We start from the raw sequence: 144,179 nt of genomic DNA on the forward strand, positions 1-144,179 counted from the left end.
CTATCTCTGTATCAGGAGACTGATAAAATGGGTGGGGTGCGTTATTTTTTGCTCTAGCTTTAGGACCAGGGAGGGGTCCTTCTTTCTTCCTTCTAGAGTTTAGATTCTTGCTCTAATATCCTTCTCTGGCCTCCTCCCCACCCTTCTCAGAGACAGCTCTCTGGCCCACTTACCATGGGTATCTCCCTATATTGGGCAGCCCAGACTCATTTGTGTAGATATCGTTTCTCATTCTCTCTTAAATAAACCATACATTCACTTGTACATGGTATTTATGACTCTGAATTCTAACCTCTGTGGAGGCAAAAACCTCTAATAAAATCAAGATACAGAGACCCAGCAAGGTAGCCTAGTAGCTAAAGTAGTTGCCTTCGACGTGTTAGGATCCCATACGGTACCAGTTCTAATCCCTGCAGCCCTGCTTCCCATCCAGCTGCCTGCTTGTGGCCTAGGAAAGCAGTGGAGGACAACCCAAAACCTTGGGATCCTGCACCCACATGGGAGACCTGGAAGAAGCTGGCACCTGGCTTCGGATTGGCGCAGCACTAGCCATTGTGGTCACTTGGGGAGTAAATCAGCAGACTGAAGATCTTCCTCTCTCTTTCCTTCTCTCTCTCTATATATATATATATATGCCTTTCCAATAAAAACAAATAAATCTTTTTTAAAAAAAAAAATGCTCAAGTGTCCCAGTGTCCTAAGTGTTGGCAGTGAATACCTAGGTAAAAGGATACTCTAAGATGAACTATGTCAACCAGCGGATTCTGGATAGATAGAGTTCATCATGATTGGAGTGGTGAAATGGGCAATAATTCAGAACTATTGAACTATCAAAACCTCTTGAACATGACCCTCAAAGCATGTCCCACATCGGGAACCCAGCAATGGTGTTGGATAGCCGTCCCCCATCCCAGGGTGCACAGAGGAGGTTGGGAGGCTGGGTGCAGCTTCTCCCTTCAAATCGTCCCTTCTCCCAGATGCAGGTGAAGAACCTCAGTATCAAAATCCCAACCATTTGTTCATGGCTCATTGCTAATAAGAAACTGTATGAACTTGCAAGCTAAAAGGCCCATGTAACCTTTTGCAGTCTATGTGACCTTTACCACTGATGGTTCCAAATCTTATGAATCAAGGCCCACCTAAGTCTGGTTATCTCACAGGTGGCTCCAAGTAATTAAGTGGGTGCTCCCCTTAGTTGCTGGAGGCATGGGCTGTCCAGCCGAGATAGGTAGAGAATGTGTGGCATTTCCCCTCACCTTGCAGGTTATTGTGAATTGCCCCTTTTCAAACTATTGTGGACTGCCCCTATAAAAATCCTATGAATGTGCTATTGGGGCCACATTCCAGTATGGGGTGTTGGTCCCGGCTGGCCAACTGGCCAGTCAGCTGCCTGCTCTCAACCAAGAACCCAGGCTCCGATGTGCTGAGCTTCAATAAGCCATCCTTGGGCACTTGGATCGACTTCAGACTCCTGGTGATTCTGGGAATCTCAAAATCTGAGCACACACAGGAAGGAAGAGAAAAAAGGATTATGGAAATAATGGTCTCACCTAATCACCAATATAAAAATCATCAACTGGGCCCAGTGCGATAGTGTAGCAGTTAAGTCCTCACCTTCAATACACCAGGATCCCATCTGGGCGCCAGTTCTAATCCCGGCAGCCCTGCTTCCCATCCAACTCCCGGGTTGTGGCCTGGGAAAGCAGTCGAGGACTGCCCAAAGCCTTGAGACCCTGCACCTGCATGGGAGAACCAGAAGAATCTCCTGTCTCCTGGCTTTGGATTGGCTCAGCTCCAGCCATTGTGGCTGCTTGAGGAGTGACCCATCTGGCAGAAGATATTTCTCTCTATCTCTCCTCCTCTCTATATATCTGCTTTTCCCATAAATATAAATAAATCTTAAAAACAAAACCAATCATTCAATCAATGAAACAAATCTTAAAAATTGTCAAGGACCAGACAGTGAGCAAAACAAGATTTATCTAGGTCAGAAACCTGCCATAGCACTCAGGAACAAAGCTTTCAGAAAGACCTGAGAAAATGGTTAAAACTGGTGTCTTTTAAGCAAAATTCAGGAAACAATCCTTCAGAGGGTGGGGATAAAACTCATCTGAGGGCCAGAATTGCAATCCTGTCTAGCCTGCTCATGATCTTGCAGTGAGGATTAGGTTTCAACACATGATGCCCTGAGATACATATTCAAAGTGTATTCAAGCCACAGCAGTCTCTAACAACTTTGTTGACACTGATAGGACTTGAAACCAGGTAGGTCTTTCCTCTTTCCTAGAGTAGATTATTACTTATTATGTCCTCCAGGGTACTAAAGAGAGGAGTAATTTTAGTATAGGGGCTAGAGGTAACTATCAGCAGCAGAGTCTAAAATCAGTTCATCTCATTGGGAGCCACAGTGTGGGGAGTCAGATGGGTCTATTGGTGGTCAGAGTAAGTATTTTTTAGAAAAATTTCTCTTCGAAAAATAAAAGCCTTGGGCACAACGCAAAGGCTCAGTTGGCTAATTCTCACCTTGCAAAGGTGCCAGGATCCCATGTGGGTACCAGCTGGAGTCCAGGTTACTCCACTTTCCCATCCAGCTCCCTGCTTATGGCCTGGGAAGGCTATGGAGGATGGCCCAAAGCCTTAGAACCCTGCACCTACATGGGAGACCTGGGAAAAACTCCTGATTTTGTATTGCCTCAGATCCTGCTACTGTGGCCATTTAGGGAAGTGAACCAGCTGATGGAATATCTTTCTGTCTTTCCTTTTTGTAAACATCAGCCTTTCCAAGTAAATAAAATATTTAAAATATATGTAAAGTCTTGCTTCTCTTCCATTTCACCTTCCAGGACACATTCTTCCTAGCTCTTTTTATCATAAAGAATGGGAGGAGGGGGCCACTAGCCACTCCCTTCTGATGGCCCTTTTGTCCTGAACAAGGCACTAGTTAGCATTACTGTACACTGTGAATGAGTTCCCTCTCCACCCTTTGATTTATGGTGGATTTCCCAACCTTTGACTGAGCTGCCACAGTTGCTAATACACAGAACACACACAAACTGTGGTTTTGCATGTTTTGTTCTGAGAAAATGATATTTTCCCTTGAATTTTCTCCAGGAAAAAGGGCTAAAGGTGAGCTCAGTAGAGTGCAATGGACTCTAGAAGTGGATTGACCTATCTGAAAAAAACCTAGTTCCACCTCCTGTCCAATTGTATGTTGGAAAGTCTCTTTTATCTTCCATAAGAGTTAACTGAGCAAACAGTAAAGCACTTGAGCAGCCCTCTGAACCAGGATAATGAGGGTTTTTTTGTTCACTGTAACATGGGATGGTGCTGTGACATAGCAGGTTATGCTGCTTGTGACATAGTCCCAACCATTCTGATTTTGATCCAGCTTCCTACTAATGTGCCTGGGACAGCAGGAGACGCTCAAGGCATCATTACATTTCTTAATAGGTAGTTAGGGTCATGAACCTACTGGAATGAGAAAAGGAGAGAATCTCTTTAAAAGTCTCTTTGAAAAGATGCCTCCTGGGCCCAGCGTGTTAGCCTAGTGGTTAAATTTGCCTTGCACACCCGCTATGATACCCTATGGGTGCCGGTTCATACCCCAGTGGCTCTTCCCCAAGTGATTCTCTCTCCAAGTGACCATAATGGCCGGTGCTGCGCCGATGCAATGCCAGGAGCTAGGAACCTCCTTCAGATCTCCCATGCGGGTGCAGGGTCCCAAGGCTTTGGGCCGTCCTTGACTGCTTTCCCAGGCCACAAGCACGGAGCTGGATGGGAAATGGGGCCACTGGGATTAGAACCGGCACCCATTTCAGATCCCGGCATGTTCAAGGCGAGGACTTTAGCGGCTAGGCCACTGTGGTAGGCCCAAAAACAAAACAAGAAGAACAACAAAATGCTTGCTTCTCCCCAGAAGGTGCTTTTAGGATAACAAAAGCGTCATCCTACCTTGCTCAGTTTCTAGTTTTATCATGAGAATAGAAAGTTACTGATCACATGCTCTCGTGTTGGTCTTTTTATTGTTAGCAACAAAACAGTATTACAATTCTGACCTTTTGGTGTTAGTTTTTAGTTGACTGTTATTCTGCTTACTGGTATTGTTCTAAGATGGTATTTCTAGGAGCTTCTCAGGTCTTCCTCCCTAGGCGCCCCTGACTACTGGGGCAGGAGGCTTCTGTCTCATAAAATTTCATTTCACTCACTAAATTATCCACTTGAAAATTCTTTTCATCAGAGCCCAGAACTGAGGTTGCTTCTGTCCTGGGTGCCTATTTCTCTCTAACAGTGTGAGATTAGGATGGAGTTGCAAAAAGTGAGATAAGTCAGAATATGCAGTTAAGGCCTCTGGTCCCTGGTAAAGTTACCTTTTAAAATATAAAATCGTGCTTCTCCCCAATTCTTACCCATCCTCCCCTAGAGCGCATCCTCCCCTTGAGGGAGCACCAAAGGAAAGAATCGGCGTATCAATCCCCATGGCTCAGAGTTGTTGTTGTCATAATGAAAAGCATGAACTCTCCTCTCTGAGTTATGGTCCAAGAGGTGGTGCTGGAGTTCTCAGTCATCATAGGAGGAAGCAACCAGTCCCCCCCTTCTGATGTCCTTGCCTTCCAGACAAAAGCACTACATTGCTGCCATTGTGAATTTTCCTCTCTCTACCCTTTGTCCCCCTCCCTGAGACGGTGCATAGAAGACACCACCGCCCCCATGTCCTGTGGTCTTTCCTTCCTTGCAGCTCCATCTTGTGTCTATGGCAGAGGTTTCTCTTTCTCCCTCCGTTGGAGACCCCTCTTGTCAATATGGCAGAAGACTTCTTACTCACTTTCTTAAACAAATCTTGCTCCGCAAACTGAAGTTGTCTGCATGAAAAGTCTTTGCGTCGACTTCCCTGTAACACAGGTTCCAGCCCCAGCCTGGCCCAGCCCCAGCTATCGCAGCCTCTGAGGGGTGAATCAGATCAATTATTCATCTCCCCATATTTGTCAGTCACTCAGCTTTTCAAATAGATACATCTTCAAATTAAATAAATGTTACAGATGAATTTTGGGTTGTGGAAAAACAGGTCTTTTTTTCTGTGTACTTTTTTTTTTCTTATTTCTTTTAAAGATTTATTTTTGATTTTTATTGGAAAGGCAGATATGCAGAGGAGTGACAGAGACGAACATCTTCCATCCAATGATTCACTCCCCAAGTGGCCGCAACAACCAAAGCTAAGTCAATCTAAAGCCAGGAGCTTCTTCCAGGTTTCCCACGTGAGTGTCCCACGTGAGTGAAAGGTCCCAAGGCCTCGGGCCCATCTTCAACTGCTTTCCTAAGCCACAAGCAGGGAGTTGGATGGGAAGTGGAGCAGCCAGGATTAGAACTGATGCCCATATGGGATCCTGATACATACAAAGTGAGGACTTTAGCTGCTAGGCTATTATGCCAGGCTCAATAAATTTAAAATATTTCTACAAACAGCAAATCAGTCAACCACAATTTCATCCTTCTTATTGATGGGAACCCATCTAGAAATTTTATGAAGGTTGGCTTTTATAAAATTATAACTCAATTGCTATATTCATAGCTCAAAGGCTAAATTTTCACATTGCAAGAGCCAGGTTGCACATGGGCGCTGGTCCATGCCCTGGCTGCTTCGCTTCCCAAGGCCAACGCCCTGCTTGTGGCCTACGCAAGCAGAGGAAGATGACCCAAAGCCTTGCGGTCCTGAACCCACAGGGGAGACCCAGAAGAACCTGCTGAATTCTGACTTCATATCAGCTCAGCTTCAGCTGTTGTAGTCATTTGGGGAGTGAACCAGTAGATGGAAGATCTTTCTTTCCTTCTGTATATAAATCTGATCTGCTTTTCCAATGAAAATAAATAAATCCTTAAAAAATATTTAAAGGTTAAAAGCGGCATCAGAAAATAAAATAAAACATTTACTAGAAGTCAACAAGCTTACTTAAATATCAGATTGGCTTTTATTTGAAATTCTAGAATCAGTCAACACCTTTGCTCTGCACTACACAGGAGTGTTCTCACAAGCTAAACAGAGCAGGTTGGATTTAGAGGCAGAAACAACAAGTGCCCACATCACAGACAGCTCAGGCTTCTATCAGGCCAAATGTGACCTAATAGGGGATTTTGATTCTCTTGCTTTTCTATGTTCTCAGAAACCAGTTTCAGCTTTCAACTGTCAGGGTACTTTTTATTTATTTATTTATTTATTTATTTTTTCAAAATACTGATTTACTTTGGTAGCAAATGGTCTCTGAGGACTAATGAAGGCAGACAAGACCCATTCAGAAGTAGGCAATTGCAATTTCTCCATAGTTTACATAAAAAATTAAATTTTTTAAAAAGAGCTAAGCCTCGGTATCCACTGACAGCAATGCAATACCTAGTTTATAATGACATAAAACAAAACGAATGCCCACAAAGAAAAAAAGCTATACTCTAATTTTATCTAAATTTACTTTCAGTTAATAGTTCAGTAACTTTTTTTTGTCAAAACAATACTCTCTATAAGGCTGTTCCTGGGAGCCTGACAGTTTAGGTAATGAGGGAGAAGAAACTGCTTGCAGTTTTAAATAGACAATAAAGTTTTGCTTCCCTCTTAATGTACTAATAGTTGTGTCTAAAAAAATATGCAATTCTTAAAAAGGTACCATTTCTGATTTCTTTATTATCTGTAACCTTTGGAAACTAATCACATGAAACTACAAAATTAGCAAATGTCTGAAATCTGTGTATAAAACATAAATTACCTCTAATTTCAAACTCTCATTTTATTAGTGTACCACTCAATCTTAAAAAAAAAAAAAGTTGGGCCCGGCGCGGTGGCGCAAGTGGTTAAGTCCTCGCCTAGCACGCCCGGGATCCCATATGGGCGCCGGTTCTAATCCCTTCCAGCTCCCTGCCTGTGGCCCGGGAAAGCAGTCAAGCACTGCCCAGAGCTTTGGGAACCTGCACCTGCGTGGGAGACCCGGAAGAGGCTCCTGGGTTCGGATCGGCATAGTATCAGCCCGTTGCGCTCACTTGGGGAGTGAATCATCGGATGGAAGATCTTCCTCTCTGTCTCTCCTCTCTGTATATCCGCCTTTCCAATAAAAAAATAATAAAAATAAATCTTAAAAAAAAAAAGAAAAAAAAAAAAGCAGCTCCATTCTTTAAAAAAGGAAACTGTTCCTTTTAACTTTACACCCACTCACACCCCAATTGGAAAACACATTATTTAATTGTCTTGGTCATGGACATTGCCAAGATGAGATTTTATATTTCTCTCCCATAGCTTCTGGTTATCAGAAAATCCATGTTTTCCTTTATTGAAGGAATTTGGTCCAGCTGATGTTGGTGTATCCCTCCCAATATTCTTCATTCTCATTTTTGCTTTTGGAGGCATTTCCTCTGGTTCACTATCTTCATCTTCATTAAAAGCCGCTGCTACTGAAAGGGTTTTTGGAGCAAGAGTTGGAACAGGTTCCTTAGGCTTACTTGATCCAAGTTTGATAGATATGGCTGATGCTTTCTTTGACGTCTGACTACCTATGGCAAATCCAAACTTGGAGATCTTTGTGGGTTTTGTTGGGAGGTCTGCAGCTTCTTCTTCAGCTGATCGCTTCTCAGCGCTGCGACTGGAATTTTCCCCTCCATTACTCCGGCGGCTCCAGCTCGCTGCGGCTTTTCAGCCTTCTCTTCTCCCGCCTTTCCGTCCGCCATTTTCCCTGCCGCCTATTTATTTTTTTTAAGATTATTTATTTTACTGCAAAGTCACATATATAGAGAGAGGAGGAGAAATAGAGAGGAAGACAACCTGGACACACTTACAAAGCCACAGACATTCACCTTCCCCTGGCTTCTCTGCCCACATTCCACTAGGCTAGGCCTCACCTCTCCTGGAACTCCAGATAGTACACAAGTTAGAAATACAAAGCATCTTAGCATTGCTATCTTCATTGTCCCACCCAAGCAGTGAATAGAGGGTGAGGAATACAGACGCACAGGGGCCACGCTCAGGGGATACCTGTCCTCAGGGAGACTGGGGAGGCCAAGAGTTGGTGTGCCAGAGCAGTGGAAGCATGTGACCAAGAGAGAGAGCCCTCCTTAACATGAGCCTTTGTAGGGGCTTGTGAGGGGAGTGGTGACACAACACTGCAGTACCGCCCCGCTCAGGTGATAGGTGAGAGTCACAGGTGGGCAGGAGGGCACGCCTAGGTGGTGGTGGTGGGGAGTGGCTTCCAAACTTTGACCCTGAACTTGTTGCCTCATCAAAGTTAACTGAGCTCAGGCTGAAGCAATTCTCTGTTAATTTGCTCTGTTACAGAAACATGGTATTAAATCCTTCAAAATAAGTTAGATGCCATCACAGAGGGATACCTGGCACAGAAACAGGAAGTATGATTTTAACATAACAGTACTACTATATTAGGAGGTACTGTGGCAATAGGCAGTAGGATCTGGGTCTCCGGGGAAATGACCTTTAAAATGTTAATTGTGCTTCTCTGGTAAAGCTATCCCTTAAAAGAACTTGGGGCTTCCTCCCATCCCAATGCGTCCTACAGCACGTCCTGCTTCTGGGGAGAGAACAAAAGGACAGCAGCTTATCTTGGAGGAAAAATGCCACAGAGCTCACCTTTTGTTTTGGGGCAGGGTTGTAGGAATTGCGGCCCACTGTGAATAAGTTTTTTTTCTTTCTGCCCTTGGTCCTGAGATGCTGCATAACAGACACCATTTCCACCATGTCCTCCGGTCTTTTCCTACCTTGGAGCCCCTTCCTGTCATTCAGATAGGAGCATGCTTACTTTCTTTGCTTTGTTTCTTTCCTTTTCTTTTCTTTGCTTTGCTTTGCTTTTCTTTTCTTTCTTTCCTTCCTAAATAAATCATACTTTGCAAATTAGAGTTTGTCTGCATCAAAAAAAATTTTTAAGATTTATTTATTTATTTTTCTTGAAAAGCGAGGTATACAGAGTGGAGGAGAGACAGATAGAAAGATCTCCTGTCTGATGATGATTCACTCCCCAAGCAGCTGCAACAGCTGGAGCTGAGCCAACCCGAAGCCAGGAGCCTGGAATCTCTTCTAGGTCTCCCACAGGGGTGCAGAGTCCCAAGGCTTTGGGCAGTCCTCCACTGCTTTCCCAGGCCACAAGCAGGGAGCTGGATGGGAATGGGGCCGACAGATTAGAACCAGAGTCCACTGGGGATCCCAGTGCAAACAAGGCGAGGACTTTAGCCATTATGCTTCTGTGCCGGGCCACGCATGCCAAGTCTTTTGTTGTTTTCATGTGGATCACCTCAAGAGTATCCCTACAACACTACGAAAGCCATAGTTTTATTCCAGATGAACGAGTTTCAGAGCCCTAGAATTCTCATCAGCAGAAATCATTCATCTCACTAAATATCCACTTTCATGTAACAATTTTATTTTTTCTAAAGGTCTGTAAGTGCCAGGACATCTTATGTAGGTTTTATTTCTTTACCCAATTTAATAAAATTCTCTCTCCAGAAATTTATTTCTTCTGACCAGGGTGGACTTCCTTGATGATTGATATTATACTTCTGGTACTTTTTAGAAGGAGGCAGTGGCATGGAGATAGGATCAGAAGGAAGAGGGTTTCAAACAGCTTGCAGCAGACACAGCCCCAGCTGGACACAATGCTCCTGAGGCAAACATGACACAGTTTCTATCTGAATACTTCTGATGCAGAGTTTATCGGACCCTAATTCATTCTCCTCTCTCTCCCTCTCTCACCTTACAGTTCCACTTTGACAAGTACAAATCCAAACACACACACACACACAAAAATCCAAAATATTTTAAAAACAAAACAGTTACAAATCCACTTCTTACTAAAGAATAATTCACAGGATAAAGAGAACAGTACATGGAGGAAGCTGAGCCTATAAAACCCCAGGTCACAAGACTTAGATTTTATTTATCACCTCTACAGTGAAATTCTAACGTCAAACCTCATTTTGAGATGTTTCATGGGAATTCTAGGCCACAAAGTCATAACCACCTACTCACTGACCCCAGACAGACTGGAGTCCACTTTCTGGTCCCATCATCCTTGGAAGAACACACCGGCCTCCTCTCACTGACAGATCAAAGAGCGGCCATGAACGCGGTGCACCAGACGCCTGCACATGAGCTGATTCACTGCCGGAGCTCAGCTCTGTGACACTTGCCAGCCTTCATTCCTGGGGCAGTCTGGAATTGAGCAATAGCTGTACACATTCATTGTTCTGTGCCTGGCAAAATAAATACCAACTTTCTGCCATACCAGTGTCAGCAATTGGCTTACTCAATATTGATGAGTGGATCCAGGTTTATTTGGGGTTCTACACTGGTAACCCCAAGCATAGGTTTTTTTTTTTTTTTCCTTTCTTCTACTCCTCCTTCTTACCAGTGCTTGCCTAGTGTTCCCTGGTGGTCTAGTGGCTAGGATTCGGCGCTTTCACCAGTGCTTGCCTAACACCTAAGCCCAGGCACAGTTAAGTAATCAGCAATGCAGCCTACAGTTTGTGTTATTGGTCGTAAAATACTATACAATGTTCTCTGTCCCCAAACCTCATTCCCCAGAGACTAAACTCAGCTAGATTAGGATCCTCTGTGTAGCAGCCAACTGCATCATTCAGCATTCCATTTTGGTCTCTCGTTTTTCCTCTTAAAAAGGGTACAAGGATGTGTGTTAAAACAGGAAGCCATTTAAGTAAGAAGGTGGCAAGGAAATGTAAGGGTGAGGACTGAGGTTTTTGAATGGAGAAGTGAGTTGATGAAAAGGCTTGAAGAAAGGGGTGACGAATGTGGAATACTGTTGTGGGGGTGGGTACCAAGCAGACTGAAGAAAAATACTCCAATCCAAGAAAATGGAAGTTGGAGACCGTGAATGTGTCACAGGGGAAGTCAGCCCAGTTCAGGGATTTTCTTTGGTAAAGTCCCAGAGATGCTCTGAAAACAAAACCATCACCCAGCGCGAGCATGTGAAAGCTTGGAAAGTTTTAGAACATCCTAACTCAATCAAGACTTGGTTTCAGGAGATAATTAAATCTGATAATACCAAGTATCAGCATTTCTAAGGAGTTCTCAAATCCAGGAATTCCCTGGATGTGAGAAAAAGCAGGAGGGAGAGGTGGATGGGAACGGAGAAGGTCCTGAGGGAGCAGAGGAAAGAAGGGACCTGCTGGGACCACCCTCTCCAGTGCTTGCTGGGTGGGTCTGCCCTGGGGGTGAGCTGGGAACTGGACAAGTTTTCTTTTGTTTGTTCATTTCATTTTGTTTTTGTTTTTTTTTTTTTTTTGTTACAGAGGTAGCATTGAGTGCCTCCAAATGTATTCAGCCTAACTTTATTATATAAACGTTAAGAACTGTACTCTATTTCTCTCATGGATTTCATGTTTATTGAATATTCTGAGATTTCAATTAGCAAACTGAAGGACACTTGCACTTCATTTTATAGGAAACTATGAAAAGACATTCAGAGCTTCAGAAAATCATACCATTCATTATAACATGCTAGTCAATTTTATTTAAGTCACCAGAATGTGCTTGATTTTCTGTATTTCTAGTTTTTCAGTCAATGGCTCCTCATTGGGGCACAGCAGTGTCTAGCCCGCTACGTATTCTAGTGATGTCATAACTAAGCATTTGCACATTGAACTTATTGTCAATTTCTTTGTTGATTATAATTAATTTTTTAAATCAAAACTGGGGGTGAGAGGTCTAAAGCAATGGCTCAATAATCCTTCAGGCAACAGTTCACATGCTGGCTGCTCCACTTCCCATCCAGCTCCCTGCCTATGGCCTGGGAGAGCAGTGAGAAAAGAGAGAGGTGAGATGTTTTTAGATTTATAGAGCTGAGATCCACAGGCAGGCCTAGAGTAGAGCTTTTCACTTGGAGAACAGGCCCATTTCTATATGATGAAAATCAGGAACCTCCTTTTGGCATTCAGGCTACACATCTGGGTTAGTGACCTGTTTTTTCCAACATGTGAGTGGGCTTACTCTTCAGAAGGAGGGGATACTCAGCACATGATTGTTACTAAGGAGAACATGTGCATAGTTTAATAAGTTAGATTTGCTATAGTGCAATCATAAAGCAACTTTACTCCGTCTCGGTCCTGAACATTTTAAGTCTCTTCTAGAATGCTTTTTTGTCTTGTGCTAGGACAAAATCTTGGGCATGTTCCATAGAAATTTTTAGTGCCGCTTCTTGCTAATAAAAGGCGAATCTAGATGGACAGTCTACATGCCATCTCCCAACCAATCAAGGTATCGGCTCCTTCAGCTCATATCTGATATTTAAAAGCTCAGATAGCAGGGCCCGGCATGGTAGCCTAGTGGCTAAAGTCCTTGCCTTGAGTGTTGCAGTCCAGCCTGGTTCTGCCCAGCACATACTCGGCCCTCACATAAACCAGTGGGAGTTGCAGCCTAGTCAGAGCGACCCACAATAACCCCCACCAGGCCCACCCCTACCCTAAATTACCAGTATGTGCAACAGACCAGTCCAGTCTGTCCCACATCATATTTGGCACTCGTACATGTCGGTGGGTATTGAAGCCTGGTTCCATCTAACAGGCTCAACTGTCCAGCCCTCACGGATGTTGTTGGGTTCCTTTCCCTCTAGCCACCCCAGCCCCTGTCCTGGTTTTAATGCCCTTCCTTGGGAGTGGTAACCCAAGAGGGAGGAGCCCATTATTTCCCTCCCAGGTCTCTCTCACTCCCTGATTATGCACTCTCCAGGTGGTTCTGTGGTTTGATTAGACAGAATTAGCCAGCTTCTCAGTGCCAGCTTCTGCCAGCTGATGCTGCGGCAAAGCCCAAACAACCCTCACCCACTCTTTTTGTTTGCACCATTAAGAATAATCTGCCCAGCCTGGCGTTCCCCTGGTCTAGTCCACATGAGGCACACAGATGTTGTAGCCCTGCTTAGTCTGGTCTGCCCCTATCCTAGCTAATACTCTCCAGTGGGAGTAGCTGTCCAGCAGGAGAGCACCCCTTTATTCCCCCTACCTGCTCCGCCCCCTCCCTTCCTGGTTCTCACGCATACTGGTTGGACATTGCTGTCACATCTGGTACAGGCAACCTCACCTTGGCCTTCTGCAATGTGGACTGGTTTTTGTTGTGACCGAACCTGGCTCGAACCACACTCTTTTCTGGTGCTTGGATTTGCCAGTGGATGACGTGAACTGATTCAGCCTGGTCTGCCCCTGACCTATGCCAAGTGTATGCCAGTGGGAAACTTTCCATGGCCTGGTCTGGGCTGTTTCCTATCATTGGTTCCAGTGGAAGTCGGGGCTGAAAATAGAACCCACCCAGCAAATGCAACCACCAGCTGATGGGGGAGATGGACTGTATTGGGCCCTATACCTGCTAGTACATACAAGGATCTGGTAAGGAAACACCCAGACAAAGTTTATTTGGGGATCTCCCCAGTTGAAATGCTGGATTCAGAATCCTAACCAAGAAAGGACAGAAGACAGAACAAGTCAATCAACCACCTCAGCTATATGTTGGCAGTGAAACACTGGGCAAATAGAGACTCTAAGATGGACTATGTCAATCAGTGGATTCTTCAACGACCTCATCATGCTTGAGGTGGCGAGATTGGCAGCGATTCATAACTGGTGAACTATCAAAACCACTTGAGCAAGTATCTCAGAGCATACCCTATATCCAGGACTTGGGGTGGGTGGGAAACTGGGTGGGGCTTCTCCCTCAATATCCCCTTTTATCTCAGATATATAAAGGAAACAATATGGAAATAATAGTCTTACCCACTTTCCTATAGCCCTTGAACCTTTTTACCTTAATTAACTATGTAAAGATAGTAAAAAATATAATAAAAAAAAAAAAGAAGAAAAAGTCCTTGCCTTGAATGCGCTGGGATCCTATATAGGTGCTAGTTCTAATCCCAGCTCTTCCACTTCCCATCCAACCCCTGGCCTGTGGCCTGGGAAAGCAGTCGAACACGGCCCAAAGCCTTGGGACCCTGCACCTGCATGGGAGACCCGTAAAGAGGCCCCTGGCTCTTGGCTCCAGATCACCTCAGCTCCAGTCGTTGCGGCCACTTGGGGAGTGAACCAATGGACAGAAGATATCCTTCTCTGTCTCTTCTTCTCTCTGTATATATCTGCCTTTCCAATAAAAATAAATAAATCTTTAAAAAAAAAAAACTTAGGTAGAAGTGTGATCATCTTATTCCCTATTTTCTATTCCTCTGCCTCTCTCACTATTTGAAGGTTACACTAGTTCCTTGTGCCTTATTAAGGAGGTGACTGTTGGGAGGAAAAAGCAGAGATAAGGGCCAGAAACACTACACAGTTGTTAATAGTTGCAATCTGATATTGCTGCCCTCCAGATCAGACAGACTCCAAATGGCCATATTGAGCCTCAAGGAGAATTCCCTAGGACTTTGAGAATTCCTTTCTTAAAGTGTTAGTTATTTAACTAGGTACTTAGTCATTTTGTGAAACATAGTAACTCTGGAAGCACCATTCTTTTCACCACCAACGGGGTTTATGATAGCAGCAAGAAACTTCTCCTTTGTCTTTTCTATCTTAAATTTAGTGGCTGAATACTTCCTCTTGTACATGCCCTTTATAGAGCACAATAGCCGTCAGGAACAGCTGACCATTGCTCTGATGAGGACAAGCCTTTGGCTGCAGTGCAGTTTCCCCTTCTTTGATAGTTTAGCCTTGGGGTTTTTGGGTTGTTATTATTATTGTTTTCAGAGATAGAACAAGAAATATACACACATACACACAAGCAAGGAGAGATCTCCTTCACATTGCTTTACTAACCCTAAGGCCACAACAGCTAAGCTAGACTTGAAACTGGCAGTCAGGAACTTAATCCAGGTCTCCCACTATGGAGCAGGAACCCAGTCATCTGAGCCATTATCACTGCCTCCCAGGGTCGGCACTGGCACGAAGCCAGAGTTAAGAGTTAAGAGCCAGAGCTGGGCACCAAACCCAGGCACTGAATGTGGGATATGAGTAGCTTTAACACCATGCTAAAATCTCCTCCATCGTTACCTTTTTAAAAACGTGCCACCAGGGCCCAGTGTAGTGTAGTGGTTAAGGTCCTTGCCTTGAATGTGCCAAGATCCCATATGGGCACCGGTTCTAATCCCGGCAGCCCCACTTCCCACCCAGCTCCCTGCTTGTGGCCTGGGAAAGCAGTGGAGGATGGCCCAGAGCATTGGGACCCTGCACCCATGTGGGAGACCCGGAAGAAGTTCCTGGATCCTGACTTCGGATTGGCGCAGCACCAGTTGTTGTGGTCACTTAGGGAGTGAATCATCAAACAGAAGATCTTCTGCACTGTCTTTCCTCCTCTCTGTATATCTACCTTTTCAATAAAAATAAAATAAATCTGAAAAAAAAAAAAAGCGCCACCAGCACCAGTCTTTTTGACTTTCGTCTTCCTTTCCTTTTTGTATGGCTTTTAGCCTTCCATCTAGCAAGGTATGAAGTCCACTTCGAAAAGTTCTAGGATAAAAGCCTTTTATGGGCTGGGCATGATGGCTCAGTGGTTAAATCCTTGCCTTGCAAATGCCAGACTCCCTTATGGACACAGGTTCATGCCCTGGCTGCTCCACTTTACATCTAACGTCCTGGTTGTTCCTGGAAAAGCAGTTGAGGATGGCCCAAAAGACCCTGCACCCATGTGGGAGACCCGGAAAAGCTCCTGGTTCCTGGTTTTAGATCAGCTCAGATCTGGACAATGTGGCTACTTGGTGAGTGGATTAGTGGATGGAGATCTTCCTCTCTGTCTCTACCCCCCTCTGTATAGCTGACTTTCCAATAAAAATAAATAAATATTTAAGAAAAAGAAAGAAAGAAAGAAAGAAGGAAGGAAAGAAAGAAGGAAAGAAAGAAAGAGAAAGAAAGAAAGAAGGAAGGAAGGAAAAGACAAGAAAAGGCAGGAAGAAAGGAAGATAAAGAAAACCTTTTTCAAGCCCAGTGCAGTGGTCTAGTGGCTAATGTCCTCGCCTTGAACGTGCCAAGATCCCATATGGGCACCGGTTCTAATCCCGGCAGCTCCACTTCCCATCCAGTTCCCTGTTTGTGGCCTGAGAAAGCAGTCGAGGATGGTCCAAAGTCTGGATTCCTGCACCCATGTGGGAGATCCAGAGGAAGTTCCAGGCTCCAGCCCCCCGGCTGTTGCAGCTACTTGAGTAGTGAATCATTGGACAGAAGATCTTCCGCACTGTCTCTCCTCTTCTCTGTATATCTGACTTTGCAATAAAAATAAATAAATCTTAAAAAAAAAAAAAGAAAACCTTTTTCTAGGTTTGTCTAAGTTCGCTTGGGCAGTGGTTAGATAACTGGCCAGGTACGGTTTTCTCTGGCTCCTGATTTCCAGTGCCCCACCTCTTTATAGGAGTCACAGACTCTTCCAAGTGGTCTTTTTGGGTTAAATCCCACTCCTTGTACTGGGTCCACATCTAGCTCGTAGGTAACTCATGGATCATCTGCTTTATAAAGAGTTGGGTGCAGCAAACCTTCATGTGTAAGAACTCTAGAGGTGGGCTTGGTGGGCATTTTGGGGGATCACTTCGATGGGGCTACTGTTTCCACTGGTATATATGAGGGACAAGTGTGTGATAAGCAGGGTTGGGCTGGGCTGCAGCACCCATTGGTTTGTGTAAGAGAAGTGGCTGGACCCCTTCGCCTCTTCACACTTGTGAGGACAAAATGGGTCACCAAGCAGCTCTACTGGAGTCATTCAAGAAAACTTGGCTATGGTTCCCACCTTTTTTTTTTTGTTTAATTGGAAAGGCAGATATACAGAGAGGAGGAGAGACAGAGAGGAAGATCTTCCATCTGATTGTTCACTCCCCAAGTGGCCACAATGGCTGGCGCTATGCCGATCCGAAGCCAGGAGCCAGAAGCTGTTCTGGGTCTCCCATATGTGTGCAGGGTCCCAAGGATTTTGGCCGTCCTCAAGTGCTTTCTTAGGCTACAAGCAGGGAGCTGGATGGGAAGCAGGGCTGCTGCGATTAGAACCGGCACCCATATGGGATCCTGGGTGTGCAAGGCAAAGACTTTAACCACTATGCTATCACCCTGGGCCCATGGTTCCCACTCTTACCGAGTGTGCTCCAACCGGCACAGTCTGATCCGAAAAACAGCCTGAACATATGCTACAAGTGTTTTCGCCAATAAGCCAAGGATATTGGTTTCATCAAGCTGGATTAAGTAATTTTCCTTAAATGGATCCTCCAAGACACTGATGTCTTGGAAAATCATGATAGCTCTTAGTACATAAAATAAAGAACCTCAATGAAGAAAGAGAGAGGAAGAGCTGGAGACAGAACTAACCCATCAACTGCAACCACCAGTGTGTATGTGTAGGCTGATGTGGGATGTGTAGGCTGATGTGGGTGACAGACTGAAGCTGGACCCCGCAGTGGCTAGCACATACAGAAGTTAGGTCTGAGGTCACCTCAGATGAGGTTTCTTTGTGGATCCCCCCAACTGAACTGCTGGACTCAGAACTCCAACCACAGAGACAATTACAGGAACTGTGACCTGACTGTGGAGTGCATGTGTCAAAACTGGGCCCCCTCAGCTGCTAAAGACGGTGTATTGGATGGCATGGGGGATATGGCATTGCAATTGGGCCTGAAGAGGACATCCAGTACTACAGCACAGGAAGGAGGGCAGAATAAATTGGAAAACTCCAAGCCAAGCATTGATAGCAAGAAACTGTGCTAATGGAGATTCGAAGGTGGACTATCAATCAGGCAACGTACCTTGGAAGTATTTCCTCATCCTTGGAGCAATAAGATCCACAGCATACCAGAACTATTGAAACCACCTGAGCCAGAGAGCATGCTTCATACTAGGGACCCTGGTGTGACCCTGGGATGACATCAGATGGCTGCTCCCCATTCCTGGGTACTGATGTGGTTAGGATGCTGTGTGTAGCTTCTCCTCTCTTCTCTCCCCTTTCCCCAGATACAGAAAGAAAAAAAAAAAATGGAAACAATGGGCTCATCCAGTTTCCCCTATTCCTTGACCCTTCCCACCCTAGCCTGTGGTCCACATGGGCATGCATCCTTCGTAACTATATAAACATCATCAAAAAATAAAATAAAAAAAAAATGGGTGCAGGTCCTTCCCAACATAGGCTCCTTGCTTTACTTTGTTGTCAGAAACGCACTAACTACTTCCTTGAGAATTTCAGGGCTGGGTTAGGTGTCTTGTGTCTCTTAAGCTCCAGGAACAATGGGGAAACTATGGGCATCATCCTGTCAAAGCCTGTTTCACTGGCTTGAGGAAGGGCTAAGTGCTCTGCTCCTCCTGTGCATTGCCCTCGGTATTTGGGAAGTTGGGGAGAACATGACCACAATAATGCAGTACATGTAGGATATTCAATTGTTTCCTAGAATCAAAACTTGACTTTTTGAAGTACTGATAGGGCCATGGGTCTCTTGCGTCCCCACAGTTAGCACAGTCCCTGAGTCACAGTAGGTTGCATATGATCACCCGCTTAATGGGTGAACGATTATGCTTATGTACCTAAGATTTACATATATAAGTTAAAGCAAACAACTCAAAAATCCTGAGTAAAGTTATTTTTCCTGCTTTTTCTTTGTTTTCCTTTCCAGTTTTTTTGTTTTTTTTTTTTCTTATTCCAATTCTACTTTCCCCCCAAACCTTTGATTCACCAACCATTTTCCCTTACAGTGATTGCTTGCTTTCAGCAATTTACTCTCTACAAGTTTGGCTGAATGTCTCCTTCACAGTAGCAAAGACCTGTGAGAAGACCTCCCAGGGTCTGTCTTAGATTCCTTCTCATTCTGCTCAAGTGAAAAGAGCTTCTGCTCTGGGTGTTAGAGGAAAATGGAGTAGGCTAAATTGCTTCCATTTCAATTTATTGTCCACAACAGGGATCCAGTTTTAAGAGGAAACTTCTTTATAGATAGAAAAAGTGATTTTGATTCTTTCTGTCGACACAAAAGGAGATAAATACCAGACCTGCTGTATGTACCTAACAGGTTGGTACAGATGGCTGGTTCCCTTACCAGAGGCTGAATGTCTTCTTCGATTGACTTTGGATGCAGCGCATGACAGGAAACATTGTGCAGCATCAGTTACCGTGAGCAAGACAAAGGCCTTAACGGACAAGGCACCTACAATGGATACTCCTTTGAATGAAAGGGAAGAAAAGGCAACCGCCAAAATTACCAGCAAATGGAATGTATCTGTTTGCACTACTGTAAAGAGGTGGTGACTGCTTCAGCAAAGACTAGAAACCCGTTGGGGCTCTGATTATGCTTGTCTCTAAGACTCAGTTTCAATGATATCAGTAGAATGTCTTCCACATAGCATCTATGACAAAGTCTTAGAAAAGGCTTTGTTAGAGGCCTGGCGTGATAGCATAATGGTTAAAGTTCTCGCCTTGAACACACAGGGATCCCATATGGGTGCTGGTTTTAATTTCAACGGCCCCGCTTTCCATCCAGCTCCCTGCTTGTGGCCTGGAAAAGCAGTAGAGGACGACCCAAGGCTTTGGGACCCTACACCCATGTGGGAGACCTGGAGGAAGTTCCTGGCTCCTGGCTTTGGATTGGCTCAGCTTCATCTCTTGTGACTGCAAGAGGAGTGAATCATTGGACAGAGATCTTCCTCTCTGTCTCTCCTCCTCTCTGTATATCTGACTTTCCAATAAAAATAAATAAGTCTTTTAAAAAAAGAAAAAAAAAAAAAGGCTTTGTTTGGTCTAGTGTGAGTTGTAACGCCTTCAAATTAACACTGTGGCCAAATAAGCATTGTGATTATGGGGCTGGCATGATGGCTCAATTGCTAAATCCTCGCCTTGCTAGTCTATGATCCCATGTGGGCACCAGTTTGTGTCCCAGCAGCTCCACTTTCCTTCTAGCTCCCTGCTTGTGGCCTGGGAAAGCAGTCGAGGACGGCCCAAAGCCTTGGGACTCAGTATCCAGTAGGAGACCTGGAAGAAGCTCCAGGCTGCTGGCTTCAGATCGGCTAAGCTCTGGCCATTGTGGAAGATCATTGTTTCTCCCCTCTGTCAATCTGATCTACCTTTGCAATAAAAATAAGTTTTTAAACAACAACAACAACAACAACAACTCTGTGGCCAAGGAGCTGAGTATATTCCTATTTGATAAGACTGTGGCTTTTTTGTTTGTTTTGTTTGTTTTTTATGAGACCACAATCATGGCTGGGCAGCCCAAAGCCCAAGGCAGGACCATGTCTCCCATGTGGATGGATGGCAGTAACTCAAGGACTTGAGCTAGCATCTGTTGCTTTCCAGAGTATACATCAGCAGGAAGTTGAATTGGAAGTATAGGAGCAGGGATGTGAATCAGATGCTCTTCTGGCATACAGCTGATCTAAGTGGTTACTGAAGGGTTGCCTCACACACCCATAGTTTCATAGGTTTACATGGATTTATATCTTGAATTGCATGGGGAGGTTGTGGTGGTGTTGTAGGGTTTTTGACTCCGAGTACGGCAGCAACCTCAATTCTTGTCTCGCAGGAAAGAAGAATTTTCGTGTGGACACGGTTTAGTTTTTTTTTTTTTTTTAAAGACTTATTTATTTATTGGAAAGTCAGATTATACAGAGAGAAGGAGAGACAGAGAGGATGATTCACTCCCCAAGTGAGCACAGCGGCTGATGCTATGCTGATCCAAAGCCATAATCCAAGAACTTCTTTCCTGGTCTCCCACATGGGTGCAGGGTTCCAAGTCTTTGGGCTTTCCTTGACTGCTTTCCCAGGCCACAAGCAGGGAGCTGGATGGGAAGTGGAGGTGCCAGGATTAGAACTGGCGCCCATATGGGATCTTGGCGTGTTCAAGGTGAGGACTTTAGCCACTAGGCCACGCTGCTGGGCCCACGGTTTAGTTTTCAAGTAAGATTTATTAGAAAAATTAAGAGAGGCTCCCATCCTAGTGATGGGAGGGGGCTCTGAGATAGGAAGGACCCTTACCCCCTACCATAGCAGCGGGAGGAAAAGTGGAAAAACGTGACCCCTATTAATGGTGGGGAATGTACCTTTTAAAGGTTTACTTCAAAGGGGCTCCTCAAGGACAAAAGGAAATTCCTGGTCCCCCTGGTATTTGGCTTTGGGGCAAAGGACCAGACAGATGTCAGACACTGGACACTCCTGGCCTTGAGAATAGGAGTACCACACTTCCTCCAGTCCTCTTTTCAATGATAAGGAGATCAGTCTGAGGCCCTCCTACACAATGGCTGGAGATGCTTCAGGTGGGGAATTGATATGCTAACGTCACCCTTGTCCCTTGGAAGAGACGTGCTCTGGTGAATCTAAGATGTGGTGGGGATTTTACATTTGAGAAAAAAAAATGCCTTGGGGACCCAGAATACCCTAACTGCCTCCTGCCCAGTCTAACTGCTTTCACAGTGGGAGAAATAGGTATTCAGGTAGGATCAGTTGTATTCAATGACGTAAAAAGGATTCCTTCACAAAATCGGCATTATGCTATCAGAAGAAAAGGAAGTGCTGTTCAGCACCCCCATATTCTGCTTTCACTCCAAAGTTTTGAAAAGGAAGTTTCTAGTTTAAACACCTTCCAAGTTTGTAGATGTAAAATTTAGCAGTTCCTCAAACTATTCTGTCAGCTGTTCCAACATTTAATACATTCTTTTTTAGCACAAATTATCTCCTGTTAATATTTTTACATTAATAATGAATGACTTGGGAGACAGAAAACTAGAAAGAAAAGGAACATAAAAGCTAGGAGGAAGCCAAACAGCTGTAGAAAAGAAGACTTGAGATGATGACCCAGAGCCCTAGTTGTCACTGTGACTAACACTGTGATGTGGGACAACATGGAGTCATGCTGCTGAGCAAATGAAGCAATCTTTAATTACACACTGGAATGAGAAACCAGGTATAGGAAATCCACAGATAGTCCAGATACCTAATTTTCAGCATGCTTCCAGCTCCTTTTGCAAGCCTTAGTCAACATTGTTGATAAGTACTGAAAAGATTCCATTTGAGTTTCAATTCTTTATTTTCATCAGAAAAGCAGATTTACAGAGGGAAGGATCTTCCATCCACTGGTTCACTCCCCAAAAGTCACACGACTAGACTAGAGCCAAACCAATCCAAAGCCTATGGTGTAGGGTCATCCTGCAGGACTCCCTTACAGACTTGGGGCATCCTCTACTGCTTTCTCAGGCCACAAGAACTATACTGTATCTCTTGCATGGATTTAATGTATATTGAACATTCTAAGAACCCAATTAATTAGCAAATATTAATTAACAGTATTATAGACAACATTATGTATAAGAATATGGGGCCCACACTTCGGCAAAGCCAGTGAAGCTACACCTGCAATGTCAAGACCCAACATGAGTGTTGGTCTGAGTCCCAGCTGTTCTGCTTCTGATCCAGTTTCCTGTTAATGTGCCTGGGAAAGCAACAGGACAGCGCAAGTGTTTGGGCCCCTTACCATGGTGGGACATTCAGATCAAACTCCTGGCTCTTAGCTTTAGCCTAGTTCAGTTGTATTCAACACTTTATCTGGTCTCAAGGTCACCGAGGGCGAGGCAGGAGGTAGTCTTCAGCAGCAAGAACCACTGGAGACAAGCTGGTGAGGACTGTCTGCTTTATTATGCACAGGTTACAGATATTAAAGGGTAAGGAAAGGGAGGGCAGAAGGGAGCCTTCCAGAAGACTCTAGGCTCACCAAAGATGCTGCAATTGGCTGTATGACACATCTATTTCCCTAAATCTTCTGGTCATGTTCCAGGTGTACTCCCCTTGACCTTTGTAGCCATGTTGGAGGTCACACTCCAATTGTAGGCCTGAAAGCTGTGTCCCAGGCCATGGGGGAAGGTTGGGTTTAAGTCATGCCGGGGGGGGGGGTAGCCGGGGGCAGCTGGGGTGATCCTTCACATTCTGGCAACCCAATAGTGGATATGTGTACACTCCGAGTTCCATTTTTGTGCAAGTTGGAAGATGTGACTGAGTTATGTGTCTCTTTTATTCTTTGTTCTTTATTCAGTGTCACTTCCAAACTTTCCATTTCATCTATGAGGAATTTTTGTTTTATGGACTACTACTGAGGGATGACTCAGCAACAGTGGAACTTTGGTGGGCCAAGACTCTCTCAGCAGATTCTAGTTCTCATAGGTGACTTGAAATCCTGTTCTTCATGGAATCTTTAGCACCACTATGGAAGCTGCCCCCTTTCCAAATGTGATACAAGCCCAGGTAAGACAAAAACCTCTGACTTGACTGAGACCAATACTGGCATCTAGGACTTATTGTGGCACTTTGGCTAAATTTCCCTTTTTTCTTTTTTGAGATTTACTTCTTGTCCACTTGAGTTTGTATCTGAGATTCATACAAATGCCCTAAACTGTGGTGATTTTCATTTTTCGCCTAGCTTGTTTCTCTGGTTGGTTTCTTCACTTGAGGAATGCCATCAGCATCCACCCAAGAGCCCCAATTAGAAAATGGCTGTCATCACTGACATTGTTTCCCTGCCCTATCTTCCCAATATTTAAACATAACATCTCAGAATCAAATATGCTGCTTTTCAATGTTTATAATCCTGTTTCTTTGCTCGTCCATTTATTCGTCCAATTTTTCATGAAATGTAAAGTCGAGTGAGACACACATTAAGAAACTTACAAATAACTGCTTAATTTATAACTGTGATCACTGTACATGAGAGTATGAGGGGCTTAGGAAGGAGAGGATGGCTGCCTCTAGGAAAGACTTCAGGCTGAGATTTAACTGCATGTAAAAGTTGGTGACAGGAAGCGGGGGAGCATACCTACGGATGATAGAAGAAACAGTTGAACAGTACTAACATGAAGGCAAAACGGGTAAAGCTGTTGCCTATTTTGCAGGCCTCCTATAAGGATGCCAATTCATGTCCTGGTTTGGATCCAGCCTCTTGCTCTAATGGTCTGAAAAAAGCAGCAGCAGATCTCTGCTTGGATCTCTGCTACCTATGTTGGAGACCTTGATGAAGCTCCTGGTTTGGCTTTCTCTGTTTCTACCCCACCTCTTTCTCAGATACATATAAATAAATCTTTAAAAGAAAGGAAGGAAGGAAGGAAGAAAGAAAGAAAGAAAGAAAACGAACAACTAGAGTGATTAATTCTTATCAGTAAGAATCTTAGTGTTTGGGAGAAACCAAAGGGTGACCAGGATAGTCCCAGTTGTAATCTTTCAGCTAGATTACTGCAACAGCCTCTTATATTCTTTCTCTTCCTGGAGTCTCATTTTTCTTATCTCTTTTCCAGAGAAGGTGCTTTCTAAATTAGGAATCCAGTCATGAAGTCATGAGTCTCCCAAAGCCCAACTCTGAGCATCCAATCTCTTTGGTCTGGTGCCTACGCCTTTGGGGCGTGTGCATGGTATTGTTCTCCAGCCCTGTCTCAGGGTTGCAGAAGCATGGGTGCTGGCACTCCCTTTTCTCTGTGTGTGGCTGGAAAGACCTTGTTGTGACTTATTTTTATGTTTGTGTTTCTTGTGCAATGGTTTCTAACTGGAAAGTTATTCGCTCCTGGAATTCTGTTCAATTTGCTCCATTACATTTTTTTGGGGGGGGGGAAATACCTTTATTCTTATATATATATTTTTAATTTGGAAGTCTTTACAGTTATGGAGTGAGAAAGAAAGGAGAGAGGGAGAGAGACAAAGAGAGAGAGAGAGAGAGAGCGAGCACCTTCCATCTACTGCATCTACTGGTTTACTCCCCCAAATGGTCACAATAGCTGGGGGAGAGGCCAGGCTGAAGCCAGGTGTGTCTTCCCAGTCTCCCACGTGGATGCAGAATCCCAAGCACTTGGGCCATCCTCTGCTGCTTTCCTATGTACGTTGGCATGCAGCTGGATCAGAAATGGAGCAGGCACTGGACTCAAAACTCATTTTGAGGGAAGTTACAGGATCTGTGGTCTGACTATGGAGTACATATGTCAGAAATTGGTCTCCTCTGTTGTTGAAGCCTGTGCAGTGGACAGCATGCCCAGATGAACTTTGGGGACATGACAACTAGTTCACTGAGGCCTGAGGAGCACATCTAGTACCATGGAGTGCAGAACAAACTGGACAGCTTTCCCAGCCAAGCTTCAACAGCAAGTATCTGGGCGACTGGACTCTAAGGCTGACTGTGTTAACCAATGGACCTTAGTGGGATTTCCTCACCCTGGAGCAAGAAAGTCAACAGCATTTCAGAACTCGGGAAACCACTTTAGCAGTGCCCTCAGAATATACTCCACATTGGGGAGCCTGGGATATCGGGAGCTGTGCCCCCATCCCAGGGCAGTGAAGTGGTTGGCTGCTGGGACCTGCACTTTCTCCATTTTCCCCAGATGCATGAACAAAGGAGATTGAAACCGGTTGTCTCACCTACTTTCCTCCATTCCTCCACCCCATCAGCGGTCCACACAAACATGCATCCTTAACTATGTAAACATCACCAAAAACAAATCCATTATAAAAATTACAATTATATTTAAAAAAAATAAAATGGAGCAGGCAGGACTGGAACCAGCACCCAAATGGGACACTACTGTCACAGGCAGTAGTTTAACTTGCTATGCCACAATGCTGTCCCCTACATGTTTATTTTATCTTTAAAAATTATGTGTTAATTTCAAAGAGAGGGAGGGAAGGACAAAAAGTGAGATCTTCCATCTACGGGTTCATTCCCCAAAGGTTCACAACAATCAGGGCTTGACCAGGCTGAAACTGGGAACCCTGAAATTCATCCTGGTCTCTCAAAATACTAGCAGGTCCCCCAGTAGTTAGGCCATTATTTGCTGCCTTCCCAGGCACAAAGCAAGAAAAAAAGCACTTAGCAAAAAGCTAGATCAGAAGTGGAGTAGTCAGGACCTAAAATGTCTGTGTCACAAGCTGCACCATGACATCAGCCCCAGACTCGACTTTTTTAAAAAAACTTTTGTTACAAAGTCAGATATACAGAGAGGAGGAGAGACAGAGAGGAATAGCTTCTGTCCACTGATTCACTCCCCAAGCGGCTGCAATGGCGGGATTTCCACCAATTTGAAGCCAGGAGCCTGGAGCCTCTTCTGGGTCTCCCACACAGGTGCAGGGACTGCTTTCCCAGACCACAAGCAGGGAGCTGGATGGCAAGTGGAGCTGCTGGGATTAGAACTGGCCCCCATATAGGATCCTGGTGAATGCAAGGCTAGGACTTAAGCCTGTAGGTTACTACTGCGGGCCCCTTAAATTTCTTTTTATTTATTTATTTGTTATTTTTTGCTTTCCCACATGGATAGTGAGAACCCAACTATTTGGGCCAACGTGTGCAACAGCAGGATCCTTGATCAGAAGAGAAGTAGCTGCATTCCTTCCTGGGGTGCAGCTTGCACTCCCATATGGGGTATGAGTACTGTATGCATCAGCTTCCTCAAGCATAATGCCTGCCCTCTGTATTAAAATAAACTTCAAGGGAATATATAGTGATGGAGTAATAGAGATTACCATATCCAGATGTGGGGATACAATGCAATATGCATCCCTACTTCCAAATCAAAGATGGACTCCCAATGAAACTGTTGGACACGTGTAGATAACGGGATGCTGGACTGTCTGACATCTACACCAGCAATGTTGGAGTATACTTAAACAACAAGCTAATGGAATCATGACTCCTTACAGAGGACTATACTGTTGTGACACTGTGGGGAAAATCAATTGGGGTGGGGTGGGATTTTTGGGAAGCAAGAATTCCCAGTCTCTATGAAACTGTACCATAAAATTCATAAATTCAAAATAAAAATTTAACAAAAAAAGAAAGAAATCTAAATAAATACATACATTTCAAGACATAAGATGCCCAGCATGATAGCCTTGTGACTAATCCTCCCCTTGCAGTGGGGTGGGATCCCTTCTGGGCGCTGTCAGGAGTCCTAGCTGCTCTATTTCCCACGCAGCTTCCTGCTTGTGACCTGAGAAAACACTAGAGGATGAGCCAAAGCCTTGGGACTACACCTGTGTGGAAAACCCGCAAGAAGTGCCTGGCTTCAGATCACGTCAGTTCCAGCCATTCTGGCAACCTGGGGAGTGAACCAGCGAACTGAAGATCTTTCTGTCTTTCCTTGTCTCTGTAAATCTGACTTTCCAATAAAAGAAATAAAACAAATCTTAAAAAAAAAAAAGAGCTATAGGGCCCGATGTGGTAACCTGGTGGCTAAAGTCCTCACCTTGAATGTGCCAGGATCCCTTAAGGGCGCTGGTTCTAATCCAGTGGACCTGCTTCCTAACCAGCTCCCTGCTTATGGTCTGGGAAAGCAGTCATGGACGGCCCAAAGCCTTGGGACTCTGCACCCACGTGGAAGACCCAGAAATTACTGGCACTTGGTTTCAGCTCAGCTCAGCTCTGGCCATTGCGGTCACTTGCGGAGTGAATCAGCAGACAGAATATCTTCTTCTCTGTCTCTCCTCCTCTCTGTATATCTGCCTTTCCAGTAAAAATAAACAAACCTTTTAATAAAAAAAGATATATACTTTAACAGTATTTTCCATTTTGAAGATTTAAAAAATTATAATTTTAAAAATATTTATTTATTTTTATTGGAAAGGCAGATATATACAGAGAGAAGGAGAGACAGAGAGGAATCTCTTCCATCTGATGGTTCACTCCCCAAGTGACCACAACGGCTGGAGCTGAGCCAATCCGAAGCCAGGAGCCAGGAGCTCTTCCAGGTCTCCCACACGGGTGCAGGGTCCCAAGGCTTTGGGCCGTCCTCAACCTTTCCCAGGCCACAAGCAGGGAGCTGGATGGCAAGCGGGGCTGCAGGGATTAGAATTGGCGCCCATATGGGATCCCGATGCATTCAAGGCGAGAAGTTTAACTGCTATGCTATTGCACTGGACCCCATTGTTTTTTTTTTCTTAGTGAGGCAGAAAATATTGTACACATGAAAACACATTGATTAACCCACATACATGACTAGCTTGCTCATTAATTTTTGAGTTTTGGAAAGAATTGTTGTGGTTATCTTTCCTTTATGGTTTGCAAGAGTTCTTAGGTATGCATTATGTAAACCAAAATTAGGTACGGGGTAGCTACCAAACATGCAGTTAAATATTAACCTGTTATACCTTAGGATTGCTTTTTCATTTCAGTATTTATTTTTCAATTTCATGTGCTCTTCCATTATATCAAGGTACAGGTTATTAGCAATATTTCCCTTTATTATGCCTTGGGTTGATTGATGCTTTGAAAGCATCACAGGGTCCTCTCCAGTGGAGACAATGAAAGTGCGTGAATTTGGTGGGAAGACCATGGATGAAAATTCAGTCAAATGATGGCATCCAATTTCCATCTCGCGTAAAACTAAAAACGTAATCTACACTAGTATTCTCATTTGCAAAATCAGGACAGAAACACCTACCTCAGATGTCGCTGCCAGCATTCAGAGCCTGGCAGTCAGGGCATCCAACAAGTGTTAACTCCCTGTCCTAGGCGCCCAGCGGGGGCTCTCACTGACTGCCAACAGTGGCCATGTCCCCGAAGTGGACTGAAATAAAAGGTTGGGAGGTGTAAATTTCGTGGCGTTTGCATTGCAGCAGTCTTTCAGGGGCTTTTAGAAACACGCCATTAAACTACCAGTCCCACAGTACATATAAAAGGATCATAAAGTTTCTGTGCAAGAAGCTCTCGCGGCTTGGGGCAGGGCGAAGAGCCAAGCACTTGTTATTTTCCGGGTTTTCCCTGGTTAAGACAGCCTCCCTCCACCTCCCCCCGTCGTGGTAACCCATGCCAATCCTCCTTGGATGCCAACTTCACAGGTTTCAAAGGGGTGAATGGCATCACAGCTGGAAAAACTGTGAGTACCGCTGATGTCATTAAAACCAAAAAACAAAACCCTGCAAGACATTGGTTGAAGTCATTCACCCCACTGTAGCCTGAGAAGGAAGAACAGCATTTCGTAAGACCGTGTCCGGCGGCCGTTTTTTTTTTTTTTTTTTTTTTAATTTATTCTCAGCACACTGGGGTTTAGTCCCCGCGCGCACCTCCACTCTCCGGCCGCCCCGGTGCCCGTGAGGGCGACGCGGAGCCTCCGCTTCAGGGCGCCAGGAGCCCGGCCCCGCGCGCGCCGTCCCGGGCAGCCGACGCGACGCCCCTCTCGTCAGTTCCCGAAGGCCGAACGCCGGCCCGGGCGTGAAGCGCACCGCGGCTCCTCGGAGCTCGGCTGCGGCGGAAGACGCTGCGGCGCGCGTCCCCGGAGCTCCCCGCGGTCCTCGGCGGCCCTCAGCCTCCCTCAGCCTCCCTGCGCGGCCCTCAGCCTCCCTGCGCGGCCCAGGTCTCCAGGGGCGGCCGCCTGCGCGTCGCGGGCCGACGGGGAGCGGGAGGTGGGAGGAGGGGCGCCTCCGCGAGGCGAGGGGAATTCCCCCTTTCCCCCCCTCCCAACCCGAACGTTCCCGATTGTTCACGGGCCTCACGTCAGCAGCAGGGGGTAATCCCCGACTCCAGCTGCTCCTGACGTCACCGCGCGGAGCCGCCGCCCCCCGCACGGCTCCACAGCCTCCGGGGGCTCCTGGGGCCCCGCCCCCAGGCGTGGCCCCGCCCCTTCCCCCGGTCGCTCGACGTAGAGGGCGGAGCGTTCTGGACCGGGGCGTGAGCGGTTGCTTAAGGCCAGAAGGTTCTCTGGTGGAGGCGCTCCTCCTGCTGCCCCGCCCCGCAGAGTCGTTCTTCCAGCGTCTTCCACAACGCTTTCTCCCTCCTCCGGCTCCTCGCCCCGCCTTCCCTCCCTGCTCCTCTGCCCCTCCGCTTCCTTCCCCGCCTCGCCACCTTCGCCGATCTCGCGAGACTTGGCCCCAGAACATTGCGGATCGGGTCGGCGCCATTTTGGGACTGAGACTGGTTGTGGGGGAGGGAAAAGCGGCAAAAGGGGATTATTCAAAGTACCGAAAACCTCCTCCCGGGATCGAGCGCAGCGGCACCCCCAGGCTTGGGGCACCTCTGGTGGGACGGAAGGTAACAGCGTCGTCTGTGCTCCGCGCCTCAGGCCGGGGGGGAGGTGTGTGTGTGTATATGTGTGTGTGTGTGTGTGGAGGACGCCCGTGTCGGCGTTGGGGCTCGATGAGGGGTCGGGAGCGGCGTTGGCGGCGCGAGGCGTGAGGCTGCCCGCGGCCGGCGGAGCGGGAGCGGGAGCGGGGGGCGGCGCGGGGAGGGCCCGTCCGGCCCCGGCGGAGCGGAGGTGGCGGTTGTGGGGAGGGGCGGGCGGCCGAGCCCCGGCGGCTGGTCGGGGGATGGGGGGGGATGGCTCGGGGACCCCCGGGTCCGCCGCCTCCCGAGCTCCGTCTCCGCTCCGGCCTCCCCGCAGCGCGGCGGCCTGTGCGTGCCGAGGCCGCATCGTGGCCTTGTCAGGGCTCCTGTGAGCGGCGCCTCGGCTCCCCTGCCCGTCCGGCTCTGGGGCACGCTCGGCGGTCCCGGGGGCTGTTGGCGCTCGGGGATAAGGGGAGGGTGGGTGCACCGAAGGAGACCCCATGTTGCCGTGGTTTCCGAGAAGGACCCGGCACCTTCCGCTCTGCCGGGTTTGGGGAGCGGGCGTATGGGGTTCCTGGACGGAGATGGGGAGCTCCGGCTTGATCCGGACGCTGCCCCCCGCGAGCCCCCGCAGACGCCTTTCTCAGACCGTCCCCCTTGACTGGCCAGCCCACCTTGCCTGGCTCGGACGAGGGGGTTTGGGGGGGACCCGCCTGCTCGTGGGGCCCCCCGGAGTCGGAGGCGGCGTCCGGCTTGGCTCCTGACCCAGCAGCCCGCTCGCCATTTGCTGCCGCTCCGGGCGAGCACACCTGCTCTGATAGCCTTCGGTGCGTGCAGACCAGACCTGCACGCTCCTGTGCCGCTTGCATAGTTGGACTGTTTACCTACAGAGTGTAAGGACGCCAGTTTATATAATAATTTGTTATTAAGTCGGCCCCCACGCTCCGGGTTGAAATCGGCACCTGCCCTCCACTACACCGTCCCCCGCGCCCCAATACACCACTCTTCCACCCCTTTTTGTAATTCAGTAGACTTTCTAGTGACTTCCTGCTAGGGCGAAGCCCTCTGCCAGGCCCCTGTAGGATTTTGCAGAACTAAGTTTCTTTCCAGGGCTTGACTCAAGGTGGGGATTGGTTTTTAGCTCAGAGTCGGAACTCTGTGTAATTTTCATTTCTGTAACTTTTACAGGTGAATGACTTACTCAGACATGAGGATCATCTAGCTTTTCAGTGAAAGGCCCCGGATATTTCAAGTGGCCATTTTGGAATTACAATGTTTTTGGATAATTTTGCCGCAGAAGTTTGTTAAAATTGGCATGAATCATCTCTGAAGTGAATTGATGGTAGTGAATTGTTCAACAAGCTGCTTCAAGGGAGACCCAGGCGTTTCTTCAGTGTTTGCTTTCAGACGGATCATACATAACTGGTTAAGATTTTCTGCGGGTGGTCTTTTTGCCTCCCCCACCCCGCCGGTGTTCTTCAGCCCAGGCTGTAAGATGTTTGATTTGTGTACTGAGTAGTTTCAGTAGTTTCAAATTACTGTTCAAATATTGGCCAAGTTTCACGGCAGTTTATTTTTACCTTTATTGAAAGTTTTAAGAATTTTTGGCTTCAGTCTTTTTTTCTTGTCACAATGGGACAGCTTTTCTAAATGAAGACGTTAATAGGAAACAAAGCTTTTTTCTTTTTATCTTTTGTTTACGTGGAAATTTAAGATGTTTCAGTTTCCCACCAGCATGGTAGTGCTGAGATAGCTGTGTGTCTCTCTTTCCTGATATTTAGGAATGCTCTGCAGATGTGAAATTTTCATTTTGTTTCTACTTTTTGGCTCATAAATTGGATATTTAATCTGGAGTGGAGAAATAAAACTGAGAAATAGATGGAATAAACAAGACTTTGACCTTAAATCCAAGGAACTTGGGCTAATTCCGTGGATAGCCATATGAAAACTTTAAAACTGAAGTATGGGTAGCTGACTTGGAGTAACTCTATGTCAAATAGTCACAGGTTAAGTATCTTCAAAAAACTTGGATATTATTTCAGAGGATACAAAATAAAAAAAACAAACTGGAAAACATAAGGATTACAGAGGAAACACCAACACCTTCCTGTGCAGTCCTGTTGGAATCTGTAAGTAGCACTGCCGTGAGCATAGTCAAAGTTCCTTTGTAGATATAATGTCCCATTTATCCTAGGCGATTCTTGGTAGCCATTTGTTTTCTTACAGTAATACTCCTTGTGTTCCTGGACATTCTGAAGACAGCTATTAACCATGTCTGAGTAAATTGAAATCTAAATAGTAGAGTTTTAAAAATTGTATGCTTTTAAAGAGTAAAAGTCAATCTGAATAGCCAGCACTCACCTTAGTCTTGATTGGTTCATAGTCACAGGATATCCTAACGAGTTTCCTAGGTCTGGGTAGTCAGTGTTTATTTTAAATGCACGTGTATGGCCAGTCTGTTTTTTAAATGTGATTTTAGATTTCATTATAAATGTTATTCAGTGGTCAGAGTATGTAGCTTGAAATAGATTTAAATATGAATTTGATTTTTAATTTGTCAAGTTTGTTCTAATGTATAACTGTGCTAACGTTTTACTTCATTGTACAAGTTGTTTCGAACTGATTTTGTATTTCAAATTGCTGCTTATTTAAGCTCCAAAAAGAAGTCTAGATCAGGAGCAGACAAATGTAAGAAACTCAACTAAGGACCATTAAAAATAATTTTTTAAAATTTTTGGTTTTTTGGGGGAAAGCTAACTTGAAAATAAGTATTATTTTTCTTCTAGTACTTTTGCATAGCATAAATTTATGAATGAAAAAGTTTCTTGTAGTTTGCATAGCTGATTTCTGGTTTTGGTTACCATGAGTTACTGTTTTTTAATTTTTGCAGTGAATCAGGCTTTCTATATGAGAAATGTTTAGTGAACAGATTATGTATAGCAAAATTTCATTCAAGTTTATATCAATTTTCTTTTGGAGATAGTGAGTCTTTGCCAAGATGATTTATTTGCCTCTCAGTTGCTTGTCTATTTCTAAACAGGATTTTTAGCTAAACTTTGAGTGCTGTTAACTCTTTGAGGGCAAAAGAAGTTGTAGAGTGTTAAAGAACGGAGGTACTTACATTCAGGATGTTTGAAATTATTTTCTGCTTTATAGTTGAGATGAAAGTTTAGGAACTTGTTCTGTTGTGATAGACCTATTGGGTGTATTTTGTGTTACGGTACTTCATTTTCCATGAAGCTGTGTAAAAATTCATGTATTCGTTTTATTCTTCACTTGAGGAAGGCTCTGTTCTAATGCATTTCAATTTAATGCTTTTCAAGTTACTGGCTTGATATGATTAAGAAGTTGGAACTGAAATCACATGACCCTTATTCATGGAAAAGAACCCTATAACGTTTGTTGCTGACTATTGTTTTTCTGCACATTGCCCCGTAGATATTGTTAGCCTAGGAAATAGTGTCTAGATGATTTGTTTCAGAGGCCAGAGTTTTTAAGAATTAAGTCCTTATCTGGTCTTGAGATTGGAAACATTTGCTTACACCAGAGTTCAAGGGTGGATATACTTGAATGTCCTGATGAAAATTTTCAGTATTTTCTGAAGTCTGAAATATGTGGCACTGCCAGTTGGCAGCAGGAGCCGTTGCTGAACTCCCTGTACCATCCCAAACTTACTTTCCTCTTGTGCTTGTCCTGCCAGCACTGTCCTCCACGCCCCAACCATAGGTCTAAAGATAATGTAATGGCCAACATTTATAAATCATGATATAATGGCTAGCGTTTATAATGGTGCCATGTGTTTCGCTGTATGCTTTATGTGTTAGTTCTTGATAGTGGTACTGTGAAGAAATACGACATGCACTAAAAGTCACAGTGATATAAATGAAAAGTTAAAATTTATGGAGGCCAAGAGAGGAGATCATTGTTACCTGGTTAGAATTGGAATTTTTACTGCACTTCCAAATATTCTGACTCCAGAGACTGTATTCTTAACCAATGCCAAACTTAAGGCTGCCTTCTTGTGCATTTTATTTTACTAATTCATTCTGTTTAAACATTATTCTTTTTTTTTTTTTTTTTAAAGATTTATTTTTATTATTTTTTTATTGGAAAGGCAGATATACAGAGAGGAGAGACAGAGAGGAAGATCTTCCGTCCGATGATTCACTCCCCAAGTGAGCGCAACGGGCCGATACTATGCCGATCCGAAGCCAGGAGCCTCTTCTGGGTCTCCCACGCGGGTGCAGGTTCCCAAAGCTTTGGGCTGTCCTCGACTGCTTTCCCAGGCCACAGGCAGGGAGCTGGAAGGGAAGCGGGGCTGCCGGGATTAGAACCGGCGCCCATATGGGATCCCGGGCGTGCGAGGCGAGGACCTTTAACCACTTGTGCCACCGCGCCGGGCCCTTAAACATTATTCTTAATATTTTTATTTTTATTTCCATGTACTACTTCTGGTTCCTGTTGAGTACAAATTCCTAATGGAGTATGGAGATAAGCCAATGGAGCTAAGAGATAGAAGAAAAACTACTGTTATTGCTGGTTTTTTTTTTTTTTTAAGATTTATTTTTATTATTTTTTCATTGGAAATGCGGATATACAGAGAGGAGAGACAGAGAGGAAGATCGTCCGTCCGATGATTCACTCCCCAAGTGAGCGCAACAGGCCGATACTATGCCAGTCCGAAGCCAGGAGCCTCTTCCGGGTCTCCCACGCGGGTGCAGGTTCCCAAAGCTTTGGGCCGTCCTCGACTGCTTTCCCAGGCCACAGGCAGGGAGCTGGAAGGGAAGCGGGGCTGCTGGGATTAGAACCGGCACCCATATGGGATCCCGGGCGTGCAAGGCGAGGACCTTTAACCACTTGCGCCACCGCGCCGGGCCCGGTTTTTTTTTTTTAAAAAGATTTATTTGTATTTATTACAAAGTCAGATATACAGAGAGAAGGAGAGACAGAGAGGAAGATCTTCCGTCTGATGATTCACTCCCCAAGTGATCACATCAGCTGGTGCTGTGCCGATCCGAACCCAGGAACTTCTTCCGGGTCTCCCACGCGGGTGCAGGTTCCCAAGGCTTTGGGCCGTCCTCGACTGCTTTCCCAGGCCACAAACAGGAAGCTGGATGGGAATCAGGGCCTCTAGGATTAGAACCGGCGCCCGTATGGATCCCGGTGTGTGCACGGTGAAGACTTTAGCCACTAGGCCACCGCGCTGCCAGGCCTTGTTATTGCTGTTTGTTATGACTATTTCGATAAGTTTGTTTAGCCAAAAGTGTGATTTCGGGTTACATTTGGAGTTCACTCATCACACAGGTGTAGTGCTAGATGCAAGTTAGTGTTGCTGATACTTTAGAATTAAGGAGCAAGGGAATAGGGGAAGAACAGGCCTGAGCAAGCAAGTCAGGAGTTACAGTAGATAAGGATAATAATGAAAACTTCTACCCAGTCATCTTTGCAGTTTGATTTTGATTAAAAATGTGCTAACAGTTTAGATCCATACAGGAAAAGTTTGCAAGACGACAGGTAATGGGTGGAACTTCTGTTGGGTTGTAGAAAGAGTAAGGGAAAGGAGAGTTGTGGTTATTGAACTTTCTTGACTTAATATTAATAGTCATTCAAGCTATTTCTTCCTTCTCTTGTTTCTGATAATGGCTTTATCTGCATAGCATTCATACATATTTAAAAATTGAATCTTACTACATATATCACAGCTATGGCTTCTGATTTTCAATTTCATTTACTAGTCTAGATTCGTCTTTGACAAAGGAAGCAGGTAATGAGTTCATCTCTTTGCCTTCAGTCTCATTCTGCTCCCAAAGTTAAGGTTTTACTTATTTAGTCATTTAAAAAATATATTTATTTATTTCTAACTGAAAGGCAGGTTTACAGAGTAAGGAGAGACAGAAACCTCCATCTTTGCCTCATTCCCCAAGTGACCACAGTGGCTGGAGCCTAGCCAGTAGGAAGCCAGAAACTGGGAGCTTCTTCCTGGTCTCTCATGCGGGTGCAGGGTCCCAAGGCTTTGGGCTGTCCTCAAATGCTTTCCCAGGCCACAGGCAGAGAGCTAGATGGGAAGTGGGGCAACTGGGACGTGAACTAGTGCTCATGTGGGATCCTGGACACGTGCAAGGCAAAGATTTAGCCACTAGGCTATCTGGACCCCCTATGAATTTTTTTTTTTTTTGAAGATTTATTTATTTTTATTGTACAGGCAGATATTCAGAGAGGAGGAGAGCCAGAGAGGGAGATCTTCTATCCAATGGTTCACTCCCGAAGTGGCCACAACGGCTGGAGCTGAGCTGAGCTGAAGCCAGGAGCCAGGAGCTTCTTCCATGTCTCTTACGCCTGTGCGGGGGTCCCAAGGCTTTGGGCCGTCCTTGACTGCTTTCCCAGGCCACAAGCAGGAAGCTGAATGGGGAAATGGGGCTGCTGGGATTAGAACCAGTGCATCTGTTATCCTGGTGCACCCAGTTCAAGGACTTTAGCTACCAGGCCACCATGCTGGGCCCAAAACTGGCTTTTTAAGTGTAGCTACACAGCAGAACATAAAGCATGTCACCCCAGCAGAATATTCTACCCTCTGATTAGCCTGTCCTAGGAGTGTCATGTGATTTTTGTGTAAAAGATGCTCAAGCTGTGTTGGAAATGGAAAGGGTAAACTTTATTATTTACTATAATTTATTATAACGGTAGTAGGTAAAGATTTGTATGCCTCTTGAGTGCTAGTCATGCTCTGGAAGTACTTTGATTCTAGTCTGCTTGCCATGAGGTGTGGTATCATTTAGTAGTCTACACAGCAAAGACGTTATATTCTATTTATGTGCCTTATCTTTGGAAGTGTGAATACAAAGTTGAATCATTGAATTTAAATTGTGATTTCATCCCACCTACTAAGTAACAGCTATTTGATGTTGATGAAGCTAATCTTTATATAAGATTTCTAATTCTTTTCCTGTGAAATGGTTTCTTGTGCATACGGCCATCATTTTGGTCTGGTGGAGTAAGCCACCATATATAGCACTGGCATCCCATCCGAGCATGGGTTTGAATCCTGGATGCCCTGTCTGATCCAGATTCCTGTTAGTGTGTTTGGGAAAACAGGAGATACCCTAAGATGCTACACCCTTTTCACCATCATGGGAGACCCAGGTGTAGTTCCAGGTTTCTGCCTTCAGCCTGGCCCACACCTGGCTGTTGTGTCCAAATTGGGAATAAACCATTAAATATATGGGAGATAATTTCTCTGGCTCTCCATCTTTTTAATACTTGACCTTTCAGGTAAATCAGAGAAATAGTACCAACAACATTATCAATAGAAACAAATGATAAGAGAATGCAAAAATACTTCAAAATTGAAAAGTGATATAAACATTTTTTAGTAATGTTACAGCTGGTCTCATAGATAGTAGTGGTTGGGGACCATGTGCTCTACCTGAGGGAGAGATTGTGAATTGGGTAACAGTTTTTAAAAAGAGCAGGACTAAGTAGAAACTAGATATGTTTAGATTACATCTTATGTGACACCTTTAAAATGGTCCAGCATTTTGTTCCAGTGAATAAAGGTGCTGTTTGTAATACTGATACAGGTGAACCAGCCAGTGAATGGAAAGTGCCTTTGCCCTCCCTCCGCCTCTCTGTCAAGTAAATAAGTACGTTTTGAAAAGTTGTTGAAGCATGTGACATTATACTATTGGAATAATATTTGGTACAATCTGGTGTCATATACTTAGGTGGCATCTTTTTTGCTTTTTATTATCATTTTATGATACAGTTCCATAGATCTTGGGATTTCCCAAATTCTCTCCCAAATTTCCTTCCCCCTGGCTCAGTTCTCCTATATTACTACTATAGTATAGTTCTTCATAAACAGTCCTAAGTCCATCATTGCAGGCATGGACAGTGGCAGAAAGTCCAGTTCCTATTGTCAAGATATAGTAAACAGTTTCATTGGGAGTCCATCTTTGTATGGAGGTAGAGATGCATACTACATTGTGTCCTCACATCTGGATATGTTAGTCTCCATTACACAGTTACTATACCTCCCATTAAATAAAAAGCCACAATAGAAAATTAACAACAGGAAGAAAAATAGAAATTAACAACACCATGAAGTTTAATAACATATGTTATTAGATATGATAGTCTCCATTACACAGTTATTATACATCCCCTTAAATGAAAAGCCACAAAATAAAATCACGAAGAAAAAGAAATTAACACCATGATGTTAAATAATATGCTACTGAATGACTAATGTGTCACTTAAGAAATGAAAAAATCAACCTTCATGAAGAAAACTATGCTACTGTATAATCCGTGAGTCACTGAAGGATTTAATAAAATTCTCTGAAGAGATGAAACTAACAAAAGAAAATAAAAATCTGTGAGATATAGTTTCTGCTGAAAGTTGTTGGTGAGATGCCACCTATAGGCAACAAATAGATGGGTTTTTACTTAATCCAATCAACAATGTATGACATTTGATTGGTGAGTTTAAGCCATTTACATTCAGGGTTAATATGTATGGGTGGTAATTTGGTTCTGTTATTTTACTGGGATCTGCTTCACATTTGCCTTTGGTTTTGGTGGGTGCTATTCCTCTTTCTGTCAAGAGAACATCTTTTAAGTATCCTTTGTAGAGCGGGTTTGGAAGAGGCATATTCTTTACTGTGGAAGAATTTTCAAGAATTTTCATTTTCAAAGACAAAAGCTTTGCTAGGTACATTATACTGGGCTGACATTTTTCCCTTTAGAATCTGGAATATGTGGTCCCATTTTCTTCCTGCCTGTAAAGTTTCCTGTGAGTTAATTGGCATTCCTTTATATGTCAGTTGATGCTTTTCACATGCACATTTTTTAAAAAAGATTTATCCATTTTAATTGGACAGGCAGGTATACAGAGAGAAGGACAGAGAGGAAGGTCTTCTGTCTGATGATTCACTCCCCACATGCACGTTAAGGATCTTTTCCTTATGTTCAATTAAAGAGAGCTCGATTATCATGTGTCGTGGTGAAGATTGCTTTTGGTAAACCCTCTTTGGGAGTTCTGTGCCCCTCCTGGATGTTTCCCAGTTTGTTCCCTAGATTAGGGAAATTTTCCCTTGGGCCGTCCTCGACTGCTTTCCCAGGCCTCAAGCAGGGAGCTGGTTGGGAGATGGAGCTGCCAGGGTTAGAACTGGTACCCACATGAGATCCTGGTGCTTTTCGACGCGAGGACTTTAGCCACTAGGCCTAAGCACCGGATCCTCTTTCATTTAAAGCATGCTCCATGCGTAGTCTTAACTTTTGTTCATCCTTCACCTAAGGTTTCTGGCGACAGCGATCTCGTTTTCTTCATGTGTTTAATGTTGTGTTCTTAGTGCTTTTGCAGAGAATAAGAATTATTGTTGATTTTTTTTTTTAAAGAATTGGATATGTGTTGTTGTCATATTTATTTTGGAGCTTCTATTAAACTTACTGTGGAGCAGTTGGTTGCTGAAGAGTTTGTAGCCAGGGTGATTTGGTAGATCATTTAGAAGCTGTCTTACATGGCCATACTTAAAACAGTTTACATTAGTGTCTAGTTGCTAGATTTAGGAATGGCTCCTTTTGCTGCGCAAGGACCCTGCAGGCACTAATTCCCAAAGTATTTTATTGCATTTCAGGTGTTTATACAGCATTTGATTGACCACTTGTTACTGCCTTGGTATTTTGGGCTGAAATTAGTGAGTAGATCTATTTTCAGTAATTACATAAGATAATGTGTTAGTGCCAGGTAGGCAATAGGCTTTTCAAACACTCGGGGCCCAGCGCAGAAGTCTAGTGGCTTAAATCGTTGCCTTTCATGTACCTGGGATCCCTTATGGTTACTGCTTTGTGTCACAGCTCTTTGACAGAAGCACAGTTTTTGTCCGGGAAAGCAGTCGAGGATGGTGTAAAGCCTTGGGAGCCTGGACCATTGTGGTCATGGCAGCTGCTTGGAGAGAGTATCAGTGGGTGGAGGATCCTTCTCTGTAAATCTGACTTTCCAAGAAAAATAAATCTTTCAAAAAAAAGAAGAAGTTCATTGACAGTGGAATTAAACGTAAATTTATTAAAAAAAAAATCAACAACCATTTGTTTCAATTCTTAATGCATAGCCTGCTCCTTCGCCTGTGTCTCCCTTCGTCTCGCTTGAGTTACAAGGCCAGGTCATGGTGCTGACAAGGAGAAAAAGTTATAGATTGTTTCGTTTCCTTATTAGACATTGAGAAGGCGATTTCATTTTCTGCTTAATTAAAAGGAATACTTGTTTTGTGTCTTGAGTGAAATAGATTCTAAAACATTAAGTAACAAAGGCTTTCTTTGTATCTTAGGGAATGGTAGTTAGTACCTCCTTGATAAATTATTAATTCCAATAGTAATAATTTTTAAAAAATATTTATTTTTATTGCAATGTCAGAGCTACAGAGAGGAAGATCTTTTGTCTGAGGATTCACTCCCCAAGCAGATTCACTCCCCAAGTGGCCAAAGCAGAGCCAGTCTGATGCCAGGAGCCAGGAACTTCTCCAGGTCTCCCCTGCAAGTGCAGGGTTCCCAAAGGTCAGGGCTGTTGCTGACTGCCTTCCCAGGCCACAGCAGGGGGCTGGATGGGTAGCGGGGCTGCTGGGATTAAAACTGGTACCCATATGGGATCATGGCTCATTCAAGGCGAGGACTTTAGCCGATAGGTTATTGAGCTGAGCCCAATCATTTTTTAAAAAGTTAAACTTTGTAGGACCCGGCGGCGTGGCCTAGCGGCTAAAGTCCTTGCCTTGAACGCGCCGGGATCCCATATGGGCGCCTGTTCTAATCCCAGCAGCTCCACTTCCCATCCAGCTCCCTGCTTGTGGCCTCCTCTCTGTATATCTGACTTTGTAATGAAAATAAAATAAATCTTAAAAAAAAAAAACAAACAAAAAACTTTGTGGTATATGAAGTAATTGTCAGTTGCCAAAGATACAGTTCTGGTTTGTCCTGTAGCTATATAGATTTTGATGACAAAATGCTTCTACACTCCATTGGCCTACATATTCCATGTTAGAGTTTCTATTCACCCAGCTACTTGTTGTCAACACTTGACTGGGAGATTTGTCTAATTTGTTCTGCATTCCATCTGTGATGGTACTGGATGACTTTTGCTGGCCCAGTGGACTTCCATATCCCCCATGTGCATCTGGACTTGCCGGCCAATACCATCTTTTAGCAACTCAAGAAGCCCAGTTCTGATACATGCACTCCACAGTCAGATCACAGAACCTGTGATTTTCTCCATGATTGGAGTTCTGAGTCTGGCGGTTCAGTTGGGGGAATCTCCAGATAAACCTAGTTTGGGGTGGGCCCAGACCTGACTCCTGTGTGTGCCAGCCGTGTGGGGTGTGGCTCAGTCCATCGCCCACTTTAGCCTATATATACCTTGGTGGTTGTAGTTGCTGGGTCAGTCCTGTCTCTAATCCTTTCTCTTACACAAACCAATGGATGCAGCAGCTCAGCCCTAGCCTGCCCACCACATTCTCGACCCTCGCGTACACCAGTGGGAGCTACAGTTGGAGCTACACCAGTAATCTCCACTAGGCCTTCCCCCGTGCTGGTTCTGCTACATGATGCTGGTTTGCTCCTTCCCGCATCCCATTTGGCTTTTGTATACACTGATGGTTGCTGGCCTAGGTCAGCCCAGCCAACCCCACTATACAGCCCATACTTAATGCTGGCAGATGCTATTGCTTGTACAGCCAGGTCTACTCTCAGCCTTGGTTCTGCTCACCAGTGGGAGCTGTAGTCCCTAAGAGAAGTTCCCACAGTATCCCTGCTAGGCCCACTCCTAACCCTGGATCTTGAACTTTCTAAGTGGTTCTTCAGTCTAGCTTGACAGGACTTGCCTCCATTCCCAGCACTTGCCAGCTGATGGCTGCGGCAAAACCCAAGCAACCTGCATTTGCTCTGGCTCGTGCATGTACCTCCAGCATGCAGAGCTTAGCCCAGCCTGGCTCTCCCTCTAACCCAACTCACAATCAGGCCAACTGTGCCTAACCTGACCTACCCCCAGTCCCAGTTCTTATGCTCACCAGTGGGAGGAGTGGGCCAAAAGGGGAGGTGCCGTTGCCCCCTTACTGGGCTTGCTGTCCCTTGACCAGCCCACACATATTCCGTTCTGGGTCTTCCTGTGTAATCTTTAATTTTGCATGAGAGTTAGCAGTGAGGTGGCTCAACCATGCAACATTTGTCCTGAGGGCAGACCAGACATCTGTGAACCCAGTTCCCCAAGACTGGGGCCTTGTTGATCTAAGGCAATCCACCCTGACCTATTTCTGGCCCTGGCTCTCGTGTGTAGTGGTGGTGCAGTGGCCTGGCCTGTGGAGACCTTCCAGACACTCCTACTTGGCCTGTCTTTATAGGCTTGGCTGAGAAACTTGCCTTGGTTTTCTTTCCTAATGTAAATAAAGCATAGAAAGGTTCTGAGTTTGGAGGGGAATGTAGGAGATTAGGAGACAACCAGAATTGCTGTTAAAAGGAGCATTAAAATGGAATTGCAGAACTTTTTGTAAGAGATTTTTTTTTTTGTATCTAAAAGCAGTCTTGGGCCTGGCGGCGTGGCCTAGTGGCTAAAGTCTTTGCCTTTCATGCTCGGCAATCCCATACAGGTGCTGGTTTTAATTCCATCAGCTGTTTGCCATCCAGCTCCCTGCCTGTGGCCCGGGAAAGCAGTCGAGGACGGCCCAAGGCTTTGGGACCCTGCACCCATGTGGGAGACCCGGAAGAGGCTCCTGGCTTCGGATCGGCACGGCACCGGCCATAGCACTCACTTGGGGAGTGAATCATCAGACGGAAGATCTTCTGTCTCTCCTCCTCTCTGTATATCTGACTTTGTAATAAAAATAAATATTTTAAAAAAGAAAAGCAGTCTTTTGTCTGATAGTTCTCTCTGTAATGCCATGGCTGGGGGCAGGCCAAAAATAAGAGCCAGGAACGCCACGACATCTCTCACTTGATAAGTGCGGACCCACATAAGCCACATTCTACTGTGTTCCCCGGCCTGTTAGCAGGGAGCTGAATTAGAAGTGGAAAATCTGGGACTTGAGTCAGCACCACCATTTGGGATGCCTCTGTTATAGTAGTAGCTTCAAGATTTTTAATTTTTTTAGATTTATTTTTATTGGAAAGTCAGATTTACAGAAAGAAATCTTCCATTTGCTGATTTAAACCCCATGTGGCTGGAATGGAGCTGATCTGAAGTTTTTTCCTGGTCTCCCATGCAGGTGCAGTGTCCCAAGGCTTTGGGTCATCCTTGGCTGCTTTCCCAGGCCACAGGCAGAGAGCTGGATGGGAAGTGGTGCAGCCTGTATATGAACCAGAGCCCATGTGGGATCCTGGTGTGTGCAAAGCAAGGACTTTAGCCACCAGGCTACTGCACCAGAACCCCCTTTTGATTTCAGCTTTTGAAAAAGGATTTATTTATTTGAAGGTTAGAGTGATAGTGAGATTGATACACAGGGAAAGAGAGATTTTTCATCCATTTGTTTGTTTCCCAAATCCTGCAACAGCCAGAACTGGGCCAGGCTGAAGCCAGGGGCCAGGCACACTATCTAACTCTCAGGTGATAGGGATTCAAGTACTTGAGCCATATCTTCTGCTTCCTACACAGATTTATCAGAAACCTGGATTGGAATGGGTGCATCTGGAACTTGAACCAGGCTCTTCAACACAGGATTCAGCTGTCTTAAGAGGCAGCCCAACCCACTGTGCCACAACACCTGCTCTGGGTTGCAATGTTTTGCCTCAGCAAAATCAACATATTTAAAAATTTTTATTTGAAAGGCAGTAATGGAGACAGGAAGACAGACCTCCCATCCACTGGTTCACTTCCCAAAGGCTTGCAACAGCAGAGGCTGGGCCAATCCAAAGCCAGGAGCCCAAAGTTCATTTCTATCTCGCATGGACGTCGAGGACCCAAGTCCATCACCTGTTGCCTTCTAGAGCGTACACCAGTGGGAAGCTAGAATCGGCAACATAGCTCAGGCTAGACGCAGGCGCTCTGATGTGCAGTGTGGGAATCCTGAGTGCTGTGTTAAATGCCTTCCGCTGAACTTGTCATTCCATGTTCTGCAGTCTTAACGTGCCTTCATTTAGCGCAGCCTTTGCGAGAATATTTCCTGCTTTGTTTAAAAAGTATATTCTCTTTCACTCTTTCACCCTCAGTCCCTTTGCCCCAGAGTCGTCAGGTTCTGAGACTGAGCTCTGCTAAATCTTACTAATCTGTGCAGCTTAGTAAGAAATACTGGAATTGCTTCTCCAAAGTCCAGATTGGCAATATTTCTTTGGCATCCACTCCAGCTTTAAAGAACTTGGGTGGTTGTCTCCTTCACTCCCCCCCTTTTAAAAAAAGATTTGTTTGAACCTCAAGTTTAGAGACACACGCACACCCCACACCCACCCCCCACATTTGCTGGTTCAGTGCCCAGGAGGCTGCCAGGGGTGGACCAGGCCGAAGCCAGAGGTCAAGATCTTCCTCCCACTTCACCACTTGGATGGCAGAAGCCTGAACACTGTGGCTGCCCTTGACTGCCTTTTCCCAGGCTGTTAGCAGGCAGCTGGATCGAAAGTCGAGCAGCTGGGCTACAAACCAGTGCCCATTTGGGTTACTGGCATCACAGGCGCTGATTCAGCACTGCAGCGCTGGCTCCTCCACTTGATTCAGTTTTGGAGCTAACAGTCTGTTCTGTAGATGTGTAGCTATACATACGTGTATGTGTATATTTATATATGTATAAATATCTGCTGATGGATATTTGGGATTAGTTGTGAATCATGCTGCTATCAGCATTGGAGTATGTGTATTTGAGTGTCCATTTTCTTTTCTTTTTTTTTTTTTTTACGATGTATTGATTATTGCAAAGTCAGACATAGGAGGAGAGACAGAGAGGAAGATCTTCCATCCGATGATTCACTCCCCAAGTGAGCGCAATGACTGGAGCTGAGCCAATTTGAAGTCAGGATCCAGGAGCTTCTTCCAGGTCTCCCATGCCTGTGCAGGGTCCCAAGGCTTTGGGCTGTCCTTGACAGACCACAAGCAGGGAGCTGGATGGGAAGTGGGACCACTGGGATTAGAACCTATGCCCATGTGGGATCCTGGTACATGCAAGGCGAGGACGTTAGCCGCTAGGCTACTGTGCCAGACCCTTATTGTAGTTTGACTTGCATTTTCCTAATGGCAAATAATGTTAAGTATATTTTCTGTGCTTATTGATCATTCATAGAAGTATTTCTTCAAGTGCTTTACTGATTTAAAAATGAGAGGCATTTTCTCGAGTTGTAAGAATTTTTATATTGTGAATGCAGGGAAATATTTTCTCCTCTTCTGTTTGTATTTTATTGTTTAGATAATGTTCTTTCAAAGATGTTTTGGCTTTTCATGAAGTCCTGAGTATTATCTTTTTTCTCTGTACTCAAAATACTATTGTCATATGTGAGAATCTGTTACCAAATCCAATATCATGAAGGTTTATTTTTATGTTTTTTCATAGTGCTTAGATTTAAACCTTCGTTTTGTTTTCAGTTATGGAGATGATGTGAGTAGAAGTCCAGAGAATATCTTGTTTCAGTACCATTTGTGGAAGAGACAATTCTCCGTTGAAGTATCGTAGCACTCTTGTTGAAAATCAGTTGGCCGTACACGTGTGTGTTACTTTTGGTGTCTCACTTGTATATATACCCATCGTAAGGCTCTGTTATAATGATTGGATCACTGTGCTCGGTAATAAGTTTTGAAATAGGAATGAGTATGCCTGTAACTAGTTTTTTAGTATTTGTCTTGCTATTTAAGGTCCCTTGTAGTTGCAAATGAATTTAAGAATGGCTTTTCCTTTAGTGCTGGAAAGATTGGATTTTCATGTTGATTTTGTTGAGTCTGTATTGACTATCTTAACTGAAATTTTTCTGTGTTGGACTAAATGCTTTTCCTTGTGGACTTCTAGAGTTTCCAGACATAACAAAAATTATCTTAGTAGAAATAGTTTTTTAAAAGATTTATTTTTTATTAGAAAGGCAGATTTACAGAGAGAAGGAAAACCAGAAAGATACTTCATCTGCTGGTTCACTTCTCAAATGCCTGCAGTGGCCAGAGCTGAACTAATTTAGAGATAGGAGCTAGGAGCTTCTTCCGGGTCTCCCACATGGGTGCGGGCTTCCAAGACTTTGGGCCATACTCTATTGCATTCCCAGGCCATAAGCAGGGAGCTGGATTGGAAGTGGAACAGCTAGGATATGAATGATGCTGCCCCGTGGGATGTTCACATTGCAGGCAGTAGCTTAATTTGTTGAGGCAAAATCTTTTTTTAAAAAACGAACTAATCTATTTTAAATCTATTTTTACTGGAAAGGCAGATATACAGAGAGGAGGAGAGACAGAGAGAAAGATCTTCCGTCCACTGATTCATTCTCCAAGTGAGCTCAACCGCTGGAGTTGAGCCAATCCGAAGGCAGGAGTCGCCTCCAGGTCTCACAACATTGGCTTTGGGCCATTGGAATTAGGACCCACACCCCTATGGGATCTTGGCGAGCGTGTTCAAGGTGGACTTTAACCACTGCGCTATCGCACTGCTCCCCTCCCCCCCTTTTTTGTAAAGATGACTATTTACTTTTTGAAAGGTTGAGTATGTGGTACAGAGAAAAGGTGAGACAATCTATTGCTGGTACACATCCCAAGTGGACTTAGAGCCAGGGCTGGGCCAGGGTCCCAAGGCTTTGGGCTGTCCTTGACAGACCACAAGCAGGGAGCTGGATGGGAAGTGGGACCACTGGGATTAGAACCTATGCCCATGTGGGATCCTGGTACATGCAAGGCGAGGACGTTAGCCGCTAGGCTACTGTGCCGGACCCTTGTTGTAGTTTGACTTGCATTTTCCTAATGGCAAATAATGTTAAGTATATTTTCTGTGCTTATTGATCATTCCTAGAAGTATTTCTTCAAGTGCTTTACTAATTTAAAAATGAGAGGCATTTTCTCAAGTTGTAAGAATGCAGGGAAATATTTTGTCCTTTTCTGTTTGTATTTTATTGTTTAGATAATGTTCTTTCAAAGATGTTTTGGCTTTTCATGAAGTCCTGAGTATTATCTTTTTTTCTCTGTACTCAAAATACTATTGTCATATGTGAGAATCTGTTACCAAATCCAATATCATGAAGGTTTGTTTTTATGTTTTTTCATAGTGCTTAGATTTAAACCTTCGTTTTGTTTTCAGTTATGGAGATGATGTGAGTAGAAGTCCAAAGCAGAAGCCTGCACTTTGGTGTAACATTTGAACTTTCACAAGAGATATAATAATTTGAGTGTTCTGGACCCTACTTGTGATAGAATTCTGCAGTTGTAAATTGATTTTCGTTATTTCTGATGGACTTTGATTTTAAGACCCATTTTAATTTAATTGAAGTTTTTAATACTGAGACTCATGTGGACCTCTGATTTGGATAGGGAGAATTGAGGTGTGGAGGAAGGTGGGCTGGCAAAATTTTCATTTCTTTGTTTTAAAGATTTTTTTTTTATTGGAAAGTCACATTTACAGAGAAGGAGAGACAGAGAGGAAGATCTTCGAACTGCTAGTTCACTCCCAAGTGGTTTCAATGGCTGGAGCTGAGCCAGTCTGGAGCCAGGAGCTTCTTCTGGGTCTCCTATGCTGGTGCAGGGTTCCAAGGCCGTCCTCTAGTCCTTTCCCAGGGCATAAGCAGGGAGCTGGAAGGAAAGTGGAGCACTGGGATATGAACCAAAGACCATATCGAAATCCATTGCACGCAAGACAAGGATTTTAGCTATTAGGCTGCCATGCCAGGCCTAAGTTCTTTGTTTTTCTTCCTCAATGCCCACAGATTCCTTTTTAGCAAACTATCCTAGAACTCAGAGATGGGGGCAATCGTTTGATGATGTTTTAGACATTCCAAAGTGGTGAGAATGCTCTGAAGAGAATTACTTGAGTGATTTTGATAGTCTTGACACATTGCCAGCTTCATCACATCAGGGTTGAGAAAAAACCTTTGGATGCTCTGTTGCCTTACCAGGTTCCACATCAGTACCTCCACAGACCCTGTAACTTGCTGTAAATGTTGTCCAGGAGAGCTGCCATCTTCTCATCGATGACCTCTGTTGGCCTGGCTGAGCTGACTCTCATGTCCTTTATGCAGCTGGATGCTGGTATGCGTCCACTACACAGGAACACCCCCTTACCTTTTTTTTTTTTTTTTAAAGATTTTATTTATTTTTGTTGGAAAGTCAGATCTCCAGAAAGAAATAGCGACAGAAAAATCTTCCATCCACTGGTCCACTCTCCAGGCAGCCACAAAGGCCGGAGGGAGAACCTGTCCAAAGCCAGGAGCTTCTTCCTGTTCTCCACATGGTTGCAGGGTCCCAAAGCTTTGGGTCATCTTTTGCTTTCCCAGGCTACAAGCAGAGAGCTGGATGGGAAGTGGAGTAACTGGTGCCCGTTTGGGGTACTGGTGTTTGCCAGGGGGAGGATTTAGCCATTGAGCTAAAACGCCGTTTTTCTTAGCTGAAATCTAAGTCATGTGAAAAACACAGCGTTTGTTGTTTATTCTGTTAGTATCAATTTGATGTTCGTTTTGATGTAATGTGGCACAAATTGGGGGGGGTGGATAAGAAGTAAAGCGTTATAGGAGGAGAAGCTTCATCTTCTTGTGTACTTTGGTCAGTATACACTCTTTTCAATTTAAATAATAATAGTTCTAAGTTTTTTATTTGAAAGGCACAGTAAACAGTGGGGGTTTTTAGGGAAAGATGAAGTTATTATCTCTTTGATCCCGGTCTTCACTCCCCAGGTAGCTGCAGGGTCCTGGAGCTGCTCTCGGTTTCCCAATTAAGTTCAGATACCAGAGGACTCCTCTTTTGTTTTCCCAGGGGATTTTGTTGGTGATTTTGTGGTGGTTGTGGGGTGCAGTTCAGTTCAAAACTTTGCACAGGGAAAGGAATATGGAATGTGAATCAGATTGGACATAAGAATGAATAAAATTTTGTTTCCATTTATACTTGATAAATGCCATAATAATTGGAGTTGTTCTCCTCTCCCCCCCCCCCTTTTTTATTGCAAAGCCAGATATATAAAGAGGAAGATCTTCCATCTGTTGATTTACTCCCCAAATGGCTACAATGACTGGAGAGGAGGCAGTCCAAAGCCAGGAACCAGGAGCCTCCTCTGAGTCTTCCACTTGGGTGCAGGGTCCCAAGGCTTTGGACCATCCTCAGCTGCTTTCCCAGGCCACAAGCATGGAGCTGGATGGAAACTGGGGCCACTGGGACATGAACAGGCACCCATATGGTATCCTAGCATGTGCCAAAGGAGACCTTTAGCCGTTAGGCTACCACGTCGGGCCTTGTTTATTTTATTATTTTATGATACAGTTCCATAGGATCTGGGATTTCTCCGCTCCTCATATCCCCTTGGTGCCCTCACCCCACCTCCCAGATTTCTCCTATATTATTACAATAGCATAATCCTTCATCATTCAGCTGTTTCAGCATATCTTAACATTGTAGTTATGGACAATGGCAGAGTCCTGCATCCAATTATCAAGCTATATTTAATTTAACAGTTTTGTGGGGAGTCCATCTTTGATCTGGAAGTAGAAATGTATACTGCATTGTATCTTCACATCTGGATATGATGGTCCGTATTACACAGTTACTGTGTATTCCCCAATAATGTGAAGTTAAAAAACATGCTACTGAATGACCAGTGCGTTATTAAAGAAATAAAACAATAAAAACCTTCCTGAAGAAAATGATGCTACTGTTTTACCTATGTGTTACTGAAAAAATTAGTAAGGAAACTTTTTTGAAGAGAGAAAATAAAACAAAAGTATCAAAACCCATGAAATGTAGCAAAAACACTATTGAAAGGGACATTTGTAATATTAGGTGCTTACAAAAAATGCTAATATCAAATGATCTCATAGTGCATCTCAAGGACTTATTAAAAGAGAAAAAATGAACAGGAAGCAAGAAATGATAAAAGTCACTATAAAAATAAACAGAATTGATACTAAAAAGCTACAGATTGCAAAGAGAAAGAACTATTGTTTAAGAAGATAAGCAAAACAAGCTTAGCCAGACTAGCCAAGAAAAGCAAGAGAGAAAACCCAGGTAAAATTAGAGACGAAAGAGAAAACATCCTAAGAAACTAGTATGGTGATCTCTTCTTGTCGAATGTATCTTTTGATCATTATGTGGTTTCCTTCTTCATTTCTTTTAATATTTTTCACATCAAAGTCTTTATTATCTGGTACAAATGGCTACGCCAGCTCATTTTTCTTTATCATTAGCCTGGAATGTCTTTTTCCATACTTTCACTTTTGATTTCCACGTATGTTTGTTGGTGAGATGTGTCTTCTGTAGGTAACAGCTAGATGGGTTTTGTTTTTGACCCAGTCTGCTGCTAGTCTGTGAGAATTGATGAGTTTAAGCCATTACCTTTAGCCATTACCTGTATGTAGGTAGTGATTTGGTCCTGTCATTTTAGCAGTGGGGTTTTCGTTGTTTGGTTTAGTCTTCTTTTGTTTTAGTGGGATGTAAAGCCATTTTCAGTTACCTTTGAGGTTATTGGAACTATAATTTGAGAGTTACTAAAAATTGGAAAACTATTTCACAAAGCATGTTTGTTTTTTAGCTTCATATGATGAAAGATCAAAGTTCCTTGTAAATCTTAACCTAATTTTCATTGTATAAGACTTCATAATGTGTATGCAGATATAATAGAAATTAAAAATGGCTGAAACTTGTGATAGATTTCATCATGCTTTTTGGAGGGCTGGGATTTAAAGCTATACAGTGTTTATTTCTGGAATTTTCTATGTAATTTTCTATTACAATTGACCATAGGTAACAAACCACAGAATGCCAGACTCGGTATGAAAGGGGGACTGGTGTACCTTGCTTTATCTTCCTTTTTTTTTTTAATTTACTTATTTTTATCGGAAAGGTAGAATTTACATACTCTGCTTCACTTCCCAAATGACCTCAACTCCAGGAGCTGAGCCAGTACAAAGCCAGGAGCCAGGAGCTTCTTTTGGGTCTCCCATGTGAGGGCAGGTTCCCAAGGCTTTGGGCGATTCTCTTCTGCTTTCCCAGCCACAAGCAGGGAGCTGGATGGGAAGTGGGGGGCTACCAGTATTAGAACTGGTGCTTATATGGAATCCTGGTGTGCTCAAGGTGAGGACTTTACTAGGGTGCTGCCCTGGACCCTTACTTTGGATTTTCTAAGCTTGCTTCTTTTCCTGATGTTCTTTTTCTTTGATTTATTTATTTATTTTTTAAAGATTTATTTATTTTATTACAAAGTCAGATATACAGAGAGGAGGAGTTAGAGAAAGATCTCCCGTCTGATGATTCACTCCCCAAGTGAGCGCTACGGCCAATCTGAAGCCGGGAATCAGGAACTTCCTCCAGGTCTCCCACACGGGTGCAGGGTCCCAAGGCTTTGGGCCATCCTCGACTGCTTTCCCAGGCCACAAGCAGGGAGCTGGATGGGAAGTGGAGGTGTCGGGATTAGAACCGGCACCCATTTGGGATCCCGGAGTGTTCAAGGCGAGGACTTTAGCCACTAGGCCACGGCGCTGGGCCCTGTGATTTTTTTTTTTTAAAGAATAGCATTTGTTGCATAATTTAACTTAGCAGTCCTGAGTGTATAATTGGAGTTTTGACAAGCACTGATGTAGAATGATAACCTCAATGAAGATAATACCCCATTTCTGAAAAAATTCCTCTATTTGTACTTATCCCCCTAATAGTCCTACTTCTACTTTCTCTCAGAGTAGTTTTGCCTCTTCTACATACTCAGGGTGTCAGTGGACAAAATTTCAGTAAGCTAAGTTTATAAAGATCTTAATTGACTTTGTTGTTCCAGAATTAGGCAACATCCCATTCTGTATAAAATAGTGTTCTGGTGTGCAGATAAATACTTAAACAGAATCAGACTGAAGAAGAGATAAAATAGAAATGGATTGGTTCAAAGTTTTTTTTTTTTTTCAAGATATGTGCAGGACACAATAATAAGGAAAATGATTGGCTAACAGTCTTGTTTTCTATTATTGTTATCACTCCTTTGGTTTCTGGAAGGTCAGATAACAGTTTGGTGATGTGGATATGAGAAATGCCATTTTGGTTCCTAGTCTGGTCTGTTGGAGCATATTTCAGAAGCTTAGTACATAGCAGTGACCTGCTGTAATTAACAGCTATGAGTGGAATCTTACACTGGTAGATCACTGTAATTTAAAGGAGGAGATGATTCTGGCCAGGAGCTCCAGGTCTAATGACTTCCATTTTTATGTGTGACAGGGACTTGCCATGAGGTGTTGAAGCCTTGTTTCCCTGAGTTGGAGAGACTGGACCTAAATGGCGCAGCATGATTTTGCTCCAGCCTGGCTTAATTTCCCTACTCCACCATCATCAACAAAGGTACTCTTTCCTGCATCTCTTTGTCTTTTTTTGTCTACTCCTTCACTCATTCTACACAAATGTAATTCAAACGTGAAGGCTTAATGTCTTTGCAGCACAGTTTGTTTCTGTTATCATTCAAATTATTTTGTATTTATTAATTTTGTTGTTAGTGTTCAGTGTACTGTCAACATATTAAATCACTTACTTCAGAGCTGTCTTTTGTAGTTATCAATGGCCAACAAACTTTAGTTTACACTAGACACTTTGCATATTTTACACATCTTTTTTTCTGTAATACTTTTAAGTAATGTTGATTGCTATGTTAAGTGCTAGTGATATCCAATATGTCTGGTATGGTTTACTGTGTGCAAGGTGTTTTACCAAACTATCCAATTACAGTATAATTCCATGAATGTGATGATTTATAATTATTCCTACTTTTTGCCATTCTAATTTTGAATATTGAGCTTTATTTGCAGAAGGCAAGTGAAATGACTGAGCTCTAGACTAAAATGTGTGGCCTTCATCACTGTCTGGGAAAGATAGCTTTATCATGGCCCATATTTGTGTCTTCTCATCTCTTGGTAGAGCTTGGATATCATTCTGTCGCTCCCTGACTGACTCATTTCAGCCGTGTTCTGGAACATACATTTCTCTCTTCTGACCGTTTAGCTGCGTGAGGTTAGTTTTTGAGGCACCTCTTGGAAGGTGTTGTGATTCTACGTCTTTCGTACTCTTTTTTTGCCTCTTTCTCCTGGGTCTCTGAATTAGCTGGCATAAAGCCTTCATTTGTTGCCTTTAGTTGAGATGAGCTGCCTATCTTTTTTTTTTTTCTTATCACCAGCCTCTCTTGAGTTCACCCCGAGGCTTTCTTCTCCATTGCTTCAAACAAAATGAGTTCTTTTGAGGAGTGTTTCTTAGTTTGCACAAAAACTGAATCACTCCTTTGCATTGGGTGGAACAGTGGCCTCTAAACTCAGTGTGGAACCTCTGCCCAGTTAGGCAGCCAAACAGGACAATTGATGCCTCAGTATTCTTGGACTAAATCTAGGGTGGAGCTTTCAGCTTATGAGTGGGAGATGGATAGAGGGAAGGGGTCTGTCTAATCTAGTCCATGCTTATCAGACATCTTGCTTCTTTAATTGAAGTGCTGTAGATGAGAAGTACTGACTTATTACCCTTCCCAGTGAGCCGTATACCTTTTGTGGAGATGAAAAGTTCCTATAACGTAATCAAATCTAAAATGTACCTATATGCATATACTTTGAAATCCTTTGATGTATCTAGAATAAATTCCCCCCCCCCCCATATAAATTCGTAAGGCCTTGAGTGGTACATGATTGGAATTTCTAAAATAATGTGAAATTTACAACATGGTTACATATCAGGATTAAGAAATGTTCATTTTACTTGAATGTAGAATACCTTGCACAAATTTAGAAGTGTGAATTGAAATCCTATTTCAAAATTTACTAATAGAAAGTATATTAGTGCCTTATTTTTTAAAAAAGATTTATTTGTTTTTGGAAAGTGAGATATACAGAGAAGAGAGAGACAGGAAGATCTTCTGTCCCCTGATCCACTCCCCAAGTGATTGCAACGGCTGTAGCTGAGCTGATTCGAAACTAGGAGCCAGAACCTTCTCTGGGTCGCCCATGCAGGTACACGGTCCCAAAACTTTGGGCCGTCCTCGACTGCTTCCCCAGGCCACAAGCAGGGAGCAGGATGGGAAGTGGAGCTGCTGGAATTAGAACCGGAGCCCATATGGGAACCTGTCGTGTGCAAGGCGATGACTTTAGCTGCCAGGCTACCTTGCAAGGCCTGCTTTTCTTAAATCTTAAGATGAAGTTTTAATACAATTAGATAATTCATTATAAAGCGTTACTTAAAGTATAAATATCTACATTGTGTAAATCCTTAGTGATACTTAACATATGATGAAATCTTTTATTCTTTTTGGAATCTAATGCTTAATATAAGGAGAGACTCGGGACAGTTTTGGTTCTTGGAATTTATAAATAGGTGTTTCACCTTTTGTTTTGAAGATTCATTTTGTTTTTTTTAATTGGAAAGTCAGAGGGGAGGAAAGAGGAGAGGAGAAACCAACAGGAAGCAGGGAGTTGGATGGGAAGTGGGGCTGCCAGGGTTAGATCCATATGGGATCTTGGTGCATGCAAGGCGAGGACTTTAGCCATTAGGCTGCTGGGCCTGTTTTTCCAGTTTTGATATTTTATCTTGTCCTAATAAATGAGTTTGGCCTTAATTACCATAATGTTTTACTTTCAATTTCTACTTTTTATTTTTTGTTCTGATATGTTGATAGAATTGTACTTTGATAGTTTTCTGAGATGTGTAATATTTTAGCCCCATCATGTGGTGAAATTTTAAAGTGCAGTTTGCTCATGATGTCTACGTTAGAATAATGGTTTGTGAACTATAGATGTTATTTCATGAACAGTGAATTTTACAGTTTTTTTTTAAAGATTTTTTAAAATTTTTATTGGAAAGACAGTTACACAGAGAGGAGGAGAGACAGAGGAAGAGCTTCCATCAAATGATTCACTCCCCAAATGACTATAACGGCCTGGGCTGGGCTTATCTGAAGCCAGGAGCTTCCTCTGGGTCTCCCACATGAGTGCAGGGTCCCAAGGCTTTGGGCCGTCCTCGACTGCTTTCCCACGTCACAAGCAGGGAGCTGGATGGGAAGCAGGGCTTCTGGGCCCTAAGAGATCCCAGCACGTGCAAGGTGAGGACTTTAAGCTGCTAGGCTACTGCTCTGGGCTCCTTACAAGTTTGTTTTTTTTTTTTTTTTGGTTACAAGTAGATATTAAATATGTTTTCTAGGTCTATGGTACAAAGAATTCCTTAATCTTTTTCCTTTTTTTAATTCCACTGAAAAATGCCAGTTGGTAACAGTTGATTCTCTATCATGTATCAGTATATTCTGGTCTGCACTTTGAAATTAACATTTTTATTATTGAATAATGAGCTAATTGTGAAACCTGAAAAATTTAGATAGTTAGGAAATTACTTTGGTCTTAGTGTCTTACTTTTCTCATCATCTTAGCCCACAGAAGAAGGCTGAAATAATCCCCATGCTGTATCACGTCATAGTTGTAATTTGAAAGAAAAACAGATCCATGGTGGGATATTGTTTTTGTTTTTGTTTGTTTTTTTAATGAAGAATGCTACAAAGTAGAAGTAAAATGGTATTTTTCCATCTTTACCAACAAAACAAAGTAATAAACCTGTGAATTTTCACTATATTCCCATATTTGTCCAGTACTGTGTAGTTATTTCTGTACCCAGAGAGTGTAGCAAGTAGTACTTTAATGGTTTTATTTCCAATGCTCAAAAAATTGATTAAAACTGATTAATACTGAATAACATTTTTATCTGAGCAACTTTTGCTTTACACTGAAACTATGTGCCATTTGTATATTTTAGGTCAAGAGGATAAAAATTCAAACTGATATTTGTGTTTGTTGAAACTGTTATGTAGAAGTAGTTTATTGTGTAGTTTTGTTGATATTCAAGATCTCAGAGAAAATTGAAAAAATTAGAGCTGTTTCATGAGAGAACCCAGAGTCACTGGGTATGTACGGTCTCTGCCTTGTTCATTGTGGTAATTACTTCATACTAATTATCATGAGGAGCATTTTACAAGTCGAAAGAATTTTATACTGGAAACATGCAATTTTCCCCTTACTTTTGTTAGATAAGTAATGTAATATTTGTTAGCTAAGAAATTTATTAAAGCTAGAATGGAAAACCATGTGCCCTTTTTAAGTAGAAAAGCTTAAAATTTATGGGTGGGTTGGTTTGTTTGTTTTGGGAATAGACTCAAGACAGTGAAGTGCCAGTGATCTATGCATGTACTATTAGTGGTTTTTATTGTGGCTTAAATAACTAAACAAACAGTTGCTGGAAGTTGTTTGGGTGAGGCTTCAGGACAGTGTCTCCAGGATGGAGTGTGTGAGTGACAGACGGAGATTGCACAGTGCAGGTGATGAGGAGCAAGGCTGCCATGCTTTCCTTTGCGCTAGGAGGAGTATTCACATAATACAGTTCGACACACTACACAGCAGGTACTAACTGCTACCGAATGCATTATTTTGATTTGGCTAGCCATGTTTTAATCAGTAGTTCCCAATCTTAGTCCTGATCCTCATTCCCAAGTCAGTCTCTCCTTTTGAAAGACCATGTTGGGCCTGGCGCAGTGGCGCAGTGGTTAAGGTCCTCGCCTTGCACGCCCGGGATCCCATATGGGTGCCGGTTCTTAATCCTGGCAGCCCCGCTTCCCATCCAGTTCCCTGCCTGTGGCCCGGGAAAGCAGTCAAGGATGGCCCAAAGCTTTGGGACCCTGCATCCACGTGGGAGACCCGGAGGAGGCTCCTGGCTTCGGACGGGCATAGCATCGGCCGTTGCACTCACTTGGGGAGTGAATCATTGGACAGAAGATCTTCCTCTCTGTCTCTCCTCTCTGTATATCTGCCTTTCCAATAAAAAAATAAAATCTAAAAAAAAAAAAAAAGAAAAGAAAACAAAGACCCTGTTGAGAATTACCCATATTGTTCAAAAGTGAATGTTGAATTTGTTGGTGTTTGCAGGTTCTGCTGATCAGTCCTTGGGATTACCTAGGGATTTCACTGCCACTGATGTGAAACATATCTTATAATTTTTGAAAAATATTAATTTTATTTTTATTGAAAATTCAGATCTTACACAGAGAGGAAGAGACAGAAAAATCTTCATGCTGGTTCACTAAGTAGCCACAATGGCCAGAGCTGAACCCATCCGAAGCCAGGATCTTTTTTCAGATCTTCCATGTGGGTGCAGGGGTCCAAGGCATTGGCTGTCCTTGACTGCTTTCCCAGGCCATAGGCAGGGCACTGGAAGGGAAGTGGGGCAGCCGGGACACGAACCAGCATACTTATGGGATCCCAGCATGTAAGAGGAGGACTTTAGCCACTAGGCTACTGTGTGAACCCATCAGTATTTTTTTTTAACTGCTTTTACATCCCTGTTTTGCTTAGAATATTTTTTTTTCCATCTCCCACTTCTCCTGGCTAGCTTACTCATCTTTTATCCCTCAGCTCATGAGTCACCTCCAGGAATGTTGACATTTTTCTCTGTGCCTCAAGGGTGATGTGTAGATGTGACATGGATGCCTCTCTGATTCCTGGAACCCACTACGTAATCCATTTAATCCTCTTTGCTTTGTTGTCATTTTTACTAGGTTAGGCTATAGATTTGTTGAGAGTAAGGACAATTATTTTTATATTTTTTGGGATCAGTCTTTTCAGTATCCCTCTGTAGTCAGTTGTAGGCAGTTGCTGTCTTTTCAGTGACTGCATGACTTTTCCATGGAATACATCTGTGTTGAATGTTATCAGTTAACTACTAGTGGGCCAGGCTGGGAATCTCTTGAATGTATTTGTAGGGTAAGTTCTTTTTTTTTTTTTTTTAAATTCTGTTTTGAAAATCTTTACATAGTTAATTAGGGTAAAAAGGGTCAAGGGCTGCAGGAAAGTAAGACTATTATTTTTCCATATTGTTTCCTTCATGTTTAAAGCGGGGTATTATTATGTAGGGTAAATTCTTAAGGAATAGAATCGTTCTGTCAGAAGGTAGGCTCGTGTTTATTATAGTTTAAACTGTTCTCCAAAACATCTGTGCTGTTGATAAAATAGTACTATAGCTTTGAGGTTGCTAGGCTTTTTGATTACACTAGAAAACTTTCATATATTTATGTGGTGATGTTTTGAGGACCCACCTTTAGGATGTTACTATAATGCCTTAGTGATTTGTAATTTGTATTAAGGGATTTGTTATTGCAGCCTGTTTGCTTTGGTATTCTTAATACATAGAAGAATTCAATGAAATATTTTAATATACAAGATGTATAGAGAATAATTAGATATTTGTTAGCGTCCTAACATAGTTGTAGCTTAAACATTATGGAGATTAAAGGTATATAATCATTCTGTTATGGCTTTTTTTTGTTAGCAAGTAATTTATTTTTATTTTTATTTTATTTTATTTTTTAAAGATTTATTTATTTGTTGGAAAGTCAGATATACAGAGAGGAGGAGAGACAGAGAGGAAGTAATTTATTTTTAAAAGAGTTATTCATTTTTATTGGAAAGTCAGATTCACAGAGGGGAGAGACAGAAAGATCTTCTGTCCTCTGTTTAACTACCCAAGTGGCTGCAGTGTCTGCAGCTGAGCTGATCGAAAGTCAGGAGTCAGGAGCCAGGAGCTTCTTTCAGTTCTCCCTTCCCTTGTGGCTATAGGGACCCAAGGCTTTAGGCAGTTTTTTACTGCTTTCCCAGGCCACAAGCAGGGAGCTGGAATGGAAATGGAGCAGCTGGGGCATGAGCCAGCACATACAAGGTGAGTGTCAGCCACTAGGGCCCTTGAGCTGAAGTTTTAAAAGAAGAATTGCAAACAAAATTAGGGGTAAGGTATAGAAATCCCCTCTTAGGGACACTGCTCCAGAGAGGCCTTGGAGCTGGCTAGCGACCTGGACAAGACCCCAGTCCCTCCCTGTCACTGGTGCCCTCCCTGTCCAGCTTGTGGTTTGCTGACCTCATGGATGTGGTTCAAGGCTGAACTGGCCAGGGACCTTTGATCTCCTTCCTGCCCACTCACTGTCCTGTTGCCACAGGTCCCTCAGTGTGAAGGTGATCATAGTGCTGACTCCTCCCTGGCCTGTGGGAACCGGGCTCCCCAAGTAGTCACAGTGGCTGGAGCTGAGCAGTCCCAGAGCCGACAGCCAGGTATTTTATAGGTTGTCGATCTTTGATTATAAATAAATGCATTTTCACTGTTTCTTTGATATTGGATTTATGTGTCATGAATTGGCTTTTCATGTTCTTTATTCCTTTGGCTTGCTTTAAACATTGGTTTAGGAAACCTATATATATATGTTCTGTAGTATATTTTTGTATTATGTATATTTGCTTGGAAAGCTGAGTAACACAGAGGGGCAGATACAGAGATACTTGTTGATTCATTTGCTGCATGGTCACAAAGCCAGGGTTCAGCCCACCTGAAGCCAGGATCCTGAAACTCCCAGTTTGGTCTCCCATACATGAAGGCCATGGGCCCGTGGACTCTGGTCATATTCTCCTGCATTCCCACGTCTGTTAGCGAGTGAATTGGACTATTTTATGAGATGCTAGCATCACAGACAGCTGCTGTGCTACAAGGCTGACCCCACATTGAAGTTTTCAAATGTTATAACTATAACATTTAAGAATGTTATAGTTAGAATAGGAATAGGCTCCCAAATTCATGCAGACATTTGAAGTTTCAGTATCTATTGGCATCTTCCTCAAAGTCCAATTATGGGCCCCAGCACAGTAGCCTACCGGCTAAAGTCCTTGCGTTGCACGGGCTGGGATCTCGTATGGATGCCAGTCATATTCTGGCAGCCCCACCACCCATCCATCTCTCTGCTCCTGGCCTGGGAAAGCAGTCGAGGACAGCCCAAAGCCTTGGGACCTTGTACCTGTGTGGAAGATATGAAAGAGGCTCTGGGCTCCTGGCTTCAAATCAGCTCACCTGGTCATTGCAGCCGTTTGGGAATGAATCAGCAGACACAAAGATCTTCCTTCTGTCTCTCCTCTTCTGTAAATCTGACTTGCCAATAAAAAAAAAAAACTGTTTTTAAAAATCCAATTATGGTGTTTAGGGGATAGAACTTGTGACATTATTACATCACTGTGGGTCTGCCTTTCAAAGGATATTTTTCACAAGAAGCTTGAAACTAAAAGAGTGAGTTAGGCATTGGTGAGTGTAATCTGTTTTCTGGCTGGCCCTATGATTCATCCTCTGTGCGTTTCTGCCGTTGCCATCTTCTGACCTTACCAGATTGCTGAATGCAAAGAGGTGGGGGGCCTACCTGATTTGGGCTTCTGAAATTGCAAGCTAAAATATATTTTGCTTTCCTTCACAAATAGCTCAACTTAGGTATTCCTTTGTAGTAATAGAAAGCTAATGTAATTATTCTCGTGTTCTTTCATTTCTTATATTCCAGCACCTGTGGTACTTGTAACTGTTTTAATTGCTTTTTTCAAAGATTTATTTATTTATTTATTTTGGAAAGTTAGATTTACAGAGAATGAGAGACAGTGATAAAGATCTCCCACCCGCAAGTTCGCTTCCCAAGTGGCCACAACAGCCAGAGCTGAGCCCAGTAGCTTCTTCCTGGTGTCCCACACAGGTGCAGGGTCTTAAGACTTTGAACCTTGCTCTGCTGCTTTCCCAGGCCAAGCAGGGAGCTGGATGGGAAGTGGAGTAGCTGGGATACAAACTGATGCTCTTGGGATCCTGGCCCATACAAGGCAAGGACTTAAGCCACTAGGATACCACACCAGGTCTTTATCTGTTGTCTTACTAAAGCCTTGGTTACATATAGATTTTCTTTAAGCTTTTTTTTTTTTTTCAAGATTTATTTATTTCCATCTAAAGTCAGATTTATAGAAAGAATGACAAAGATCTTTTGTCTGCTGGTTCACTCCCCAAGTAGCTGTAACAGATGGAGCTAAGCTGATCCAAAGGCAGGAGCCAGGAGCTTCATCAGGGTCCTCCCACGAGGATGCAGGGTCCATATGAGTTTCCAGTGCTTGCAAGATGAGGATTTAGCCAATTGAGCAATCGCACAGGACCCATATGAGAAGTGTTTATAAGGCGAACCCTATGAGTGAATCTTGGAGGCTTTGTTGGTAAAGAGGGGAGAGACTACGTAGACAAGTGTACTTTCTGGTTTTGCTGTGTGGTGTTAGTGAGTTAGTTTTGCCTTTGTCTCTGGCTGCGATGTAACTTGGGTATCAGTATTAGTTCTGAGGAGTAGAGTACTGAGCAGTTTGTGCTCTGCACCTCCCATGGTAAGTTGCTCACTTCCCAGGTGTTGGGTTATTAATTCCTTGCAAAAACCATGAAATTGATGTGTCTGATTCCAATGGCTATATGTTTAAAAAAAAAAAATCAATGTACAACTTTTTATCCAGAGGAGTCTTCTGTCATTGGGATGTGGTACAGTTACGTAATCTGCAGGTTCTTTTTATCACATTATTTTTATTGGTATAGAAAGGTTATTAAATGAAGTATGTATGTACTTAGTAACCATTGTCTTTCATTATTGGATGTCAAGTCACTTCGGGAGAATCCAGTGGCTAAGCCACAGTAAGCTTGAATTTCTTTGGTTCCATTTTGGCAAACTGTTGGTCAGAGATCTGACCTGGACTCCAGCTGCTGTCAGGGGAAAGGAGGAGACAACAGGTCCAGAGTTACTGACTACATAATCCTCAGGTTTTGAAATATGTCCATGTGATCTAATAACTTTTCATACTTGATACTGTCCAGGTAATTGGTTGTAAGTGGATATTATCGGTGATTATGCTTTTTACTCCTTGGCCAGATTGTCTTACTAAGGTGTGAAGAGGTATGGGAAGTAGAGTTCTAACTTGTTTGAAGTTTAATCTTCAAGAAGGCTGTTTGTAATGCTTCATGGTACTAAATGCATGTGGATGGTAAGGGAACATGGACTATTGATAGGTTAAATTTTGGCCTTGTAAGGTATTTTCCCACTGCAGGTTATCTTTTTATTGACAAAAGGCATACTGTTAGCATACTATCAGTGGTTTGTATTGCAAAAAAAAATATGTTATAAATTTAATTGTGATGGCCATGGGAGTGTGGTCAGAATTAGCTGATCACACCTAACAGCAGCAACAAAATTGTGACTTTAAAAATTTGAGTAGTGCTCAGTAAGTTAATATTCATATTACCCCTGATGCCAGTCACTTCAGTAGAATTGGCCTTTAGTGTGAAGTTTTTATTTTTATTTTTTTGTTTTTGAGTTTGATTTTTTTTTTTTTAAATCAGGCAGATTTACAGAGAGAAGGAGATAAGGAGAGAAAGATCTTCTGTCTGCAGGTTTACTCCCCAAGTGGCCGCAGTGGCTGGACCTTAGCTGATTTGAAGTTTCTTCCAGGTCTCCCACAAGAGCACAGGGTTCCAAGGCTTTGGGCCATCCTTCCCTGCTTTCCCAGACCACAGGCAGGGAGCTGGATGGGAGGTAGAACAGCTTGGACAGGTACTACTGACTGTGTAGAATCATGGCATTTGCAAGGCGGGGGGTTCAGCAGCTAGGCCACCACACCAGCCCCCATTGTGAACTTTTAAATAAGAGATACAGATGCAGTAGCTCTACCATTTCCGTTTGCTTTTTTTTAAGCATTTATTTTATGTTAATTAGAAAGTCAGATATACAGAGAGAAAGAGAGACAGAGAGAGGAAGATCTTCCTGTCTGATGATTCACTCCCCAAGTGAGCGCAACGGCCAGTGCTGTGCCGATCTGGAGCCAGGAGCCAGGTCTCCCACACAGGTGCAGGGTCCCAAAGCTTTGGGCTGTCTTCGAGTGCTTTCCCAGGCCACAAGCGGGGAGCTGGATGGAAAGTGGAAGTGCCAGGATTAGAACCGGCATCCATATGGGATCCCATTGTGTTCAAGGCAAGGACTTTGGCTGCTAGGCCACAGTGCCAGGCCCCGTTTTGGTTTTTGAACTGACAGATAAGATACTGAGGCCATTGGTAATACTTAAAGAATCAGTGGAAATATAAAGTATTTAGTCCTTAACAAATTTAGTCTAAGATAAGATTCACAGCTTTCATCATTTTTTTTTTTAATAAAATTTATTTTGTTGGAAAGTTGTATATACAGAGAGGAGGAGAGGCAGAAGGAAGATCTCCTGTTCACTGATTCACTCCCCAAGTGAGCCGCAGTGGCCGATACTGCGCCAATCCGAAGCTGGGAACCAGGAACTTCTTCCAGGTCTCCCACACGGGTGCAGGGTCCCAAGGCTTTGGGCCGTCTTCAACTGCTTTCCCAGGGCACAAGCAGGACGCTGGATGGGAAGTGGAAATGTGCTGGGTTTAGAACTGGCATCCATATGAGATCTCAGTGCGTGCAAGGCGAGGACTGTAGCCACGAGGTTACCATGCTGGTCCCCAGCTTTCACTGTTTTAGAATAAGATTTATTTATTTTTATTGGAAGAGGGTCCTGGTTCCTGGCCTCTCAGCTCATCTCTCGCTGCTGTGGGAGTGAAGCAGCAGATGGTAGATCTTTCTCTGTTGTCTCCTTCTCTCTGTATATTTGCCTTTCTAATGAAAATAAGTAAGTCCTTAATTAAAAAGAAAAATCAGGCCTGCGTTCCATGATTGTCCTAGAATTCTGTACTATATGTGCTAAGCATCCTGTTGGATAAGAATCATTTACCAATGTGTGTATTCCCTGAACAGGAAAAGGTTTAACATAATCAGTATAAGCATGTATCAGTGGTACCAGTGCTAATCAAAAACAGTACATTGAATTGACATAAATGCCTCACCTTTCCAGGTTACTTTTTTTCTTTTGCTGAATTTTGTCCAAATTCTGTCAACCAAAATGAGTCATTATAGTACCATTTTCCTCTAAAGTGACACAAACTGTAGAGTAACATAGGTATGTGAGGAAACCTGAGCTGAAAGCTTTTCATGAGTGGCTTGATCCTTCAGCTGAGAATGTGGTGGGGGCTTCACTCTTTCGTGCTTTCATGGGTGACTGTTACTGCCATTTCCCTCTATCCCTTGATCATTTCAGCCACCCCAATGCTTGGCATCATCTTATCCTTATGAAGTTAGGTGGGATGCTGATTTGGGTGCTTGTGGAAAACAACTATAGTAAGTTTCGGTCTTTCCCATTAAGTTCCTTGGCATTCAAAACTTTGGCCTTAAAGCAGCTGGGTCTGATGTGCAGGGTGGAGTGGAGGGTGCAGGGGTATTGAGAAGATCTTCACCCACTGGTTTATCCCCAAGTGGCTGTAATTGTCAGAGCTGGACAAGGGGGAAGCCTGCAATGTTATTGGTCTGAGTGCAGAGGTCCAAGTGATTGGGCCACCATCATCTGCTGCCTTCACAGGTACATCAACAGGAAGCTGGATGGGAAGTGGGGCCAGAACTTGATCTAGTGTCCATAATGGGACACTTGCCCTGCAGGCAGAGGCTTAATGTGCTACATCCCACAACAGCCCAGTAGACACCATAGCTTTTAAAAAGAATAATAATAAGTATATTATTATTATTACTATTATTGTTGTTAGTTGAAAGGCAGCTATACAGAGACAAGGAGACACAGAAATATCTTCCGTCTGCCACTGATTCAATCACCCAGTGGCCACAGCAGCCAGAACTAAAATGGTCTGAAGAAGCCAGGAGCTTTGGGTCTCCCACACGGGTGCAGGATCCCAAGGCTTTGGGCTTAGGATCCCACTGCTTTCCCAGGCCACAAGCAGGGAGCTGAAATGGGGAGTGGAGCAGCTGGGATGTGAACCTGACACCCAAATGGATCCTGGCGCCAACAAAAAGCAAGGATTCAGCTACTGCGGAATTGGCGTTGGGCCCAGACACAGTAATTTTAAAGACCCAGCCTCACAGGATTTTTTTTTTTTATGTCAGATGGCATTTGTAAATATTGGGTTCTTAGGTTACTGGAAATCCAGGAAGATAGTTATGTGTCATATTGTCACTTGCTTCCAGTATGTTTTATTTTCTTTTTTAAGAAAAGATATATTTATTTGCAAGGCAGAACAGTACACACACACACAGCTGAAAGGCAGAGGTACTCACACTCACATGCATGTGTATACAGACACACACTCACACAGACACGCATGCATATGAAGTGAGAGTGGAAGGAGGAAGAAAGATCCCTTTTGTTGGTTCATTCCTCAGATGGCTGTAAGAGCCAGCTCTAGGCCAGGGCAAAGGGAGCAACCAGGAGCTTTTTCTGTATTTCTACATGTGTAAGTGCTTGGACCATCCTCTATTTTCCTAGTCCATCAGCAACAATTAACAAGGAGCTGAATTGGAAGTGGAGAATATGGGAATCGGACTGGTGTGCATATGAGATTCCAGAATTGCTGGCTGAGACTTAGCATACTATGCCACCAGCACTAGCCATGGTTCATGTTTACATCTTGAAATTTTTTGGACAAAGTAACTTTTTAGCAAATAGTTGTTGAGCTCTTTCAAAAATGCATTCTTGTTTATTAGTAAGTGGAAATAGAACAGTATTGGAGGAAATATGTTGTATTTAGTTACCAATCGTCATATACCTTGCAAACAATGACAGCAATTTTTGTAAGTACATAAAATTATTGAAAGTATGTTAATTTGATTTGTTACCAGTTTTATAAGATTATTCTTACAATTTGTTTCAGTCGTCATTGAATTTTGAAAAGCATTCTGAAAACTTTTCATGGACAGAGAATCGATATGATGTCAGCCGTCGACGACACAATTCTTCAGACAGCTTTGATTCTGGTATTGGACGTCCTACTGCAGGTAAAATACCGAGAAGTGATAGTTTTTCTTCATGGCCATTGAAGAATGTTTTGTATGTTTGGTCTAGACATTAACTATCTTCGAATTTATGTTATTTCACCATTATTACATTAAGGTAACTTTGGAAGGAAAGAGAAAAATGGGTGGCGTACACATGGAAGAAATGGTTCAGAAAACATAAATCATCGAGGAGGATACCATGGTGGGAGTTCTCGGTCTCGTAGCAGTATTTTCCATTCTGGAAAAAGCCAAGGATTGCATGAAAACAATTTACCTGACAATGAAAATGGGAGGAAAGAAGACAAGCGAGAACGCAAACAATTTGAGGCTGAAGATTTTGTAAGTATTTTGTAATTTTGAGAGTTTCTGTCTGCTATTTTTGCACCAGAGAACTCAGTTACTGTGTCCTACTAGTATATCTCATTTTTATATAGGGATCACACTTAGCATGCATTTGCGTAGCTAGCTTTTAATTTGTACATTTTTAAAAAAAGATTTATTTATTTTGTTGGAAAGGCAGATGTACAGAGAGGAGGAGAGACAGACAGGAAGATCTTCCTCCCGATGATTCACTCCCCAAGTGGCTGCAGTGGCCGATACTGCGCCAATCCGAAGCCAGGAGCCAGGAGCTTCTTCTGGGTTTCCCACACAGGTGCGGGGTCCCAAGGCTTTGGGCCATCCTCAACTGCTTTCCCAGGGCACAAGCAGGGAGCTGGATGGGAAGTGGAGCTGCTGGGGTTAGAACCAGTGCCCATATGGCATCTTGGCATGTTCATGGCAAGGACCTTAACCATTACGCTGTTGCCCTGGGCAATGTTTATTTTTATTGGAAAGGCAGATATACAGAGAGGAGGAGAGACAGAGACAAAGATTTTCCTTCTGCTGGCTTACTCCCCAAATGACTACGTTGGCCGGAGCTGAGCCGATCTGGAGCCAGGTACCAGGAGTTTCTAGGCCTTCCACGTTGGTGCAGAGTCCCAAGACTTTGGGTGTTCCTTGATTGCTTTCCCAGGCAGGGAGCTGGGATGGGAAACAGGGCTGCCAGGATTACGGCTGTGTAAGGTGAGAATTTTAGCCACTAGGCTATTGTGCCAGGGCCCATGAAGTTTTTCTGAGATACTTTATTGGAAAGACAGATTTACAGAATTGCTTCTTCGCCATCTCCCATGCAAGTGCAGGGCTGCTCGGCTTTGGGCAGTGTATGCTGCTTTTCCATGCCATAGCAAAAGCAGGGAGCAGGAATGCATTGGAAGCGCGGCAGCTGTTGCCCATGTGGGATTTTGGCACTTTCAGGCAGAGGACTAGCCAGTTGAGCTACTGTGCCAGGCTCTAGAATTAGTGATTATTAGTGGTAGGTTAGCCACTCAGTGATCTTTTTAATAACCTTGAACATCAGTTGTTGAAATTGAAATTTGCTGTTTGCTTTGAGAATATATGTTAATATTAATCTATACCTAATAAAGTGTGGAAATCACTTAATTTTCTTCCCTGTGTAAACTTAACCTTATCCAAGGGAAGTTTATCAGATTGGTGGAAACTGATGTACTTTCTGTTTGCTCTTTTTCCCTCAGATAGTCATGAATAAGAGATGGGGATGTGGGGGTGCTGGAATGGTAGCCTGGTAGCAAAAGTCCTTGCCTTGTGCATGTGCTTGGATCCCATATTGGCGCCCATTTGTGTCCCAGCTGCTCCACTTCACTTTCAGCCCCCTGCTTGTTTGGGAAAGCAGTAGAGGATATCCCAAGGCTTTGGATCCTGCCACCCACATGGGAGACCTGGAAGAAGCTCCTGGTTCCTGGCTTTGGATCAACTCAGCTCTGGCTACTGCAGCCACATGGGGGAATGAACCAGTGGATGGAATCTCTTCCTGTCTCTCCTCTCTGTATATCTGCCTTTCCAATAAAAATAAATAAACCTAGATTTATTTATTAATACATAAATCTAAGAGACAGGAAGATCTTCCCCAGGTGGCCGCAACGGCTGGAGCTGAGCCAATCCAAAGCCAGAAGCCAGGAGCTTCTCCAGGTCTCCCATGTGGGAGAATCGGCACCCATATGGGATCCTGGTGCGTTCTAGGCAAGGACTTTAACCACTACACTGTCGCGCAGGCCAAAAAAATAAATAGATCTTTAAAAAGAAAACAAACAAACAAACAAACATTTGGGGTGTGTGTGTGTGTGTGTGTATTGTTTCCTCTAGCTGGTGGTTAGTCTAGATAGAAAGGATTAAATTTTTTCCTGCATTTATTCATTTGAAAGTCAGAGTGAGTTCTTTCCCCAAATGCCACAAGCAGTCAGATCTAGACCAGGCAGCAGACAAGATCCAGGAACTCCATCCAGATTTGCCATCTAGGTAGCATGACATATATCCATCCTCCATTGCCTTCCCAAGGCACATCAGCAGGAATTTGGATATGAAGTAGAGAAGGTGGCAATCCTATATGGGATGCTCATTTTGCAAGCCAGAGCTTTACTCTTTGCCAGAGCATTCAACCAGATAATAGCTGTTTTCATGGGAAACTGAATAAAGCTTGACAGTAGAGGTTTTATGAGTGTTTTTTTTTTAAAGATGTTTTTTATGAATTTGAAAGACAGAATTACAGAGGGAGATTTTATATGTGTTGGTTTACTTTTAAAATGATTGCAACGGTCAGGGCTGGGTCATGCTAAAGTCTGGAGCTTCATCCGCCTCTCCCTTACGGGCAGCAGGGGTCTAAAAACCTGGATCTTCTGCTACTTCTCTTGACTGTTAGTAGGGAGATGGATGGGAAGTGGAGTAGCCAGGTCTCAAACTGGTACCTCTGTGAGATGCCAGTGCAGAGGCATCAGCATAGTTTGTTATGCCACAACAGCTGTGCTCAGTCGTTAGTTTTTAATAGTTAAGAGTTGGTTATAAGTGATTCTTCAGTTACAGGATGTGTAATTCTAATAAGTTTGAGGTATTTAATTATTTAAGTTTTTTCCTCCTCTTTCTTCTAGCCATCGTTAAATCCTGAATATGAGAGAGAGCCAAATCAGAATAAGTCTTTAGCTGCAGGTGTATGGGGTAAGTTTTTTTTTAATATATCTGAGGGGTACAAGTTATTGATACTTGTAGATTGAATTTTTTTGTGTTTTTTGAAGAAAGACTAGAATAACATTTTCTTTTTAAAACATGTTGTTTTCTTGTGGTAAGCTACCTTAAAGTCAACCTTAAAAAAGAAAAATCTGGTAGAAGAAAGGTTTTAAATAGTTGATTTTTCACTTACTAGTAAAATAATGAATTTGGATCTTTTTGAAAATAATTGTATAATAATGTGTTTGACATTGACATAATTTCAAAAGCATCCTAATTTAAAACAAACAAAACCTTAGTTTAAAATTATAGTTTGCCAAATTTGGAAGCTAGTTAATTGGAAAATTGTGTGCATAATGAGACAGGAAATTAAGCTTTATATCTAGGAAATGGCAATGTTTAAACTATTACAAAATGGGTGAATTTGCCATTGAAGCTAGTTCTATATTTGAAGATTCCAGTTTGATTTTCAAAACTTAGAGTTCTTTTGGTATTAATTCCTCCTCTTCCTCATCCCTCCCTCTTTTTTTAAGCAACTGTTAAATTTGATATTTTATAGAAGATTAAAAGTATAAATTAGATAGCCTTTTAAAAAGTTTAAAATAATGGATAATTTTATAGCAAAATTTTAAAAGATTTGACATGTGAAAAATTATATTTATTTGCCATACCAGATTCAAAGGTATTGGTATTGCTTTGGAACTTCTACACATTAATCTATATTTTTCTATTCAGAATCAACTAATTGCTTAGCAAAAGGGTTGTGGCTTATGACAGCATTATAGTTCTACAAATAAAGGCATTATTTTAAACTTTGCCACTTCCTGTCTTCTTTTTTTTAAGTATTTTATTTATGGGGCAAATCTCTGAATTGCTGTTTTGTTTTTGTTTCCTCTCCCTTTTTACTTAAGTACTTTTTGAGGGTGGGGGGGCGGTCAGACATTTGTTAGAACCATGTAAATGGAATTGTTTTTTCTGTATTGCAAATTAGTATTTCTACCACTCTCCCCAGGCCTACACGCCCAGACACACACATACCCAACCAAAAAAATCTCCCAAGCTCCTCTCTTAGGTATGTTTCCTTATTATTCAGTTTTTCTGGGAACAGCTGATTGCATAAGAATATAGAGCCACCTGGAAAGTGTTCAATAGAATCTCTAAGATATTAGGAATAATTTGAATTTTATTAAAATGAAAGTAATTAAAATCAAGAATGTCAGTGAACATTTGTCATATTAAACTACTTTTAGATACTGTTGGTACTGATCTTTGATTGATTTAGTAATCTTAGAAATGAATTAAAGGCAAAGCATTTTTGAAAATAATGAGACTAAAATGTGTTAATATATAGATTGGTTCTACTGTTTCAGGATTGTCCTAAGGGTATTAATTTAAAAGGTATTTAAGAGGAAAATGTACTCTTAACCGTGTTTACATAAAATAAGATGTGTCTGCATTGAAAAAACAAAACAGGAAAATAGTTGTGGCGTGGTTGTTCAAATCACTAGTCCTGGCCATTGGGATAGAAGGGAGCTCTTTTTGTGTCACACTTCACTATTCCTGTGTCATGTTTGCCCTGGGCTCCAAAGTATTGTTTCCTCACTACAACATTTATAATAGCTGTGTTCCTGTGGGAGAGGGGACAGTTTTAGGAAAGCCTTCAATAGGACTTTTCTAAAGATACTTCCTTCCAGGTAAGTAAAGATTTACTGAAAATGAAATATGTATTTGAAAAAAAAGGCAATTTTCCTCTAAAACTATAATTTTGTAAATGAAAAATTGGCAAAAACCTAAACATAATAGCCCAATCTGAAAGAAAGAAGGAAAGAAAAGCAAAGAGAGAAAAGAACCTTGAGGGAAAGTAATTAAGCCATTTAAATAGTTTCATAAAATGCAGCTCTATTTAACTTGACTTTATTGGAAACACCTTTCCTGCAGATTATTAGTATAATCTCAATTTTTTGATGTATAAAATTAATGATTATCTTCATGGTCTTAATTACCACCTAAAACAAATTCAAGGTAATATTTGTGTCTAAGAATTTCATGTGATTTGTGTAATTGAATTTACATTGTAAGGGAAAAAAGAGTGATGTGTATTTTAAGTGTTTGCATTTGGAGAAATAGTGACTGCTGACTTCTGTGATCCAGCAGGTCTTGTTGATTGTGTTTGCATTGCTGACTTGTTATCAGAATGTATTGGCAGAACATAATACTTAATGTTTAAGATATTTTAGTGAAAATTTTCAGTTGCTAGTTAATTAACTTGGAAATTACCAGAGTGTTAGGTTATTTTGACAGATTCCTAATCTTTGTACTTAGTATATTGCTTGTGTGCCTAAAGGTTTGTGTAAGGTGGTTTTTGTTCCTTTGTTTTGTTTGCCTTCTGATTGAGAGTAAATTAGTGACTAATTCATAAAGATAAGTTGTTTCTGGAGAATTTAGTTATCTGCTATGAGAAATCCTTAATCATATTACTGATTCTTAGTAATCCAGTTGTCAAAATTCAGTATACAGAGGAAATTATAGTTGTAGATTTACTTAGTTTTGTTCTTTTTTTTTTTTTTTAATTTGAAAGAGTTATAGAAACAGGAAATGACCCAGAGAATGAGATCTGTCCCCTGGTTCACTCCCCACATTGCTGCAGTGGCTAGATGTGGGCCAGTCAAAAGCAGGAAGAAGAATCGGGAGCTTTCTGGCTGTCCTGTATTGGTGCATAGGCCAAGTACTTGTGCCATCCTTTATTGTAGGCACATTAGCAGCAAACTGTCTTTATGGGATGCTGGGGCTGCAGGCAATGGCTGACTCTACTAACTACTTCGACACAGCACTGGCCCCCAAACTGATACATTTATAGGTGTGGAAAGAGAGTGAAAAGCAATCCAATACTGTGTATTTAAAGTTATTGGTCAGATTAATAGTTTTTTTGTGAGGATATTGGAAAAATAATATGAAAATTCAGTAGCAGAATATAAATTTTGTGTTCGAACTTGAATTTGAATATGAGAATGCCAAACTTACCTAATCTTGAGGTAATAAACATTCAGTTTATAGAAGGAAATTAGTTTATAGTAGGATGTCATATAAACTTTTAAAAACAAGTAGTTTGTAACTTTATATGCTTTGCTTGTTGACTGTGTAGACAGTAGTATTTAAGAACTGAAATGGAAAATTTGTGGAGATAATTAAGAATTGTGGAGATAATCTGTTATTTTGTAGTTAATGCAGGTATAAGCTATCCAGGCTAAAGTTTGTGTCATCTGGATTCTGTTGTGTGTAGATAATGATGAACACTTTGTTAAATTGGTATGCTTGTATACTTTAGGCCATATAATTACTTATGACATGATTGGTTGAACATCTTCATTATATTTCTGTTTTTCTCCTTTCCCTTACTCTTACGGATAAACCATGAATCATTTTACAAGAACACCTCTGAGTTGGACATTATTAGCCTGACAGTGAAGGAACTAGTTAGGGCCTATCCACAACAGAAGAATTGCGTATGTTTCTTAGCTCCTCTTCCTGATTGCAGATTCCTGCTAATGCACAGTCTGGGCGAGGGGGCAGTTGACTCCAGTAATTTGATCCTGTCACTCAGATGGAAACTTGGATTTTTGTGCTCAATTACAGTCTCAGCTTCTGTCCTTGCTGGCATTTGGAAATGAAGTAGCAGGATTAAGCTGTATCAGGCACGCTTTCCTTCTCCTCTTTCCCCCCTTCCAACTACTCTGTCACTCCCTTTTTCTGTCCCTGGCTTCCCTCTTGAACTAATATTTTAAAAAATGGGGGCACCTTTCATTTTAAGTACAATTGGAAGCAAATTTATTGGAGGTAGTATATCAATTTTTGTATAGTTTTCTAGGAGCAACTTAAATATAAAATATTTCACAGTTACAGATTAAATAGCTGCTACCCATTTTATAAATGAGGGGTTAAATAACTTGTACAAGATTATACAATTAGTGGACCCAGCGCGATGGCGCAGTGGTTAACGTCCTCGCCTTGCACGCCCAGGATCCCATGTGGGCACTGGTTCTAATCCCGGCAGCCCCGCTTCCCATCCAGTTCCCTGCCTGTGGCCCGGGAAAGCAGTCGAGGACGGCCCAAAGCTTTGGGACCCTGCACCCGCACGGGAGACCCGGAAGAAGCTCCTGGTTCCCAGCTTCGGATTGGCACAGTACTGGCCATTGCAGCCACTTGGGGAGTGATTCATCGGATGGAAGATCTTCCTTTCTATCTCTCCTCTCTGTATATCTGACTTTGTAATAAAAGTAAAATAAATCTTTTTTACAAAAACATAGATAAAAAAAGATCTCATAGAGCAAACATCCAGTATGCTTCTTGCTCCTGGGACTATCCTTTTAGGAAAGGTAACATTTATGTAGTTAGAAATTATATTGAGTCTTAAAAACACACCTGCTTGCTCATCTTCATCAATTCCTCCCCCCCCCCCCCTTTAATTTGAAATACTGAAACTGACAGGTTGTTAAAACTGTTCACTAAAAAAGTGGCTGAGCTGCTCTGAAGTGGGAACCAGAACACACTGCAGGGCTCCTTTGTGGTAGCAGGAATTCCATTAATTGAGCCCTCACTGCTGCCTCCCATGATTGCATTAGCAGAGAGCTGGAGTGAGGATGTGGAGCCCTGACTCAGTACCCTATACAGGCATCGTTACTAACCGCTGGGCTTAGTACCTCCTTACTTTTATTTTGGCCATTGATGGTATAGGTATGAAAGATAGAACTGGATCTTTAAATCTTCCATGTAGGATTACTTTGCTTCTACTGCCCACAGCAAGTTATTTTTCTTCTTTAAACAAATGTATGTATGTATTTAAAAAAAACTAGGGAATAACAGCCATACCTCCTGCCTGCTGATTCACTCCCCGGATAGCTGGACCAGGTTGAAGCCAGGAGTCAAGAACTTCTTCCACGTGTTCCACATGGTTGGCAGGGGCCCAAACACTGGGGCTACCTACTTACCTGCTACACCACAATGCTGGCTCCTAAAGCACGTATTTCCTTAGAAGAAATCATTTTTGGTGAATTTCTGTTTTTTGCCTAAAGTAATCTCAAATCTCTGCCATACCCAGCCTCACCAAGAATCTTGAAATGAGCTTTGATTCTCTCGTTGGGCGTTAGGCTTTGTGCATACTCTTTTTTTTTTTTTTAATTAATAACCTTGTATTATGTGACACAGTTCCATAGGTACTGGGATTCCTCCCACTCCTCCCATAACCCTTCCCCCATGGTGGGTTCCTCCACCTTGTTGCATAACCACAGTTCAAGTTCAGTTTAGATTCCTTCATTGTAAGCATATACCAAGCATAGAGTCCAACTTTATCATCCAGATAAGTTCAGCAGCTTCTTGAGGAGACCTTCTCTGGTCTGAAGGCAGAGCCAACAGAGTAAAATCCCAATCAATCAAAAGCCCCAACATAACATCAGCAACAATATACAGTGTTATAGTACTGATTGACATAGTATTGAGTAAACAATATTTTGAAAATAATGCAAGTTGTTAACCACATCCTGTGACTACTCCATTGACATTACAACAATTGAGGTGCATAACAGTTATAGGAGGGGTGTGCAGAGAAATCTTCGGTACCTTGGTGAGGAGTACTTACTCTATGTCCTACCTAGGTATGTGAGTCCATGTTGACCAAGCTTTCCTTGTTGTTCTCTGTTTATCTATTCTAATTTGTGTGTGTGTGTGTGTTTGGAGGAGGGGTCTCTGGAGTGACCCTGATAGCCATTGCAGAGAGGGTGGAGACCCAAAGTTGGAACTAAGTAAGGACCAGAGAAAGCTTCTCTCCCTAGTCCCGAAGGAAGTTTACTGTTCTTTTGATTCCGAGGACCGTTCTTGGTTCCTGGCTGTTGTTTCTATGACCTTGGATCCCACGGGGAAGATTTCGGGCTTCTTTTATCCCATGTAGTAGATCCAAAGCATGGGGGATGCCCTCTGAGTTCTCGGGCTCTGAAGGCTTTCCAGTTCCCCGTGGTCTCTCTGGCAGTTGGGATGCAGTCCTTGGTGCCCGTACTGATAGTCCTTGGTGCTTTGTGCATACTCTTAAGCTTGCTTTCCTTTTGCCCATAAAAGTGTGTGTGGAGACCCTTCTCTTGCGGATGGGCTTATGTCTCCATTTTGTTTCCTCCTTCCATTTTAGTAATTTTAATGTAACTTTTTGAAGGGAGAAGAGAACTAAGTGCCTACTCAGTTTTATTCAATTGAACTTCATTTCAGACATGTTTGAATTTATTTAATATTGCTATTCTGATAGAGCTACACTGCCCTCAGCATCTGTATACCTCTGAAGAACTTGCAAAAGCTCTTAATAGCTTACATTTCTCAAAACTAATCTCACCATCTTATATATGGATTCCTGTTTTGTTCAAGTAGATTCTGTTTTCCAGGCTAAGATTGATTCTTACATTTTATTCTTCATGCTGTCATTATCTATTCACCAGAAATAATGACTGCAAAGTTTACTACTTGGTTATACATACACAATGATTAAACTGAGAGAGGCGTTTCGTACTTTTAGCAGCTATAGTAGGTTTGAAAGTCTGTGTGTAGCAATTGTTCCTTGTACCAAGCCAGGGTGGAGTTGGTTGGCTTGTACCTCACACAATGTCCTAGATGTTGTTAGATGACCAGTAAATATTTCAGTGACTTGGGGTTGTGATTTTTGCGTTAGTCACAGCAGTGATTTCATAAGTAAGAAGAGAAGAAGTCGGGAAATTTAGTTCTTTAAAAGTTGAGGAAGGAGAACAAGAATTGTATTTTTTAAGTGTTATGAGTCATTTGCATCAGAGTTTTTTATGCTGAAAAACATTATAATGTTATTAGGGCTTTGTCATCATTCTGTGCCACTGTCCATGTTTAAATCTTGGTAATTGTGATTATATGAGATCTACATTTTGTAAAAAGCAGTTGTATATTTTGTATTCCAAGGCATAGCTGTTAATGTTTGGATGTAATCAAGGCATGGGGTGTATATTTTTTAAATTAAATTTACCTTATGCTAAAATTTGGGATGGCTTAACTCCTGCTGATGCTTTATTTATGCAGAATATCCTCCGAATCCTAAATCTAGAGCTCCAAGGATGTTGGTCATTAAGAAAGGTAATTCAAAGGACTTACAGCTTTCTGGATTCCCAGCAGCAGGAAGTCTTCAGTCACAGCCAGTTAAGAATGGAACTGGTCCAAGTGTTTATAAAGGCTTAGTCCCTAAACCTGCTGCTCCACCAACAAAAGTAAGTTCTAAATGGTTATAGGTACAAGTCTTGAATTGATATCAGTTTATTAACTCTTTGGAAAAAAGCATAGAAATTTTACATTGAACTGTGAGAGAATTTCTAAAATGTTGACTTCTAGATGTAAAGATTTGAATCATATGCTGTTTTTTATCTTTTCATGCTATCTATGTTTTTGTTTTAGTAGTAAATGAAATTTATAATTGATTTTTGTTTTCCCAGTGTACTTGTGTTACAGTTACTTAATATATAATGTTCTTGTTGCTCAGTTTTAGGTTTTATTTTAAAACTTTTTTTGGAGGGGTAATATAAGTAGGGAAAAGAAACCTAACTAGTTTTAGTAAGCTTCGAGGAACAGTGACTTAGACTTTTTTTTTTCCTTTTCATTTAAAACAAATAAATTTAGGGGCCAAAATTAAATTTCCTGTGGTTTAAAGCTGCTGCTTGGCACTGGTTTGTCATAACAGAGTACTGCTTTCGATTCAGCTTCCTTCTGTGCCTGGGAAAGCATCAGAGGGTGGCCTAGCTACTTGAAATTACCTGTGATCCATGTTATCCATGGGCCACCAGGATGGTGCTCCTGGCTCCTGCTGTGCTCTGTGGCTGTTAGGTGTCTGGGGTGGGAAATAGTGAAGGGAAGAAATACCTTTTATCTCTTTTCTTCCCCATCTTTGAAATGAAACTTTAAAAAGCAATAAGAAAAAAACATACTGGTTGCCTGCCCAAACAGCTGGAACCCAGTCTCCCAGGTGAGAAGGATCCCAGTCACTTGAGTCATCTGCTACTCCCGGGCTGTGCATCAGCAGGAGGCTGAAGTGTGAGGAGACCGCTCAGGATGCTAATCTGGGAAGTCTGATGTGAGATGTGGGCATTACCAAGTGATGTCTTAGTGGTTAGACCAGGCATCTGCCCCTGTCTAGGTATTTGTGTCTGAATATTACAGTTTTTGGTTTGGTTTTTGTTTTGGGGGGAGGGGAGAATGTAATCATACTTTTAGTTTATTTTATTCTGTAATATGGTTTTGATAGTCATTAATGCTTCTGTTTCTTTAGCCTACACAATGGAAAAGCCAAACTAAAGAGAATAAAGTTGGAACTTCTTTCCCTCATGACTCTTCATATAGTGTTGGCAACTTCAATGCTTTTAAATCAACTGCCAAGAATTTTAGTTCATCAACAAATTCAGTGAAAGAGGTATGGCATTGAAAATTATCCCTAAAGAATGTGATACCTTATTTGTAACAGTGAACAAAAGACAAGCTTAGGTCTGTCATGATGGGTCAATGACTGCAATACTTACCTTCCAAGCACTGGGATCCCATATGGGTGCTGATTCGTGTACCAGCTGCTTATCTTGCTAGCCAGCTCTCTGATTGTGGCCTGGGAAACTAGTAGAGGACAGCCCAAAGCCATGGGACCTTGCACTTGCATGAGGGAACCAGAAGAAGCTCCTAGCTCCTGGCTTGGGATTGGCTTAATGGCATTGGGGCTACTTGGGGAATAAACCAGTGGATAGAAGGTTTTTCCCTCTTCTTCTTCTTTTTTTAATTAAAAGATTTATTTATTTTTATTAGAAAAGCAGATATACAGAGAGGCGAGACAGAGAGAAAGATCCGCCCAATGGCTTACTCCCAAAACGGCTGCAATGACTGGAGCTGAGCCAATCCGAAGCAAGGAGCTTCTTCTCGGTCTCCCACAAGGGTTGCAGGGTTTCAAGGACTTGGGCCATCCTCGACTGCTTTCCCAGGCCAAGCAGGGAGCTGGATGGGAATTGGGTCTGCTGGGACATGAACCAATGCCCCATGGGATCCCGGCACGCTCAAGGTGAGGACTTTAGCCACTAAGCTACTGCACTGTGCCCTGAAAGAGTTCTTTCATGTGCTGCTTTATTCTTCAAATGACTGCAATGGTGACCAGATGGCCAGAGCTTGACCGCACCAAAAGCAGGAACAAGGAACTTCTGGAACATAATATATTTCTCAGTTAAGGAGTTCTTGAGCTATAAGGGAAAGAGCAGTTTTACAGGTTTATTGTACTTGGGTTAGAATACTTAGGTGTTAAGACCAATTATTATTCAGCATAATTATAGTTGCTTTTATAGCTAATAATTCGATAACAGTTTTTCAATTTTATTTGTTCTCCCACTGTCACTGAAAAATATCAAAGAGACTTAACCAAGAAAAATCCAATTAATATCAGGTTTCTTTTTCCTTTATCTTTCCACTTAAGAATTTTTTTCTTCTGAAATCTAGCATGAGAAATCCCTCATGGAAGTGTGTGTGTCCGAACTCCAGAATCTGTGTGTCTGGAACTGTTTGAACTCCAGAACTTGGAACACAGTTGGGAGAATTGCTATTGCTTTGTGAAAGGGTACTTCAAGAAGTTCACAAGAAATGGGCATTATTATCTTATCCCATTTTTCTTGAAATTCAGAAAATATTGTTGTAGGAACATTCAGACAAATCTGTGACATATTAGGTAAACTCCTAAATTTGAGTCTTAGCCATGAGTATTTCTAGGGTTCCTTTGCTTCTAAGGTGAGGAAATTGTTAATTCGGTTGGAGAAGGAAAAAAAAAAGCTAAAAAGAAAAAGGTATTTAAAATAGTCCTTAAATCAGTTTTGCATTGTGAATCGAGAAAGCTATTTGAGTTGAGTGCTTCATGTTGAGACAGGTTCCCTGCCTGCATGTCAGTATTTCTGATTTCTTTCTTATTTATATTAGTGTAACCGCTCAAACTCCTCATCACCTGTTGATAAACTGAATCAACAGCCTCGCCTGACCAAATTGACACGAATGCGCACTGATAAGAAGAGTGAATTTTTGAAAGCATTGAAAAGGGATCGAGTTGAGGAGGAGCATGAAGATGAAAGCCATGCTGGCTCAGAGAAGGTAATGGAGTTGTTCTTACTTGGTTTTCTGTTAAGATACCATTAGAATATTCAGGCACATATTTAGGATCCTGAAGGTCAGCTGAACATCCGTGCAAATAAATAAAGATGTGCTTTCTGAAGTAGGTTTTTCTTTCTATAGATACTTTGCAAAAATCAATCTCTGAATCAGTTACAATCATATCTTTGGTTTTGTTTTGTTTTGTTGACTAGATTTGTTTGTTTTTATTGATTACATTGCTTAACATGACACAGTTTTATAGGCCCTGGGATTTCTCCCACCTATCCTCCAAAGCTCCCCTCATCCCTTAGTGGATTCCTCCACCTTGTTGCATTACCACAGTTCAAATTCATTTGAGATTCTTTCATTGCAAGCATCTACCAAGTATAAAGTCCAGAGTCTTATTGTCCAGATAAGTTCATCGGTTTCTTGGGGAGACCATCTCTGGTCTGAAGGTAGAGCCAGCAGAATATCATCCCGATCAATTAAAAGCTCCAACAGTACATCAGTAACATTTTATAACGTTATGGAATTAGTTGACATTGTAGTGAGTAACCAATATGTAAAAGAGAAAAAAATAAAAAGAATGCAAGTTCTGAACCACATCCTGTGACTTCTACATTGACATTTCAATTATTAGTTTATATATAACTGGTTTCTGTACACGTTAAAATGGCTATAGATTACTATTCAGCTGTCTCATGTCTATTTTAATTTTAGTATTTAGCAGTTTATAGCGTTGAAGCATGATTTTGCTGAACGTGGCTTTTTTACGGGCAGTCTAACTCTATAACAAGACATGTGTGTTGACTAGATTTGGACACTTTCAGCTTAGTTTTCGATTCTCAAATGAAACTAACTCCTAAATTTAGTGAAGAAATGTGTTACATTTGTGTGTGTGTGTGTGTGTGTGTGTGTTCTCACTGGAAATCTACCCAAGATCTGTTAGTTTTTAATAACTGTATTTCTGAGAACCTTTGTTTCAATTCCCAAAAACTCAGGATGAAGACTCATTCAATTTGCATAACAGCAATAGTACTCACCAAGAAAGGGATATAAATCGCAACTTTGATGAAAATGAAATTCCACAAGAAAATGGAAATGCTTCAGTTATTTCCCAACAGATCATTCGATCTTCAACATTTCCACAAACTGATGTTCTTTCAAGCTCACTTGAAGCAGAACACAGGTGAGTATTTAGTTTTACATTTTCTCTGGCATGTTAAATATTCAGGATTTCGATATGGAGCTCTTGTGATTTATTTGTGAATAGACTCACAGATTGACCTTGTAATATTATGAATCTCACCTCCAGGGAGCAGTGATTTTTTTTTTTCTTTCTACTTAATTAAGAGTTTATTGGCTGTAACTAACACACATGATAACTAAAAATGTAGTTTGGGGCTATAGCAAACTTTTCACCAAAGTTAGTGCACTAATTCCACAGTTACATTTAGTTTGGAAGTGTAGGATAAGGACTGGGGAGTTCTCATCATAAAACTTTATGAATGTTTACTATCTGATGTTTGTAGAACATCACTGTAATTCAAATATGATAGGATTATTTGGCCCAGATGCACTTTAAAACTCAGCAAAATGCTAATTCTGGGAAGCAACTTTTAAGAAAGTAAAAATCATTAAAAATCTTAAGGCCATAGAGAATCAAGTTGAATGTATTTTAATTATGAAGAAAAAGTTAATGGGGATTTTTAAGCTATCAAAACTGGGTGTTTTTATTTATCTATTTTTCTACATAATATACAATTATTTGTCTAAGACACATCAGTCAATTCCACAAGTAAAAATTATCTCTTGCTTGTTGTATAATTTTTTTGAAGATTGATTTATTTTTATTGGAAAACCAGATATACAGAGAGGATTGGGATTGGCTTCATGGCCATTGGGGTTACTTGGGGAATAAACCAGTGGATAGAAGGTTTTTCCCTCTTCTTTTATTTAATTAAAAGATTTATTTGTTTTTATTAGAAAAGCAGATATACAGAGAGGCGAGACAGAGAGAAAGATCCGCCCAATGGCTCACTCCCAAAACGGCTGCAATGACTGGAACTTAGCGAATCCGAAGCCAGGAGCCAGGAGCTTCTTCTCGGTCTCCCACAAGGGTGCAGGATTCCAGGGCTTTGGGCCATCCTCAACTGCTTTCCCAGGTCACAGGCATAACACTGGATGGGAATCGGCTGCTGTGATTAGAACCTGTGCCCATATGGGATCCCGGTGTGTTCAAGGCGAGGACTTGCTACTGAGCTACTACGCTGGGCCCTTGTTGTATAATTTCATGTATCAGTCCTTAGCAAAAAACATAGATAACCTGCATTATGTTATATATATATTTAAAATAGCTAGAGAAATAATCTAAAAGCTGTGAAATAAATTAATGGCTACTGAATGGAGGTAGGTGTAGAACTGAAGTCCTTAAAGACATTACATCTTTTTTTGTTTGTTTTGTTTTGTTTTTTTAATTAATTTATTTTTTGGACAATCTTTACATAGTTAATTAGGGTAAAAAGGTTCAAGGGCTATAGGAAAGTGGGTAAGACTTATTTTTTCCATATTTTTTCCTTCATGTTCAAAGGGGGTATTAAGGGAGAAGGCCCACCCAATTTCCCACCCTCCCCAGGTCCCGGATGTAGGGCATGCTCTGAGGTTCTTGCTCAAGTAGTTTTGATATTTCAACAGTTATGAATCGCTGCCAGTCTTGCCACTCCAAGCACTATGAGGTCCTTGAATAATCCACTGATTGACATAGTCCATCATAGCTGAGATGGTTGGTTGACCTGTTTTGTCTTCTCTCTTTCCTTGGTTAGGGTTCTGAGTCCAGCATTTTGATTGGGGAGATCTCCAAAGAAACTTTGTCTGAGGTGTGCTCAAACCAGATTCTTGTATGTGCTTGCAACTATAGGCCCGGCTCAGTCCATCACCCTGATCAGCTGGTGGTTGCAATTGTTGGGTTGGTTCTGTTTTCACTCCAGACTTCCACTGGAACCAATGGGTGTTGCAGTCCAGCCTGGTTCTGCCCAGCACGTGGCCATTCCATGCAGCAGCTCAAAGCTGCCACCCACATTTCAGTTTTGATGAAGTCTGTTTATTGTCCCTCCACCTCCTACCTCCCCATTATATAATTTATTGAAGGAATAAGCTATAAGACCCAAGTCCAAATTCAGGTATCCCCCAAGTGGTTACCCACAGTGTTTATTTTTATTGTAGTTTTTCGTGAGCAAATTCTGATTTCATCATAATATTGCGCCCCCCCCCCCCCAAACAATATTTTGTTTACTTGGATGAACTAGAGAGGGAGATGATTTTTCCATACCTTGGCTCACTCTTCAGATGACTGTTTTCCAGGACTAAAACAGTGCCAGACTAAAAGCAGTAACTTCTAGATGTCCCGCATGGGTGCAGGGGCCCAAGGGCTGGATCATCTCCCACTGCTCTCACAGGCACATGAGCACCGAGCTGTCGTGAAAGTGGTGCTAGAGGGCATGATTGTGGCAATCATACTGAGTGCTGGCTTCACTGATGTTGACTTCACCTGCTGAGACATTAGTGATGGTCTCTTGCTACAGTTTTTTTGTTATTTTGTTTTGTTTTGCTTTTATGATTTACTTATTTGTTCGAAAGGGATATTTCCAGGGAGAAAGGTCTCCCATCCACTGGTTCACTCCCCGGGTGGCCAAAATGGCCAGAGCTAAGCTGATCTGAAGCTAGGAGTTTTCTTCGTGTCTTCCATGTGGGTATACGGTCCCAAAGCTTTGGGCTGTCCTCCACTGTTTTACAAGGCCACAAGCAACAGAGCTGGATGGGAAGTGGGGCAGTTGAGATGCAAACCGGTACCCATGTTGGAATCCAACATGTGGATACCAAGGCTTTTAGCTACAGAACCATCATGCTGTGCGTTCCCAATACAGTCTGAAAACATTTTTTAATCTTTTAAATTTATTTATTTATTATTATTATTTCATGATACAGTTCCATAGATCCTGGGATTTCCATTATCCCCTCCCCAATTCCCCCATCCCCCACCTAGTTCCTCTATATCATTACTATAGTATAGTTCTTCATACACAATCATATGTCCATCATTGCAGGCATGGACAGTGGCAGAGGCCAGAATCCTATTGTCAAGATACAGTAAACAGTTTCATTGTAAGTCCATCTTTGTCTGGAAACAGAAATGCATACCACACTACATCCTCACATCTGGATATGCTAGTCTCCATTTAACAGTTGGTGTATATCCCCTTAAATGAAAAGTCACAATACAAAATCAACAGTAGGAAGAAAAAGAAATTTACAATGCCATGAAGTTAAATGACATGTTACTAGATATGACAGTCTCCATTACACAGCTACTATACATCCCCTTAAATGTAAAGACACAAAACAAAATCAACAACAGGAAGAAAAACGAAATTAACAACATAATGTTAAATAATATGCTACTGAATGACTAATGTGTCACTGAAGAAATGAAAAAGAAAATGAAGACCCTTCTTAAAGAAAGTGATGCTGCTGTATGATCTATGAGTCATTGAAGAATTTAATCACAAGAAACTGCTTTACAAAAACAAAAAAATCAAAATCTGTAAGATATAGTTTCTGGTGATTTTTGGTGGTGAAATATGTCTCCTGAAGGCAACAAAGAGATGGGTTTTGCTTTTTAATCCGGTCTACTAATCTGTGACATTTCATTGGGGTTAAGCCATTTACATTCAGGGTTAATATGTATGGGTGGTACTTTGGTCTTGTCATTTTAGCAATGGGTTGTTCATTGGTTTAGTCTTCTGTTGTCATTTTACTGGGATGTTCTTCACATTTGCCTTTGGTTTTGTTTGGTGTTATTCCTCTTCTACGTCAAGAACATCTTGAAGTAACATTTGTAGGGCAGGTTTGGAAGAGGCATATTGTTTTAACTTTAGAATTTTATTTCATTTTCAAAGACAAAAGAAAGCTTTGCTGGATATGTTATCCTGGGCTGACAATTTTTTCTTTTAGAATCTGGAATATGTCTCCATATTCTCCATTCTCTCCTTGCTTGTAGAGTTTCCTGTGAGAGGTCTCCTGTGAGTTTAATTGGGATTCCTTTATATGTCAATTGCTTTTTTTCACATGCACTTCTAAGGATCTTTTCCTTATGTTCGATTGAAGAGAATCTGATCATTATGTGTCTTGGTGAAGATCTCTTTTGATCAAGCCTGTTGGGAGTTCTGTGCCCTTCCTGGATGTTGTTTTCCAATTCTTTCTGTAGATTAGGAAAAATATTCCCTTATTATTTCATTAAATATATTTGTAAAACCAGTTTCTCTTTCTGCACCCTCTGGGACTTCCATCAAAGAATTGTTGTTTCTACTGTGGAGTAACATATAATTTTTAAAAATTTGTTTTACTGTTTATAGTTGTTAATATTAGTAGGTTAGATACAATTCTAAGAACAAAATGGCATTCCCATCCAGTTTTCTTCTTTCTTTTAGCTTCTGAGATAAATTCGTAGACATTTTAATTTCTACTTTGATTTTCATTAGAAATCTAAGCTCTGTGACATCAGAAAAAGTATACATATGAATATGTATATTTTTGAAGCTTATTTATTTGAAATACAGAGTTACAGAGTGGTGGTGGCGGCAGGGGAGCGGAGATGATCCACCTACTGTCGCCCTCCCAGTTGGCTGCAGTGACCAGGGTGGGCAGGGCTGGGCAGGCCTGAAGCCAGCAGCCAGGAACTCCGTCCACCTCACCGTGTGGGTGACAGGTTGCTTTCTAAAGTGCATTAATGGGAAGCTGTATCACAAATGGAGCTCTCTCGTGGGATTCTGTGGTCACAGATCATGGTTTGATCTACTCTACCATGAATCAGGCCCCAGAAGAAATGCTTTAGACGCAAAGTGCCCATGAGTGTTACCGTAGTACTTGTAATTGTAAGAGAAGGGGTGACTGATTTTTTTTTCTTTCTTTTTTTAAAATTAGACTTTTAGAAACACTTCCGTACTCTGAATGGAGAGGGCTTCATCAGAGGATTTGTTAGGGTTTTCTTAAATTTATTTACGGTAATTTTTTCCATCTATGTTATTCAGTTAAGATTCATTTAGTTAAGACTCATTTAAAAATGAGTAAAAGTAAAGATCTAAATGAAGCAGTTAAGTTGTTTTAATATTCTAGATCTGTAGATTCTGAATTTAATAATATTAAATGGTGGGAGTAACATTCCATTCAAAAAGTGACTGAACATACCTAATGATGATTTGGATATTTTGGTTGGGAGGCAGCATGTTTAGTAAATTTTATTTATCTGCAATATGGGTATCATGTCAATTCTTTTTTTTTTTTTTTTGGTCTCTTATAGCGGAAAGTTTGTAGCTAATATATGGTAGGCTAAAGGTAAGGGAATGACTAGTTCTAAGTAGAAGCAAAAAGTACTTCAGTAGTGCAGCTTGTTAAAGTTTGCCAGACCTGTATTCTGTAAGTCGCTTAGGAAGCAGATACTCGAAGAGAGGTGTCACATGTCATATTGTTTGCTATAATCATTCATAGGTTAGTTCTCAGACCCAGTGCGATAGTGTAGTGGTTAAAGTCCTCGCCTTGAACGTGCCAGGATCCGATATGGGTGCTAGTTCTAGTCCTGGCAGCCCTGCTTCCCATCCAGCTCCCTGCTTGTGACGTGGGAAAGCAGTCGAGGACGGCCCAAAGCCTTGGGACCCTGCACCTGCGTGGGAGATCCAGAAGAAGCTCCTGGCTGCTCTTAGTTCTCTGGAAAACTTTTCTTAGCTCTGTTTGCCTGAGACAGCAGTATTTACTAGTTTTCAAAATTGAAATTAATTATGGTATAACCATATTTGTCATTATTTAGATTGTGCTTTAATAGATGTTAAGTCATTTTTGTTACTGAATGCCTCTTTCAAATGACACTGTGGATGATGCTTTTCATGCCCATAAGAAAGCAAATCATACATTTATACATGGGATAATGTATTCCAGCCTTTTCTTCTCAGTGTAGAAAACCTAATAAGTAGCCAAGAATATGGTGGATTGTGGTTGAATTGGAGAAGAAAATGGGAGGGGCATAGAGAGCAGCGTTTGTACAACAATTTAGAAGGTTCTCTTCCTGTCTTTGTCATTGCTTAGTTTCCTTTCCAGAGAGCCTTGACTTCAGATTAAACAGTAAGGTAATATAGTAGACTTTTAACCTTTTGATTTACAGATTCAAAACGGAAAATCATGTATCAAATTTCTTGCACACAGTGTGTGTGAATTTCTTTTGAGGTGTCTCAAATTAACTTTATTTCATGCATCCTTTTCAGATTGTTAAAAGAGATGGGTTGGCAGGAAGACAGTGAAAATGATGAAACATGCGCTCCCTTAACTGAGGATGAGATGAGAGAATTCCAAGTTATTAGTGAACAGGTAAGATAACTAGAAATGTACTGGTTATTCTTAATGTTGTTTACATAGTTTAGAGGAATGCATACTCATGTGGACCACCAATTAGGGTGGCGAGAGCCGCGAAAGGAGGGGTTTGGATGAATCCAGTTCCTCTAATTTCGTTTTTTCTTCCGGTATCTGGGGAAAGTGGAGGGAGAAGGTGAGAGGGCCGCTCCCAGCATCCCAGCTGTATTAGGGCCCAGGATGAGGGGTGGCTGCCCGATGTTATCTTGGGGTCACTGATGTGGAACATGCTCTGAGGATGCTGCTCATAAGGTTTTGATAGTTCTGAGATGCTGTTGATTTTGTTGCTCCAAGGTTAAGGAAATCCTTCCGGGCCCATTAGCTGACATAGGCCATCTTAGAGTCTCGATTTGCCCAGGTACTTGTCCAGGAGAGCTGTCCAATTTGTTCTGCTCTCCATGGTACTAGATATCCTCTGCATGCCTCAATAAACTGGTTGTCATGTCCTTCATGAGCATCTGGGTATGTCATCCACTGCAAAGCAACTGTGGAAACCCAATTCTGACATGCACTTCATGATCCTGTGTTTTTCATCGTGGTTGGATTTCTGAATCCAGTGATCCTATTTGGGGTGACCCTAACCTGACTCCTTTGTGTGCCAGCCAGTGTGGATTCTGGCTCAGTTCATCATGCATGCCAGCCGTGCATGTGTACGAGAACTGTTTGAGTGACCCTCAGGCCTGTCTCCAGTGTCTGCCCATGTCAGTAGTTGCAGCAGACTGGTCTGATCTGTCCTGTATCTCATTTGGCTCTTGTACACACCAGTGGATGCTACAGCCTGGCTTGGCACAACAAACCCTAAATCCAACCCACAGTTGGTGCTACCACCTGTCCCGCCAGGCCTGCCCGCCCTAAGCCCTGGTTCTCATGCTCATCAGGGGGGTTGTGGATATATATGATGGATCACACTTGATATTTATTACAGTGTTCAGGAAATTTAGAAAGGTTTACTTAATACCTTAGTGTGTATAATGGAGTTAAAATTCACATTTAGCTTGTCTAGATGCAGAAATTGTTTCCCAATAATTGACTTATTTCTATGGGCCAGTTGTATGTTTCTTTTTGTAAATAAGACATTACTGTGGAATGTCTAGGATGGGATACAGATTTATTAACCTTATTGTATTCATGGTTACAATTATTCTAACCTTACTAGATTCTTAGTGGGTAAATAACTCTTAAAAGGGACCATTTGTTCATTTTATTTTCTTCTTATGTTCTAGTTACAGAAGAATGGTCTGAGAAAAAATGGTTTCTTGAAAAATGGCCTCATCTGTGACTTCAAGTTTGGACCCTGGAAAAACAGCACTTTCAAACCCACGATTGAAAACGATGACACAGAGACTAGTAGCAGTGACACATCGGATGACGACGATGTGTGAAGGATTTCCTAACAGCTTTAGAAATTTTAGTGTGACACATCTCTCATACAGTTTGGGGTGAATTGTAAAAATGAAGAACTATAATTTATGTAGTAAAATACCCCAGTAGAAGATGATTTTTGGGGGGACTTCAGTATGAAGAGAACCAAGAATGTTGTGTTGAACTGTGTTGAACATTATTTCTTTGTAAATGAATGTTGTAGAAATGAGGACTTTGGTTGATCCAACATTGACTTTCTTCATCACTGCAGCATTTCTCTGACTAGCAATGTGACGATGTAACAAATGAGATTTTCTCATTTAATAATAAAAATTGTGTAATGTTTTGCAAAGCTTCTGTCTTAAAATGTCCAGGTCTTAAGAAAAAAAAAAAGGCAGCTTAACTGTTTTGCTTGCAGAGTCCTATCTTTTTCGTACAATGGAAATCTTCAAGTCCACTTTGTGCGCCCCTCACCCTGCACCCGACAATGGGGAGAAAACAAAGAGAATGTAGCATGTTGGCTAAAACTGGAGCAAAGTTAATCTCCTGAACTCAACTGCTGTACTAGTCACCTTTTATGATATAAATTGCTCTTTCCTCATTTGTGGTGCAGTCAGTGTTACAAGGAAGACTTGCCACATTTCCAAATTTTAAGAAATGATTTTTCAAGAGCTTTATTTGGGTTTATGTTGTCAGATCAGGATTTTCAGAGTTGATGGAAGAGCCTTGTGGGAAAAGTTATTTTGATAAATTATTACACATGCAGAAAACTGATCAAGTTGACTGGATCTGTCCACAACATGAAAATAAACTGGATTTTCAGAATCTTGTTGTTCTCTGGAGTATTCAAGGTATTGCTGTCTAAACACAGTGTGTTGAACCTGCGATCTGAAGTCAGGAGAAGCAGCTAAACCTTTATAAGCACAAGCTTATCAGATGGATGTTAGTCTTCATTTGCACATTAAGTTTAGATTGTTTTATTGTTCAGTAAATTGGCTTTCTGTATATTTGTATTTTGATTTTTCTGGATTTGTTTAGCTTTGTGTGCTTTTTACTTCCCCTATCCTATGTTTTAATATATGCTGATTGTTTAAAAAAAAAGAATCCTAGCATGAGGATTGTTGAGGTTTTGTTGGCAGATTGGTCTAATGCTAAGGTTCTGATTCTATCAAAGTGTCTTCTCAAACAGCTGCAGTGTTGATTATTTTTTAAAATTATTTTCATTGGAAAGTCAGATATACAGAGAAGAGACAGAGAGGGAGATCTTCCATCCATTGATTCACTCCCCTGACGACTGGAGCTGAGCTGAGCTGATCTAAAGCCGTGGGTGCAGGCTCCCAAGGCTTTGGGCTGTCCTCAGCTGCTTTCCCAGGTCATAAGCAGGGAGCTGGATGGGAAGTGCCCACATGGGATCCTGCTGTGTACAAAATGAGGACTTCAGCTGCTAGGCCTCGGCACTGGGCCCGCTGCAGTGTTGTTGCTGTTTCCACATCAGTACTGCACTTACGCTCCCGGCTTGTCTCCAGGAGCGGTGTTTTTAGTTGTTGGTGTTCCCAGGAGACTTACTGTCATGAGGAAATCAGAAACAGAAGTTTTGCGTATTCAAAAGCTGCTGGAAATGGGCTTTTGTTACAGTTTTTACCACAGTTCAGTATAATCGGCCAAACTTAAGTGTAGCTTAGGCTTCTAGGAAATCCAAAGCATACTTTGATAAATGTGTCAGAATCATATGTTGGGAGTCTTTGATGGCATTATTTGACTCATGTATTATTGAAATCTGCCAGATATGGACTGTATTTGCTTACACAGCTAGAAGGGACCTAAGAAAATGTGATTTCCGTTTAATGTGTGCCCTATTGTTTTTCTGATTTTTTTTTTTCCTATCGGCTACAATCAGAATAACATTTCTTTTCTTAATTCCCATTTATAAGTAGTTAATGTCTTTTTAATCTTACGAATTACGGTACAGTATGGTATGGGTGAGGTGGTTATTTCTTGTAAATATGGCATAGAAAAATGACTTATTCATCCTGTTAGAGGTGGCAAACTGTAGGTACAGTATGGAATTGTTGTTGAACTCAAAATAAGTAGACCATGGAGGTTTGAACAGTAATTTTGGCTGCCTCAGTTTTTCTGAAAGATTTTACATGATTAAAAGGTGAGACAGGTGCTCCATCTGCTAGGTCATTCCCCAAATGGCTGCTGTGGCAGAGCTGGGCTGACAAGGAGCTAGAAACTTCTTCCAGGTCTGCATGTGGGAGCAGAGTTCCAAGGACTTTGTTACTTTTCTAGGCCCTGAGCAGAGCTGAATTGGAAGTGGAGCAGCCAGGACCCAAACTGGCTCACATATGGGATGCCAGCACTGCAGGGTGGAAGATCAGCCTTTTGCCACCACGTTATACAAGATGGTTTAAAAAAGATAACCTCACATTTTATTGAAGTATATATTGAGGTAAAGAGCATAGAATTTTATGTTCTGACACATAAAATTATAAGTGAAAAGGTGGACAATGCAATTTTGGCGTCACTACCTAGCTCCTCGTTGTTGGTGTTCTTGTTTAAATCTTTGTCTGATTACCAAATACCATAACCCTGAAGTGGTTTTGTTTTTGTTTTTCCCTTCTGTTTGTTTTGGTATAAAATGTAATTGACAGAATTTATCTGGTAATGATTTTAAAGTAGCATCTCAAAAATGTATTGTGTTTGATGTATTTTAAGATTTATTTTTTTGGAAGGTCAGGTATATAGGAAGGAGAGGCAGAAAGCAAGATCTTCCATCTGCTGATTCACTCCCCAAGCAGCTGCAATGGCTGGAGCTGAGCCAGTCCAAAGTCAGGAGCCTCTTCTGGGTCTCCCACGCAGGTCCGGGGTCCCAAGGCTTTGGGCCATCATGGGGGGAGGGTAGGGGAAGGGTTGGGGGATCCCCAGTGCCTATGAAACTATGTCACATAATGCAATGTAATTAATAAAATATATATATATTTAACAAAAAATAATAACACCCTATAAGAACTAGTGAAAAAAAAACCCTAAAATTCATTCAAGCATACTTAAATTCAATGTAAATCAGGTATTACTTAATTTCAACACGAATATTTGTATTTCATTTTTCATAAATATTTATGAACACTATTCTAAACCTTATTTTAAAATTCAAACGTTAGTGGGCTCAGCACGGTAGCCTAGTGGCTAAAGTCCTCACCTTGCATGTACTGGAATCCTAGATGAGTACCGGTTCTAATCTTGGCAGCCCCACTTCCCATCCAGCTCCCTGCTTGTGGCCTGGGAAAGCAGTCGAGGACGACCCAAAGCCTTGGGACCCTGGACCCGCGTGGGAGACCTGGAAGAGCCTTCGGGCTCCTGGCTTCGGATCAGCTCAGCTCCAGCCGTTGCAGCCGCTTGGGGAGTGAATCATCGGACAGAATATCTTCTCTGTCTCTCCTTCTCACTCCAGATCTCATTTTCCAATCTAAATAAATAAATTTTTTTAAAGCAGCATTAAAACAGCTTAAAAAAAAAAAAGAATACCTTCTACAGTTAGTTATTTGCTGCCATGTAACTAACTTATCCTCTGAATTTATCCCATGCATGTTAATGGGAGTTTTGTTTTGTAGCAGCTTCGCTTGGCTCAGAGAGGTTAAACATCAGTCCAGTAGGTATGTCTCTTAAAACAACGCCTTAGCATGCTCAGTGCTGCAGAGTCCTGTCCTTGTGAAACTCACGGGGCACATGACGCAGGGCTTCCCAGGCTGGGTGTACCTGACGCCACTTGGGAGCAGAGATGCCGCCAATCCCAGACTATGGGCTGTTGACACGGGATGGAGTCTGGGCTCTCGAATATTTAAACCATTTCTACTGTGTTCACATGAAGTGGAAGGAGTCCTGCTTGGGCTTGAAGCCAGGCTTTGTTGATGTCTTCCACATGAAAATCCTACAAAGATCCCCTGAGGCAAATCCTGCCGATATTGTCTGCTGTGAAGATCTCGATGTCGTATCACTGACGTTCAGTGTTACACAACAGGAGCCCCCGCAGCGTATGTACAGTACTTTTTAGCAGGTTGTTAGAATTCTAAATGATTGTGAGTAGCATCTTTCAGATATGCTTTTTTTTTTTTTTAATTTGGCATTACATTTCAGTTATTGACCAAGCTTGACCTTAATTTTATTCACTCTTTAAAATGAGATTAACCAGTTTTGTGGACTGTAGTTACTGAACTTTAGTGATCAGTTATACTCTTATGAGCTATGTAAAGACTGTCTTTTTTTCTAAAGAAAAGATTGTTTTGTATAGTCATGTTATTCTCATACTGTTTGTTAAAATAAGGGAAGTGCTGGGCCTGGTGTGATAGCCTAGTGGCTCAAAGTCCTCGCCTTGCATGTGCCTGGATCCCAAATGGCCCAGGTTCTAATCCAGCTCCCTGCCTGTGGCCTGGGAAAGCAGTCGAGGACGGCCCAAAGCCTTGGGGACCCTGCATCCACGTGGGAGACCCAGAAGAAGCTCCTGGTTGCTGACTTAAGATCAGCTCAGTTCCAGCCTTTGCAGCCACTTGGGGAGTGAATCATCAGAAGGTCTTCCTCTGTCTCCTTTTCTGAATATCTGACTTTCCAAGAAAAAATCTTTTTTTAAATAAAAGCCGGATGATAATTTTAAAAAATGATATGGTAAGTGCTGCAGTGCTAAGTCAGGATTTGACTTGCTAGCTCTGTTTATTTCTTTGCCTTATTCAGTTACTGCTTTTAAATGGACACTGGATAGCCGGAAGGATGCTTCGGGCTCAGTGACACCGATGGCCTGAGAATGAGATCATGCTGTCGGTTTTTCTTTGAGGTTTACAGTTCTGTAATGGCTTTGTTTTTTAACTTGTGCACCCGTGGCTGCCTCTTCTCAATTAGGGGAATTGTTTTTATCCTAATATTAATCCTATTTTAACATTTTTCTGTAATGGAGAAAAAAAAAAGTGGTTGCCCAAAACAGTTAAATTTCAATTAGTCTGAATAACAAAATGTAAATCTTGATGAGAAGTTTCTTTATTTGCAGTTAATATTTGTCCCCTGAAGCAGTGCTAAGCTTAAACAGTAAATTGAACAGCGGAGTGAATCATTGAGCAGAACAGCTAAACCCTGGGTGCTGGGAAGTGTCTAGGGAACTCGTCTCCCAGGAGCGGTCAGAGGCATATGCCATCTACTAAAGGAGCTGTAGTGTTGTGGTTGTTGTTTTCATGGGTTTAAGAAGGTTTTATTTATTGGTTTTAGTATTCTTATTTAGAGAATGGGTGGGAGAGAGAGAGATCTTCTCTCTGCTGGTTCACTCCCCAAATGGCACAACTCTTGAATTTCCCATGTTGAGTTCAGGGGACCAGGAAATGAGAACCACGTGGCACTGTTATCCAGTCACGTTATCGCGGATTTGGGTCACAAGTGAACCAGCCAGGCTTCGGTCTGGCACCGTGTGGGATGTGGACACTGGATGGAGGTGTAGACTTCACACAGTGGTACCAGCTACCATCGAGGTTATTTTCTAAATCGAGTATTGGTAACTTTTCTGTAGGGACTGAACAGTAAATATTTAAGACCCTGTAATTTCTGTTGCAGTTATTGAAATTTGTAATCATAACACTAGAGCAGCCACAGACATTAAATAAAAGCAAAAACAGCATTTGAGGGTAACAGTTTGCTAGTTTGCGTTCTAAATTAAGAAAACTGTTTTTTTTAAAGATTTATTTTTTTTTTTTATTACAAAGTCAGATATACAGAAAGGAGGAGAGACAGAGAGGAAGATCTTCTGTCCGATGACCCACTCCCCAAGTGACTGCAATGGCCGGTGCTGCGCTGATCCGAAGCCGGGAACCAGGAACCTCCCCAGGTCTCCCATGCGGGTGCAGGGTCCCAAGGCATTGAGCCATCTTCGACTGCTTTCCCAGGCCACAGGCAGGGAGCTAGATGGGAAGTAGAGCTGCCGGGATTAGAACTGGTGCTCATATGGGATCCTGGCACGTTCAAGGCGAGGACTTTAGCCGCTAGGCCACGCCACTCGGCCCAAAACTTTTGAAACTTAAATTTGAAGTTCTGTTCTGGTATTTCAGGTATTTCATATTTGCACCATTACTTCTGTGGTTTCTGTTTTTCAGAAAGCCTAGGTTGGGCCAGTCCAAACCCCTAACCTCATATGAAAAGTGGGTGCCAGGTGATCAGGGCACTGCCTGGAGGCAACAAGTGGTGGCTCAAGGACTCTGGTCCCTAGTGACCAACTTGTGGATTCTGGTTAGCCTGGTACAACCTGGCTGTTGCAGAGCACTTACGGGTAACGAACTAGCACATGGGAGATAGTCTCCCCACCCTTTCTGCTTTCAAATAAAAAGGAAATGCTGGAACTACACACTGGTGTAGCAGGAATAAAAAATTAGCTTTGTTTTTTGGGGAGAAAAGCAACCTTTCATGTTTCATGGAACATTTTTCTATCGCATTTTTAAATGCTTTGTTGGAGTTGCAGATAGATTTCCCCTGTGCTGGCTCGCTCCCAGGTACCTAGCCATGGTTAGGCCAGGCTGAAGCCAGGAGCTGGGTGATGAAATGAATATCTGGAGTGGATGGCAAGGACCCCCCAACTACTTCAGCCATCAACTGCTTCCTTCCAGGGTGTCCATTAGCAGGAGGCATGGTCAAACTTGAATGTGCCACTCTGGATGGATAGAGCTTAAACAACAGCTTAACCCCCACGTTCCATCAACACTTGCTATCGTAAAGACAAAAACAAAAACATGTTTTGTTTTTTTTTTCCCCTCAGTTGGGGTTGAGCCCACGAGCCTCATACGGGGGGGACAGGGGCCTAAACACTTGAGCCATCTGCTGCTTTTTTCCCCAGGTCATCAGCAGGCAACTGGATCAGAAGCGGACACCAACACGGGACGCTGAGATAGTAGGCCGCAGCTCCTTTTGCTGCGCTAGAACAGCAGCTCTGCGGGTCATTTTAAGGAAGAACCTGCCTCCCTCTGATGGAAATTGCAGTTTATCTTTTTCCGAGTTGGGGAAGTTCTGGGTAAAAGCTATGCATCATCTTTGCTTTGAAGATGAATTGAAAACTAGAGTGTTTTCTTACCAGCAACTGGAAATAATCAGGTCCGAGTCCTTAGGCTGGTGGGTGTCTAAAGTTTGGCCGTGGAAGTTGCTGTTTAAGGCATCGTGTTCCTAGAATTTTGGTGCCTGTGGATGCTGGTAAGACTAAATCAGAGAGAAGGTGGAATTAATACCAGTGATGGCTTCAGGATTAGGCTTTGTGAGGAGTGCAATCCTAAAATTCTAGGGTTGGGGATGAAGAAAGCTGCACGACTCCAGTTAGGGGGATAAGGTCTGATCTGTACTGAAATTCAGGATTGATGATAAGAATGACCTCCAGCTGGTGAGGTCACCCAGCGGTGAGAATCCATAGAAAACAAGTTGTTGTGGGAAGGTGTGAGGACCCCGTGGACAGCAGCCGAAGGCAGGGTTCAAACACCGTGGGGTATCCTGTGTGCCTAGCCATTTCATCATATATATTCCTTGTAATGGAAGCTCCCTGATTAAAAAAAAAAAAAAGTCAAATGGGGACATGTCAGGTGGGAGAAGTGAGGCTGTGTACAGGCCCCAGCAAAGACACGACGAACAGAGACTCTGAACAGGTTAGAGCGCAGACAGTAGCTCCCAGAAACTCAGGATGGAGCTTCTCCTTGCCGTGGGGAATTAGTATGAAGCTCAGCTTCAGACAACTTTTTATTTATTTATTTTTATTGTAAAGTCAGATATACAGAGAGGAGGAGAGACAGAGAGGAGGATCTTCCGTCTGCTGATTCACTCCCCAAGTGACTGCAACGGCTGGTGCAGTGCCGATCCAAAACCAGGAGCCAGGAACTTCTTTCCGGGTCTCCCACGTGGGTGCAGGGTCCCAAGGCTTTGGGCTGTCCTCGACTGCTTTCCCAGGCCACAGGCAGGGAGCTGGATGGGAAGTGGGGCTGCCGGGATTAGAACCGATGCCCATATGGGATCCCTGTGTGTTCAAGGCCAGGGCTTTAGCCACTAGGCCAGCGCACTGGGCCCCCCAAAAAAGGCTCTTTAGTTGAATGTTGGGTTGAGCAGAGAGGCAGCCCACATCCTGAAAGCCTAAAGTCAGTATTAGACTGGGATTTGTGTGCTAGATGAGGTTACATCTGTGGTTGATGTTTTGATTTGCTCACCGAGTTCATGCAGCTGTCTGGGTTGTGAAGCATCGGCCGCTGAATCGGAGTAAACTCAAACAGCCGCTTTCTCAAGGTGTTTATCTGATGTGAAGTTGGTCACACGGCAGTGTCGGCAGTCCTGGGGTCTTGCTCTTGGGTGAGGTCCCGCATTGAATGGAGCTGGAGTAAGACCTTTCTCCAGCATGAAGTGTCACGTGGAATGAGGACGGGGCTTTGGCTAAAGGATTTCCCACACTCATAAGACCTTGATTGAGTATGAATTCTCTGGTGATGAACAAAGCTCGGGTTTCGTCCCAAGAATTTCCCACATTCAGTGCGGTGACCAGCAATTGACCCGGTGTGTATTTTAGGGGGGAGTTGAACAAGTTTTGGCTTGCAATTCAAAAGCTTTTCCACGTTCAACACCAGAAAAGGATCTTTGCATATGTGCATGGTGCCAAACAAGTTTCCGTTGAAACCTGAAGACTTCACAGCCCTCGGAAGCCCTGTGTCCAGCGTGACCTGCCCTGTGCTGAATAAGCCTGTGCGGCTGCAGCTGGAGGCTCCCGTACACTCGCTGTACTCGCAGTCCAGGGTGGAGTCTGTGCAGAGACTCTGTGATAGTCGCCCTGGGCTCCGAGGAGCCGGCTGCTGCAGAGGAAGGCAGATGCTCGTGTGCGGACGCATGTCCGTGTCCTTGCCACCGTGTCTCTGCACGGTGCCTCCTTTTGGTGTTGGCAAGGGCATGCGCTGGAGGGATTGCTGCCGAAATGCGGGCTGTCTGTACCAGGCCTGCCCACTCTGTCCCTTCACGCCCAGTGACAGCCGAGCGGGGCTGTCACGCGCAGCTCTCCAGCGCCACACTGCGGTGCGATGCCTCACCTTCCTCCCAGCAGGTGGGCACAGCCCGCTTCTCCGAGGCTGTGTGTGTCTATGTGACTGGGATCTCTCCAAGGCCATCGCCCTTGGACTCTGTGGACAGAACACTCCAGCTCTGAGGACGACCTGGCTAGTCCTCTGGGTCTGGTAATCCCTCCCCCTGCCCTGGAGCTGGTCACCGCAGGTGCCGTCAGCGAGCCTTACATACACTGCCTGCAAATCAGGACTGCAGCTCTGAAAAGTAAACAATGTCATCTTTCCTGTCCAAAAGAATACTAAAAATATTAATAATTGTTGAGACGTTCCTATAAACAAAAGGCCGTGCCCGTGGTGCATAGACCCGAAGATGTGGCCTGGATTTGGGAAATAGTCTGTGTTTTATCCATATGTCAACCCCAGGGAAGTGGAATTAGGATTCTCTGTGTAGCTAAGCATGCTCTCAGAGCCTGAGAATTTGTCCTAAACAACTGGGGCTGATGTTGTGGCATAGGGAGTTAACACTGCTGCCTGCATTAGGGCATCCCGTGTCAGTGCCGCCGTCCCACAGGCCGGCTGCTCCGCTTCTGCTACACTTCCCTGTTAATGTGCCTGAGGAAGCAACGGGGGCGCGCCCAGAGGCGCAGGCCTGGCTGGGTCCTAACTGTTGTGACCATGTGTGGAGTAAACCTGTAAGTGCAAGATTTCTCCTTTTGCCTCTAATCTGTCAAACAAATAAAGCATTTATTCTGGATTCTGGCATAGCTTTCTGGTTAGGCTTTTCTAAGCAAAATAGAAATATGTGTGCAGGGAGCCCCAAAAGATGAGACAAGTACACGCTAGGAAGGGAGGCTGTGTCATTTGCAAGGCATTTGGGAAAGCGGGGATTGGTGAGACAGCTGTTTGTACAGACTGCAATTTCCCTCTCTAGCTTATACGTGCTTCGGTTTTACAAAATAGTTTTATTTATTTATGTACTTATTTATTTTAAAGATTTATTTTATTTTTATCACAAAGTCAGATATACAGAGGGGAGGAGAGACAGAGAGGAAGATCTTCTGTCTGATGATTCACTCTCCAAGCAGCCGCAATGGCTGGAGCTGAGCTGATCCGAAGCCAGGAGCCCAAAGGTTCTTCTGGGTGTCAAAAATATTTAACGCTTTGATGATATCAGAATCACTTATGTATGTTGGCCAGCATTCAGATAAAGGAAGATATTCTTTGACAAATAGGGCATCTATATGAATTACAGATTCATCAATTGTAAGGCAGGCACTGTTTTTTTTTTTTTTTTTGGCAGGCACTGTTTTACACATAAACTATAAGCTCAATTTTTGGCTTCTAGCAAAATTTACTTTCTAAGTTGGAGAAGGAGGGAAGCTGATAGATGGCAAGGTTCAATTTTAAACACCCGGTGCCCGGCATGATAGCATAGTGGTTTAAGTCCTCGCCTTGAACACACTGGGATCCCATAGGGGCCTGGAAAAGCAGTCAAGGATGGTCCAAAGCCTTGGGACCCTGCACCCACATGGCAGACCTGGAAGAAACTCCTGGCTTCAGATTGGCTCAGCTCCACTTGGGGAGTGAGCCATCGGACAGAAGATCTTCCTCTCTATCTCTCCTCATCTCTGTATATCTGACTTGCCAATAAAAATAACTAAAGAAGTGTTAAAAAAATTAAAGACTCTAGATCCAGGGCAGTTGGTGGCATGATCAGAGGTGCCATGGGCATGCAACCCCCTTCAGTATGTAAGCCATATTAAACAGAAAATTAAAATATAAAAACCTTCTTTAGGGCCCGGCGCGGTGGCGCAAGTGGTTAAAGGGCCTTGCACGCCCGGGATCCCATATGGGCGCCGGTTCTAATCCCAGCAGCCCCGCTTCCCTTCCAGCTCCCTGCCTGTGGCCTGGGAAAGCAGTGGAGGACGGCCCAAAGCTTTGGGACCCTGCACCCGCGTGGGAGACCCGGAAGAGGCTCCTGGTTTTGGATCGGCATAGCATCGGCCGTTGCGCTCACTTGGGGAGTGAATCATCGGCCGGAAGATCTTCCTCTCTGTCTCTCCTCTCTGTATATCCGCCTTTCCAATAAAAAAAATAATAAAAATAAATCTTTTAAAAAAAACCCTTCTTTAGATATTGATGACACAGTGATCAGTTAATACAACCAGTCTTGGAGTTTCATTTTAAGCAATCCATTTTCTATTTGACAGGGAGAATTACACAGAGAAGGAAAAGCAGCGATATCTTCTGTTTGTGGTTCACTCCCCGAACAGCTGTGATGGCCGGAGCTGGGCCAGGCTGCAACCAAATGCCTGAAACTCCTCCAGATCTTCCGTTTGGATGCAGGGGCCAAGGACTGGAACATCCTCTGATGCTTTCTCAAGCGGTAAGTAGAAAGTCAGATTGAAAGTGGAGCAGCTGGTGCGTTCTGATCTGGAAACAGTTGTAGTCTCCCTTGGCACAAGTGTGGACTGGGATTGGATGCACCGAACTGGGCCGGACCCCGACTCCCCCTGGTGTTCTGGAGGACCAGGGCAGATGTGGGATGGACCAGGCAGGGTCTCAAACCCCTACTGAGCCATGTGTGAGCCATATGTGGGTATAGACAAACCATGGCTGGGCTGGAACATCCAACAAGAAGAACCAGATTGGGTTGAAGGCCAGACAGGAAAAGCCACAGTTCCTGTTATTACAGGAGGTGGACTGAGTAGGGTTGGCTCATGGACCCACTGGTAAGCGTGAAACCTGGCATTGGGAGAGGTTCTGATGGAGGAGCCTGGGCAACTCCTCTGGCAGGACACAGACCTGGCAGGTAAACGCAAGAAACATGATAGGAAACAGCCCAGAAAAGGCCATGGAAAGCTACCCACTGGCATACAATTGGCTGACGTGGGGGCAAGACCAGGCTGAATCTGTCCACATTATCCACTGGCAAATCCAGGCACCAGTGTGGGTTGACCTAGGGTTGGTCGCAACAAAGACTAGTGCACATTATGGAATGCCGAGGTGAGGTTGCCTGTACCGGAAGGGACCGCAGCGCCCTACCAGCCTGAGAACAAGAAAGGAAGTGGGCAGAGCCGGCAGGGGAATAAGGGAGGGTTCCTTTGCAGGACAGCTACTTCCGCAGGAGAGCATAGGCTGGGATGGGGGCAGACCAGACTAGGCAGAGCTACCACACCTGTGCGCCTCATGCGGACCAGATCAGGGAAAAGCCGGGCTGGGCGGATTATTCCTACTGGTGCAAGCAAAATTAAAGTGGGCAAGGGTTGTTTGGGCTTAGACGCAGCATCAACTGGAATCTGGGAGTGGGAGAGGCCTGGGAGGGAAATAGTGGGCTCATCCCTCTTGGGTTACCACTTTCACAGGACATAAAACTAAGATAACTAAGATAGCGGCAGGGGTGGAATGGGGTGTGGGACAGACTGGATTACTGCTACACTTACTGGCAAACCAGGGTAGGGAGTGGGCCTGGTGGGAGTTATTGTGGGTCGCTCCAACCTAGGCTGCAGCTCCCGCTGGTTTATGTGAGGGCCAAGTATGTGCTGGGCAGAACCAGGCTGGACTGCAACACCCATTGGTTCCAGTGGAAGTCGGGAGTGAAAACAGAACCAACCCAGCTACTGCAACCACCAGCTGATTGGAGCGATGGACGGTGCCAGGCCCTGTACTTGTTAGCACATACAAGAAGTTTCTTTGGAGATCTTCCTAATCTAAATGCTGGACTCAGAACCCTAACGAAGAAAAGAGAGAAGACAGAACAGGTCAACCAACCATCTCAGCTATGATGGACTACGTCAATCAGTTGATTTTTCAAAGATCTCATAGTGCTTGGAGTGGCAAGATTGACAGCGATTCATGACTGTGGCAATATCAAAACCACTTGAGCAAGAACCTCAGAGCATACCCTACATCTGTGACCTGGGGAGGGTGGGAAATTGGGTGGGCCTTCTCCCTTAAATAACCCCCTTTAAACATGAAGGTAACAATATGGAAAACATACTAGTATTATCCACTTTCATGTAGCCCTTGAACCTTCTTACCCTAATTAACTATGTAAAAAATGTCAAAATAAAATCTTAAAAAAAAAAAAAAAAAAAAAAAAAAGAAAGTGGAGCAGCTGGGCCCCGGCGCGGTGGCACAAGTGGTTAAGGTCCTCGCCTTGCACCCCTGGGATCCCATATGGGCGCCGGTTCTATCCCGGCAGCCCCGCTTCCCTTCCAGCTCCCTGCCTGTGGCCTGGGAAAGCAGTCGAGGACGGCCCAAAGCTTTGGGACCCTGCACCCGTGTGGGAGACCCGGAGGAGGCTCCTGGCTTCGGATCGGCATAGCATCGGCCCGTTGCGCTCACTTGGGGAGTGAATCATCGGACGGAAGATCTTCCTCTCTGTCTCTCCTCTCTGTATATCCGCCTTTCCAATAAAAACATAATAAAAATAAATCTTAAAAGGAAAAAAAAAGAAAGTGGAGCAGCTGGGACACGAACCAGTACCCATATGGGATGCTGGTGCTGCAGCCTGAAGCTTAGCCTGCTATGCCACAGTGCCAGCCCCTGGTCTTTCTGCTGGTAGAAGATATTACATAATACTAATGCCAAATAGGATGTTAGTGTATAGTTAGAAGTATCGCTTCCACAAAGGTCTGAAAAAAATTTTTTGTGAATTTCAAACTAATTTACTGAATATGTTTCCAGAGAGCATGATGGCTATAACTGAACGTATGGAAGTACAGAAACTAAGCTAAATTAATCTCTAAAAATGTACACACGTATACCTCCAAGCTACTACCTCAAAAAACAGTAAAAGGAAAACCACACCAAAACTTAACACAGACAAAGGGTACATGTGTTAGCAGCCCAATGGCACTGTCACACGTCAAGGAAATGCCAATCAAGTGAAGTCAATGCCACCTGCAGGAGAGAACCGGAGCGAAGGAAACAAGAGCCTGTTGGGATGCGGAAGTTTTGACCACAAAGGGTCTTGCAGGTGACCAGAGTCTGGGCTGCTTCTACCGAACGCTGGTTAACGAATTCCCAGCCATCTCGCAGCTCTGCGCTCCCCTGCTCACCGATAAGGCCAGGAATCATATTTCACGTATCTCTCATCCCTCTGTGGACCTGTGCCCATAAAACATAAGAATGCAGAAAGAATTTGAAGATGTTTTTTCGTTTGTTTGTTTCAGCAGGAAATAGCGACATACGGTAAAGACTTTTAAGGCTTTGGTGCCCTCAAGTGGCGTAATGTTGTAAAGCAACTTAGAAAAACTAAGCAATATTAAAAAAAAAAAAATCTCCAGTCCGATTTGGGCTTCTGTTACCATCTCTATATATGATCATGTTCACATCTAACAAGTTATTTAGGTAAATCCTATTTCCTCAATTCCTGCTTCATGTGGATCCAGGTTGAAACTGAATATGTTGTTTTGTCTCGGCTGTTTCTGCTGTCGCTAAGATCTGAACGGTTCCCAGAAAAGTTGGTTTTCTGACGAGAGTGATGAGCTGTGCACTGGGAAGGATTCTTTTTTTTTTTTTAAGATTTAATTAAAAAAATTTTTTTATTGGAAAGTGAGATTTACTGAGAAAAGGAGAGACAGAAAGATCTTCCATCGCCCGGTTTGCTCCCCAAGTGGCCAGGAGCCAAGAGCCTCCATGATCCTCCCACATGGAAACAGGGTACCACGTCCCAAGCCCTCGGCTGTCCTCCACTGCCTTCCCAGGCCCCAAGCAGGGAGCTGGATGGGAAGTGGAGCAGCTGGGATTAGAACCGGCGACCGTATGGGATTCTGGGCAGGATTCTTAAACTCCCTCTGGTCTTTCGTTCAAGTCTTCATCCTGTTCTCTGCTTAGGAAAATGCGTTTCTTTTGAGAGAAGATGTTTATTTCATTTTAGGAATGCAAAGCCTGCGTTTGTCTTTTCTGCTTTCGTTTAGCTCATCCACGTTAAGTCTCTTCCGGAGCAGGTGAGCTGTTTTACTCGGTGAATGTGGAAGTTCGTGTCCTGTGTTCACAGAGAATGCTTAGACAAGTGAAAGTCATGGGATTTGGCAACTCTGAAAACTTCCCGGACGTCTTTCACTCCAGAAGTGAAGGAAAGACTTCCCAATCGCTCCGTTCCGCCAGCAGCCGGTGGAGCTAGCCTTCCACCGCCGTGGCTTCGTATCCTCAGCTTCAATTAAATGGGAGTCAAAACTACTAGACAAATACAGGCTGGTTTTTCTCGTCGTTCCCTAAACACGGTCGGCTGTTCACAGGGTGCTGTGCAGTCAGGTTATCTAGAGTTATCTAGAGCTCACATACACTGAGTCACTGCCCCAAGCGTCTGCAGCAGCTGGGACTGGAAGCCGAGTTGGGAGCTGGGAACCTGAGTCAGGCTTCCTACAGGAGAGTCAGGAAGGCAGCCATGTGAGCCATGTCCTGTTTCCCAGAGTCTAAAACAGCAGGAACCCGGAGGCAGGAGCCTGCACTGGGCAGGGAGTGCCCCTGGGCATCCCAAACTGTCATCTAAGCCAGAGTAGGCCAAACCTCTACTCCATACTAAAACATCAAAACGAAACAAACAGAACAGTTCTCCGCCCCGTGCGACCGATCAGTGGCTACGCCTAGAGAGGGAAGAAGAGAGAGGTTCATTGGCTGGTTCGCTCACCAATGTCTGAAGCAGCTGAGCCTAGACCAGGCCAAAGCTGGGCATCGTGGAGCTAGCTACCCAACCACGGGGCCCTCCCCTGCTGCTTCTCACCGTGGACAGCAGCAGGGACCTGGCACGAGGCGGAGAGCTGGCTCGAGGACTCAGACATGAGAGCGGAAGTAGGCATCTCTCAGGGGCAGCATCAGCACGGTGCCCGATGCCCACCCCTGCTTGGTGGTCTTTCAACAGTTCTAGCCTGACAGAAAAGCATCTCTGAGCTTAAGAAAGTGATTTGATTTGGGTGGTTCCAGAATACCAAAGTCCACGGCTCCTCAAGTCTCCTATGTAAGACGATGTGTATGCATTTAACCTTCCACATTGAACACACAGTTCATTCTATATCCGTTGTTATCCTGTATTGTTAGGAAGTAATGACAAGAATTCTGTTTAGTATGGACTCAATTTTCCTGTATATGTTTGTTTTTGTATTTGTATATTTATTTATTTATTTATTTATTTTTATTGGAAAGCCAGATATACAGAGAAGATGATCTTCCATCTGCTGGTTCACTCTCCAAGTGGTCGGAACAGCCAGAGTTGAGCCGATCTGAAACCAGGAGTCAGGAACCTCTTCTGGGTCTCCCATGCGGGTGCAGGGACCCAAGGCTTTGGGCCGTCCTCAACTGCTTTCCCGGGCCACAAGCAGGGAGCTGGATGGGAAGTGGAGCAGCCGGGACTCAAATCGGTGCCCATATGGGTTCTTGGCACATGCGAGGCGAGGACTTAGCCACTAGGCTACTGTACTGGGCCTTGTATATTTTTATTTTATGTGAAAGGCAATTTTACAGAGAGAAGAGGCACACACACACACAGAGATCTTCCACCCACTGATTCACTCCTCCAGTGGCTGCAATGGCTGGAGCTGAGCTGAGCTGAAGCCAGGAGCTAGGAGCTTCTTCCAGGTCTCCCACATGGGTGCAGGGATCCAAGGCTTTGAGCCATTCTCCTCTGTTTTCCCAGGCCAGGAGCAGGGAACTGGATCGGTAGTAGAGCAGCCAGGACACGAACCAGCAGCCCCTCAGGGATGCCGGCGCTGCAGGCAGAAGATCAGCTTGCTGAGCCACCGTGCTGGCCCCTCCTTTTTTGGGGGTGGGGGCATATGTAGTTAGTAGATCTTCATTTGCAGACTGGGGACACAGAGAACCAGGGTTGGTTGGAGCAAAAGAATGCTGCTGGAATTCACATGAGCGTGAAATGAAAAGGCCTGTTTCCCTGACAATGTCGGTGAAGCACACACTCGGCCTCGTGGGGTTTATAACACAAATCCAACTGTCAGTGATCCTGGCTGACACTGCGCAGCTCTCAGAAGACACCAGCAGAGGGCGCCGAAGAGCTGCGTAGGATTTGGACGCTTTTGTGATAGGCAAGATGACTATCGCCTTGTCTGAACGTGGGGTCCAGCGAGAAACGTCTCAGCTCTTGCTCCCAGGCAGCCTTCCCCGCTGTGCTGCATGTCTGTCCTGGCATGGCACAGGACAGTCAGAACAAAATAGGATTTCCAAAGAAAATATTCCCCCCGGCGTCTGTTTTGCGTCCCTGACTCGCTGCCGGTGCAGGAACTCAGTGACTTCCTAAGTTGAAAGCGTAACAAAACTGCCTGGAGAACTTCTGAAAATGACCCAGTCCTGCATATCCAGAAGTTTCTGGGGCAAGGCCTGGGGCTCTGCATTGGGCACATTGCTCCCCAGAAGCCTCACCTAATCTGAAAGAGGGACAGCCTGAGCATCTCCAGGGGGAGACTCTGCTGGGTGCCACGCACGGGGGCGGCTGTAGCTCTGGCTTCCTAAGTGATCTCTCGTTTTCTTTCCCAAACTTGTGGGTGTTGGTTCTCTTGTGGGTGGTGACTGGGGGGGGGGGGGGGGGGCAGGAAGAGCATGCTTTTGGGGGGCAGTGGTGGAGGCACCTGTTGGGATGCCTGCAACCCCTGGTGAGGTGCCTGGATTCCAGTCCCGGCTCCGCTTCTCACCCAACTTCCTGCTAGACTGTGGGAGGCAGCAGGTGATGGCTCAAGCACTTGAGTCCCACCCACTCAAGATCCAGCTGGAGTGCCAGGCTCCTGGCTTTGGGCCCGACCCAGCTCTGGCTTTGCAAGCATTTGCCAAGTGAATCAATAGAGGAAAGACCTCCCTGTCTCAAATGCAAATGAAAATAAAGACTAGAAAAAAGGGAGAATGTTTCTGCTTCAGGAGATGTGTGTTGTGTGTGGATAAAAGGCTCCTTGTCTTGAACATGATTTGTGATTCAACTATTTTTTTTAAAGATTTATTTATTTTTATTGGAAAGTCAGATATACAGAGAGGAAGATCTTCTGTCCGATGATTCACTCCTCAAGTGGCTGCAATGGCTGGAGCTGAGCCAATCCGAAGCCAGGAGCCAGGAGCTTCTTCCGGGTCTCCCATGCAGGTCGGTGCAGGGTCCCAAAGCTTTGGATTGCTTTCCCAGGCCACAAGCAGGGAGCTGGATGGGAAGTGGAGCTGCCAGGATTACAACCAGCACCCATATGGGATCCCGGCGCGTTCAAGGTGAGGACTTTAACCACTACGCTATTGTGCCGTGCCCGTGATTCAATTATTGAAGTGACAATTCAGAAATGATTTTCTTCAACGAGAAAATACTGTATTTTTAAAACTTTTCTGCTAAAAAGAAAATGAACACAAGGGGGCAGCAAGTCACCATCTGAAGAGACCCGCGTGCTTTCCTGGCGACAGGGAGGGTTTGTTAAGTGCCTTCTAAAAAAGGGCTGCCCCGACGTCAGAGCTGCGTTTGTCTGAGTGATAGTTAACAATCTTTGTGTCGCCTTTGGTTTAAGCGTTTTCCACTAGCCTGATTTCCCTGTGTCTTCGTGTGGGGCGTCTTCACCTACACGCTGACTTTCACATACGATGCTTACTGGCTTGCCAGGGTGGTGCTGGCTTCTCTGGGGCGTGGCCTTGGGAACGGTTCATTCCTGCTTCTACAAGTCGTGAGGAGCTCAAGTTTCTACCTTTGGGTCTTTCAGTGAACCAAGCTTCTGCCAAGATCCACTTCTTCCTCCAGGGATGTGAGGAGTCCAGGAGTCTGGTGCAGGGGAGGCTGTGGACAGGGGAGGCTGTGGACAGGGGAGGCTGTGGACAGGGGAGGCTGTGGACAGGGGAGGCTGTGGACAGGGCTGCCGTGGGAGGCCTTCTGTGTGGACAAATGCCAGCTTGCCCTTGGCTAGGTATCTTCTTCTAACTCATCCCCATCTGTCTGCACTTTTTACTCTGGATTTGGTTACCCAGATGTCTTAACAAAATTTCCATACTAAAAGAGGAAGATGTACCATACTTTGAGTGTACTAATCAGCCAGAGAGAGAGAGAGAGAGACAGAGAGAGATGCTATTGGTGTGACAGAGGAGCGTTTCAGCTGGGGCTCAGAGAGTCTCGATTTCCTATGACGTTTTTCTGGTTTGATGTTTCTTGCGGAGACACCACCGGGACCCCGGGGTGCCTGGTGATGGTGTCAGTTCCCCCATGAGCTACGAGACCTCAAACAGGTCACACAGCCTGTCTCCTCCTTCGCAGAGATGAAGCAGTTGGCCTAGGATGTGGTTCTCATCAGAACTAGACTGCTGGTTCTACCTTGAAGGTCGTAGCGCCCCAGGTCCCATCTGCCGTTGCTCTAGGGCGGGGAAGAAGGGCAGACAGCCACGCTGGCTGTCCTCCTTGCTTGTCAAGATATTGGCCAGTGACTGCCAGGATCCCTTCTGCCACTCATGACTTCATTTAGTCACCATCATTTTGTTAAACATATGATGCTATGAAGTCTTTGTGAGGCCACTTTGGACCTTGATACAGCAACGAAGTTTTCTAAGAATCTCCCAGGGAAAAGATGCCAAATGTACATGGACTTGATTGTGCACGCACACAGACCCGGTCTGTCACAAGATCCAGTTAGGTAGTAGGTACTTTGTCAGGTCCTGCTAATATCCTGGTTTATTTTTGAAATGTCAAGCACTAGTAAAAGTGGGCAGAATGATAGAAGCTGATGAAATGAAACCTGTAGACGCATGAGCCAAGACACAAGTGAGATGGAATCAAATGGTTGACTTGCAAAGGGTACTTGGCAAGCGACAGGAAACCCTAGTGCCAGCCACACTGCTTTGCCATCTCCTAGGGTGGCAGTCTTGGCCAAGACAATAGGCAGAATGTGTTAAGGTGCTTTGAGGTGCACCCATGATGGCTTTTCAGGGCAGGTTCTTTCCTGGGGTGAGGCTAAGGCTGAGCCTACCTCTCAGGTTTGTTAACCATTGCTTTGGTTGCTCCGTTAAGCCGGGAGGGAAGTCTTTTCCTCCTTGGACTCCTGCCCTGGAAGGTGGCAGCCTGGTTTGGGTTTGTGCCTGCTGGATGATCTCCTGTGAACCATCTCAGCCACATCTTCATGCTCTTGACCCCCACAAGCCCTTTCCAAAGCTTATTTCACCCACGCCCCTCTCGTCCCCTAAAAAATAATGTACACTGTGGCCCAGGGTGCCTCAGCGGAAGCCTCTCCCATCACAGCTGTTTGCTTTCTGAGTCAGTGTAAGGTTTTGTGGTGATTGGTGGCTTCAGAGATGCAAAAGCCCCACTGCCGTTTATTTGAGGTTGGCTTTCTAAGAAAACAAAGCAGAGAATCTGAGAAATGAGGCCCTGGCTGTGTGCCCCTTGCTGGGACCGCCACATCCCTGTCTCGGGTGTTGGGGGTCCTTTTCCATGCTCCCCTCTTTCTTACTAGAACCAGGAGCAGGGTTGATGTCCTTGTGTCCTTTTTTACAAGGCAATGGAACGCATGCAGCACACATTTCTTGGGAGAGGCGTTTCAGAATGCAGTGGGCCAATGGAGTGGGCCTGGAGGTGCAGGCTGCTGTGCCTCCTAGGAGACACCCTGCTCCATCCCCTCGCATATCTCCCCCCGGGGGGCGGGGAAAGGGCAGGTATTATAGGATCTTGTTCAGGCACTTGTAGTGTTCACATTCTAAGGAAGGTTGTGGAAGAAGCTCAAAGCCCATTTCTCCTTCATTCTCTGTACTCACATCGGGAAGGAAGTGCAGGGATCCCCAAAGAGAATTGAAGAGGTAAATAGCCCTGCATCCTGCACCACCAACTTCTGGGACCCCTGCATCGTGTCAGAGGGGAGGGGCTCCTTCAGCAAGTGCTACCCAAGACAGGACCGATCGCAGAGGCCTTCCCAGTTAAGGCTTCTTATACTCCTCTTCTTACATTCTTCAAGGACCAGCGTTAAAAGAAGCCCTAACCCATGATGCACCAGTACTTAGAGCAAAACAAATTTGATCTTTGTGGCTAATGAAATGAATACAACCTCATGTGTATCTGCCTTAAAACATTATTCCGTTTTAACAGACAGTATGATGGTCAAATCTTCCTCTCAATGACGGTTCCCTAACAGGTTGTGCTCACTCTGGACCCCGCCCATGTGTGGGCCATGCATGGGGAATCACTGCTCTGGGGAAACTTGGCAAGCTCCTAGCCACAAACTCTAGACCCTTCCACCGTGGGCTTCAGGCAGAAAGCCCCCTCTCTGTGCCTGGGGTTTCCTTACCTGTAGAATAGGATACATGGCAGTGCTTAAATCACAGAGCTGGGATTAGGTGGGTGGAAAAGTGTACCCCTTAGACCTGTCCTCTACTGTTGTTACTAAAAAAGATGTGAGCTCAGTGTGAGCAGTCTCAAGTTGTAATCAACCCCTTGTGTTGGAGGCTGTTTGCACTACTGGCATAGCAGCTAGGCCAGGAGTAAGAGTAGAATTTTTGGACCATTTGCCTCAAGGTCTTCTCACTAGAGAAGATGCTCCTTTTGTCCTGTACTCTCATTAGGGGAATCAAGGCTGTGGCCATAGCAAGCAATTCAAACCTTTTGCTTTTGCTGATTTATTGTTGCAATTTGCCTGTAGTTTTGCTTGGGAAATGAGAATCTACCGAGCCAATCTGTTTATCTTCTTCATTTCTGGTTAGTTTCTCTTTCTAGTGAAAATATACACAAATTTTTAGGCTCACAGTATGGCAGGGGGATGTTTATGTCTAAAATAAATTGTTTTGTCAAAACTGGAAAACAGCAAGAACTCATTTAATCCATTGCATTTTCTTTAGAAACCCCCAATTTTTCTGTTGGATCAAGAACTCTATTCCTCATCATTGGGATGGCTCATCTTATTTTTGGTTGTGTTTTTGGGTCTTCACGTGTGCTAAAGGTTAGTGCATCATTCTTATCGAGTCATGAAATAGAACAAAATACTGGGTGAGAAGTTCCTGTTTACGTACGGCATCTGTTTTGTTTAGGAGTTGTCTTTTACAGCAATGGGAGCGCAAAATAAAGGCTGTGCAGTACTTCTGTTTCAATGTCTCATTCAATCCTTGAGAGAAATGTAGGTTGGACGAACAATTGATCTTTGTACCTACAGAGTAAACAAAGCCTGTGGATTTATCGCAGTGGCAGCCATGGTGTTCTCATCTTTCCACGGTGATCTCCCAGTCCCTTCCGGTGGGACTGGGACATGGTGAGTTACAAAGATGCTCAATGAATGAGAATCACCACTTCCAGAGTTGTCTACTGCCGCTGTGGAAGCACCTGCTTGCCAAGGGGATCCTGGCCCTGCTGCAGATCCTCTAGAAGGCTCCCTGTTCCTTCTCCTGAGTCACTGACTCATTGCTCCCTTCTCTGAAGTCCTGACAGAGCAATTGCCGATGTACGGTCCAGATCACTGGGGACTGCCTCTCCACCAGCTCTAATCTTTCCTCTGTTCTGTGTGAACCAATCTAGTCTGCGGTTCCATCTGAGAAGGCAGCAGATCCAAGTGCTGGGAGCTTGAGTGTGGACACAGCAGGCAGAATGTGTCGTTGGTCCTTCTGTTTTTCCTTTGGGCATGGGCCTTCACAGTGTCCTCATGGAATCCATCCAGCCAGTGGTGCTCATTGAAACCAACTCTTGGGCCATGTTTCTCCCAGTTTTGTCATACTAGATAAGGTTGTTTCCAGAAAGCTCATGCACAATATATATGAATCCATGCATGGATTTCAACTTTCTTTTTTGGCCACAAAAATAAAATCAATTTTAAATTTTATTTTCACCAACTTTTAGAAGTACCCCCAAAGAAATGTGTATAAGGAATTTAAAAGTATTTCTTTTTGGCTGATGTGATAATTAATCATTGATGTTGATTTTTTAAAAAATTTAGCTTGGAGCAACCATGAGGGAATGACTTAAATATTTGAGCCATATACATTGCATTGGTTGAAAATGTTTACTTGAAGCAGACATGACTGGCCTCTCTCCAGCTCCCTCAGGCAGTGTCCATCTCTAAGTGGATCATGTTCAAGAGCCCCACGACAGAGAAATGAGGAGTCACCTGAGTCTGTCTGCTTCTGGTCTAGCCTCTCTCCTCTTTTCCAGAGCGCCAGTTCACTGAGGTTACGTAGTTAGAAGGATGCATGCCTGTATGGGTCTGTGATTAGGGTGGGGAGGATTGAGGGTTGGAGGAAGGTAGGTGGGACAAATTTTTTCCTTCTATTGTGTCTGCTGGGAGGGAGGAAGAAGACGCTCCTTGTTGTTAAACTACATCAGCACCTGGGGATGGGGATGGTCTTTTGCTGATGCCCTAGAGACCCCGATGTGGGTAGAGTGTTCTGAGGGTGATACTTGAGTGGTTTTGATAGTTCTGAGATGACATTGGCTTCTTTGCACCGGCGTTGAGAAAACCTTTCTAAGGTCTGTTGGCTGACCAAGTCTACCTTAGTGCACCCACAGGCCCGCAAACATGTTGTAAAGCTGAGTCAGGAGATTGGTTCAACCTGTTCTGCCTCCTATCCTCTGATGAGGCACTTCGAGTCCTCTGCTGGCCTGGATGAGCTGGCCTCCGTGTCCTTTATGTGCAGCTGGGCATGCCATCTACTGCACAGGCATCAGCAGCTGAGGAAGCTTGGTCCCAACACATGCACTCCAAAGTCGGACCACATACATAATGATTGTTCCTGTGGCCAAGGGTTGAGTCCAGCTATCTAGGTAGGGAGGTACCTCAGGTTGACTCTTGTATGTGCCAGCCATTTCAGGGTCAGGTTCGATCTATCACTGCACCAGCTAAAACACATTCTGGTGGGTGCACTTGCCTGGTCAGTTCTGCCCCAGCTCCTATGGGTGCTGTAACCTAGCCCATCCCAGCTCAGCCTGCCACAGGCCCAGTCTTCATGCATACCAGCAGGTGCTGCGTCCTAGTTGGGGCAACCCCAATAACCCCCACAAGGCCTGTACCCAGCCCCGGGTTTTGTATGAGCTGCCACCTATCTCAGTCCATCCCACATCCCATCTGGCTTTCATGTATACCCATTGGAAATGTAGCTCAGTCCAGCTCCACCCACCCCCACACCTAGCCTGCACACATGCTGATGGGTACTGCTGCCTTTCCCAGCCTGGTCTGCCACCAGCCCTGGTTCTGGAGCTGTAACCTAGCAGAGTAGTACCCACAGTTTCCCTATCAGGCCCACTCCTAGGCCTGGATCTTTTACTCCTCAATGGAAGCTTCAGTCTAGCAGCTGGCAGGTGCTTCGATACAGCCTGGCATGGCTCACCTGTAGTCTCAGCTCTCACTGATGGGTGTTGCAGCCTAGGCCAGCTGGATAGGGCCCATACCCTGTCCTGACTCTCATGTGTGCCAGTGGGTATTGTGGCCTGGCCCAGCCCTGCCTATCCCCAGACCTGGCCCACACAAATGCTGATGAGTACTGCAGCCTTGCCTGGCCTGGCCTGCCCCAAGCCCTGGCTCTTATGCTCCTCACTGGGAGCTATGACCTAGCAGAGGAGTTCCCCAAGGTCCCCTGCCAGGCCCAGGATCTCTCATGTGCCAGCAGGTGTTGCAGCCTGGCCCAACTCAGCCTCCTTCCAGCTTTGGATCCTGAGAGTGTCAGGTGGGTTCCTGTCAGGTGAGTTCTGTGGTCAGGCCTGGCTCTGTCCATCATCATCCCCAACTCTCCTGCAAACCAGTGGGTGCTGCAGGCCCACAGAGGCAAACTCACAAGTTCCCTACAAAATCTGACCCCTGCTCTGGTTCTCTGGTGTTTGGGTGTTGTGGCCTGCCTGATATGGCCCGCCCTCTGCTCTGACACTCGTGGGCAGGTGCTGAGGCCTCACCAGCTCCAGCTTTTGCATGTACCAGGCAATGTTACTTAGCCCAGCCCAAGTTTCCCACATAGGTAGATGCATTGGCATGATCTAGATCTGCTCTCCATTTTGCCCCCTCTAAGCCACTTCATCTCAGCTCCCTTGCCTACCTGCACGTGCAGTGGCTGGGTTTGTGGAAGCCCCTCAGAAGTCATTCTTCCCCTGACAAACATGCTCTTGATTATTCCCACTACAATATGTCCCCAGACCCTCTTCCCCTGGGCAATGTGAAGCCTTTCTGTCTGGGGGCCAGGGTGGCATGTCCTGGCCCAGCTTTCCCATATCTTAAATAGAATAGGCAACTATGCTGGCACACTAGTATAGTTAATACAAATTTGACGTTAGCCAGGTCCAGAATGCCCACCAGCCTTAGCAGCATTTCCCCCAGCAGTGTAACGCTTGCCCAGGTACAAGGTGATGTATGTAGTTTCCTTCTACTGGGGGGTTTCATCATCTTTCTATGTCCTTTACATATTTAATGTCGCCTTGCTATGTTCCATTCCTTTTCCTCTCAGTGCTTATTTTGTTCCATCTGCCGTATCACCCAGTTCACCAAATCTTCCTTCAACTTTCTCCAATCTGTTGATGATGTAGTGCACTATCGTAAATTTTGTTTACTGTATTTTCCAATTCCCTAGTTTGAACTTGTTTCTTTTTCTTTAGGATGTTATCTTACCTATTTGAAAGACACACCCACACAACAGAGAGAGAAAGAGTGTGAGAGAGAAATAAGAAGTTCTGTTTGCTGATTCACTTCCCTAGTGGCTACAGTATCCAGGGCTGCTTCAGTCTGAAGCCAGGTGCCTGGCACTCGGGGGTCCAAGTGCATGGGTCATCTTCTGTTGTATTCCCAGGTGCATTAGTGGGGACCTGGATTGAAAGCAGAGCAGTCGGGGCTTGAACCTGTGCCCTGACATGGAATGCCACTACTACTGATGGTGGCTTAATCCCTTGTGCCATAATGGTGACCCCGAACTGTTTCCTGTTCAAATCTACAGCATGATTTTCTGTTTTTTTATTTTTCAATTAGTTGCTGAAACTGTTTGGTTTTGCTGTGGTCTCTTTAAGCACATTAGTTGTGGCCCAGGACAGCCGAGCTGCATCTACCTTTACTGCTTCCTGGAAATCTGGCCTATGTGGTATATTATTAATAGTGCACTACTGCACACTCATTGCGCTGCCCAAATCCCAAGGCCGTGGAATAAAAGCAAAAGACTTGGTAGTAAAGGTAGAAAAGGGAGCAAAATCGCTCTCTCCAGAATTCAGCTAGCGCTCAGGCAAAGCAAGTAGCCACTTCCACATGGCTGTGTGGTATGAATTATAGATCTTCACGACCTGACCTCTCCCTGTGTCTGCTCCATGGCAGGAGAATTACAGGACGCCCCACAGCGGTAGATTACTGATCCCACGCCGAGTGCTTGATTCAGCAGGTCTGGGTCTGAGTCCAGAACTGGAACTTCTCACAAGTCGCCATGAGACGCTGCTGACTTTGGGCTCACACTTTTGGACTCTCATCCCTAACCTACCGTACTCGTTTGCTGCCTTGTGAATCTCTGGATGGCGAGGGCTGCACCTCATCCTCCTGCGTCTTTCTCACCGACCAGCTTAGGTGCTGTGAGCCACATACAAGCTGCTCAGGGACGACTTGTAGGTTGAACACTGCAGGGGTTTGTTTCGTGCTTGCTACTGATGTGTGCTAGAATCTCCTGGAGTGCAGAAATTTTATGGGGCTTTTAAAGGAATGCAGTTCAATTCTTCTCACTGTTTGTCCTTCCCCTTTGCCTTCCTCTCCTGTATGAAGGGGTTCGTGAGTGTGAATTAGGTAACACTTTTCTCAAGGTTTTACTGCTCAGTGTTACCAGACTAGATAGCCCTCTTGGCACTGGGTGGGGAGGATTCCTACAGGGGCTCCTTCTCTAAGGGAAGACTGGACTGCTTGTTGAGTTATGGGGTATGGACAGGACAGCAGGCTTTCTGCCAAGGTGTGCTCCCGAGACGGCTTAATTCATTTCTTCTCCAAGGGGCTTGTTTTCCTTAGGCTCCTCACACACACAGGCTAATTTCTAATTTCTCACCTAATGAAATGATTGACGTCTGCCACCTGCTAGGTGTTTCCCGCCACTGGAAGCAAAGACAAAAAGGCCACACAGGCTCTGTTCTTCTGTTTCAGTGGGAAGTTCAAGGCATTGTGCTGTGGGTAGACAGAGGTCAAGAATGAATTAGTGAGTTGATGTGAACTTTTCATTCAAAGCGTAGATATTCCGGAGAATGAAATGGGGTATAAAGATTACAGTGGAATGGTGAAAAGGAAGAGGCGGGGTTACCCTGTCTTGTAAAAGCCACCAGAACAACATGCAGTCAGTATGGAATGGATTCAAAAAGAGCACCCTTCTGGCAATTGTGCTTGAGCTGAATCTTTGCATTTTAAATCAGGAATCCCTGAAGAGAAGCGGCATTTCCCCCAGACAACTCCACGGGTGGAATTTAAGCCGCGATGACCCCTGGGATGCACAAAAAAGAAGCTTCCATGTGACACTGTGTTGGGTCCCCAGCTATTTATCGTTTACCATTTGTAGAGGCAGCAAAAGCCACTCGGCAGTTCACTATTTCTCATTTCAGAGGGATAAACGGTCAATTGATTCAAAACGCTCAGAAAACTGAAGCAGAAACTTATTCCTCTCCTCGCTCTCCTCCACCTGTCTCTCTTCTGCCTTCCATCCTCCTCCACCTCCTGCCTCCACCTGCCCAGTACAAAGTAAGTGAAGCTGATCTTTTGAGTCAAGACTGTAACAAGGCCAGTACCAGGCAAGAAGACAGATAATATCATCATACATATCTTAATATTTAGACAGAGCTCTTTTTTTTCTTTTTTTTTTTTTTTTGCATGAGAAGTAAATGGTGTCTATTTGAAGTCCGCATTTCTTTCCCTTGTCTCTTGCAAGTTTCCCCTTCATTACTGGCCTTCCTGCCTAATGACCTTCCCACATTTGCTTTCTCACCTGCTGAGGGTACAGTCTCACAGTAGCATAATTGCATGGCTGTGGCTTACATTTTGCAACTACCCTGGGTGCAGTTTGCTGCAAATAAGGACATTTACAATCTCTGGGAGATGTTGAAATAGTCCCAAAATAGCAGACATGAAAATGCTTTGCCTGATTAGCTGCTACTTATTAAAACATATGGTTTAAGGACCAAGTTGCCAATTTTATGCTTCTGTGAAGTACTGTACGATCTTGTATAATGAGGCAAATTGCAGAATACTGATGTTTATGGAGCAGTCAGACCTGTGGATTTTGGAGGCACAGACCATGAATTCTAACTTGGAATGTCAATATAAGCTTTTTGCAAGGCACATTGTCAACATCCTTTGCTCTTGTAAGGGCTTAGTTCTATTTCCCTGGTTATATTCTGCCCCAGTTTACTGTTCATGACCTTTAGTGTGGGACATTTTTGAGCACCATCAGAAAAAGTGGAAGAAGTTTCAACTTTTCCTGTCAGAGCACTTCTATCAAAAGCCCAGGGTCTGCCTGTTACAGGATCATGTCCTAGTCCTAACGCGCAGCGACTTTGAAGGTGACCTTACTTGGGAATAGGTTTTGTGTGATGTAAGGAGTTAAGATGAGATCATACTGGAGTAGTTGGGTCCTAATCCAGTATGTCTGGTGTCCTTGTATGAGATCAGCCCTGTAAAGACTCAGACACACAGGGCGAGTGGAGGATTGCAGTGATGAACCCACATACTCAGGAATGCCTGCTGCTGCTGGTAAAGCATCAGAAAGCAGGATGAGTGCGTGGGCTCCTGCACCCCTGTGGGAGGCCCAGAAGAGGCTCTCGGCTGATGGGGAGTGGATCAGAGGATGGAAGACTATCTCTCTCTCTCCTCCACTCTTTTTAACTCTGCCTTTCAAATAAATCTTTACAAAAATGAAAGAATGATGCCCAAACAGCACCTGAAAAGCTACACCAAACACACACCTCATTTCTGTTAGTATTTTAAGATCAAACTCTACCTTGGAACAGTTGCTGTTTAGAAGACAGCTGTTAGTGGAACCATCTGCCTTAGGGTGTGATCAGCTCTTCTCAGCATCACCAAAAAACACCTTTTGATCTTAGTATTTGCATGAATGCCTGGCACCTGGCATTGCACCTGCCATGGGACTAACCCAGGATGATCTTTTAGGCATGACATGATGCAGTACCCCATTGAATTGAGACAGCAATTGATGAGGCAGGTAGACCAAGGCAAGTGTAAAATACTCACTTGCAGAAGGCCTGTGTCGTTTAAGCAGAACCCAAGCTCAGGATCCTGTCACCCACACAAATGGAAGTTAGCATAAAGTTGGGCAATTGAAAGAGCATCTCAATGTTGTGGTATTTTCCATGTTTGTTTCTGCTCAGTCAAGAACAGGAAGATGCAGGGTGACCCCGGGTCACACACACGTTGAGCTTTGAGAACTCTTTCTTAGCCGTCCAAGAAACTTCATGGAAGTTACAGGCCACAGGTGGCCTGTAATCCAGTCATCTCTTTCTCTCCCCCTTGCTCCATCATGCTCCACCTTGGTTCTCTGGCTGCTCTGTGAGTGGGTTGGAATATGCCCTGGGTGAGGCTTTCTCAATCTGTTACCACGCTTTTCAACCTTAGCATCTCATTAGAACCGTAGAAAAACATTGATCCCCAGTCACTCAATACCAGGTTTTCAGTTTGTTTGTTTTTTTTTTTAACTTAAACCTTCCTAAGGAAGTAGCCAAGATAGAAAAAGGAGGTGATTTTAGATGTTTAAAGTATCCTGAAAAGATGTATTGGATGAACAAATTGGAAACTGACAAAGAGAAAGTTTTGACTCATTGTGTTGAGCTGTTGGCTAACTTCTCACAGTTATAGTGATCCAGATGGGGGATAGGGATGGGGGCTAGGGATGGAGGAAGAGCCAGGCCCATGTGTCTGTGGAACTTACTGCATCTCTTCTGGCCTGCTTAGAAGACCCATCCTTGTATTGCTACTTACGGTTTCACTTATTTTTCCTTTGTGAGGCCGAGAGACAGAATTACCATCTGCTGGTTTATTCCCTAAAAGCCCACAGCCAGGATTGGGCTAGGTCAAGGTCAGGAGCCCAGGAGACAGTCAAGTTGAAGCTGGAAGCTGGGAGTCAGTCCATGTTTCCCACATGAGTAGCAGGCACCCAATCACTCGAGCCATCACCAGCTGCCCCACTTCGAGATGTTTATTACCAGGAAGCCAGAATCAGTATCTGGAACAGGGACTCAAAACAGGTACCCTGATAGGGGTTGTGGGTATCTTAATGCTAACCCTATAGTATCAAGTTTATTGCAGTAAAGACATATAATATGAGATTCTCTATCTTAACCATCTCTAAGTAGAGTTTAGTAGTGTTACACTCACATTCTCATGCAATCAATCTCCAAAAACTCTTGGCATCATGTAAAACTGGAACCACACTCATTACAAAACCCCCACCCTCCCTCTCTGCAGCCACTGGAACCCATCATTCAATTTTTATGCCTCTCTGAACTCACCTGCTTTAAGTATCTCATGGAAGTGGGCTCATACAGTATTTGTCTTTTCGTTATTGACTTATTTCAATTAGTGCAATATATCTTTGAAGTTTATCCATGCTACAGCAGGTATTAGCATTTTTTTTTCCCCTTTGAAGCTAATGGGGGGCATTATCAGAAGACTGGAGTACAGATCACATTGGGAGACACACAGGGCACTTTCTGAAGACTCACTGGTTGATTTCTTTTCTTGTAAGGTGTCTTGAAGCCTTTGAAGTGTGTGGGAGTTTCCAAGAGCGGGTCAGTCTGATTCCCTGTGGGCATGGATACAGGAGGAAGCAGTCTGTGGATGTCTTGTCGCTCAGGTGGCCAGTGCATTGTTGACCTTCATAAGCTGACCTGGGCAGGGGAGTTTTCCCCCTTTCCCTAGGGACATTTGGCAGTGTAGGTAGGTACACACTAAATGTCTTTTGGAAATACCTTATTTGAAAAGAAGAGAGAATATTTTATTTACTGGTTCACTCCCCTATGCTGGCAATAGCCGGGCCTACGTCAGGCTGAAGCCAGGAGCTAGTGAGTCTCCTGTGGATGGCAGGAACCAGACGCTTGGTCATCACATACTTTCCCTCTGTCCCCCATTAGGGTGTGCATTAGCAGGAAACTGGAATTGGGGATTGAGCCAACACTTAGACCCAGGTACTCCAATACGAGAAGTACGTGTCCAGGGTGACTGCTCTGTTTAACACACACTCCTATAGGCATTTGTGATGGTCATATATTGAAGTGGGAGTACTACTGATACTAGGGGGTACATAACTAACCAGGGAATGCTTTGAAAGCCCCCTACAATGCACTGGACAGTCCCCACAACAATTATCCAACTCAAATGCCAATACGGAGACAAAAACTGAAGATCACACTGCGTGGAGGTGAAGCCCACAGGGAGCTTGATCGCACACACACACGACTCTTCTTCACGCAGCATGGCCCAAAATAGAACAGGATCCATCTGCGTCAAATGCTTGGAGTTGACACAAAAGACCACATCAGCAGTGGCCTTCTTGCCTAAACACCGTTTGTGAAAACACAAAACCCTCCACGCTCAGTCTCTGCCCAGCTCTAGCAATCTCCCACAGGCTCTGTCATGCTGGAGTAAACAGGATAAGCCTTCTCAGCTGCAGCGCTGTTTACTGGGACTCTGCTCGGGTAAACAAGGGTAACATTTCATGTGCACAGCAATAGTAATCAGTGTGGTTATCCTGTTTGCAGAAAAGCAGCACATGGGGGGACCTATCTGACAGGCACTAGGAGCTGGATTTGCCTAGTGGGAAGGAGGTCTTTGGAATTCTGGGATGCTCTTCTTTCCTACCCCGTGAGGAGCTTAACGTGACACAGACACCCTCCCTGGGAGGGAAGAACGGTTGACAAAACAGAATCATTGCAGGTGTCTGGTCCGAGTCCTGGCTCCACTCCTGCAAATGCGTCCCGTGGGAGGCTGCAGGTCATGCTTCAAATACCGGGACCCCTACTGGGAGACACAGATTGGGTTCTGATTCCCTGGAGTGTGGCATTTAGGGAGTGAACCAGTTTGATGGGAGTCTTCTGTCTTTCAAAAAGAAGAAAACAAAACCAAAAGAAATAAAGGAAAAAGAAGTGAGTCTAACACTCTCTTCTGCCCCAAGAGTGGGAATGGAAATGAGCTCCAAGTGTTCCTACTGGAGCTACAGCTCAGAGAGACAGCGCCTGAGTGGGACATGTATTGTCAGGCTTGCACTCCATATTGGAGCTGTCCTCTCTATTTCTGGTCTAGTGACTTAAGAATGCTCCTGGGCAGGTAGCAGAAGATGCCCCAAGTACTAGAACCCTTGCCAGTCATAAATAAAAAAAGAAAAGAAAAGAAAAGGAAACATGGGGATTTAGAAATCACTTTTCTTTCAATGGATGGAGAATAGGCCCTTCTGTAAAACTTGTACCTGAACATTTTTTTTAAAAAGATTTATTTATTTTTATTGGAAAGGCAGATTTACAGAGAGAAGGAGAAACAGAAAGATATTCCATCTGCAGGTTTACTCCCTAAGTGGCCTCAATGGTCAGAACCTAGCCAATACAAAGCCGGGAGTCAGAAGCTTCTTCCAGGCCCCCCACCCTGTGCAGGGTCCAAAGGCTTTGGGTTATTCTCTGCTGCTTTTTCAGGCCACAAACAGGGAGCTGGAAAGGGAGTGGAGCATCTGGGACACGAACTGGTGCCCATATGGGATCCCAGCCCATGCAAGGGGAGGATTTTTAGCTCTAGGCTACCATGCCAGGCCCTGCACATTCATTTTTTAGTAGACACATCCAAAAAGCACCATCCAAAAAGCACCATCATTCTAAACACGAGGCAATCCTTATACAATGTATATTTATCCCTGTAATGCATTTCTGTGGTTACTTTAGGACGCGGTAATGCTTCATCCGAAATGATTGTGAAAAATCATCCCAGCTGTCTTGAGGATTCGGCATGGCAGTTCAGATTCCTTTTGGGAGGCCTGTATTCCATTTTGGAATGCCTGGGTTCAAGCTCCTACTCTACTCCCAGTTCCAGCTTCCTGCTAATGCATACCCTGGGAGGCAGCAGGTGGTGGATCAAGTAGATCCCTGCCATACCCATAGGAAACCTTGACTTGATTCTGAGTGCGTAACTTCAGCCTGGCCCTATTCCGGATTTGGCAGTCATGTAGACCTCTACTCACCTCCCTCCACCATCACCACTGCACCCCACAACAATGTGCTGTCAAATAAAAACAAATAAAGAAAGAAAGGAAACGAAACTGCTTTGATGAAGTCACAAAGAACAGGATGAAGCCAAGCACTCCTGCCCAGGAAGCAGTTAGAAGGCTGGCCAGTGCAGAAGCAGGGCTGTGGTTTGGGTTGAAAGGGAGACATCCAAATGACATCCTGCTAATGGGGTGTGAAACTGGGTTGCTGGTACTAAACAGGAGCCAACCTCCTTTTCAGACACAGGCAAGTGGAGCTGCCTTTTCACAGCCTGCATCCCAACTCCTTGGCAGCTAAGGAGATATTTCCGTTTAAAGGGGCTTTTCCAGAACAAATAGATCTGACTGCTGTGGATAATGGAAGCAGCAAGGAGGCAGCCAAGTCCACCTTTCCTGTTAGGCTTGGAGTAGACCTTAAACTTGACTATGCCTTCAACTTGGCTCACCCAACTCCATGGCCTGGGGCAGATGGGTCCATATAACACTGTCACATGAAGTCTCCACGCACGTACAGGAGGCAGAATTTCAGTGCAAGTCCCTTTATCCAAAAGGAAACCGCTGTGGTTGTTTTCTGGTCAGCCTCTGCATAAACAATTTGGACACACTTAATAGAGTGTTTACTTATAAGAAATTTCCTCAGTTATTTTTCTACAATTCTGGAGTTAAATGCATGAAAAGAATCAGGGTTTTTTTCCACTCACCTGGATGAATGTGCTTCCCCGCCCCCGCCCCCATCCTTTTCTCTTGGCATCCTGTTGGGTCTAAGCTATTGAGAAAAAACTTCTTGCATATTTGGGGTTCAGGAGGGAACAGGACCCCAAGAAGGGAGGATATAACAGAGCTGGTAATGCATTTATACAGGAAATGCGATTATCAAGTGAAGTATCACTCTTTCTTTAGCTGCAACTGAAAGGCCTCTGGCTTGCACACTCCTCCATATGCTTGTTATTTATGTATACCACGCAGATTCTAAACAAAGAGCTCCGTTCTTGGCCCCCGCACAGAGCCGGGAGCAGCTAGGGAATTTTCTGCTGCAGAGATATAGGGGCATCCAGAGCAGAGAAACATCAAGAATTACTGTGCAAAAACACCTTTCCCCAAAGCTAAATATAAGCTTTGAGAACAACACAGGTCCAATCCACCCACAGGGGTACAGCTGTGTGTTTTCAGGCTGCCAAAGCCTTCCTTGTGGGTCAAATCTTGCCTTCACTCTGCTCCTTTTGAAATATTTCCCATTTCCTTCTCTCCCAATCTCATCTGCTAGAAAACCCAAGAAGACTTCCATAAGAGATTCCAAGTTGCACAGTGAAGGGAGAAAGTGGAAATGTTTCGCACAGTAATGTGTTTGATGTTCCCAAAGCTTCCATAGCTTGGATCCCAGAAGCCGCGGCTCCTGCCTGTGTGACCAGCATGCAGCAACCTAGGCACATGTGGTTTTCTAATTCCAGTTTTGACCGAACGCTCTCAGGGCACAAGGGAATAAGCAAGCAATTCTGCAGAACTGTGCTCCAGGTCATTTTGGGTTTGCTTTTCATCTGATTCTTCCAGAGTGTCTGTGCCATCCCTTTCTCACAGCAGAAGCAGGTAGAGTAGACCCAGCCAGGGCTGGGCCAGGGGAGCTGGTCTCCCTCCCCATGTCACAGTCGGGCTCAGCTGAGCCTTGGCTGGTGTGGTCCTTAATTCACCCTTCACATCTAAGAGACTAGAGAAGAGACTGGAAGCCCAGTGCACCAATGTGACTCGTTGACTGGCAGGGCACCAGCCGGGAGCTCAGTGTTTCCCCAAGAAGTCCCCCATTGCTCAGTCTCTCTAAACCTCTTCTGCTCAACCCATTTCTTCCAGAAAAAAATGTCTCTCTAACCCGTGAGGGGTTCAGCCCAGGATGCAGCACCAAGACGTGGAAGCTGGTTGCAGTCCTCAACATCCAACAGAATGTGATAAAAGCACTGGGGCTGGCACAGGGGCTCAGCAAGCTAATTCTCCACCTGTAGTACCAGCATTCTATATGAGTGCTTGTTTGTGTCCCGGCTACTCCACTTCCCATCCAACTCCCTGCTTATGGCCTGGGAAATCAATGGGAATGGCCAAAGCCTTGGGACCCTGCGTCTGTGTGGGGGTTCTGGAGGAGGCTCCTGGATCCTGGCTTTGAACAAGCCCAGTTCCAACCATTATGGCCATTTGGGGAGTGAACCAGTGGGTGAAAGATCTCTTTATCTGTCTCTCCTTCTTTTTATAGATCTGCCTATCAAGTAAAAGCAAATAAATCTTAAAAAAAAGTGTCTGTTCTTAACTACTCCTGGGAGTCTGCAGGTGCTGGCTGAGGGACTACTTTCACTTCACCTTCAAGAGTTTTCTCTCTTCCCCTGATCTTATATAAACAAGAATTCAACTGTGGCAAACACCTGAAAATGTTCAGGTATGGGGCCCAGGAGGGTGATGTATTAAGCTAATCCTCCACCTGCAGTGCCATTATCCCATAGGGGAATCAGTTTGACTCGGCTGCTCTACTTCTGCTGCAGTGCTCTGCCTACAGCCTGGGAACTACCCCAAGCCGTGGACTGCCCCATGCCGTGGACTCAGGCACCCACTTGGGTAACCTAGGGGAAGCTCCTGCCATCAAGAGCACCACGTTCATGAGTGGATTAATGCTACTGACGAGAGGGTTGGAAGTGTGAGTTTCATCTCAAGTGTTCCCTCTTTTGCAGCCCGTCTTTCCTTTGCATCTTCCACCACGGGGGGGGGGGGGGGATGACCTGTAAGAAGCTCTTCATCCCATATAGTCGTTCCATCTTGGGCTTCCCAGCTTCCAGAATGGTGAAAAAGCAATCTCTATTCCTTACCCAGGACCCAGCCTTAGGTATTCTGCTGTAGTACGTGAAGTGGATGAAAACACCTACTAATGCGGTCTTTTAGTCAGTGTATAATGTGTAATGTATAAGATGTAGGCAGGACAGAGGGCAGAATATAAAGTGTGAAACTGACTGAATCAGTTTCAGTAAAATTTAGTGGGCCAGGAAATGCATGAGATTCTTTACTTTATATTCTTCTCTTGAGGTTGTAGGGAGCCAGAAACAGACAATTAATAGAGAAGCAAGGGAGGAGAGTAAATAGGAATTTGATTGGTTTGCAGAACTTTGCTTCATCAGAAAAGGTAATTGATAAAAGTGTCATGAAAAAAGTGTCATTTAAAGTTTGAATGGAGGCAGAAGGGAGGCAAAAAAAAAATACAACAAAAACATTTTTCTGATTTACAGAAGGGTCTAACCTCTCTACAATGTTTTCAAGGTCAAGGCCCAAATCTTGGCTTTGAAATAATTGGCTCCTTGCCTGGCATCAGGGATTTGGCTTTTTAGAGACAAATACACTAATCAGAAACAGCTTTCAGGAAGGCTTGGTTTTGTTTGGAGTCCACCACCACAAGCTGCACACACTGTGCTCAGAAATAAGATTTTGGTATAAGGCATGAATGGAGGATTTTCCTATGGAAATGTCATTTGTAGCTGGCACTTCCTGTAGTTCTCTTCTACTTGATGATGATGAAGAGCGGCTTGTTTGAATTGCATGCACCAAGATTTGTGTGGTCTAGAATGCCCATTTGCAAGTACAGAGGAATCTTTGAGAGGGTTACTGACATTCTATGGTTCAGAGCATGGGATTTCATGGAGAAGGATGGGGCAGGATCCTGGACATCGGCTCCAGCATACCTTGCCACTTGCTCCCTTCTGGGTGGGGCAGCCGCACGCTGAATGGTACTAAGTGTGCCGACGTGAGGGGACCCTTCCTAGTAGGTAAACTGCACAGGTCTTTGGAGGATGCAGTGGCCCAGTTTGTGGTGGCTGGACCATGTTTTATTGTGAATGGGCTCCTTGTCTCTTAGAAATGATTTCAACTGAGAGTGCAGGGAAGCCTGAGATAAAATGTTATGAGCAAGATATAAAAATATAAGATATCCATCTCATGACATTGTACCGACATTCTTTTTTTTTTTTTTTAAGATTTATTTATTTTCATTTGAAAAGCAGATCTGCACAAAGAAGGAGAGACGGAAAGATTTTCCATCTGCTGGTTCTCTTCCCCAAATGGCCGCAATGGCTGGAGCTGAGCTCGATCTGAAGCCAAGAACTGGGAGCTTCTTTTGGGCCTCCCATGTGGGTGCAGGGTTCCAAGGCTTTGGGCCATCCTTTGCTGCTTTCCCAGGCCACAGGCAGAGAGCTGGATTGAAACTGGAAGCAGCAGGTGCCACAGGGAGAGGTTTAGCCTGCTGAGTCATAGCCCTGGCCTCCAGAGATAAGAGTGTACTATTTCCTGCTTGTTCCTGTTCTTCCTTTGTCCTTTCACACTATAATTTTTGTGTTACCTCCTAAGTTTTTATGTTTTTTTTTTTTTTTGCACATAATTAGTTTATGAAAGAGTCAGAGGGAAGGAATGATTTTTACGATATTACCAGGGGTATTCCTTGTCTCTTCCTCGTCACACCTTGTTCCCTGCCTGGAAGGCAGCCCTCATCCCTTCTCCTTGTTCCCCCTTGCCACCCTGACTCCTCCTCACTAATTCTGTCTTCAATTCCTCTGTCCCTGCGAAGGCCTCATTTGATTGCAAGGAGCACTTCTCTGTCACCATTTCTCGAGTCCTGGATCCCAGACACCTTCCTGGCTTTGCTCTTCTCCCCACAGAAGTCTTGGTTTCTGCAATCAGCCCAGAGACTCTTGTCCAACACCCCATGCCAGGAATCCCTTGCCTTTCCAGGCAGATCTCCCAAGGTGGCAGAACTGATGCGTGACTCGTCCTCGGCTGCCTGATAGCTCCAGGCCCCTTCTAACAAGATGAACTCATGTCACTGCTGAGAACGTGGTGGGAGCCTTTGTGCCTTCAGGTAGCTGGGCAGCAAGTCAGCTCAGCAGGTGCATGGCAGCCCTTCTGAGTGGCAGGCAGGTGCCCACTTTGCTGACAAGGGGCACCCAGGTTACAGTCACATTGATGTGCCCTGTCTTCAGTTATTGCAATTGTTTGGAGCTTGATGGTGGCAGACTCAGCTTTATCAAAACACTGCTAAAGGGTTTTACAGAGAAACAGAGCTTATGGGAGGTTATATTTATATCTAATCTAATTTGTGTTTCTAATATATATCTACATATTCATCTGTGTCTAATCTGGATCTAATTTGTATCTACATATCTATATGTGATCTGTACCTAATGTACATCACCAAATCGATCTCTATCTAATCTGAACCCACAGAGAGATTAATGATAATTTGCTGGCTCCTATAATTGTGAAGGCTGAGAGCTTCCCCAATCAAGTGGGACTGCACGTGTGGGTGCAACTGTTAGGGTGTGAAAGGTGGGGGTGGGTGGTGTGGGTGCCGCTGTCGGGGTCTGAGAGGTGGGGCTGGGGGTTCTGAGAGGCGCTAGCTCTGAGGATGGCAGGGGGTCAGTGTCTCAGCTTGAGCAGACCAGCTGGATGTGAGCTTTTGTTCCATGTAGGCCTTCAGTAGACAGATTGAGGTCTTCTTATATGGGACCCGGCCAGCTGCTTTATCCATTCCATCAATTAAATGCCGGTCTTTTCTGGACAAGCTCTCACACACATTCCCAGGAATCATGTTTCATAAACATCTTGGGCCCCAAATCAGTTGACACATAAAATTAACCATCTTGTGTTTTGTATGAATATATGTATATATAAAATTTTTTTGTACATTATGTTGTTTTGACTTTTTAAAAATGCTTCTAGGTGGTGGGGCTGGGATGGTGTCATATCAAGCTAATTTTCCATCTGTGGCGCCAGCATCCCATATGAGTGGTGGTTCATGTCCTGGCTGCTCCTCTTCTGATGCAGCTCTTCCTGCTTGCAGTCTGGAAAAGCAGCAGGGGATGGCACAAGTCCTTGGGCCCTGGAACCACATGGAAGACCTGGAAGAGGTTTTTGGCTTCAGATCAGCTCAGCTCCAGCTGTTGCACCCATTTGGGGCGTAAACCTTAATTGTCCCAGGACTGGGTACCAGGTAACTAAAACCACCACGTGCCACAATTATTCAAACTGGCTGGTCCTAAATTGTTTCCCCTCCTCTGCCCTGAGTTTCTCATAGAAACTCCAATAAGGTCTGTCATTCTTGTCTTTTGCTTCGGAACACCCTGGAGGCTCTCTAAAAGGCCCTGTCTTTGAACCCTGAGCCCACAGCCAGTTGTTTGGCATTCTCTTATCTTATGGTCCAACAGGTGCAAACACAAGAGGAGACAGAGGGGAGTCTCAGCAAAGCTGGGTGTCTCACTCTCATTCTAGGACCATATGTCTTCTGCTGTTTCTCTGCTTGTCATCCTGTCTCCTACAAACCTTGTTTTCTGGCTTTACAGGAAGGCATGAGTGATGTGTGTCCATGACCTCTGTTTAAATTACTGTTTGAACTTCAGTTGTAACCTTTAAGGATAAATTGATTTTGTAAGTGACAGATTGGGGCCTAATAGCAAATGGTGGAGCTACTGCTTTCTTCATACTCCATAAATATTCTGTGCATAATCGGAGCTGGCTGAAGGGGCTGGACAACAGAGTCTTTGCCTGCTTTCTTGGGGTCGCAGCCAGAGCCGTGCTTTAAAAGACACATGTGTGTATGTGTGCTGCTCATGTTCAACAAGCTCTTTGGCAGGAGAAAGGAGTGGAGGGGTTAGGCAGAGAAGATCAGATGGCAGCTCATAGGAAGGATGTAGATAGGCACTTTGGTGGATCATACAAAAGGAAGGGTAATGGAGACTCTGCCATTCTACATCCTGCTGCTTTTTGTGATTCAGCTGGAAGAGACGAATGATGAAGGGAGGGAGGGAGAGCTGGTGTACGGCCACCGCCATATGCTGCTTTTTGAGTGCCAACAGGAGCTACTTCTGCTGCCCAGGGATTGAGCACAGACCATCTTCATGCAGCCTTGAACAGCTGGGCTCAGCGATAAGGTGCCGAGTCCGACTCTGACTCAGTGGCATGTGCGTATTCAGTCGTGCTGGCAACGAGAGACTAGAAATGTGCTCGTCTGCTGTGTTTCTCACTGCAAACCAGACCACATGGGCAGACTACATGGCTGCGTTTGTGTCCTGCTTCCTTGCAGGGAGAAGGAGATGACCTGGGAGGCTGGACAAAGCCTCAGACTCCAGGATCTCGGGCAAATCCGCCCCCCCCAACTTGCCAGGTAGCATTTTGGTGCTCATGGTGGAGTGGGAAATAAAGTTGTTTTTGTAGGCAAATCATTAAAAGTAGGTAAAAAGAAAGCAAGAGTTTTTTTGTTTTTTTTTTTACCCTTGCTGCAGAGTACTAGCCAATTAAATATGGGTAGATTTCAGTATAGATTATATCTCAGTGTTTTTAAGATGTTTCATACTTTAACATCTCTGAAATCAGGATGAGTGAGATTCAAACAGCAGTGTGTTACTCTTCCAACCAGTGAGGCATCGGTCAATGATTTCCAGGGTATGTTGACCTTGATCATTGTTGAATTCTATTCATTCTTGATACTACTCACAATTGTTTAAAATTTTTCCAGAAAGTGTACATTCTTTCAGTTTAAATATTTATTTTGAAAGTCAGAATTGTAAAGGCTGAAGCTGAGAGATTTATCTTAGTCTTATGTGGGAGGCAGGAGCCTAAACACTTGGACTGTCTTCTGCTGCTCTGCTCAGGTCATTAGCAGGCAGCTAGACCAAAAGTGGAGCAGCCAGGACGCAAACTGGTGCCCATAGGGGATGCTGGAAAAACAGGTGGTGGCTTAACCCTATATATATATATCACAATGCCAGCCCTGAAATTATACATTCTGATTGAGCTCTGGAATGAAATAATTGTACACATAGCAGCATGAAACAGAACAATGAAGCTCAATTTGGATGTCAGTGAAGCAAATGTCTGGTTTGGCAGGATGGAGACAAGTCTATATTTTAAAAGGGCTTTTTATGAAACTCAAACACTTGGAGATGCCTTGCATGTGTTACTGAAGTGTATACAAAAGGATCTCTTACGATAGAACTAGCAGTACAACTAAAGGGAGTGAAACTTTGCAAATCCCTTGGACTAAATAAAATGCCGAAGAAGCAAGTAGTTACGGTGACTGGTCCGCAGTATTTTATTATTTCTTGGTTTTACCTCTGGTAGGGGTGCGCCCTGAAATGAAATGTGACATTTCCCAGAATGTTATTTCTGGATTTCCAGCTCATTTTTTTCTTTTAACTAGTTTTAATTTTTTGATTTTATTATTTTTAAAAATATTTATTTTATTTTTATTGGAAAGGCAGATATACAGAGAGGAGAGACAGAGAGGAAGATCTTCCATCCGATGATTCACTCCCCAAGTGAGCGCAATGGCCGATGCTATGCCGATCCCAAGACAGGAGCCTCTTCTGGGTCTCCCATGCAGGTGCAGGTTCCCAAAGCTTTGGGCCGTCCTCGACTGCTTTCCCTGGCCACAAGCAGGGAGCTGGAAGGGAAGCGGGGCTGCCGGGATTAGAACCGGCGCCCATATGGGATCCTGGGCGTGCAAGGCGAGGACCTTAACCACTTGCGCCACCGCGCCGGGCCCTCCAGCTCATTTTTATTGTCTTTAGTCAATACAGATTTATACAGAAATAAATTTATGGAGAAGCAAATTGAGGCTTGGCACTCATCTGCAGGCTGATGGAGGATGCGTTTCTCAACTTTCCTTCCATATCCTGTTCCTACATCCTCTAAAAGGTGTTTTGTTTTTACCTTAATGTGCTATTGAACCTCTAGAAGGACCCAAACTCTCCCAGAGGATTAAGTAGCTTGGAGGACAGTGGTGGACAGGTGGACAGAGTGCTGCCCAGGGGATGGCCCCTTTGCTGGGGTAACTGGGCGTTTTATCTCCTGGTCTTGAATGGAATGATTGAGAATAGATCTTAAGAAGTGATCCCAGAAAGAAATCAGGACATACTCAAATATATATATATTTAATGAAGTAGAAAATACAGCCATAGGCATTGTCAGTTTTTTTTTTAGAGATTTATTTTTATTTATTTGAAAGTGAGAGAAAGGAGTAGGGAAGACACAGAGAGACAAATCTTTCTTCTGCTGGTTCAATTTCCAAGGGGCTGCGATGGCCAGGCCTGAGCCAGGTGAAAGCCAGGAGCCAGGAGCTGCATCTGGGTCTCCCATGTGGGTGCAGGAGCCCAAGGAGGTGGGTTATTCTCCACTACTTTCTTAAGCACACTCGCAGGGAGCTGGGTCAGAAGTGGAGCAACTCACACCTATGTGAGATACCAGTGATGCTAGAAGTGGCTTAACACATTACACTGCAATGCTGGCCATCAATGTCTCCTTTCAAGGTTTCAGTGACCAAGAGCACCTGTGTGCTATGGCCCTTTTGAGAGCTGCAGAAGCGCAGTTCAGTATTGTTATTCCCTAGATGGAGGCTGAAGATTTATTCACTGAAGAAGAGTGGGAGGCACCGAAACACTCCTATTTTCATGGAGAAGAAAAATGATCTTTTTGAGCATGAAAGAATGAGAGGCAGAGACAAAGATCTTCTATCCACTGCTTCACTCCCCAAGTGGCCCCAATGTCCAGAGCTGAGTCGATCTGAAGCCAGTAGCCAGGAGCTTCTTCTAGGTCTCCCATGTGGGTGCAGGATCCAAAGGTTTTGGGTCATCCTCCATTACTTTCTCAGGCCACAAGCAGGGAGCTGAATGGGAAGTGGGGTTGCTGGGACACAAACCGGTGCCCACATGGGATCCCAGTGCTTGCAATAGCCACTAGACTACAGTGCTGGGCCCTCCAATGGATCTTGAATACTGGTACAATTTGCAGGATATGAAATTTGTTGTTTATACTTCCAGACAGTTGCACTTTAGCATTTTTGTGGTCACAACTTCAAGGGACAGCTAAGGAGGAGCTGGGCTGCTGTGGACAGCTGTTGAGGGTATGCACTGACTCCTGGAGGGGTGCCCATCATATATATCGTTGATTGGCATGTAACCTGTACTACCATGTGCAGTGGTGCTCAAGGAGGCTCCTTGTCACCTCCAGCACTGAGGAGGGAGGAGCAGGTAGAGTTGAAACATTGCATACATCATCTCTGGCCCAAATCTGCATTTTAAACTTCTACTTTGACCTCAGATATCTAACAGTCATAATTTTACTTTCATCCTTGTGTTGCAGTCAAATGCTTCACTTGTAATGTTTTAAGGCTTGAAAAGGTTGGCAAATTTGACCTTGGGAGAACCTGTAAGAAGTGTTAGAACACTGGAGCTAGTGTCTGAGGTCTGAATTTGACCTTGCCTAGCCAGTTCTAAACAGGGACCTCTAGGACTCTCAGAACTTTCAAGTGTCTTAACTAAACCAGGGTTAATAGTAGCTTTTTTTTTTTATATAGGTCTTAGGTAAGCAAGACCATGTATTTGAAAGAACATGACCTACAATAAATGCTTAGTAAATATAGGCTTACGTGTATAAGGTAAACCCTATAAAAGTGATATAGAGTCTTATCACCCTGTTGTATGTGAGCTGGCCGGAAGTACTCATGGTTAGGCCTCTCTAGAACCAGGTTACAATAGACTTCTTCATGCAATAACAACTGTGTAAGAGGCTGAGAAGTCTGTCTAGTTAAAGTAGAGGCCAGTTGTATATGGCATTTTGCTTCAAGGACAGAGGCTGGGGACCTTGGAGAGTCCCAAACTGTTCCTAGCTTTTGCTTTTTCTCTCGGACATCTTGTTTGCTTGTGTGTACACAGGGCCAACTGACAGAAGCCATTCCTCTTGGCCTTCGAATGTTTGCATAGCCTTCTCTTGTGATTAGAGGAGTCTGAGAGAGCTGAGGCATTTCTCCCTTATCATAATTGGTACACAGCACGTATCTAGGTTGAGAGTTTTTTTCTCATCCATGCGTGCTGTGTGGCGGGGAGGGGATGTCTGGTTTAAAGTATTTCTTTTGATAGAATGGGCAATCAGTGTTTTTTGTCACATCTCTTGGATGCTGTTTTCTAGGAGTGGTAATGGAAGGGTGTTATACATTAGAGAAGGGTTTAATTTGAAAGGGGACATCATCTACTTCTCTAACAGGTTGCTCTTGATCCTCAGAGCTAAACATTTTGCTTGTCTGTGATTCCAGGAGCCAAAACAACCAAAGAGGTTGGTTCTAGTAAGAATTGTTCCAGTAATAATAATGATATCTTCTATTTGTACAGTGCTTTGTTCCTTGCAAAGCAGCTCTATAATCTCACTCGACCTTCACATAAACCCGATGATTTGGTTTGAGAGACATTCGTTTCTTTATTTTGCAGCTATGAAATCCAAGAAGATATTAAGTGTCTCGCCATGATCTCATAGCATGTGAGCGATAGCGTCCAGGTCTCGTGAGTCCTAAACTAGTATTTCTTTTTATCTTACACTCATCATTTAAGCATTCACATTCTTTTGAGAAAGTTAATGAAAACTGTGATGAAAATGTAGCATGTGCCCATGGTTTGACATGCAAAAAGGTACTTAAGGCTAGTGAAAAATAGGATTTCCTCCTGCTTTCCTACTTCCTCAGAACATATTCCTTTCTGGGTACAATCACTATTCTCTGTTTCTAATGTGTTCTTTGGAGACACTCTGTGCCTTTATAAAGTGTAGTTGTACATCTTTCCCTTCCCTAATGGATTTTAAAAACAGCAGCAATAGAAAAAGGTAGGGGAGTAGGCCCGGGAAAGTTAGTAAATGCTATCTCTTGTTTTTTTGTGAGTGTGCAATTCCAAATGGTTTATTTCCTCTTTTCAAGTTGAAAAGACAATTGTTTTACAATTTAGATCTTGGAAGTAATTGAGACAGGTGTTTAAAAGAAGTTCTTGTTACTGTACCACTTTTCACCTTCACCAAATGTTGATAATAATGCTAACAGCAATTACAGATAGTGGTTAAGAGATGTACTGAATCTAGTTATTGTAGATATTTTTGTATATTTTACACAATACTTATAACAACACAATGATAAAACTAGGATGATGATCCATTTGCACAGTTGAGAAAATTGGGTCTCAGAAGGATTAAATGATTTGCCCAAGAGCAGGGATATATAGTAAACATTGGATTGAAAGCAAGGCAGCCTCACGCCAAGCCAGTATTCTTCTAAAAATATTTGTTTTTTTCTTTGAAAGGCAGAGCAACACACACGCAGAGAAAGATCGATCTTCGCATCTGTTGGTTCACTTCCCAAATGCTGCAACTGCCAGGGCTTGGCCACACCCGCAGGCAGGAGCCAGGACCTCCAGCTGGGTCTCCTGCGAGTGGCAGCACGCCTTCCCAGCAGCAGTAATGAGAGGATGGATTGAAGCAGGGCAGCTCAATTTCTAAGTGGTGATCAGATATGGGAGGCCAGCAGTGGCTTCACCTGCTATGCCACAATGCCAATGCCAAGACCCACATTCTTAACCCCAATAGCAAAGCGAAAAAAAATAAATCATTCATGCCACTGAATGTGTCTTGGGAACAGCAGGGTTTGTTGGATAGCCTTTTATTTCTGCCTTACCTCTAGGGTTTAAGTGGTCATTCATACTTGGTTTGCTTTTGCTTTCAATCTGTGGTCTTGTTCTTCTTTTGTCTAAGATTCTGTTTAAGGATCAGGGATTTATTTTTTCAATTATAATGTTATTCCTCACTCATTTCCCTCTGCAATCCCCAAAGCATGGTTATAAAAACTTTTTCTTTTTTCTAATATTTATTTATTTTTATTGCAAAGTCAGACATACAGAGAGGAGGAGAGAAAGAGAGGAAGATCTTCCATCAGATGATTCACTTCCCAAGTGAGCGCAATGGCCAGTGCTGCACTGATCTGAAATCAGGAGGCAGGAACTTCTTCCAGGTCTCCCACACAGGTGCAGGGTCCCAATGCTTTGGGCCATCCTCGACTGCTTTCCCAGGCCACAAGCAGGGAGCTGGATGGGAAGTGGAGTTGCCAGGATTAGAAGCGGTGCCCATGTGGGATCCCAGCATTTTCAAGGCGAGGACTTTAGCCACTAGGCCACTGCCCTGGGCCCAAAGATCTTTGTCTTATGTAAGTATTAAGACATGGCTTTCCACTGGCTGGCTAGCGTAGTCAAGTGTGAGGTCACCCCAGATGAGATTTCATGGGGGACTCCCCAACTGAACTGCTGGACTCAAAACCTGGTCACAAGGGGAAAACACACACACACAAGATGTGTTATTTGACCTTGGTGTGCCTGTACTGAGACTAGGACTGAGACTAGGACTCTTCAGTTGCTGATGCCTGTGTGGTGGTGAGCATGCTCAGATGCACATAGGTGACATGAGCATGCTCAGATGCACATAGGTGACATGAGAGCCAGCTCATTTAGACCAGCAGAGGATGTCAACTGTCTCATCAGGGGATGGAGAACAGACAATTCTTCTAAGCTTTGCAGCATGTTCTTGGATCTGTGGACGTACTAAGGTAGACTCTGTCAACCAATATTCCTGGAAAGATTTTTGCAACCCTGGAGAAAGGAAACCAACAACTTCTCAGAACTATCAAAACTGTTCAAATACTATCCTTGCAATACTCATTGGGGTTTCTAAGATATCATCAAATGACTGTTCACCCTATCCAGGAGCTGACGTAGTTTGACAGCAGTGAAACTTCCCTGCCTCCCCCACCACTGCCGTGGACTTAGTAGAAAAAACCAAAAACTGCGATACACATTCCACCCACTTTCCTCCTTACCTGACCCTCCCCACCCTAATCAGAGGCCCATACGGCATGCATTCCTCTCAGTTATGTAAACAATATTAAAAAGAAAAAAAGGACTTGCTTTCTAGGACATGAAATCAAAATGGGATTTAGTAAAACAGAAGTTAGCAAAATCCAACAAACATTGTCAGAAAGTTTGATTCTAAATTCTTAGGTTTGGATTTCAGTTTCCTGGGATCAGCTTTGTGTTACAGTATGTTGAGCTGCCACCTGCGATGCCAGTGTAGCATATGATTTGGCTGGATTTCTAGATGCTACATTTCCCACCCCTGCCAAGGTGTCTGAGAAAGCAGTAGAAAATGATCCAAGTGCTTGGGTCTCTGTCAGCCACGTGAGGTGATGATGTTCATTACGTTCAGACCAGAGTTGGTCGTAGGATTGGTCATGCTTAGTTTTGATTTTCCCAGCTGCCCTCTGGGAATGACATTCTCGTTCATTTGAAGTCCTCTCCCGATGTGGGTTATAGGATTTGGTACGTGACCCTGACCAGATCATTTGTTGAATGGAGGAAGCTTGATAAGTGAGTGGAATCAGTAGATAAGTTTGACCCGTGTGAAATGTGAGTTGTCTAGGACACACTCAAAAGGAGATGAGGTGTAGGCATTTGGATGTAAAAGTTAAGAACTTAGGGGAAAGGTTAGATGTCATCTAAGAGGGATGCAGTGACCTAGAATTGGATATGATCATCTACAGAGTGAATCTCCACTCGTTGCAAAAAGTGCCCAACCAGAAATCCTGGGGCATCAACCAGCAACAAAAAATAAGGGAGAGGAGAGAATGGTTCTGAGCTAGAGGTGAACCGGAAGAGTACGGATTTCATGGGAGTGAGGTGAAAACACAAAGAGGGGAACACAGGGCTGAACATCGCAGCAGAGGGCAACCACCTGCATTGGCGGTGGGATTTGGCAAGGTGGAAGTCATCAGCTTAGATGGGAGTGGTTTTAAAGTGAAGTTCGTCATCTAAAGCCTCATTGAAGAGGATTGAGAGAACGTGTAGGCTGAAGAGGCAGGAAACAGTCATCTTTCGGGTTTTGCTCCAAATAGAACAGAGGAACGAAGCAGTGATTAGGAGAGGAATGTTGGATAAGGGAGAATTTTTGTTCTATCTTTCCTTTTAATAAGAAGATATTACAGCATGAGTACATGTTGGTGGAAAGGATCTCATTGGTTTTTGAGAATTAACTGCAGTGCATAATACAGATGAAGCTAGGTTAATAAGGTGGTTGGCATGAAAGAAGGACAATTTTTAGTTTCTTAATGAAATAAGAAGCAAGCCATGTGATCTGTTGTAGTTCCTAGGGTAGGGTGAATGGTCAATTTACTTTTATCAGTTTGAAGAGTGTAGATGGACTGTGGGCTTCGGTGAAGTGGGGTCACTGGTGATGTTGACCAGGTGTTCATCTGAATGAGAGTGTAGGCACAATGCAGGTAGCGTTGGGGCTGGAGACAGCCATCCTGTGTGAGGTAGAAGCACCTGTGTATCTCCTTGGAACTATGCTGTTGTGGGCAGGATGAAGACTGGAGGTCTTCAGATGGTCACAGGGGTGGCAAGCGCTGCTGAGGACATTTTCAATAAGAGAAGCTGAGAGAGGAATATTCTTTCTCGGTTCTGGTTCCTAAGTTGTACCACGTCAGCCTGGTTCTTTGCTTACCTGCTAGGAAGAAGGCTGATTGCAGAAAGGGAGAAAAGCAGTAATAGCCAGAGGAAGGCTAACGCAAGCAATGTACAAAGGAGTTGTGGGACTCTCACTTGAATTGCTGGATCCACTTCTGCCATCCATTCATCGTCCCATGGGTTTCAAGCTGTGAAAAGAAAGACCACCCAGATGAGAACAAGCAAAGGTTATTTACCCATTGTTTGCAAAGGAGTCAGGTGCAATCATTTGTGTTTGGCAGATACTCAAAGGAAGGCAGAGAAGTAGGAACGCTTTACAGGGGAGAAATGAGAAGGCTTTTGATAGGCCCCAACTGTTGGGTGGGGAAACTGCAGAAAGGCGAACTGGAAGGGGGCGTCCTGTTTGATTGATTAGGGGAACTTAGCATTTCCTTGGTTTTCTTTTGTTGATCCCAAATAGAGGGAATCTGGAAGTTATTGAGCAACCCTGGTGTGTTCGGGGTTGGTTGGTTCCTGCTGAGTCTGTGGTTTGGCTTCCTGGGACATTTGCTAGAGAGGCTGGGGGTCAGAGTTTCCTTCTCGATATGGTCTATCTGAATATTCAACCTCTCCGTGTGTGTGTGTGTGTGTGTGTGTGTGTGTGTGTGTGTGTGTGTGTGTTTTGACTTATTCTACTTTGTGATTGACATCTGCTGTTTGCAACTGAATTGAATCCTACAGTTGATTTGAATTGAGCAAGGGAGTTAGGGAACATTTGACAAATGCGGTTGGAAGTGAAAGCTGGGGTGAACAAGCGAAAGGAACCCCAGAAATAATAAGCAATTCTTCTGAACACCCATTTTCTATCAGTACCCTAGAGAAACCACCCTGTTTAATTTTCAGTAACCATAATTTACTCCCCTTAGCTTTTTAGATGGGGAAGTTGACTTACAGCATGTAAGTTGTCTCAAGTTACACAGCGGTATAGCCTGGGATTCAAGTTTGTGCCTTCTCATTTTGAGGTGCAAAGTATATGCTCTTAGGTTATATTATGTTATTTTAGCTAAAAATGAAATGGGTTTTATTTCATCTAGGTTACGGGCTGTTGACCACCATATCAGTAGACTCAGAGAGATGTGTGCATGTTGTCTTCATGTTTCGTGTGTTACGTGTATAAGGTTTCTCTGTGCACCAGTTAAATCCCTTGTGGTTGATTCATTGAGTCAACATGTATTTTGTGACCATGCCTTTTAGAGAGCAGTTGTGATATGGAAGAAAACTCGATTCTGACTCCTTGACGAGAGTTTTTCTAGGTTTTGTAATATCATTTTGAAAATTGTAGTGTTAAAGATGAGTTATTGAAGTTAACAGTGATTGTGATAAATATTGTTTCATGCAAATTCTGTTTACAGCTCAGTGTTATAGTCCAAAAGATATTAGGTGTTGTTGGTAGTAGGTGTGCATTAAAATAAATGAACAAATAATAAGAAAATGATGATTTTTCTGTACTGAGGGAGTATTTCTTGGGAAAGTTGTTTTCAGATGTTGAATGAGAGTCAGTCCCTTGAGATGACTGTGAGGCAGAGAGGGAAAATAATCTATATGAGGGTGGAGAGTTTATTAGAAATAATTAGTATTTGATTGTCCTGAATTGAGGACTTTTCTCTCCATTAGAACCAGATTGCCTAGTATTAGCCAAGAAAAAAAATGAGGTTGGATTTTTCTCTCCACGGATCATTAGGAAAGTCCATTGCTATCAGGATGCAATAATGAAAACAAATCCATCTTTCTTCTTATGTAATATCCTAGTTCAGAAGTTGAGTTTTTATTTATTTTCCCTCTGTATCATTCTCCCTTTGAAATTTGTCCTGAAGCTAACATGATCATTACATGCAGGTGATGTGATTATTGATGCTCTTAATGGGGTGCTCTTAGTTCCATGATGTACAATGAGGTGTGTGTTGACCTTTATGTGGCTGGCACATCAAAGCATTCTAGGAAGGCGAAGGAAAATGCACCTGATGGCTACTAATTACTGGAACTGGTCATCCAGGTCTTCAGACCTTGCCAATTTGTGGTGGTCTATCAAGTGTGGATTTGGTTAACACCTCATTAATTTATTAAAGCTCAGAAGGAAAAGCTGAAGAAAATAATGGCCATGCTCCCAGAACAATTTCCCACAGATGGCTAAGTGGGTCTAATAAACAAAATAAAGCAAAATCCCAGGGTATCACTTGGCTTGTCTGCTGATGCTAACTTCTAAAATTTCATATTCTCTCTCCAATGCCTGAGGGGCTGGGTTGGTGGCCAGGCAGCCTTTCCATTTCAGCAGTTGTCAAAGCAGTATTTGTGTGTGTGTGTGTGTGTGTGTGTGTGTGTGCGTGTGTGTGTCCATGCACTTCCCCAGGAAGCTACTTCCCTGGATTGTTTATCATGCCATTATTTTCTTCCACATTTTCTCACATCTGTATGATAACTAAGCTGACTGGTTTTGCACTCAAAACCTATATAACAATATCTATTTTCCATCATTTGCTTTCCTATCCCTCAGTAGTGTTTGGCAGGTGGTATCTGTTTTACAGTTGGTAAGCAGCACTTTATTCAACTGATTTTTGCAAATGAATTATGAAGAATTTGAATATGTCCACAAGTTCCTGGATCTGGTTAGTTCATTGATGCCATTGGAACAGATTTGCTTTATAATCCTTTTCAAGTTTCATATATGTATATATATATCACTTATATATAAATATATAATATATAAAAATATATATATAAATAAATATATATTTATATATATATATAAACTTGGTTTCACCATTTGTGATCTTACCTGAATTATACTGAAGACGAATGACTTGGTCTGGGAAAAATGCTGGCTAGGTATAATGCCTTCTACATAGTTGTGTCATCAAACTATTAATATTATTGCTGTGGCTTTCTTTACAAGTTAGGTTCAGGAGCCACTGAATAAAGGAAGTCTTTCCTGCCTTTTCTTTGTGTCCACATTTATCTCATGTGGTATATTTAACAAAATTCTCTTTCTAAATCAATGCTTTCTCTCCCTTTCTCTCTCACACACATGCAAGTGTAAGGAGAGGGCAGTTGGAGTCCCTGTTTTTTTTTTTTTTTAAGATTATTTTTGTTGGAAAGGTAGATTTACAGAGAGAAGGAGAGATAGAAAGATCTTCCATCTGCTAGCTTACTCCCCAAGCGGCCCCAGCGTTCAGCAATCCAAAGCCATGAGTCAGGAACAACAGCAGTAACTGTAGATGGGGAAGAATAATTTTTTGTTTCAAAGTCAGATTTATAGGTTTAGAAACTGGGTTTTCAGAGTCAGCCAGGGACTTCAGAGTGGATGCTCAGTAACACGTGACATGGTGCATGGATTCCAAGCACAGTACCCGCCCCCACCCAGTCATGCAGGTAGCCATGGAGCCCTTTCTGGGCCAATCGGGTCCTTTCCTAGCAATTTTGCTCTGTGGGACATGTTGGATGCTATGCACCTACAACTTTCTGGCAGTTGGGATGAGAGACCAACCTGGAATGTGGGAGAAGTAGAGAAAAGAGATTGATAGCTGATAATCAACTTTGAAGCTGAGCAGTATCCCTGCTTTATCTCCTGTGCCCAAAATAATTTGAGTTGTATTTCTTGTTTGTGTAACTCAAAGAATCCTGACATAATTGTATTTTTTTGCAGTAGTTCCCTTATTCAAGACTATGTATAGTAGCCACTAGTAACTTCAGTAATGGGCACTTGAAATGTGGTTAGTTGTAATTGTATGAATGTATGAAAAACACATTGGATTTCAAAGACTTAGTACCAAAAGAGTAAAGCATCTTAAATAATTTTATATTGGCCATATGTTAACATTACATTATTTTGAATATATTGGATTAAATAAAATACAAGATTAAAGATAATTTCAGTCATGGTATGATGGCTCAATTGGTTTATACTCCCCTGCATATGTTGGAATCCCATATGGGCGCTGGTTCGTGTTCCAAATTCTCCACTTCTATCCAGCTCCCTGCTTGTGGCCTGGGAAAGCAAAGCAAGATAGCCCAAAGCCTTGGGACCCTGTACCCACATCGGAGAACTGGAAGAAGTTCCTGGTTCTTGGATTTGGATCTGCTCAGTTCTGGCCATTTGGGGAGTGAACCAGTGGATGGAAGATCTTTCTGTCTTTCCTTTCTGTAAATCTGCCTTTTCAATACAAATAAATAATTCTTTTAAAAAAATGATAATTTGACATTTTTCTTTAATCCTTTGTAATGTGACTACCAGAAAACTTAAAAATTATATATGTAATCCACATTGCTTGATATGTCTGTTCTGAAATGTCTACCCAATCTTTACCTTTCCCCAGAAAATTTCCTAGTAACTGAATTGACAGTTTGATGCAGAGATTTCTATACCAGAGGAGATGGGTAGCCTAAAGAATCCTGTTAACACAACTGCAGTTCCAGAAAATTGTATATGCAACTGTTGTACACAAAGATAATCTATGCCTAGCATTGCTCTATGTGAGAGAAGACAGGTTATGAGATAGAATGGGTTTCCCAGAACATGCAAAGGCTTAGTTCTTGCTCTCTCACCAACACTTTTTCTCCAGTAACAAGCAGTGCCTTGGGTTAACAATCTTGGCTAATGACTTGCTGCTGGTTTCCAGTCACTAGGGAAACCTATAATCTCTGCACATTATGCCACTGACTTCTATTAGTGCTTTCAAAAAGTCACACAGATTAGAGAATTCAGTCTGCAGGTGCAGTTTCCACCATGTTTTAGAGAGATGTTGATGGAAAAAGAGATTTAATGGAGCTGTCAGTACCTTCTGTTGAGTCACTGAAAGTAATTATAGGATTCATGAACATCAGAGATCCCTAAATTATAGTTTGATAAATGAGCTCCTGGCTAACCCATGGAGGGGTTTGGTGGTTGCTGAGAGAGGTGAGCTGGACTGGAGTGCACAGTTACACACACGTTACACTTACACAGAAGCATGAACGTTTTGTGTTTACTACTCTAGAATGTTCCTGAAGCTCTATGACTGAGCATGGAGAGTCTACATTCTGATGAATTTACTTAGAGATTATTTATTGGACTTGCAAGCCCTGATCGAAGTTCCCAAAGCAAGTCAGAGGGCACTCATTGGTGCACTTGCAGGTGCTACCGAGATTAACAGCCATCAGGGGCTCATATGCAGGTGTCACAAGGACTGTAATCCAGCAGAAAATGAGAAAATATTGGAAGGTTTTGCTGAGAGATCACAGTGCAATGGAAAGAACATGGAATACAGAGTCTGAGACTTGAATTTCAGTCCTTGAAACCACCATGGACTACCTGCTGTGACTGCAGGAAGTTGATTCACATAGTATCCAAACTTATAAAATGATAACGTTAATCAAAAGAAACATGATCCTAACTTGCAGGATTGTTTTGAGGATTTGAGAGGACATATTGAAAAGTAATTTTATGGACAACAACAAAAATCACTTTCTAAATAAATATTGCTTTCTGATTAATGCTTTGCCTGTGTGTTTTTTTTATTTATTATAAAATCTATGTAACGATGCAACACAATATTCCAAATATTTAAACACAATAAAATTTATTAAGAGTAAAATTATACTATACATTTCATATGTTTGTATTATTCTGAAGACATGTTAGGTTTTTGTTTTGACTTATTTGTTAGGGTTTTGCCAAGTCTTGTAGTTCTAAATTACCACTCTGATTATCCCGATGGGTTGGAGAGTAAGGACTTTTCATATGGTGTTTTCTTTTTTTAGATTTATTTATTTTTTTTATTATGTTTTTATTGGAAAGGCAGACATACAGAGAGGAGAGACAGAGAGGAAGATCTTCTGTCTGATGATTCACTCCCCAAGTGAGCGCAACGGGCCAATACTATGCCGATCCGAAGCCAGGAGCCTCTTCTGGGTCTCCCACGCGGGTGCAGGTTCCCAAAGCTTTGGGCCGTCCTCGACTGCTTTCCCGGGCCACAGGCAGGGAGCTGGATGGGAAGTGGGGTTGCCGGGATAGAACCGGCGCCCATATGGGATCCCGGGCATGCAAGGCGAGGACCTTAACCACTGTGCCACCGCGCCGGGCCCTTCATATGGTGTTTTAAAGGGAATCTATAACCCATGACCTTAATACTTGTAGATATTCTGTTGATAACCTTTGACTAACACTGGTTATAATTTGCTTAGAGAATTACAGTAACTTGTGACTTGAAACTGTGGTGTAGCTAGTAAAATAACCGGTCATTTATTTCTTCTGTTTTTGGGCCCCCTTCAAAGTTCCATGCCTTGCCCAGTGAGCTGGCCAGATGTCTGGGTTTGTTTTCCAGCTCTGTCCTTGCTCTTGGGCAAGTTGCTCAATTTCTGTGTGCCCAGTTTCCTCCTCGGAGTGGGGAGCATAATAGATTCCTTTTTTGGGAAGCTGAGAGGATTCTCTAGGGTAACTGCTCAAATGCCCTGCCTGCCACAGGGGAAGTATGATGGACACGGATGGTTATCATCCGATTACTTGGGAGTTGCTCAATGCTGCTTTCCTCTAGTGTTATCTTGATGTCCCATCCCATCTCTTCAATCTACTTCTGCTGGCGTTGCTTGCACAGGTCTCTGGAACCCTTCTACGATCCAATAACATCTTCTTTTACCTCTCCTGGTGAGTTGCAGTTAATGTAGGAGGCCATAGCCTGGGCACTGAGGTCAGAGAGAGGCTCATACATGGTTTTGTGGTTTCCTCACTATATAATCTTGGCCAAATGACTCTTCTTCCTTTTATTAGTTAAGGTAACACTAGTTGCTGTAACTGATGGACCTTCACAAATCACAGGCTTTATTCTGTAGAGGTTTAATCTAGTTAAGTAAAAAGCAGGTGCTCCTGAGGGATGAGCCAGGAAGTTTGAACACCATCCTGGTCTCCCCTGTGAGTGGTAGGGGCCCAAGCACCTGGAGCATCTTCTGCTAGCTGCCAGGAGCTGGATTGGAAGTAGAACATCTGGGATTCAAACCAGTGCTTACACCCTCTGCCAGCGTTGCAGGTGGCTGGTTTACCCGCTGTGTCCTCCTGTTGGTCCCACCTGCTTGCACTTTGTTGGCAAAAGCAAATCACATGGCCAAACTCTAAGTTCAGGAGCAACCAGGAATGCTCTATTTTGGGTTGTAGGAACCCCAAAGTCACATGGCAAAGGGTTAGGATACAGAGGGTGGTAAAGAAATGGGTCTAACTGTCCAACCTGTTGCCTAAGTACAGTTTACTGAAGCTGGGATGAGCTTGGCTGGCAGCTCTGAAATGCTTCCCGGACCTCTGTGTGTTCCTCTGTCATAACTCGACTTCCTGAGACGTAGATGCCTGCTGGGGTTATTGCAGCGACTCCAGTTAGTACGTGTAGACTGCTTAGCACAAGGTGGCTCATGGTAAGCACGGCATCAGTGAGCTCCATGGTCCGTCGAAGATCTCCGTTGTTTCTCTGGTCTTTTTCTCATTAAAAAAAAAAAAAGATTTCTTTATTTTTATCGGAAAGTCAGATACCCAGAGAGGAGGAGAGACAGAGGAAGATCTTCCGTCTGTTGATTCACTCCCCAAGCAACTGCAATGGCCAGAGCTGAGCCAATCTGAAGCCAGGAGCCAGAAACTTCTTCCGGGTCTCCCATGCGGTTGCAATCCCAAGGCTTTGGGCCATGCTCGAATGCTTTCCCAGGTCACAGGCAGGGAGCTGGATGGGAAGTGAGGTTGCTGGGATATGAAACATATGGGATCCTGGTGCGTGCAAGGTGAGGACTTTAGCTGCTAGGCAACCGCACTGGACCCATCTGTCTCATTTGTATCATTCTTCATTTTCCCCCCATATTTCACATCAACCTGCCCAAATTCTCCAGGTGAAGAGTTCTTTT

At 43.7% G+C, this 144,179-nt stretch overlaps 1 protein-coding gene and 1 pseudogene across 2 annotated transcripts; one reads left to right on the forward strand and one right to left on the reverse strand.

Moving 5' to 3' along the window:
• Nucleotides 1-7,165: 7,165 nt before the first annotated feature.
• LOC121154666 lies at nt 7,166-7,701 on the reverse strand (annotated as a pseudogene).
• A 22,107-nt stretch (nt 7,702-29,808) lies between these two features.
• GPBP1 (GC-rich promoter binding protein 1) lies at nt 29,809-88,630 on the forward strand. 2 transcript variants are annotated; one of them, XM_040977561.1, is made up of 13 exons: nt 29,809-29,954; nt 31,155-32,095; nt 52,288-52,407; nt 65,659-65,782; nt 65,898-66,121; nt 68,761-68,827; nt 69,849-69,908; nt 75,914-76,098; nt 77,151-77,291; nt 78,821-78,988; nt 79,990-80,177; nt 86,299-86,401; nt 87,667-88,630. In XM_040977561.1, the coding sequence occupies exons 3-13, from the start codon at nt 52,345-52,347 to the stop codon at nt 87,823-87,825; spliced, it is 1,482 nt and encodes a 493-aa protein (XP_040833495.1). In that variant the 5' UTR covers nt 29,809-29,954; nt 31,155-32,095; nt 52,288-52,344; the 3' UTR covers nt 87,826-88,630. The 2 variants fall into 2 exon arrangements, with proteins under 2 accessions (XP_040833495.1, XP_040833496.1); XM_040977562.1 differs by lacking the exon at nt 69,849-69,908.
• The last annotated feature ends 55,549 nt before the right edge of the window (nt 88,631-144,179 follow it).

Source organism: Ochotona curzoniae, unplaced genomic scaffold (assembly GCF_017591425.1).
Source record: "Ochotona curzoniae isolate NIBS_2020 unplaced genomic scaffold, NIBS_Ocur_1.0 contig_2754, whole genome shotgun sequence".
Taxonomy (NCBI): Eukaryota; Metazoa; Chordata; class Mammalia; order Lagomorpha; family Ochotonidae; genus Ochotona; species Ochotona curzoniae.

Coding starts and splice junctions, on each gene's coding strand:
- GPBP1 (XM_040977561.1), top strand. CDS start 52,345: ATGGCGCAGCATGATTTTGCTCCAGCCTGGCTTAATTTCCCTACTCCA. Junction 69,909..75,913: donor CTCCCAAGCTCCTCTCTTAG/GTATGTTTCCTT, acceptor TTATTTATGCAG/AATATCCTCCGAATCCTAAA. Junction 80,178..86,298: donor TCACTTGAAGCAGAACACAG/GTGAGTATTTAG, acceptor CATCCTTTTCAG/ATTGTTAAAAGAGATGGGTT.